Below are 110,153 nucleotides of genomic sequence, written 5' to 3'. Positions count from 1 at the left end.
TTAATGTAATATTGGCCCTATCCAGTTTTCAAATTTGAATATCCCAAATCAGTGCAATTCATTTTCACACCTTATCACTTTGAAAACAGCACATGATAAAACACTTTTTTTTACATTTATTAAAGTATAGAACACACACGAATTGATATCTCTAGATTAAAGATTGTTTCCTATTAACCCGCAGTGTGTCACTTTCATTTATTTCGGTTCGAAGATAAGATAAGATAAGATTTTATGGCTCAAAAATACCTTGGTGCTTTTTGAGCCCCTAATTTGTCAGTCTGATTGTGAGAGAATCTGATTGTGAGAGAATATATCTTATATGCTGCAATATTTACTGAGCACTTACTCTTTCTAGCGTCATCTTTTCGGGTTACATGACTTTGTGCAGCATCAATCTCTCCTTCCCTTTCCTCTCCTCCTTGATGTCATCCGCAGTCTGAAGAGATCTCCATTGACAACAGGATCGTGCGTCCGAGAGCACGTGCGACAGCTTACGCCGACATCCACTGACACTCAAGACGTTCAATTAGACGTGCAGCGCGACCAACACTGAACATTCACAGGATAAAGGTCTAAAAACGATGCCTTTGTAGATCTTGTGTGTTACTGTGGGGAATTTGGATGCTGAAATTTGTAAAAATAAATCATTTTGAGTTGTCAAAGCTGACAGTTCATTCCAAATGTCACTACTTTACTTTGTGCAAATGTTTGTATTATTTTAACAGCTACCACTAATACTTACACCTTTACTCTAACTTCCACTATAATAGTATAAGGGAATACAATTTACTATAGAGTTCCCATTTAAACAAAGTCAATATGGCTTGAATACTTGAATAGTAATATCACCAAATGTATTTTATAGTATTCATCCTTGATTAAATCCTCTCAATTTTAGTTTCATTTATAATATATGAACAAAAAGATATATTTTTTTCATTCATATTTAAAAAAAAATGAGTGAACAAAAACAAGATCAACAACATACAGTGAAAAAATCCCATAGCTGTCATTGGAGTCTTTTTCCGTGACAAACTGAAAGATATACATTTGAGATAAATTCAAAGTTCAGCAGCAACAACAAAATAAAAGGCATTGGAAGTATAATGCAGTTTGTCATGAGGGCGACTAAAGCCTGGGGCTTGCAATAGAAGGGTAAACCAATGCAATAATGTGTTTTGATCCGTCTTGTTTACCTTCTCTTGTCTGATCTCAGTCAGTACTTGGATGGGAGACCGTGGAAATAGCAGTTGTCGCAGTGTGTTCTGTTGTTAGGTCAGTTGATACGCAGTGAAAATGTGTCCTATCACAATTATGCAGACGACACTCAGATCTATGTTTCACTATCGGCAGGTGAATATGGACCAGTGGATTCACTCTGTCACTGCATCCAACAGATCAGTTTGTGGATGCAAAACAACTTTCTCCAGCTGAACTCAGACTACACTGAAATAATCGTTTTTGGCCCACAGAAACAAAGAGAAAGTGTTAGCGGTCACCTCCAGAGTCTCGCTCTGAAACCTACAAACCAAATTAGAAATCTGGGGGTTATAATGGACTCAGACTTGAACTTTAACAGCCACATCAAATCAATAACATCAGCAGCTTTTTACCATCTAAAAACATTGCCAAAATAAAAAATATAGTGTCTAAACCAGATTTAGAGAGACTTAGAGAGTCCTGTTCTCAGGTCTCTGCACTGCCCCCTGTGGCTCAGAGAATAGACTTTAAAGCAGCTCTGCTTGTGTACAAGTCTCTCCATGGCCTAGCACCAAAGTACATCTTGGATATGTTAGTGCCATATGAACCATCTCGTACTCTGAGGACCTCAGGGACCGGCCTCCTGCTGGTGCCAGAGTCAGGACTAAACATGGACCGGCCTCCTGCTGGTGCCAGAGTCAGGACTAAACATGGACCGGCCTCCTGCTGGTGCCGGAGTCAGGACTAAACATGGACCGGCCTCCTGCTGGTGCCAGAGTCAGGACTAAACATGGACTGGCCTCCTGCTGGTGTTCAGAGTCAGGACTAAACATGGACCGGCCTCCTGCTGGTGCCAGAGTCAGGACTAAACATGGACCGGCCTCCTGCTGGTGCCAGAGTCAAGACTAAACATGGACCGGCCTCCTGCTGGTGCCAGAGTCAAGACTAAACATGGACCGGCCTCCTGCTGGTGCCCAGAGTCAGGACTAAACATGGACCGGCCTCCTGCTGGTGCCAGAGTCAAGACTAAACATGGACCGGCCTCCTGCTGGTGCCCAGAGTCAAGACTAAACATGGACCGGCCTCCTGCTGGTGCCAGAGTCAAGACTAAACATGGACCGGCCTCCTGCTGGTGCCCAGAGTCAGGACTAAACATGGACCGGCCTCTTGCTGCTGCCCAGAGTCAGGACTAAACATGGGGAATCTGCGTTTCAGTTTTATGCAGCTAAAATCTGGAACATTCTTCCTGAAGATGTGAGACAGGCTTCTACTCTGACAATGTTCAAATCTAAGCTAAAGACAGTTTTGTTTAGCTGCACATATGACTGAAACATTTTTTTCTTTGCACTCTTCTCTTTTGTTTGTGATTTTATTAGTTTAGACAATCAGTTGGATTGATAATTTTTAATTTAGTTAATTTTATTGTATTTCTGTTTCTGTAATTTCTTTGTGATTTGAATGCATTTTTCCTGCTGTGAAGCACTTTGAATTGCCTTGTGTATGAAATGTGCTCTACAAATAAACTTGCCTTGCCTTGCCTTGTTGTGTCATTAGGCACGACCAGTCACCCACCTGGCCTGTATAAATGTAGTGTGTGAGCGATTGTAGCCTCACTTCAGTCTGTCCACCCCAGAGGAGCTCTATATCACACTGTGGAGGGACTGAATAATGCACAGAACTGTAAACCCTAGAGACACAGAAAGCTCTAGAGCCCAAAACTGCACAAGGTAAAATCCTTTAGTTATGTAGTCCAGCCCGAGCTCAAGATCTGGAGATGGATCCTCGGGCGCTGTTCTGCAGCAGCTCACTGACTTGTACTTTGTCCATGTAATGAATGTTTTATGTCTTTTTGTTATCTTTTATCATGTTCACATGCACCTGAACTGCTGCAGACAGATTGACCATTATTGATGTTTGTGTTATGTAGAGAATGAATCTCCCTCATGAGGGATTATAAAGCATATCCTTCCTTACCATGCGGCTAATGCACTGCTATTATCATTATTCATGGTATAAAACTGAGAACATGGCAAGTTGGACAGCATTCAAAACCAATGTGCAAAAGACAGTGCTAACAATTCTAAAATGGTTGACAGAAATAAGTTATTCCATATGTGTCTCCTGATGTGTAAAGCCTGTCGTCACATTAGCCTGTTATTGGCCCATGCTGTCAGTGTTTGTCAAACTTTGTCCTCTGCTCGGGCCTCTTTGTCACACTGCTGACCCTCTGACAGACAGGTCGCACTCATTTTAATGACAAGCCGCTGGAGGCCCCCACCACAACACTGTCACCTGCCATTTCCATGACCACATTCCACATCAAACATGTCCGAGTGAAGCGCGGCAAAAGGGTTCGACTCAATGTCGGAGAATGGAATCGGTTATTTTTTCCGCAGTTCTTCGGAATACAAACTAGAAACAAAAAGTGGCGCCAAGCATTTAACATGGTTCAGAGACGTGGATCATTCAGAGAGAAGCATTCCTAAACCGTTTGCAGAAAGGGATAACTGATTAACCATACGGGCTCACCAAACTAAGTGTAGCATGCGAGGGTAAGGCCTCCACTCGTATACTGTTATTCACCTCAGTAAACAAGGAGGACACAGGTTCGTATTGATCAGAGGACAAGTTTGTTCAATTTGAAGCATAATTTATTTATACATTAAGCTAGTTAGTAGATTGGATGGTTCAAAGTTTTTAGTTCCTTTGCAGAGTCCATATCAAAGAGAAATACAATGAAGTACATTCAATCATTAACATTTTTCCACAAGAACCGTCCGGATCCCAACCGGTAACAGGGAGAGTAGCACTTGTTAAAATAAAACATGATAATCAAAAAGGCAGCGGTGGTTGAGCTGGACGCCTATGAACAAATACATTATTTTAAAAACACAGACACATCAACTTAAATGCTCGCTATAGCCAATTACCAGAAACATACCCCTTCGCAGGCACGCCGTACAGGGACTTTAAACTGGGCTGGGAATGACCCCTGGCTTCAGAGGACCACCGGGGACACACACACCCGGTCTACAGTGAAGACACACCCAGCTGCGCGATGAGGCGGACAGCAGCACTACGAAAGAACGTCTGATAAGGGCCTAGTTACGCGTTAAAGCTGAATGCACTGTAGCATTCATACCTGCTACATGGACCACACACACACACACACACACACATACACACACACACACACACACACACATACACACACACACACACACACATACACACACACACACACACACACACCGAGCGACCAGCACCCGGAAGTACAGACGGCCAGAGGACGAACAACAACATAGAGCGTGTTTTGATAGTTTAGGTCTGGCGCCCCCTGCAGGCGGGGCAACACAAACAGACGCACACATCCACACTGCTACATAAGTCAGGAAAAAGTTGCAAGGGCCTAAAAGTTCTGAGCACCGTTGCAAAAAAAAAAAAAAAGATGAATTATTGACGAAGAATAAGTTACATGGAAGAGTCAAGGATTCCACAGGTCATACGTGACTTGAAACCAAACAGGAAGCTGGGCAACAGAAAGAAATTGACGCCAAACCCCAAAATATGTTGCTAAAAAAGGAAAGGAAGAATAGATATATAATATTTCCTGAAGCAACCAATAGCACGCTAGTGTTTTTGAGGTATTTTTACGGTGAGGACACTTGGACACATTACGGTAAGTTCTTGAAATTAAAAAAAAAGCACAGTCTAAGCAGTAATAGAGGTGTATTTGTAATTGCTGTAGCAGTTGTTGACGCTAAATAAAAGTGGCTATACATTTGTCTTGTCTATGAATATTCAGTGACTCGGGCGTAGTAGAAGTCGAGGGATTTGCATAATTGTACACGGCGCATCTAACGTCCAGATGTTGCGGAATAGAGGACGCCGCGTTGCACGTTCTGTGAAACTCTTGCATGGCTGAGGACGAGCCGTATTTATTTTTACTCCGCAGATCAGTTCAAGGCGCGGCGTGCACCTCACTTCATTTGCATACAATCACGTTCTTCAAACAGATCTTTCCGCTACAGGGAGAGAAATGTGAAGTGAATGGGAGCTAAGCTGACAATCTTTAAAACTCAACTAGGGTAGACAAGCAATAGCTCTAATTACTAACAGATCTGACTAATTGTATTGAGTCAAATGATACAAAGAGCAGGAATGGTGAGTGCTAATGTGGACTGACAGTTTCCTTTGAGTTCAATTTCTTAGCTGAAACTGAGAAATGTGTGTTTTTGTAGAGGAAAACTTTTCCAAAAGGAGTAAAACTTTAAATTTTGAGCATGAAAAAAAATACAGTTTCTGCAATTTCAAAGTTATTTCAATTCATTCCTGAAGGAAAATATGTGTTTGTAAAAGCCCAAACTAATGCAATAGACTGTTAAAACTATGAAATCTGTTCCAGCAACACTTGGCTATTCTGACATACTGGTACATATTCTGTCATATGTGCAATTGCTGTTGGAATTCATGTGCAATTCATGTGCAATTACTATGAAATTCATGTGCAATCTATGTGCTGTCGTGACACATATTCATGTGCAATTACTGTCGGGATCACATGCAATGGTATTTATTTATTTATTTATTTGTCTATGGGAGTTTTTATTTGTTTATAGGAGATCTTCTACTGAAAGTGTTTTTCAGACTTCCTATAAGTGATCTGTTCTTCTGTATCTACCTCTGTATCTACCTGCGTTGCACCAATGAAATTTCCCCATGTGGGACAATAAAGGAATATCTTATCTTATCTTATCTTATGCATTTTAATAGTAAAAACGTGACAATGTATGTTTACTTTAAATCTGTTTTTGTGGATTTTCTCGTTTTCACTGCAAGACTTCTTTGGCACATTTTATGAAACTTTTCATAAATCTGGCAAATCTTTTGCACACGTTGCAAAGCTATTAATTTAAGTCCCAAAACAATTCTGAATCCAGTCCCTCCCACATTCTGTTTGGGTGTGTGTTGGGAATGGCTGGTCAGGCAACCCGTTTCCCTGACCACTAAAAACGTGCACAATCGGCTCCTCCCCTGGAAAAGAGATGCTACATCTTAGAGGGATTTAATAATATCATCCTGCCACAGGATGACAGGGGGAAAGCAGCACTTACACTACAACCTGGTACAATATTTTCCGGACTATAAGTCGCACCGGAGTATAAGTCGCACCGCCCAAAAAATGCATAATAGAGAAGAAAAAAACATATATAAGTCGCACTGGAGTATGAAATGCGGTTGCAAGTGTGAAAATAACAAATAATATCACATATATCGCTCCGGAGTATAAGTATATAAGTATAAATATAAGTCAAAACTAGGGGGAAAAGTGCGACTTATAGTCCTGAAAATACGGTACAAATCTCTCCTGAAGGCTATAACGTGTATCTGTCGCAGTAAATAAACTAACTTAAATAAAAGGACAACAGAATCATCCGATTTATAAACCTATTAACCCATCACTGAGACACTACACTTTCAGACGTGTGTGTGAGGGACGTAGAGACCGATAGGACCAGTATCAATCTGTTTCTGTTGGTTTGAGACTGCTGCATTTTACACAAAAGCACCTGATTGAGCTGTTTCAGACTTGGACAATGGAGTCTCTGGATCAAAACCTGATTCAGACATGTTTTTACTGAAGAAGTCTTCACTCTCCCTCTACGACCTGACTACAGTATAACATGTCTCCATATTGTGACTCCTGTGCGTTCTGTTGTGTGTTACGTTGTGTGTTCTATAGGCCTGGATCAGAGTGTGCAGTACTGCGCTGGACAAACTGCAGTACATGCAAAGAGAGTGTTACAACCACGTTTAAATAACTGATCACTGTGATTTGAAAGGTTTGCAAATGGATAAGATCGTGCCAATAAAAGCTGAGTGTTTGCTCCTCGAGTGGTAAGTTTTGAAATTACCATATTTTCTGGACTACAAGTTGCACCTTTTTTCATAGTTTTGGCCGGGGTGCGACTTATAACTTATATGTGAATTTTTTTATTATTAGTTATTTTCACACTGGCAACCACATTTCACATGACAACCACAAGAGGGCGCTCTAGGCTCAAAGCGACGCAGAAGAAGAATCTGCACTTCCTCTTCCTCTGGAGTTTGTGGAGTTGTTTAGAAGTGACACAGAGGAAGAAGAATTCAATTTAGTGATTTGGGGTAAAACTGATGCTTTGGTAAACTTGTTAGCATGTTCTTTATGCTATAGTTATCTGAATAACTGTTCATATGTTACGTTAACATACCAGACACTTACCACAGTTCTGTCTGTGCCTCATGTAGCTGAAGGTGTTAGCGTTAGCATACGTACACCTATTCACCATGTTCTCTCATCTGTTATTATTTTAAATTGCATTTCAAGATGAAATGTCTGTTCTTCATCTTGGATTTTATCAAATAAACTTCCCCAAAAAATGAGACTTATACTCCAGTGCGACTTATATATGTCTTTTTCTTCTCTAATATGCATTTTTTGGCTGGTGCGACTTATACTCCAGTGCGACTTATAGTCCGGAAAATACCAAACTGCAAAACATTCTAATACGTCCTAACCTAATCTAACTAATATACAAATCAATTGACGTGTTTACAGTATATGTACATTTTAACACACATATACTGTACAAACTGCAGTAGTAAATAGTACACCACTCTCCAAAATTGCACCTTGTAATCTGGTGGCTTTGAAGGTCTCTTAAAAGGCCGTGGAGGTGCGGGTAAATATAGACAACGACGCCGCGGCTCACGTTGAAGGGGTCATAGGCTGCTGTTAAACACAAACCGTATGATTACGTTTTACTGCACCGCGTGAGTGACTGTAATCTTGGCGTCGTGTCGAGCGCGCTCCGGCTCTGAACTGTGGCCCGCGACGGCTCAGCGCGATCGTATCTGCGTCTGCCGAAGGAAAAATGCAAAGGAGGTGAGAAGAGACGGGACACATGAAATCATCTCATTTCTATAGCTTCTTTATACCTCTGCGCTCAACATTCTTTACAGCGACACGTCCGCCAATTGACACATGTTCAGTGAAAGGTGACTGGATTGAGCTTTGAATCGAAAGGCAATTGAAGTGGCGCGACACTGACTCTGGGAATTTGTCCATGCAGTTTTTTAAGAAGTAATTTTACTGAAAATATGAGAATCAGGAGCAATAGTAGAAAAAGCTTCAGTTGTAGTCATCTGGACTCAGTTTGAAAAAATAGACGTTTCGACTCTCATCCAAGAGTCATTGTCAATAAAAGAATTTAGGTCGAGAACTCCGATATTAATACTGTTCTGTGGTAAGACCCACCCATTGGGCGGAGCCTTCCTGAAGTAGAAAGAGTTGTTTGTTTCAACAGAAACTCCCCCCTTGTATCTACCGAGCTAGCCTATTCAGAATCTTAATGGGCTATTAGAAACCTCTTTGTCTTTGTGAGACCCTGGCTCAACCACCCTGAGTACCTGATTAGCATCCGGATGTCCTTGTCCTGGTCCTCTACCTTTCCAGGGGTTCAGTAAACCATTATAAATAACAGGAAGATTAAACCTTAGCCCTCCATTTCTGTTTAAAGAAGGTCTTTCTTTTTTAACAAAAATAGCTTCCTTGACTCCTCTTTCAAACCATCTTTTCTCCCTGCTTAAAACCTTCACCTCACCGTCTTCAAACGAGTGATTAGAGGCTTCAAGATGGAGATGCACGGCACTCTGAGGTCCTGAACTTGTATTTCTTCTGTGCTGATAGAGCCTCTTGTGTAGAGGCTGTTTTGTCTCACCTATGTAACGTTCTTTACAACTTTCTTCACTGCATTGGATCGAATAAACTACATTGCTCTGTTTTTGAGTCGGCAACTTGTCCTTAAGATGAACCAGTTTTTGTCTTAAAGTGTTTCCTGGTTTAAAATAAACAGGGACTTCGTGTTGTCTAAAAATTCTCTGCAGTTTTTCCGACAGGCCAGACACATAAGGGATAGAAACACCCTTCCTTCTCTGTTCAGTTTCCCTTTTGTCCTGCTTCTTGGTTCTCTTCACTCTGTTGAGAGCCCAAGCGGGGTAACCACAGGCTGAGAGGGCATTTCGGACATGTTTTTCCTCTTTCTTCTTGCCCTCTGAGCTGGTGGGCACACCTTAAGCTCTGTGTTGTAAGGTTCTGATCACCCCCAGCTTGTGCTGTAGTGGGTGGCTGGAACCAAAGAGCAGATACTGGTCCGTGTGTGTAGGTTTCCTATATACTTCTATTTGGAGTTTCCCGTCCTCTCCTCTGATCGTGGAACAATCAAGAAAGGCCAAGCGATTCTCCTTAGCGTCTTCTCTTGTAAACCTGATATGTGGGTCCACAGCATTGATGTGATCAGAGAAGGTTTCCAGCTCTTGTTTCTTGATTGTTACAAAAGTATCATCGACATAGCGGAGCCACAGTTTTGGGGCTATGCCTGAGAATGAGGACCGTGCCTTCTTCTCAAAGTGCTCCATGTACAGGTTGGCCACCATGGGAGAGACGGGCGAGCCCATGGCACAGCCATGAATCTGTCTGCGGTTACCCCGCTTGGGCCCTCAACAGAGTGAAGAGAACCAAAAAGCAGGACAAAAGGGAAACTGAACAGAGAAGGAAGGGTGTTTCTATCCCTTATGTGTCTGGCCTGTCGGAAAAACTGCAGAGAATTTTTAGACAACACGAAGTCCCTGTTTAATTTAAACCAGGAAACACTTTAAGACAAAAACTGGTTCACCCAAAGGACAAGTTGCCGACTCAAAAACAGAGCAATGTAGTTTATTCGATCCAATGCAGTGAAGAAAGTTGTAAAGAACGTTACATAGGTGAGACGAAACAGCCTCTACACAAGAGGCTTTATCAGCACAGAAGAAATACTAGTTCAGGACCTCAGAGCGCCGTGCATCTCCATCTTGAATTCTCTAATCACTCGTTTGAAGACGGTGAGGTGAAGGTTTTAAGCAGGGAGAAAAGATGGTTTGAAAGAGGAGTCAAGGAAGCTATTTTTGTTAAAAAAAAGACCTTCTTTAAACAGAAATGGAGGGCTAAGGTTTAATCTTCCTGTTATTTATAATGGGTTACTGAACCCCTGGAAAGGTAGAGGACATTCAGATGCTAATCAGGTACTCAGGGTGGTTGAGCCAGGGTCTCACAAAGACAAAGAGGATTCTAATAGCCCATTAAGATTCTGAATAGGCTAGCTCGGTAGATACAAGGGGGGAGTTTCTGTTGAAACAAACAACTCTTTCTACTTCAGGAAGGCTCCGCCCAATGGGTGGGTCTTACCACAGAACAGTATTAATATCGGAGTTCTCGATCTAAATTCTTTTATTGACAATGACTCTTGGATGAGAGTCGAAACGTCTATTTTTTCAAACTGAGTCCAGATGACTACAACTGAAGCTTTTTCTACTATGGAACACGCCTGGACGAATGAGGGATTACACCGACAATCAGGAGCAATATTGTCCTCTCGGTGCAAGCTTTTCATTCTCTGTTTTGGTGTTGTTTTGTCTTTATAAGTGCTTTATACATCAAATGTTTGTTGTTTAGAAAATGTGTGTTTCAGCTACACTGCCTTGGAGTAACTATGCTGGGGAAGTATGGCAGCTCGAGCACTATCCTCTGACTACTTATTCTATCAAACAATATTTCATATTGCATTTCACTTGCAAACTGTTCATTGCCTTTTCTTCTTCTTTTCCTACTACTGGGACAGGTACATTGATGACCTGTGGACCCAGATGATCCTCGTGTCCCTGGAGAAACGGTCTCTGCTCCATTTGGACGGTTCTTCATCTGCCTGGAAGAGTTCTCCTCCTGAAGATCTGGTTCTCCTCCTGAAGATCTGGTTCTCCTCTTGAAGAACTGGTTCTCCTCCTGAAGATCTGGTTCTCCTCCTGACGATCTGGTTCTCCTCCTGAAGAACTGGTTCTCCTCCTGAAGATCTGGTTCTCCTCCTGACGATCTGGTTCTGCTTCTGAAGAACTGGTTCTCCTCCTGAAGATCTGGTTCTCCTCCTGAAGAGTGGCTCCAGCTCCAGGTTTGGTAGTTTTTTCCTGCCTGAGAAGGAGGGTCTAAGGACAGGTGACCCTGGGACATCGCCCCTCGTCCCTATGGACATTGTTTCATCTGTTTTTCACTGTCGCCCCTCGAGGAAACTGCTGTTGTGATTTTGGACGTTACAAAAATAAATGAAATTGAATTTAATTGAAGTGAGGGACCTTTGAGGAGAAGGGAAAAACACAGTTGTGCTCTTGTTTTTTCAGCCTCTGTGTGATGTCAGAAAATGCACAATTGAATAAAAACTTGATCACAACTTTAAAAAAAAAATTGGATTAAATAAAATTATAATGTTTTATCATTTTAATAGATAATTTTAAACGTTCTAATTCCAGCATTTTTTTCTTGAGATACTTGATAGTGATTTTGATACAACAATAAATAATAATAGTTATTTTCCATGTAAAATGATTGAAGTTTCACGTTAATCATATAGTTTTCTATTAGATCTGGTATTGGTAGATCAAGACCATTCGAAAACTTTGCAAGAAAGATACAATTTTCTCCTGTACTTCTGTCTTTTTGTTCTTTCTATCACCTTAAATTCTAGTTTTAACACTTGTTTCAAAATAAATCCATCTTTCTAAGCAGTTGACAAACCTAATTGGCACACCTTTATCTTTGTTACCTTCCACCCGTTAAACCTTTGTGTAATTGTGAAAGCACGTGAGCAGAACTGTGAGTGCACTGTGAGGATTTCAGACGTGTGGCAGTATTCAAAATCAACACGTCGCTGTGCCATGCAGCTCCACGGGGAAATATGAAGTTCCTGTAAAAGTGTGCCAGCTAATAAGACCGTGTGTTTAAACAGGTGCAGAACAGAACGTGCAAAGTGCGAGAGGCAGGGAACAAAAGTGATGAAACAAAGCAGAAACCTTTTTGAATTCATGTTTGTATTATTGACGTGTTTTGTTTTATTAACCCGTCAAGAGCAGTGGACCCATGAGCTGTCTTTTTGGTAAAACAGTCTTAAAATATTGGATGGAATTGTGTTAGGCCTTTCAAAATACTGTTGAAATAAGCACAAAAGTAACAGCTTTCTTCAATTATCTCTGTGAAAGACGTAATTTTATACAAAGAACATTCCTCTCGTGTTTCAATAGCTTCAGATAATGCCACTATATTACTATATGATTGTCAATTCTGTAAAAAGACAGACTTCAAAAACATAAACGTGGCCTTCTCTTCTTCTCTTCTGTGATTTCTGTGAGAATTCCATCCGATTTAAAGTGTATTTTCAAACTGAAATATGTTGACATGATCTTTGGTGGAGAAAAGTGTGAAAGTGACAGTAATTCAATGTGTAAAAGGCTCAGCGAACAGTCGTAAAAGTTGGAACGCAGCAGCCCGAAGTAAATGGTACAATCACGTGATATTTTTGAACCAATCGGAGACGAGCTTTCAGCAGTTTGAATCGTAAATCAGTGCACAGCCATTACAACATCCGCAACTGTCATCTGGCCGCTTACCGACGGAGCAAATTGAAACGAATGCATTTGCCATGGCGACAGTTACCAACGACTGCTGGTAAAATATAAAAGCAACAGAAAAACAGCTATTTATGTCCACTGAACGGCAAATTTCGGAAGTAATCAGAACGGTATTACTTATAATGGAAGAGGAACTTGTTATGGGCCTGTGTGTAAACCAGGGTGTGTGTATCTCACAGTATTACAAGGACATGTCACAATCATTTATGTTTGTATTGTTTGCGTTGTGGTTTTAATTCCATATTGTGTTATGTAAAGCACTTGTTCTGTAAAATAATTTGTGTACTAATTGTGCTCTACAATTAAACGTGCCTTGCCTGGTCAAAATCATTGCAATGCATTTAAAAATAGGCCACAAAGTCAACTTAGCAAGCTGGAAATACCCTATTTGGTATTTAGTCATGTTTAGTAATAGCCCCCAGTGTCAATTCATTGTAATAATAGTATAGCAGCAATAAACACACATAGTAGTATCATAAAGTTCATGTCTATGTCTTTAATCCTTTTTTGTAGTCCGGTATATCAATTCAGGAATGGCCTAGCGTTACTGTCACACTTATCATATTGAAATGAATTTACACAACTTTTACAAAGGCTCAGTACATATTTATCAGACTTATTTCCCCTCTCAGTTTTTTTTAACACAGACACCAGAGCCACAATAACCACTTGTAGTTATAACAGTTCTGAGCGTGGCCTGTGGGTCAGTGAGCAGCTGCCGCGTTCCTCCTTCTGTTTCTATCTGCGCTGGATGCCATGGGAACTTCAATATGTATTCATAGAAAGAAATATGTTTATGTGCAATTAGAGCAATCGATTAGTGTTGGTGAGTTTTGTTTTGATCCGATATTAACGTCTGACAAGTACTGCAATATCGATCTGACGATGAGACATTTTTCATGTATTAAAATGCATTTAATTAAACTGCAATAATCTTCACTTCACCCCAGCTTGAAAGTAAAAGTATATGGAACTGGCTTAATAAAGTAGATACTTGGGAAGATAAAATAAAATAACTGCTTTAAAAAAAAAAAAATATATATATATATATATATATATATATATATATATATATATATTAATACAATATCAATATATTTCAAGTATCTTTATTTTTGCATGATAATCAATATTGTTTATATCTCGTCAGTTTCATACAATTTAAGATGACAGTTTATCGACAGCTGCAATTGTCAGTTTTCACAACCACCTATTATGTTCAATGTTCGCCACGTACTTTTCAATGCCAAAAAAATGTCAATATTCTGTATAAAATGGATCCAAAATGCGCTTGAATTGCTCGTGCATCCATTCATCAATTTCAATATTTCACAAACTTTATTTTTGTATTTTCTATTTGCCGTTTTATACGTAACAGCGCGATGAACGAGGCGACCGCGAAGGCGCCGTGACAGTTGCAGCGCTTCACTTCCGGTCTCCCTAACTTCACTGTAAACATCGGGAGAAGCTTCAAATCCGCGGCACTTTCACCCGATGCACGCGAGCCAGTAAGTCCTTTTTTCAAGTTTCACAGCCTGAATGAAGAGATACGAGTGCCTTTTTGAGCTAGCTAAAGTTACAGGCCTCTAAAGCTAAGGATAATGTAGCTTCTTCTGCTTTAGCACCGACTTCCCCATAGATTACTGCGGGATCTAGTCTAAGAAGCACACATGCTAAGAAGCACAGCGCACATGAGTTTGTTTTGGTTGTTAAACGCGCCAAAATGACATAATAAATGGCAAAATCGGCACAATCTTAACGCCGAGATTCATTTTGATATGTTGATGTATTTAAAGTTGCGTCTGGCTGCACTAAACACCAAGAATAACGTGTTTAAAAATAGTAGTTGCTGCTTTGTTTACTCCCCTGATGGATTAGGTTAATGGTAAAATGGCTTTTCTCTGCTGCAACTGTCACTGCAACAGCAAGAAGAAGAACACATGCACCAGACTCGGGACAGGACATGTGTCATTTGTTTTACAGCTCTGTAATATGATATGTGTGTCTTAAGAAGTTTCATATGGAGCAGAAAGCTGAGGGAAGAAATTGGAAAAATAAATAAATACTGTAAAAATAAGTTTAGTATCCTAGTATCCTACAACTAACACTGCTAGCCCTGAACATGTGCAATACCGACTTAATCATGTACAATACCGGCTTAATATTGTGCAATACCGACTTAATCATGTGCAATACCAACCTAATCATGTGCAATACCGACTTAATCATGTGCAATACCAACCTAATCGTGTGCAATACCGACTTAATCACGTGCAATACCGACTTAATCATGTGCAATACCAACCTAATCGTGTGCAATACCGACTTAATCACGTGCAATACCGACTTAATCACGTGCAATACCGACTTAATCATGTGCAATACCGACTTAATCATGTGCAATACCAACCTAATCATGTGCAATACCGACTTAATCACGTGCAATACCGACTTAATCATGTGCAATACCAACCTAATCGTGTGCAATACCGACTTAATCACGTGCAATACCGACTTAATCACGTGCAATACCGACTTAATCATGTGCAATACCGACTTAATCATGTGCAATACCAACCTAATCATGTGCAATACCGACTTAATCGTGTGCAATACCAACCTAATCGTGTGCAATACCGACTTAATCACGTGCAATACCGACTTAATCACGTGCAATACCGACTTAATCACGTGCAATACCGACTTAATCACGTGCAATACCGACTTAATCACGTGCAATACCGACTTAATCATGTGCAATTACTGTCGTACTCACACGCAATAATGTCACATTCATGTGCATATAGCTGATGTAAATAAGAGTGTTTACTTTACCATTATTATTATTAGTATTATTTTGTCTTATGCTAGCTATTTTATTTTATCTTTATTTTTTCCCTCCTTTCCATTTTAAGATATGAGAGGTTCTGTCTATCGGAGTTTTGTTAATACGAGTTTTTGTTTATAAGAGTCCTATTTAGAGTGGTTTAAAAAAAAAAATCCTATAAGTTATCAGTCCTTTTCCTCTGTATCTTGCTTTGCAACACCAAAATTTGCCCATGTGTGGACAATAAAGGCTCATCTTATCTTATCATGGTGTAATAGCAAATGTGTATAGGTTGTGGTCGGTCTCTGTTGCACCCACACGTTTGCTCAAAAAGACATTTCATTGTATACAAGAGTTTGAGCTGAGATGGTGAAGTTTTTGGCTCTCTCACGGGGCCCAAATAGAGATTGGAAAACATGAGATTTTTGGTAGAAGAATGTTGCGGTGCAGGAGTGAGTGAGTCATGCGGGAAAGTCCTGCTGCTGCTGTTCTATCCCCCCCTCTCAGAGTCGATGCCCCTCGTCGTGCATGCGCTGCCAGCTCTCCTCACGCCTCCGGAGTTTAGAGAGCTGCTTTGCCTGTTCTCTTTGTTGGGTTTGTACAGCTCCCGAGGGCCCAATCCTGCCATTCCACTCCACACTCATCGCTGCTCGTGAAAGCCATTATTCGGTTCTTGAAATGTGTCTGACAATAGCGGTTCGCTTATGGTCTGAATGAATACAACCATGGGAAAGATGATTAAAATCAACAAGCGTGTGGGTGTGCCGACAGCATCTGCATAGGAAAGTTTTGTGGTGTTTGTCGATTTCATTCTTGTGATTACAAACTAATTAAGTAATCAGGACAATTCTGATTGCCTCGTTATTCTGAGTGGCATGCACGGAATGCTCTGCTTAAGACGCACGTTCAGAAGGGACAAAAAGGGACAAAATCATGTGATTGGGGAAAGAATAATCAGGTCACGACGACGACGTGACACCGCCCCGGGCCCCGCTTCTCGTAGATGACCACAAATCAAATGAAATGTTAATTTGAGATGTGCTGGTCTCAGGGTCTCTCCAGAGCACCAGTGACTCGTGTTTGTTGTTTGTTCATCGCTGGCGTTCTGTCCCTCTCACACTTCCCTCTCATTTATCACTCGTCTGCTCCTGAAGCTGTTCATTTCCTGTGATGCATCTCCACTCTCTCCCCCTCTCTCTCCCCCTCTCTCCCTCTCTTCCTCTCTCTCCCTCTCTCCCTCTTCTTCCTCTCTCCCCCTCTCTCTTCCTCTCTCTTCCTCCCTCTCCCTCTCTCCCTCTCTTCCTCTCTCTTCCTCTCTCTCCCTCTCTCCCTCTCTTCTTCCTCTCTCCCCCTCGCTCTTCCTCTCTCTTCCTCTCTCTCCCCCTCCCTCTCCCCTCTCCCCTCTCTCCCTCTCTCCCTCTCTTCCTCTCTCCCCCTCTCTCTTCCTCTCTCTTCCTCTCTTCCTCTCTCTCCCCCTCTCTCCCTCTCTTCCTCCCTCTCCCCTCTTCCCTCTCTTCCTCTCTCCCCCTCTCTCTCCCTCTCTCTCCCTCTCTCTCCCTCTCTTCCTCTCTCTTCCTCTCTCTCCCTCTCTCTCCCTCTCTTCCTCTTCCTCTCTCTCTCTCTTCCTCGCTCTCCCTCTCTCTCTCCCTCTCTCCACTCCCCCTCTCTCTCTCCCTCTCTTCACTCTCCCCCTCTCTCTCTCTCTTTCTCTCTCCCTCTCTCCACTCTCCTTCTCTCCCTCTCTCTTCCTCTCTCCACTCTCTCCCTCTCTCCTCCCCCCACCACTCTCTTCTTCTCCCCCTCTCTCTTCCTCTCTCCACTCTCTTCTTCTCTCCCTCTCTCTCCCTCTCTCTTCCCCTCTCTCCCTCTCTCTCTCCTTAATTAGCTCTAGTTAGTGACGTTTGTTTGTTGTCTGTTCCAGAGCTGCCGAGCCGGGCCATGCCAGAGCAGGAGCAGCAGGACTTCATGGAGAGCCTGGAGGAGGCGTACTCATGGATGCAGAGGACTCAGGAACGACTGAGGGCCAATGACAACACCCAGGGGCCCCGCGACGCCCTAGAGAAACGGCTCAGGGAGACAGAGGTGCTCACATACTTACACACCATAATCCATGCACTATCCTTGCTGGTTTATTTATGAACACTACAAACGATTCCAATGACAACAACAAGACTAAATCACCAAAGCAAAATCCTTTCCTGTGAATTTTGTTCTCTGACAATGGCACTAAACCTTTTCTGATTCTGATTCTGACTAAACCTTTTCTGAGTCTGACAGCAGATGTGATTTGTACTTTCAATAAAGTTTTTTGTCAGTTGGTGCAGCAGGTGCAAACCTTGTGTGGAAAAAGTATTGGAATGTAGTGTCCTTGGGCAAGAAACTACATTTTTGCCTTCTCCAGTAAGGGAGTGGCTGGTGGTTACAAAGACATCCATAAGAAAAGCTTTCAAAATTGTATTTTCCCACTGCGCGAGCGACTGGAGCCTATCCCAGTGACTTTGGGCTTAAGACGGATACTCCCTGGACAGAGGCCAGCTCGTCGCAGGGTTTTCTTTTCTAAGCCCAGGAAAAAGGAGGCAGCCTATGTTTGTGTTATGTTTTTATGTTGAAAATAAAAGAAACCAAAGCATGAAGGTCGTGTGTAGTTGAAGTGAACAACCGGGCGTGGCCAAACCAAAAGACTCAGTCCTGATATCCATGAACGTAGGTTGATTTGATTGTTTTGTTTAGTCTGAAGTGAGTCCCAAGGTAGTTCTGTTTACAGTTCAGTTCTAAATTTTGACTTTTTGTGTCATTATTGAGAGCAATTACCCCAACAACAACAATTTGTACATTAAAGGACACATATTAAGCTAAATTTACTTTTCTCGAGCTTTAAACCATGTTCTAACATTGTTCCCTCATCAACAACATGCCTGGGGAATCTTCTCTACTGTTTTTTAAGTCCATAAATCACGGCCTGACTCTGAATTTCTCCCATCTAATCACAATCAGCATAATTGCGCGCAGAGACCAGGACGTAAATGGGCCAGAGTATGCAGTGGGAATGACACGGTTAGCCCTGTGGGAAACGGCAGACATCCAAACCTAATTTTGTTTATTCATTTTCTTTTTTTAGTTATAAAACGAGATGCCAACTAAATGTGCTCAAGAGCATATTTACAGGCTGATAACAATACAGACAATGCATAATATGTGCCCTTTGATGTGACTTTGCTGGAGGAGTAGTGGAACCTTGCACTTTGACCCTAGAGAATGTATTGTTGTTGTGTCCTTGGGCAAGACATGATATTGCCTACTCCGATAACTGTGTGCTGCTGGCTATGACAAGAAGGGCACAGGCAGTATCAAAAAGATGAACGTTTAAATTATGTGATTTTTCATGCAGAAGCTTTCGGAGGCTGTGTGAAGTAATAGAGGATTTTTGGCGCACAATCTGAGTCTCATTTCCTCGTGGCGTTGGACAGCCGAGTAGTTTTCCCATATGCCAATCATTCCCAGGCTCGTTCTGGCTCGTCCCCAGCATAGCAGCACGTTTCCCTGGCTGCGCATGCGTGGTTGATATGCCGGTGTGTGTTTAGCGAGTTCCTTCAGTGTACTGTACAAAATGACATTATAGAAAGACTGTGTTTAAGATAAGATAAGATAAGATAATCCTTTATTGTCCCATATGGGGAAATTTCATTGGTGCAACGCAGGTAGATACAGAGGTAGATACAGAAGAAAAGATCACTTATAGGAAGTCTGAAAAAACACTTTCAGTAGAAGATCTCCTATAAACAAAAACTCCCATAGACAAATAAATAAATACATAAATACCATTGCATGTGATCACGACAGTAATTGCACATGAATATGTGTCACGACAGCACATAGATTGCACATGAATTTCACAGTAATTGCACATGAATCACAACAGTAATTGCACATATGACGGAATTGCACATCAGTATTAGGTTAGGTCAGTATTGCGAGTGTTCAGGACTAACAGTGTTTGTTATAAAGTCTGACAGCAGCAGGAAGGAAAGACCTGCAAAACCTCAGTTTGAGCTCAGAAGAGACGGAAATCTGCGGAGACTGTTTTTGTTTATTCCGTTAGCCTTATGTGAGCAGTGTGGTAAAAGATAGGCCACTTCTATTATAATTAGTATGATCATGAATAATCTTTGACTGTGGACTGTGCATAGTATAAGCTGAACAGGGCAGAGGGAAGTGTTACAAGATGAGGTGATATGTGTGACGCTGGTCTATTTTGAGCTGTATTCATTTAGTGATAATCATCTGTGTATTTGTTCTTTACAGACTTCACATCAGTGCGAGGACAGGGCATGTGCACATGTGCTGCGATGACGTGATGTGTACTTTAGATTAGACTTGTGATTAATTAATATATGGGTTGGCTGATATATCGGGCCCATATTTTCACAAATTCAGCCTTAATTCTTCTACACAGCCCCAATATTTAGATTTAGCCGACCTGCTTCTTAAAGATACACATGCAACTTTTATTAAAACACTTAAGTGCGAAAAAGGGCCCTGCACTAAACGTGACTACACAGCTCTCTCATAGTTTTGCGGTAAAACGGCTGTGGATGAGTTTGTAGTCAATTTGAATTACCGTATTTTCTGGACTATAAGTCGCACCAGCCCAAAAAAAAAAGCATAATAGAGAAGAAAAAATCATAAATAAGTTGCATTTTTTGGGGACATTTATTTGATAAAATTTAAAATAATAACAGATTAGAGAACATGGTGCCTAGAGCGCCCTCTTGCGGTTTCCAGTGTGAAAATAACGAATAATATCACATATAAGTCGCTCTGGAGTATAAGTCGCACCCCGGCCAAAACTATGAAAAAAGGTGCGACTTATAGTCCGGAAAATACGGTATAGCATTTGGGAAAATCATAAAAATCGGTCCTACATATCGGCCAAAAAATACCGGCAGAGGTTAATTCCCGTCCGTTTCTCTACATTCTGACCCATCGGCATTAGCCAGGAAACAATGCGTACCGGTCGATCTCCAGGATTTAAATTGAGCGCTTTCCTCAGCATCAAAATCAAGTCCAGATCTTTCGTATGCATTCTTAGCATTCTTGCATCCTCACTTGTTTGTTGTGTTTTTTCATGCAGAGAATTCACCACTCGGAGCACGAGGGCCGTGTGAAAACAGACCTGGCCGTGTTGGCAGCCGAGCACCTTCTGCAGAGCGCGGACGACGAGCTGAGGAGCCACACCCACGGCAAACTGCGGGAGCTCAAAACCCAGTGGGAGGAGACGTCCACCTACATCATCCACTGTCACAGGTTCTGCATAGACTCCTACAGACACCGGAGTAATTACAGCCCCGGGCTAAATTAAATTTCATGCACAGTGTCCAACTTTCACATGTATCTGCGCGGGACTGGGCTTATGGGATAAATCAACTTAAATCCACACAGACTCACAAAACGTCTGACTTGAATCGTTATGAGCTGGTTTGGAGCCAGCAAAGGCTTCCAAGTATTCATGTCGTGTCTCTCTGTCAATCAAAGTTGTGTCAGGGCAAGTTATGTGTGAGTTTAAATTTCGGTTTAATTTGCATACTTATTTTATGGCATGTTTTTGACAGTTGCGCCTTTACGTGTGGGGATTCAAAACCAGCTAACTGTCAGGTATTGTGTCAAAAAAAAAAAAAAAAAGTGTGTCTGCCGCCGCCAGCTTGCCTCCACATCTATCTCCATGGAGACGAGCGGTCGACACTGGCGGTTCACTTTACAGGTCAGATCCGTGGCGATGCGAAGCCGTTCACAGTAACAACGCGTGTTTTTATAAGTATTTTTCGGCATAAACGCCTTGCAAATTAGTGAATGGATTAGTTTAATGCCTTATTGTGGAATATTCCAGGCAAAGCATTAACTTGGAGACGAGCAGGTTTTGGATTATTGTGCCGCTTTAAAGAAGTTTTCCACATGCTGTAAATGTTCTTTTCTATTTCTTTTCTGTTACTGTTACTAATGACAGTGGGTAAAAGAACAAGTTTGACCTTCATTACCATTCATTTACCATTCAAATACTATTGTCTAATCCAGGCTGTGTATTTCATATGCATCTCCATAAACCCAGTGTAAACACCATGCTGCTTAGCCTCGTCAGCCAAACGCATTTCCTGAACAATTGTAATGGGTCTGGAGCCTCTTCATTCCAGGCCTTCTGTCCACTCAAACACACTGAACATACTGATAAGTCTAAAGACAAAACTTTAATGACTCTTTATCCAATTAGAGTATAAAAAGTATAAAAAAGTGCATTTCATGGTGGGCCACTGGATTTATTTGTATTAATGGGAACTATTAGTTTAGTTTAGTTTAAACAGATGTAGAGTTTTGTATTGAGCGTTAAAAAATAAAACATATTGAGACACATAGAGCGAGACACACAAAGATGGAGACATATAGAGAGAGCGAGACAGAGACAGAGAGAGACACAGAGAGATAGACACACAAGACCGAGCGAGACACAGAGAGAGCGAGACACAGAGAGCGAGACACAGAGAGAGAGACACAGAGAGAAAGACATACACACAAGACAGAGCGAGACACAGAGAGAGCGAGACACAGAGAGCGAGACACAGAGAGAGAGACACAGAGAGAAAGACATACACACAAGACAGAGCGAGACACAGAGAGAGAGAGACACAGAGAGAAAGACAGACACACAAGACAGAGCGAGACACAGAGGGAGAGACACAGAGAGAAAGACAGACACACAAGACAGAGCGAGACACAGAGAGAGAGACACAGAGAGAAAGACAGACACACAAGACAGAGCGAGACACAGAGAGAGAGACACAGAGAGAAAGACAGACACACAGAGAGAGAGCGAGAGAGACACAGAGCGAGACAGAGAGAGGCAGAGAGACAGAGAGAGAGACACACACACACAGAGAGAGAGAGAGAGAGACAGAGAGAGAGAGACACACAGAGCGAGACACACAGAGCGAGACACACAGAGCGAGACACACAGAGCGAGACACACAGAGAGAGACACACAGAGAGAGAAACACAGAGAGAGAGAGACACACAGAGAGAGAGACACACACACAGAGAGAGAGACACAGAGAGAGACACACAGAGAGAGACACACAGAGAGAGACACACACAGAGAGACACACACACAGAGATACACACACAGAGAGACACACACAGAGAGACACACAGAGAGAGACACACAGAGAGAGACACACAGAGAGAGACACACAGAGAGAGACACACAGAGAGAGAGAGACACACAGAGAGAGAGACACACAGAGAGAGAGACACACAGAGAGAGAGACACACAGAGAGAGAGACACACAGAGAGAGAGAGAGACACACAGAGAGAGAAACACAGAGAGCGAGAGACACACACACAGAGAGAGAGACACACAGAGAGACAGAGAGAGAGAGAGACACACAGAGAGAGAAACACAGAGAGCGAGAGACACACACACAGAGAGAGAGACACAGAGAGAGAGACACAGAGAGAGAGACACAGAGAGAGACACACAGAGAGAGAAACACAGAGAGAGAAACACAGAGAGCGAGAGACACACACACAGAGAGAGAGACACAGAGAGAGAGACACAGAGAGAGAGACACACAGAGAGAGACACACAGAGAGAGACACACAGAGAGAGACACACAGAGAGACACACACAGAGAGAGACACACAGAGAGAGACACACAGAGAGAGACACACAGAGAGAGACACACAGAGAGAGACACACAGAGAGAGACACACAGAGAGCGAGAGACACACAGAGAGCGAGAGACACACACACAGAGAGCGAGAGACACACACACAGAGAGCGAGAGACACAGAGAGAGAGACACACACAGAGAGAGAGACACACACAGAGAGAGAGAGACAGAGAGAGAGAGAGAGAGACAGAGAGAGAGACACAGAGAGAGACACACAGAGAGAGACACACAGAGAGAGAGAGACGTTTTCATCACTCAGAAACCCACGGATGCACTGTGTGTATTTGTCCTATTGACTGATCTCAGTGTTGAATGTTGCAGTCGTATCGAGTGGGTGTGGCTGCACTGGGGCGAGTACCTGAAGGCCTACGAGGAGTTCGAGCTGTGGTTGACGCGACAACAGCGCGCTCTGGCCCTGGGGGTGGAGCTACAGCTGGGGCTGAAGGAGAAGCTGTGGCAGGTGGACCAGCAGAGGGTGCTGCTGAGCGATGTGCAGAGCCAGGCCGCGCTGCTGGAGCGACTCCTGGACGAGGCCAATGCGCTGCACACGCGTACGCAGGACCCAAGTGTGGACCCCCAGGCGCAGGAGAGGATGCAGGCCGACTACAACGACGTGCGGGACAGGGCGGAGGTGAGGACGCTTTATCTCTGGTCCCACAATGTCCCAATGTGTTAACGTGTCTCAGGTCAAAATGTATCTGTACGATGAGTGAAGTTTCATTCTCTAATGTTCTTCAGAACTAAAGGCTAAAGGCTCTAGACACATGATATTTAATGTTTCAATTCATATGCCTTGATCAGACTTTAATTTAAATAATGAACTTATAAGGTCGCAATTATTTTATTACTTGGTTTACGGATTTTTAAATGAAATATATTGAACAGGCGGACGAAATATAATTTCAATTTCAAAATATTTTTTCTTTCTTGTTTACCCAAAATGCACCACGGGAGGAGAGGGGGGGCGTGTAACAGTAGATTTAGCGTGTTTTACATCGGTAGAACAGACGCTTCTAAGTGTGCAGCCTTAGTCACGGCAAAACGTGCTGGAGAAAATGTGGTAAACGGGTTTCAAATGTGTATTTGTTAGTTAGCGCTGCACCTAGCAGACAAGGAAACAAGTTTTTTTTTGTTGCTCTGCCTCCTCCTGCCACAGGAGGAGGCCACTGTTTGGCATAAACGTGTCTAAACTGTAAAGGCGGCAGACTATTGATTATTCTGGTAATCATTGTAAATGATGTAAGCGTTCATAGTAATAAACAAATAACAAGGAGTTTCTGCTTAAAATAACACATTTTATTGTTAATTTCACATAAGGCCCCAAAAACAGCAACATTTCACTTCACCAGTGTAAATAGATCTGTTAGAATATATATAAAGCACTAATGACCTTGTCACCAGACTGTGCTTGTTAACACTTACAGTAGCTATGAATTAATTTACATTTCATCTCATATCACATAATGTTGTGTGAGGCCAGTGATCCCTTGCCTCACAGTCTTTTTGCTGCATTAGCTCTGTGTCTTCGACCGCCTTTGAGACGTTTCTGTTTCATAATCGCGGTCGTCCTGCTCGGTCACACAACAGAACTGCACAGTCGCACTCGTAAGTTGAAAACAGCGCTCTCCTCTGATGAGCTTTAGCTGACGCAGATCCGAGCGGAACAAGGTCCGTGCGAAACATAATCACCACAACTAGTTCTGTGCGATACCGATACTGAGCCGATATATCGGGTGGTTCTAAATGATCATCTCTACAATGTTGGGGTTTGGTTTGGCGAATGAAACTGAACTCTGCTTTTAGAAAATAAATAATTCCGGCCTATTTTCCATAAAATGCCTGACTAAAATAAGCCCCAATTCAAAGTGAAGCTTTCCCTGAACCCTTTGGAGTACAAACAATTGTCTGGAGTCTGAGTGATTCTGAGACTCTGTAGTTTCTGCCTCTGATGTCAGATTTACTCTAATTATGAGTGGGAACTAGCTCTGCACAGAGGGGAGGACATGCAGCAATGTTTTTCAATGCATTTAACAGCCTTTTTAGTATCAGTGAGGAAAATGAACGTCTGGAAGTGTGTTTGGATTTGCCCCGATTTGATCCAGTCAAATTCATTTGTAGAGCACAATTCACACACAGGGTGATTCAAAGTGCTTCTCACAACAAGAAAACAATGCAAAAGGAAAAGAACAGAGCTTTTAAGGCGAGCGCTTCTCTGATTTGTGATCATCTCGCAGAACAAATGTTGAAACAAAAACAATAAGCATCTTTTCGTCTTGTTTTCACACGTTATGCAACTCAAAGTGAAAGTATCGCAAGTATTCAGAATACAATACTCAAATTAGTAACAGAATACGTAACAAAATACACTTAATGTCGGCCCATCTATGAGAATTCAACACATCTGCCAAAACATAATGATGAATAAAAGATGATGGTTTGTCATTGTCTGCCTTGTTTGTCATTACCAAGCTCAGTATTTGTGTTCATTATGTTTTAATTAATCCGAGCTGATTTCAAGTCCCTGCATTCCCTGATTTACTGCTCTGAGTAAAGTCATATTTAGACATGTTTTACGACTGTGTTAGTGATGACAGTAAGAAAATAAATGCATAAGTTGACGCTGCCTTTATGACATAATTTAATGGGCTTTGGGTCACAGTTGTCGCTGGATGGATTCTATTAAAACCACAGAAGGCAACTGAATAAAACACATGTACAAGCAGTTTAATGACAGATTTAAATCAAGTTTAAGCAAAAGCACGGCTCCTTCTTGATATAAAAGCATTAGACCATGATCTGACACATTTAAGAGAGATAATATGCACAAAATCTGAAATCAGGAAGTGTTCATTTCAACTATTGTTATTTTACCAGTAGTTCTGATCTTTTGTGTGTGTGTGTGTGTGTGTGTGCGTGTGTGCGTGTGTGCGTGCGTGCGTGCGCGTGCGTGAGAGAGATCCAGGCTTATTCCTTGCACCGCAGACATTTCCATTGTGTTTTTAATATGTTCACCCGTTAAAAGGTCATACACCGTCTAAAGTGTCTCAAAAAGCTAAAGAAAAGTTCAATATTGAATCCTTAAGTTGTCACAAAACCCAGCTTCAAGGTATCACAAGGTAGTGTCAGTTTAAGAGCAGGAAACGTCTGCCAAACTGTGATTCTGACGAGAAAAAGTAATTTTAACACCCCGAACCATTAAAATGCCATATTAAATTACACCTTAGTAACTTTGGTTTGTAATAATCATAATGCAAAGTAAAACATTATAGCGCTAGCACAAATATCACTGCCGTAATGCCCAAAATGCCACTTAAAATGCCAAAACAATCAACAGTAAATAATCCCCACTATCACTCAAAATGTCTCAGCTTCTTAAGGCGCCATTACGTCTATAAATTTGCATCTTCCATCTCATGTTTATTCTTTGTTCTTATTCATGAGACTCGCGTCAAACTTAAGATATATTTGCCGTTTGATGCAGGTGGACATTTTAATACAATTATGCCCAAAAATCCCCAAAACGAGAGAGAGCCACGTTCTTCTTTTATTGTGTTTTTCTCGCGCGGTCTGAACTCTCAAATCGCACCAGCGCATTAACATTTAGAGTAGGTGGAAATAGTGTCGGAAAGGATCACGCGGACTACTTCCTGTGGAGAGCTTTTGTCGTCTTACTTTGCGTATTTTTTCCTTCCCTTTTTCACATTCAAAACAATCACGCGCGTCAGTCCAATCCGCGGTTCGGCGCAAATTTAAATAATGCCTAGCTTTAAGGGGTAATTTTCCCTTTTAATACGCCACCCACCTGCCTCTTTTGTCTTATCCGCTGTGCTCCTTTTGATGAAATTTGCACTTGATGCGTCTGTGGAGAAACAAAACCCGAACAAAACCCCTGTCGCTCACTCACAGATCCCCAAATAGGAAGTTAGTGACGCGCGCTCGTTCCTTCTGTCCTTCTGTTCCACAAGAAAATAAATAAGAAGCGAAGGGGGAAATCTAAAAATTACCTGGCTGTTTGTCCCCCGCTGTGCCAGGAGCGGCTGTCGCTGCTTAAGAAGATGGCGGAGGAGCACCAGACGTACCAAGGCTGCGTTCAGAGGTTCCAGTCCTGGCTGCTGACGAAAACCCGCGAGCTGACGGAGCTGATGGAGAGGGACGACACCGCCGAGGCCAAGCTACGGGCGCTAAAGGTGAGACGGTAGAAGCGCAGTGTGCTCAGTGTGTCGAAACGTCTAGAGAGTCAAAGGAATGCAAAGTAATTGGTTTAGTACATACAATTAGGCACTATTCTCGTGATCTAAGATGTGTAATGTGTTCACTTATTCAAAGAGGGCCTTATACAAGTTGTTGTAAGTGTGTGTTTGCTCTTTAGCGTTCATGTTTTATGTCATTTGATCATAGAACTATTCAGAACTAGCCTCAAATGTAGGTTCTTTTTTAAGACGATCAACAAGGAGATGTGATTACCGTATTTTCCGGAGTATAAGTTGCACCAGCCAAAAAATGCATAATAGAGAAGAAATAAACATCTAAGTTGCACTGGAGTATGAAATGCGGTTGCAAGTGTGAAAATAACAAATAATATCACATAAGTCGCTCCAGAGTATAAGTATACAAGTATAAATATATATGTCGCACCCCGGCCAAAACTATGAAAAAAGGTGCAACTTGTAGTCCGGAAAATACGGTTACCTTGTTGACATGTTTCAGAACTGTCACTTATCAGCTGATGTTACTTCCTGGGGCGTGGTCAGCCTGGTGGTCAGGTCCATCAGGCTGACCACGCTTCAGGAAGTAACATCAGCTGGACAAAACCAAAGTTGCAAAGATAAAAATGTTAAAGATTGGACTTTTTTCCCCCCCAAATACGACAGTCGCTCTTAACAATTCCTCTCGACTCTCAAACCTGTCCAAGCGGCGCAGTCCTTCACCATGAAACCTCGTTACCGTCGCGGCCTGCACACCAGATTTCCTCACAGCTTGCGTCTCCTCTCCTCCCCATTTATCGCCAGGCCTTGGACGACGGCGTGGCCAGCGAGGAGAAGACCCTGCTGCACGTGGAGTCTTTGGCGGAGGGCGTGCGGGCTAACACGTCCCCCGCCGGGGCGGAGCAGGCGGTGGAGGAGGCGGAGGAGCTGCGTCTGGGCTGGCAGAGGCTGAGGCAGGGGCTGTGCGAGGCCGAGGAGGGTCTGCGGGCCAGCCTGGACTCCCGCCGCCAGTACACGTCCCGCTGCCACAGGCTCGGAGAGGACATCGCGCTCCTCAGACGCCTCCTGCAGGGCCTGGAGCTGGACCTGGAGGACGCCCGCGGGGCTGCGGAGGCCGCGCCGCGCACGGAGGAGCAAATGCTCGGCCGGTGGAGGACGTACACGGTGAGCGCTTCAAGGCACTCGCAAACTTAATTATTGCACAAAGTTTATGGTTCTTACGGAGTGCACAGGACAAGGCGGTGCCAGTTTGATGATAATGATGTACAAAAAGAAAAATAGACAGAACAAGACACAAAGAGGGAAAAGACAAAAGCAGAAAGACTATTCTGTAGAAAGGCATATTTTGTCCCATTTGTTCCAATGTCCGACCAATTTGTCCATTTTCAAATTCAGTACAAATGTCAGGCGCTCTAGGCTCTAAGCGACGCAGAAGAAGAATCTACGCTTCACTTCCTCTACCTCCGGAGTTTGTGGAGTTGTTTAGAAGTGACACAAAGGAAGAAGAATTCAATGGATTTAGTGATTTGGGGTAAAACTGATGCTTTGGTAAACTTGTTAGCATGTTCTTTATGCTATAGTTATCTGAATAACTGTTCATATGTTACGTTAACATACCAGACACTTACCACAGTTACGACTGTGCCTCATGTAGCTGAAGGTGTTAGCGTTAGCATACGTACACCTATTCACCATGTTCTCTCATCTGTAATTATTTTAAATTGCAATTCAAGATGAAATGTCTGTTCTTGGTCTTGGATTGTATCAGTTGTTTCCACGTGGCTCTCATCCAGCACGTCGTCTGACCAAATCCATCTGACTTCCTCGAGTAGATTTCTTTGATAGAGAAGTAGATAATATGCCACGTAGATTGTCTAAAAAGCATTGTTATTGCAGTTTCTACTTCACCATAATTGCTTTTAGTCTTAGTTCTTTTTTAGCTGTATTTCAAGCCATTTAAGTCGCAGCTCGGCGTTATCATAATTTCAGTCTTGTTATGCTCAGTTGTATTCTTGTTCTTTGTTGAGAGCAAATAACTTTCAGTTTTTTTTGTCACTTCACTTCCCGAGAGAAACACAATAACATGTTTTTGTCCCTGTTTCCTACTTTTTCCGATGGAGCTTTTAGTCGCTGGCATTTTTTTTGTGGCAGAAATTGGGAAAGTCGACATGTTATGGTACATTTCGTACAGTTGTGTCCTCTAAGCGTTCACGTCAGGGTTAAATCCTTACTGAAATATTTATAGCCCATCTTCTACTCTCCGCGCCACACCTGTCTGTCACTTTTTTTGCTGGTTTTCCACTGCCGCTCGCCCAAACATGACAAGTTTATTATGAATTCTTCGCCTCCACCGCGGTACATTTTTACAGCTTGTGCCCAAACCACACGCTGTCAAGTCTCACATTGTTGGAGTGAGTGGATGCCAAAGCGAGGTGCGCCGCATTCTCTAGCCTCACACATCGGGTCCTGTCATCACATATTGATTTAAAGTGCAGTAAACAAGGCATGGATATAATTAGAATGATTGTGTGCTCAATATTTATGGTATTGTTTATTTAAGAGCGGGGCTTGTTCTCTAATATTGTGTTACATTTGAAGTCGGGCTGTGAAATGTATTGGATTTTAATCTTACAGAGATCCAATTGTCAAATTAACAGCTTGGGTGTTTCTATCCAGTGTCAGTAAAACAGTTTGGAGTTCAGTCATTGCAGATTACTGTATTTTCCGAACTATAAGTCGCACCCTTTTTCTTAGTTTTGGTCGGGTGCGACTTATACTTATATACTTATACTCCGGAGCGACTTATATGTGATATTATTTGTTATTTTCTCACTTGCAACCGCATTTCATATTCCAGTGCGACTTATGTATGTTTTTTTCTTCTCTGCTATGCATTTTTGGCCAGTGCGACTTATACTCCAGTGCGACTTATAGTCCGGAAAATACGGTACATTTCACATTCATTTTAATGTCATTTTTTCCCCCGCACCCTCAAAAACGAAGATACTGTTTTGCAAAATCCCTCAGAAATCTGTACAAAAAGGTCACAAACTCGGTCACATCTACAGGCGTAGTCTCTCTCTCTCTCTCTCTTGTTTATGCTCATTTAATTCATATTGAAAGCTACGTTTAAATGAACGATTAACATTTATTCAGGTCAGTTTTTATCGGGACTCTCTCGTCTTCGCTGTACATGCCAGTGACCGTCTGTATCGTATTTCCCGCGGCGACACGTCGTCCATACCAACAACCGTTACCGCGAGGAGCAAAGGAACAGCGGGTAAAGTGTCGTCTCCATCGCAGGAGAGGGTTCTGAAGTGCGAGGGAGAGATTTGCGGCGGTGGAATCGGCGTGAGGGAGTTCAGAGCGAGTCTTTGTCAAAAGAAGGAGGAGGAGGGACCTGTGGAGCTGCCTGGCCTGTGCCGCGCGTGACGGGAATGGTCAATGTGGCCGGACTTTCTGTGTTTGTGTGCTACAGTGACGGGCTGTCAGCCGGTAATGGTGAAGCCTGTTTGTTTTCACTTTGAGGATTACAAGGAGGGAATGATAAGTACTCCGGGCACCGCATCGGGGCGTGCCGCTTTAAAGGAGGACAAAGGAACAATGGCGGCCGCATAATAGATGATTTTGTCGGAGGTTGGCAGCGTTACAGTGTCGTGAGCGAAGAGGCTGTTTAAGTCAGAGGAGACATCATAAAAAGCCAATGAAGGAGGCCTCTTTCCACATCATTTGATTATTAAGTGGAAAGAATTGCATCAGGAAACGTTTAATGTGCAAAAAAATTTGCAAATAACATAGTAAGTTTATTATTTGCTAAAACAACTGGCTGCTCAAGGGGTAAAAAGGGTAGATCAGCATAGACACCCCAAACTGAATACCGTATTTTCCGGAGTATAAGTCGCACCAGCCAAAACATGCATAATAGAGAAGAAAAAATCATATATAAGTCGCACTGGAGTATAAGTCGCATTTTTGGAGGAAATTTATTTGACAAAAACCAAGACCAAAAACTGACAATTAATCTTGAAATGCAATTTAAAATAATAACAGATGAGAGAACATGGTGAATAGGTGTACGTATGCTAACGCTAACACCTTCAGCTACATGAGGCACAGACAGAACTGTGGTAAGTGTCTGGTATGTTAACGTAACATATTAACAGTTATTCAGATAACTATAGCATAAAGAACATGCTAACAAGTTTACCAAAGCATCAGTTTTACCCCAAATCACTAAATCCATTGAATTCTTCTTCCTCTGTGTCACTTCTAAACAACTCCACAAACTCCAGAGGTAGAGGAAGGGTCGTCACTAGCTCCCATAACTCATAACTCACGGAAGTCAGAATTCCACTAATTTTTTCCAGTTAGTTTTTTTTTTATTTTTTTTTTTTATTACAAAACATTTATAACAGACAAACAGTTTCCACTAGTTAATATACGGAATCAGGACGAAAGAGGACTGAATCTGAATCCAACATGGCGGCGACTAAGACCGGTCCCGCTGATACAGCTCAGCCAATAATTTTCTCTCTCTTAAAAGCTTTTTTTCATTGCATTACAGTTTGTTCCACTTCACTTGTTGTATAGTCTGCTCAAATATAGTGTTTGACCATAACCTCTAACCCAAACCCCTTTTTGTAGTAGTTAGGAGACAAGGGGAAACAATCTTTGCTCACCTGTTAATCTGATCCAGGCAATCTATAAGTTAAAAAAGTTTAAACCCGAAATAAATATTGGGTTGGAGCGGGAGTTGAACCGAGGAATCTCCAGCTCCCCACGCCGTGTTTTTAACCGCTGGGCCAACAAATCTTAGAATTCTCCGCTTCGAGCAGCAAATGTACCTCGCATGTGATTTGGGCCTCCACGAGGGCCGCCATGTTGGATTTTATAACTTCCGAATTCTGACTTCCGTGAGTTATGAGTGTATGATCTAATGCCGACCGTAGAGAAAGTGCAGATTCTTCTTCTGCGTCGCTTAGAGCCTAGAGCGCCCTCTTGCCAGTGTGAAAAAACCCGAATAATATCACATATCAGTCGTTCTGCATTTGTTATTAAACTGTAATCCTAAAGTGCACGTTGTATTGTTTTATGACATTGCGTTTATGACTAAACCTTTTCCCCCCAGTTACAGACAACTCTATCACAAAAGCGGCTGTTCCTCGTCTTCTCTTTCTGACTCTGAGCTTTGGGGGAAGTTGTATTTTCCAGATTGGTCACACTCATGACTCACTCCCCGCGAGCAGCCATTAGAGGAGGACGTCAGTATTAGACATTTAATCCCACTGCTGCGCCGGCTGTGGAGCAGGCTTCTTTAAGGCACGGCTATTAAACCTGCCACTCTCCTTTTTTTTTCATCCCATTGTTCCAGTTCTTCCTGACACACCTAAAGTAAGCTAGTGCTGTGGGCTTGACATTAATCGCGATGTGCACTTACTTTGTGTTTGTTTGTTTGCTTGAAATAAAAAAAAAAGCAACAACGGAGCTCCCCAAGTGGTCGATGCTGAAAGTAGAATCGAAACTAGATACTCATTTGAACAAGTATTGACATTAAAAACAACAAAACAACATAAATAATACAAAAGTTGACCTTTCCTGTAAAGTTTTAGAATGGTCTTTGTCTCGAACAGCACCAGTACAAGACCACATGTCGGGAACATTAAATTATTATTGCGTAAGGTGGAGGTTGTACTGTCCATGCAAAGTCATATCAAAGTACCGGTAGTTGTTTGCAAAACTGGAATATTTAGTCCAATGTCTAAAGAAAACTACGGAGAGTTGAGGAAGTAACTGGAGCTTGCAGTGTCATTTTGCTTTTCTCTATTTATTATATGTAGATTATATTTCATGACTATTTCATCGAGTGACAGGTCGAGATAAGACGAGAACGAGACGAGATCTTGACATACTTTAAAATACATCCATCATGTGATTTTTATTCATTTTATGTTGTGTAAGGCACCATGAAATGTAAATATAGAGCGATGTCGGTAGATAAAAATATCCCAAACTATTTCATGATGTGTGAGGGACTGTTTATGATGCCCCGTAATTGAACACATCTTTTTTCATTTTTTCACGTTGCTATCTACACCCCTCACTTGTTGAAGTACTGTAATCCTTTAATATCACAAATAAAAATAGTTGTATGAGATTGGGGTAAAAAAATAAAAACCTATGCAATTTTATCTTGTGAGATTTGGTGGCTCAAGATATTATCCCATTCCTAGAAATATTCCAAAAGCAAATACATAAATGTTGAACCTGATCCTTTATATTTGAGCCTTGGTCGTTGAATTTGTTTTATTACAAAGAATAATGTGCGTATTAACAATATAAACTGTTGTTACAGAGTGATATTGCTGAACTTCTGTGTTTAATTGTACTGTCCTTCATCTTGTTCAATATATAAACCTCAACCAAGACTTTTACACAGGCATTTCTGATTGATTTCAAATGTTTAATGTGAGTAAAAGCATTTTAAAATGATGTTTCTGTCCATATCGCTCACCTTTCATTGTGCGTTTGTGTCTTTTAGGGCGTGAAGAACACTTTGGTCGGGGAAGAGTCCCAGGTGGAGCATCTTAAAGCTCAACTCAAAGAGCTCTTCAGGTTCTCGGAGGACTCTCGGCACCTCTCAGACGATGTGCTGGCTGTTGTCAAGGAGCATCAAAGGTTTGTTGTACATGGTTTTAGTTCAGTGGGGAAATGTCTCTCTGCTGTTGTATACTTCAGTGTGGTGATAGTTACATAGTTATACAATGGGTCACTTTATCATGTCTGATACTTATTAGTACTTTATGGCAGTGGTTCTCTCCCCAATTCACACCCCCACCTCCCCCGCCCATTTTTAATTATTATTTTTTATGTTGGCCTATAGCCTTGTGTAGTTTATGAATAGAATATTTAGAAATATTGTTCCTTTTTTTCTCTTAATTTTTTTCTTTTTTTCTTATTCTTTTTTCTTATTCTTATTATTTGTTTTATTTAGTTGTATTATTTATTATTCTAATATAAGCATAAGAGAAAATGTATGTATGTGTGTGTGTATGCGTAAGTGAACTTAAATTTGTACATCCATGTATGTATAAATATTTTTTTTCCCCTCATTATTTAATTTTCTTCCCTAATTCTTTAAATAGGTCATTATGTGTTTTGTATTTTGTGTTGCTGTGTCTTTCAAAAACAATAAATAGTAAAAAAAAAAAAAAAAAAAGAATATTTAGAAATAGGCTTTTTGTTATGAATATTGTGATGAAGATGATAATATATGATAATAGATGATCCATTCGTCTGGAAAATACCTGCTGGCTCTAGTTGTCTTTTCCGTTCTGATTGAAGCTGTCCTCATGCAGAGTCCACCCGATAACTGTTCAATGACATATTCATTGCCATTAATAATCATTGTGTTTGTTTCAGTGTGAAGTGCCGAGCGACGCGGCTGTGTTCAGAGTCTGAGTCTGGTCTGAGGAGCGCTCTTCAGGACCCGCTCCTGGTTTACTCTCAGTGGAGCCTCCAGGTCTCGCAGGTGCTGGAGGTGGAGGTCTCCAACTTCTCACACATCGCTATGCTCGTCCAGAAGATCGAGGTGAGCAGGACACTCCCAACACCACTATTAAAAACTACATAGAAAAATGGGCTTCTTTGAATGTGCTTAAGGATGCAAAAGTATTGGCAATATTGTAATATCTCATTGTGAAAAGTATCACAAGTTCCTGTGTCTTAAATACACTGTCCTGTTGAAGCAGCATTGCTAATACTAGAACTACATACATCAATATTACACATTTATTTAAGTTGACAGTATGAAATATGACTTATCAGGATGATTTTATTTATTTAAAAGTAACCCACCTCTGCTGGGCTCATGTGGTCCAAGGGAACTCTTCCACTCCCGACATCACCTGCTTCAACATTTAGTGCTTTACTGTCCTCTGTCCAATAATAACTCATTAATATTCTACTTCCCTAATAATTAGACAAAATTGAAAATTAACTTTTTTTTTATTTTCTACCAATTCTCAAAACAAACTTTGTACATTAGAAATGGTTCGAAAGCTTTAATTTGAAAACAAATCTACAGAAAACACAATCATCTTCAAAAGCACATCGGAAAAACCCTAAAACAGGTTACTTTCAAGTTCATGTTTAAGTATTTTTCAAAGTAAAATCTTATGCAACTGTTGCATCACACAAGTGGCAATGAAGTGAAGTTCTAAAAGATTTAAGAAAGTCAATATAAGGTTGTACTTGAAGTTCAACTGGACTCGAGCCTTTGATGGTCAACTTCATATGTTCTGTTCAGAGATGTCTTCATGTCATCATGATTTTCAGATACAATATATTCTCAGATACAATATATATATTTTTAAATGGTCAGTATTGACAGTATTGTACTTTTGAACACCACAATGATTTATACCAAGAACTGTTCATTGCACTGTTCCCTTTTTTCACTATCCTGATCCTGATCTGTAAATTGTGTCTATATTCAGACCATATATATTTTTATTTTATTAGTACATTTTTAATTTGATGCATGCTCTATTTGATATACTTTGCGATGATTATTATTCACTGCTGTATGTTGATAATTTGATTCTGAAATGATCGTTTGTCTAGACTAAAATTATCGTTAATTTCAGCACCAACTAAGATGATTTCTATTGCACATTGAGATATTTTAAATACTTTTAAACCAAATAAAGTTTTAGTTTCTGTATTGTCCAAATAAAATGTTTTGTTTTGAATTCCTTTTTTTTTACTGATGAACCTTGTATGTTTTATGTATTTATGTATTTATTTATCATCCTTATTTTATATTATTATTGCATTTTTACTTACAAAGCCTGAAATGCTGAAATGCGTCCTAAAATATCCAGTGGCCTTGTTGTTGTCCTGACATCTTAATTTACATTTTGCCAACATCTCTTGATTCAGAATGTGTTGTCAATATGACCATTGGAGTAAAACACCACAAACTCTGTCTCAACATTATAAGATAAGATAAGATAAGATATTCCTTTATTGTCCCACATGGGGAAATATTATATATCTATGTGTTCTTTTCTCATGTCATTCCTAATCCGTGTGTCTGTTCTGTGTGTCAGCGTCTGCTGGTAGACAGCACTGAGCTCCAGGTGCGCCTCAGGCAGCTGCAGGAGAAGCGTGACCTGCTGGACTCTGTTTTTGGACGGGACAGAGCCGACTCTTTACAGACGGAGCTCAGCGCTGCGGTCAGGAACAGAGAGCTGCTCCACTCCCAGCTGCTGCAGAGGAAGAGCAGGCTGCAGGTGACCGCACACACCTCGTACACGCAAACACTGGGACTTTTTAGGTCAAGGGTCCGCCTCCTGCTTGTCGCCATGGAGATGCTTTGGCTGGAATGTTCAAAATGGCATCAAATTTGGCAATGTCTTTGGAGACGAGAATGATGACCTCCACCAAACTAAGCAGTTTTTGGCAATAAAAACACCTTGAAGTAAATAAATTAAAGACGTTTAGGTTCATTTTTTAGTGTGGAGCATCACAGGCAACGCAATCACATTTCCTGGAGACAAGCAGGTAGCAGACGCCCTTAAAATCAAATTAGATCACAAGCATCCATCAGTGTTTAGCAGTGTTATACTTGTTTACTCAAATAGTTTATGTTCTTAAATATGTTTTTGGGCAAATGCATATCTCAGTTGTTTATTGCTCAAATTCCTTTTAGAACCAGTATTTTCTTTTTTCTTTTTATATAGAAATCTCACAAAAGTTGATGTTTTACAATGTAATATATTGATGTCTAAATTGTTCCCATTTCACTGTATTGCCATGTATAATTCACATCGGGGCTATTCAAATCCAGCCCAATAAGCAAAATGGTCCTGTCCATCTTGGTTAAAATGGGCCGTATTTCTTGGTAAGCTGTGTTTGCTCTGTTATTCAGTATCACTGTACTATACTTTGATATCAATTGAATCAGATGTTGTAATGCCATTCATATTCCAGACCTCATAATCGCGGTTCATATTCAGTGCTCTAGTCTAGTCAAGTCAAATCAAATCAAATCAATTTATTTTTTTAAGGCCCAAAATCACAACAACAGTTGCCTCTGAGGGCCACAGGGAGAAATGAATCAACAATGTCTGTGGTGGCGATGGAGTCAGACAATGTCTGTGGTGGCGAGGGACGATGTCCCAGGGTCCTCTGTCCTTAGACTCTCCTTCTGGGTAGGGAGCTGATTCCATAACACAGGAGCTTGGTAGCTAAACGCTCTACCTCCTACAGTACTTTTAGAGACTCTTGGGACCACCAGAAGGCCAGCATTCTGAGAGCGAAGAGCTCTGTTTGGATGATATGGTTCTATAGCATCTTTGAGGTAGGATGGGGCCATGTCATTTATGGCTTTGTAGGTCAAGAGTAGAATTTTGAATTTGATTCTAAACTCGACAGGAGCCAGTGAAGAGACTTCAGCACTGGCGTAATGTGCTCTCTTCTTTTTGTTCCTGTTAGTAATCTTGCTGCTGCATTTTGAACCAGTTGAAAGCTTTTTATGGAGCTTTTAGGACACGCTGCAAGCAGGGAGTTACAGTAGTCTAATCTAGTCGTTACAAATGCATGGATAAGTTTTTCGGCATCACTTTTAGGCAGGATTCTTCTGATTTTGGCTCTTGTTGCGCAAATGGAATTAGGCTGTTTTACAAGCTTGATTTATATGAGCTTTAAATGAGAGCTCCTGGTCAAATAAGACTCCAAGGTTTCTTACAGTAGAACTGGAGGCTACACTGACATTGTCCAGTGTGACTATCTGCTCAGATAGAGCGTCTCGTAGATGCTTAGGGCCAAGCACAATGACCTCGGTTTTTTCAGGGTTAAGAAGCAGGTAGTTTAGTGTCATCCAGGTTTTTATCTCCTTCACACAAGTACTAAGTCTGTCTACTTGATCGCTCTGATCAGGTTTCATTGATAAATACAGCTGAGTGTCATCTGCATAGCAGTGGAAGTTAATGCCATGCTTTCTGATAATGTTGCCTAATGGCAGCATATAAAGAGTAAACAGAATTGGACCGAGTACCGAACCCTGTGGCACACCGTAAATTACTTTAGAGCATGGTGAGGAGCTCTGGTTTACATTAACAAATTGGTACCTATCAGATAAATAGGATTTAAACCAGCTGAGGGCTGTTCCTCCAACACCTACATCACATTCTAACCTCTGCAGTAGAATGTTGTGGTCAATGGTGTCAAACGCTGCGCTGAGGTCCAACAGAACCAGGATTGAGACCAGTCCATCGTCAGCGGCTAATAACAAATCATTTGTGACTTTAACTAGTGCAGTTTCAGTGCTGTGGTGGGCTCTGAACCCTGACTGGAAAACTTCAAATAAGTTATTATCCTGCAGGTGGCGACAAAGCTGTTTTACTACAACTTTTTCAAGGATTTTAGATACGAAGGGAAGATTTGAAATAGGTCTGTAGTTTACCAATAGGTCGGGATCTAGATTAGGCTTTTTCAGAAGAGGTTTAATGACTGCATGTTTGAAGGACTGTGGAACATAGCCACTTTCTAGTGAAGTATTTATTATATTAAGAATAGGGTCTATAATTAGGGGGAGAATGTCTTTGAGGAGTCTGCTTGGAATGGGGTCTAGGACACAAGTTGAGCTTTTAGAGGACATAATGGCTGAAGTTATCTCTAATCTAAGTTTACAGGTGGATTTATATGGGACGTTAGATTTACAGCTTGGGCTAGTTCAGGGCTAATAGCGGGGGTAATTTCATCTAATACTCTGATTGTTTTTATTTTATTGTTAAAAAATAGGAGGAAATCATCAGAGCTGAGTGTAGCTGGGATTGGTAGAGTCTTATTGTTTAAGCCTGATGTGACCTACAGTCTTGGTTCAGGACTGGTTCAGGACTAGCTCTAGTTCTAGATCGGCCGCTCTGATCTGCTCCAGTTCAAGTCTGGTTTTTGATTGACACTGGGTTGGTCTCTGTTAATCCTGCTTCAGTCCTTCTCAGTTTCTATGTGACAGGGCAATTATTGTTTTATTTTCTTCAGTGAAACGAAATATTTCTGTTGAATAGCACCATTGTGACTTGTTTGTGGATAATGAATACTCAGGGCCCCCAGACAATGCACCTACAACAAATCTGGTTCTGGAAAATATAATTGAATATCCCTGGTTTACATGGAACAGGTGCAAACTTATGATCTTGTAGTTGGGTAAAAGTAACCTTGGAAGTTTCTATTTTGCTCAATATTTGCTCTTTATCGCTGAAAATATTGATTTGGTTTCATCCTCTGCAATATTACCTTAAATAATGCTCCGGTCCTGCAGCATAGACACTCACCACTTCTTTGGATCAGAATAGATGGTCTGAAACTTAGTTGAAATGTATAAAAACTGAGCTGTGTCTTGAGTTTTCCTTATTAAAGTGAAGCCATTACTCCAAATCCACATAAAAATGTATTGCTTTGATCAGTTTTTGTGCCAGAGTTATTTCCCTTGTGGCATGAATACTTTTTAAAATGCCAGACTGTTCATATCGGCTCCAAAATTGAACTTGAGTCATTCTATCCATCAATTCCTTTATGAGTTTTCCTTCTATGTAAAAAGCACACTTTTCTGCTGAAGGGCCCCCAGATCCTTCAAGATGTAGTCGCTGTGCCTGGAATGTTCCGCGGTACGGCTTTAAACATCTCCATCTCCATCCGTGAAGAGTTACAGCTTCTATTTGACTCACAATAATGCACGCTTTTCAAACACCTGTAATTGAAGATCTATAAGTACCTATACGTTTAATGCCATGCTGTGGAATATTCCAGGCAAAGCAATAGAATCTCCATCATGTTGCTGTTTCTGTGGCTGTCAGTTCAGTCTACCAACTATAGGTACATAATGTGCAATATGAATGTGCATAAACAGTATGTATGCTGGGTTTACACATGCATGTTTCTATACATATATGAATATTTGTATTACCTGGACAGCAGATTTTTTTTTTTTTTTTTTGCTACTATAAGTATTACTGTGGTTATTGCCGCTATTGATTTTATTATTGTTATTACGTTCATGTATACTTAATTTCTGATCATTATGACTACAGCTATGAGTTTACCGGGTTAAATACAGTATATGTTTTCATTTTTTTTCCCCGTTTCTGTTTGTTTGTTTTGGTTTCCTCTTAAATTAGCCTTAATTGATGAAAACATTTGTGTTTGTTTGTTTGTTTGTGTGTGTGTGTGTGTGTGTGTGTGTGTGTGTTTGGAATGGATGTGGGTAGAAGTTAGTGACTGAGGGGAAGGAAAAGTTAAGAAAAAATGCAATTGTGCTTTTGTTTTTTGAGCCTTCTCGTAATGTGACGATGAAATTGCACAATTCAATGAAAACGTGATGAAAAAAATTAATCTCCATCAGAAAATTGACAACGTGCACCTCAGGGTTGTCAAAAGTACTGCAAATTTGATACTAATCGATAATAAAACTAGTATCAAAAGTAGAGTATCAATACAAAAAGAAAAAGCACAAGATCTGTTCCTTTTCTGCACAGTTTTAGAATTATGTTTAATTTGAAAATATTAGTCTTAGAGAGAAATTATCAAACAAATCACATTATTTCTTGTGGCTGCGTATACCAAACTTCCAAAACGGCTCATCTCATAAGACACAAGTCAACATCAACTGTGGAGCGAGTGCAACAGTTGTATTCAAGTCTTTGTTCTTTGACACACATACTGTCTGAAAATGTCTGAAAGTCACACATTTTACCAGTCGTTTCTTCTTTTCTGCTGCAGCGAGTCGAACCTGTCTCCAGACCATGCGGCCGCGTCCTAATGGCTGATTTAAATACCCTTTAATGCCAGCCTGCCGCAGTTTGAAGTGTAAATGACTGACAGACCATTTTTGAGGCCAAGCGCAGATGGGAGCTAAAAATAGTCGCTCGCCCCTCCTCCCCCCTCAGCGCCTGTCCTCGTCAGCGCCCCTGGAGGGAAATAAAACACAGATATTATGTTATAATTATAGTTATAAATAGGTCTTTTCAAATACGGAGCCTTGAAGATAAAATAAAATAACAGCAAGTACAGAACGCTATACTTGCCACTGGTTGAAATTGGTATTCAGTTTTTTTATTTTTGTTCCTTTCTATTTCAACTGACATTTTAATTATATATTGCCCTTATTCAGAAGATTGCTCAAGACCTGGCCAAGTTTTTCCTGTACTTTTCAGTTTTGATTACCGGTAATATCAGTCCTGATTTAGAAGCCAAGTTTTTCCTGTACTTTTTATTTTTGATTAATTTGAGTCCTGATTTAGAACTGGTCTAAGTCTAATTTAATGTTATCTTTGTATTTATTTTATTTATTTTATTTATTTTATTTATTTTATTTATTTTATTTATTTTATTTATTTTATTTATTTTATTTATTTTATTTATTTTATTTATTTTATTTATTTTATTTATTTTACTTTAACTTAATAGGGACATTGCACAATAAACACATTGCACAGACCAGAGATGGCTACAAAACATTTTCATCGGCACTCCACGGGCAGAGGCAAAGTGTTTCGTTCTACATTTTGAGTTGTTCATTCCCAGACCCAGTCCTTATTGATTCATTGATTTGCTTATTTGTGTAATTTGTAGATGGTGCTCCATATTTTAGCAGGACTGAAATAAGACCACAACATGCTATTAGACTGATTACATGAAATAGGCTAGTTTAATTTAACTTAAATCTGTCACTTTGCAGATTTTTGTGAAAATGAGAAAAATTATCAGGGGTCTCATTTATAAAACTTGATTTACTAAAGTGTACCGTACTTTTCGGGCTCGCTGCGCACCCTCAGTCCACTGTGCCACGGGTCTAATTAGACAAATTTCTAAGTGAAAATGAGAATTGTAATAAAACACACATCTCCATGACTATGAGTCTGATTGTGATAAAATACACAGCGTTTTGAAGCTTAAAATACAGTGACCACTGCTCACTTACGTCTTCTTCTACATTGTGTCAAATGCTTGCACTTCCTGCTAGAGTGCCTCCCAAAATGAACTGCAGCGTTGTTATGACCACAGGGTTCAAAGCGTGGGGAAAAAGTAGCGGCTTCAAGTTCGAAAAGTACGGTACGCACGGATAAAATACAAACTTCCATAAACTTCTCTCTGAGTTAACATGGAAAGTCATCTATGTAAAAAAAATTACGTGAGACCCCAGGTAAAACATTTTTGTTAAATACAGTTTAAAGTGCCTATGACAGGGTTTTCCTTTTATTTTTGAATGCCTGTTGTACACATACATTATAGTTTCACACCATTCAAGTACGTATTTGTGTAGAAAACGTTGAAAAATCGGAAGAAAATTACAAACTAGGGACACTCATTCCAGTCAAAGTTCATGCTTAATTTTACACAAAAGAAACTACCGGTAATTTTTTTTCTCTAAACTTGAATTCAACAAAATAAAGGCGCTTTCATATATTGTTATTTGTCAAATTTAAAACATTGTTAAAAGAGAATACTTTTTGCCCAGTGTAGCGTAGTTTCCTAGTGTGATGTCATCAATTACAAACAGGAAGTGAAATCACAAACCTAAAAAAATCTGTGATAACATTTTTATATCTTTTAGCAGAATTCCAAATATATTTCTTAACTGCATTTTAGTTCAACGAGTCGTCCGACCTGTAGAGGCACTTTAATCTATACTCTCTATTGCTCCATCTTAAAAGTGACGCCAATCATCATCATTTCAGATCGGAAACAATATTATTTTTGTACGGTGTGAACTCATTGAGAACTGCTTTTGTCATTTATAACGTTATCATCAAACGCATTTTAAATTCCTGTTTCCTCACACAGGGCTTGATCTGCAGAACCAAGGACTTTGGCGACGCCCACGAGCTGATTGGCGTCAGGCTGGCAGAGCTCCGGGACAGGCTGGTGACAGCTGATGGTCTGCAGCCCGATATTCTGGCCAAGAAGAGCCAGGCCGACCAGTTCGGAGTGAGTGAAGCCCGAATCACAGCCAGGACAGGAGAGCAGGGGAAGACATGTCTGATGATACAAAGAAAGATTGAACGAGATTGAATAGGGCTTATTTTGAACGGCTGGCGCATAGAAACTAGTCAATCTTGGACACTTGGACAAAATATTGATGAAATTACTTGTACACAGTAGCTCATAAATGACCAGAGTTGTGGACTTGCAAGTCGTGACTAAGATAAGGTAAGATATTCCTTTATTGTCCACACATGGGGAAATTTTATTGTTGCAACGCAGGTAGATACAGAGTAAAAGAACATAACTTATAGGAAGTTTAAAAAAGCACTTAATAGAAAAACTCTTATAAACAAAACTCTTATAGACAAAACATCTCATTTCCTAATAAGGAATGGTGGGGAAAAGTAAACAAATAAAGATAAAAATAAAATAAAAACAGCTAGCGTAAGACAAGATAATACTAATATAATAAGTCAGACTTGAGTCACTGTTTTGATGATTTGAAACATGACTTGATAAAATGGACTAAGACTTGGAGCCTTGTGACTTGAGACGACTTGATGCTTCTCAAAAGAAATAAAAACTGTATTTTCTGGATTATAAGTCTCTCCAAAGTATAAGTCGCACCAGCCACAAAATACACAATAGAGAAGGAAAAAAACATATATTAGTCGCACTGGAGTATATTCTTTTTCTGCGTCGCTTAGAGCCTAGAGCGCAGTGTGAAAATAACCTATAAAAGCACATATAAGTGGCATCCTGGCCAAAACTGTATAAAAAGGTGCAACTTATGGTCTGGAAAATATGGCGAGTACGTTTTAAGAACACTTTTCTCTATACGGTTGGTGTTAGATGTACTTTCAGCTCTTAATTTTGTCCCTTCCACTTTTCTTATTTGTAAAACTGTAAAACTATGACGTATAATTGATAATTTGGCATAAAGAGGTGAAAGGGGTGCACGGTGGCAAAGGCGGTTAGTGCTCTTGCCTCCCAAGAAGGAGATCGTGGGTTCGATTCCCGGACCAGACCAACATCACATGATCTCTCTGGGTGGAGTCTGCATGTTCTCCCCGTGTGATCGTTCTCTCCGGGTTCTCCGGCTCCTCCCACCGTCCAAAGACATGCATGTGTTAGGTAAAAATTGGTGACTCTAAATTGGCCCTAGTGAATGAATGTGAGCGTGAACTGTCTGTAATGTCTGTGTCTCTGTGTTGGCCCTGCGACAAGTTGGCCACTGTCCAGGATGTACCCCGCCTAAGGCCCGAAGTCACTGGGATAGGCTCCAGTCACCCGCGACCCCGAAAGGGAACAAGCGGTAGAAAATGGATGGATGGATGGAGGTGAAAGGACTTGGGCAATATATTGAAATGACTATAATCTTATGAATGTTGTTTTTGAAGATATGCAATGTTTGAATACAACAAATATTGTTCTTAGTGATAGTAGTTCTTAGTTGTAAACGTTTGAATGAGGGTTTAATTTGACATTTCTGCACTTTTGGGATCGATTTGACAGATGTTTCACATTTGTCTGACAATAAAACCTCAACTACAGCCATTCCTGTTAGAGTGACATAATATTGTGTGAATACCATTATCAGAATACTCCAAACAAATATTAAAGATATTCATTTTGTCTATTTTACCCACCCCTATTTATTTTTTGGATCATGTAGTCAAAAAGTACTTGTAATGTATACAAATTAAATTACATATTCTAGTTTAAAATTGTCTTTCATGTCACTTGCTTGTCTTCATAGTGTTGGTACCGTATTTTCTGGACTGTAAGTCGCACTGGAGTATAAGTCGCACCAGCCAGAAAATTCATAATGGAGAAGAGAAAAACACATATAAGTCGCACTAAATCCATTGAATTCTTCTTCCTCTGTGTCACTTTTAAACAACTCCGCAAGTTGCCAGTGTGAAAATAACAAATAATATCACATATAAGTCGCTCTGGAGTATAAGTCGCACCTCGGGCCAAAACTATGAAAAAAGGTGCGACTTATAGTCCAGAAAATACGGTATTTCTACTTTGCTAACTAAGTACATGCATTACTGAGAGCAGGGTCGCCTACCCACTAATCTGACCTGTAGCTTGGCCTGGTGGCGTTACCTGATTGTTTCCATGTAATGCAACACTGTGGAACTTCCCAGGCAGAGTAATAACATCCCCATGGTGACAAGCGGGTGGTGTACTCTCCCAGAAAAGTTACATTCCCCTCTTTCCTCGGCACAAACTCCTTTCTGTTTGCTGTTCACAGGTGATACAGAAGGACCTTGAAGAGTGCCAGGCTCACATCGCCGCCCTGGAGACGCTGGTGTCCTCCAGTCCCTCCAACAAAACCCAGTTTGAACGACTCGACGCCGAGTGGAGGAATCTCTACACTGTTGTCAAGGTGAAAAGAGAGATTTTTAGCCGTTTTTATTTGTTGATGATTTATCCTTTTGCTCTGATGGAAAAAATGTAGAAGATGCGGATGTACGGTTGACATTTGTGTTCTTCGGTAACACATTTAAGGTCATAGATTGCAATTTTTCCTTTTTTACAGGGAAATATAGTTCAAGGTGACTTTTAGTTGAGATGATTTGAAAGTGAATTGGATGCGGTGTGTTCTTTACAATCTTTAAAATGGAAGAAAATAATGTCAGCTTGGTAAAGTGATTGATCTTTGGCAAAATAGCACCTGGAGAAAACACATTTTATAAAGGCACTTTTACAGGAAGTGTGTTTTGAGATTTTGTAACTGAACATGTTTGGATGTTTTCTGGTGACAATATTGTGCTTTTTTTATAGTTTTCTTTGTCAAAAATCGCACAGTGTAAGTCCAGCCTTAAAAGCAGCGACAACTTGCCACAACAAACGTGTGTGGATATTTCCATCTGCTCCTCCTCCTCGACACGCCCTCTGCACCCGACACGCCCTCTGCACCGGCCACGCCCTCTGCACCGGCCACGCCCTCTGCACCCGACACGCCCTCTGCACCAGCCACGCCCTCTGCACCCGACACGCCCTCTGCACCGGCCACGCCATCTGCACCCGACACGCTCTCTGCACCGTACACACCCTCCAAGCTTTCAAGAGCACGGACTTTGTGTCTGATCCTAAAATATAACACCCGGACAGTTGGAAATTAGGCTTGTTAAAACTGTTTGTAAGTAGGCTAACGTTGATTAGCGTAGCCACATAAAAATATGTAAACTAGCATTAGCATTAGCTGCTAACGACCTGAAACAAACAGCTTACTGTCAGGAGTGATTTCTGTAAGTCCACTGGTCCCTCCTGACCACAGTAATACATTTCTGTACACACGGGGTCTTTGGGGACTTTTTTGAGACTTTTTCTTGTTTTGAGACTTTTTCTTGGCACAGCCCACAGTGCAACATGTAGCTTTTGTCCAGTAGATGGCAGTAGCACAGGTGTGACGTCATTTCAGACCCATAAACACCACTGTAAGTGAATTGACATTGAAAGTAAACAGAAAAGTAAAGAACTATAAATACTTTTGGAAGCTTATACTGCAAATTGTGTTTTCTCTAACGTTTATCTGCTCATTGTTGTATCAAAAACAACTATTGCAATATGTCTCCTGCCTCTAGATTAGAGCAATGGACCACAATCAAATGTTATTAACTGTACAAATATTGCTTCGATTCATATGAAATTGCCGATATTCCTACATTCTTGCATTTGCGTTTTTTTGTTTCCCAGATGAAGGTGCACGGCAGTGAGGAGAACATCGCGGAGCACGAGAGCTTCCACGACAGTTTGCTGAACCTGGAGAAGTGGATCATGATCATGAAACAGAAGCTAGAGTCGTTTCACAGTTCGTCCGGAGAGTGGAGCGTCGAGGGCCGGCAGCATGAGGCAGAGGTAATCAAGGCCACACCGCTCGTATATTTTGCGGAATGGGAGTAGTAATGGAAAACTGCAGCACCACTCCTATCGGCCTACAAATCACAGAGATCGAATCGGAGCAAGCTGTAAAATTTGGATAGAAGTGGATTGTGTGATTCTTTTCGCAGTCATGAAAACTTGTAAAATATTATATGACATGTTCGAGGTTTTTGATATAACTAACAAAACAAATACGATACACAAACGATAACGCAACAAATATGAATAGCAGCAGTGTGACGTGTCTGGGATGAGAATCAGCAGCTCCAAATCTGAGGCAAAGGGTCCTCGACTGGAAAAAGGTGGCTTGCCCTCTCCAGGTGGGCGGGGAGTCCTGGCCTGGAGTTCAAGTATCTCGGGGTCTTGTTCACGAGTGAGGGAAGGATGGAGCGTGAGATTGACAGGCGGATCGGTGCAGCGATGTGTTCGATGCATCGGACTGTTGTGGTGAAGGAGCTGAGTCGAAATGAAATAAAGCTCCAGATTTACTGCTCAATCTACGTTCCTACCCTCACCTATGGTCATGAGCTTTGGGTGATACGCCAAAGGACAAGATCGCGGATATAAGCGATCGAAATGAGTTTCCTCCGCTCCCTTAGCGATAGAGTGAGGAGTTCAGTCACACGGGAGGAGCTCGGAGTAGAGTCGCTGCCAGCTGAGGCTCGGGCATCTGCTCCGGAGCCTACGGGACGCCTCCCGAGTGTCCGGGCATGTCCCAACGAGAGATGAAGCAGAGGAAAATGGATGGAATATCAATATCTATGGGTACTAATAGTTTTCTATAAAAGGGAACATGTACAAAGCTGGTTTCTTTAGAGTAGTGCAGGAAATACAGATGCAGTCACTTGTTTTTTGATTTGTGTTTTTACTGTATCAAGAGGTCCATGGTCAGTCCACAGCTTTTACAGACAGTTCAGACTTTGGTGGAATAAATTGGGCTGTTATTGTGTTAAATGGCTCTTTAAAAAGTCACTCACTCGTGTTTATTTGAATGAAATCAGTATTTTTTATTTATTTAATCAAACTCTTGCCATATCATGTTTATCTAAATATAAGATAGATGTTTTCTCCCAGTGTGAATATTTGTCCTCTGCATTTGACCCGTCCTTCAGTGCAGGACCACAGTGTTGATTTAGGAAATAGTCTTTTTTTGGACTTTGAAAATGTTTCTTTTTGATCCGAGTCACTTAAATAAAATGTAGCCAGTGAGGAAAGGGCGCCATATTTGGATTCGTCAATTTGGACAAACAACCACGTTCATTGCACTGCACACATCTTTCCACTTTTACTTCATCCCCGCACTCCGGGCCTTGCAATCTTCAGATTTTAGCTCTCGTTTGATAGGGGGAAACGGCGCAGGGGAGAATTCCTATCCCACAGAGAAACACCGTCAGCCCCACTGTGCTCCCTCAAATGAAGCAGCGGGCACACGGGGAACAACCGGCTCCTACACCGAGAACTGATGAAAGGAAGATAAAACAAATCCAATAATTTTTTTTTACCGCTCGGCTCGTGTGAGGCGGATGTAAGAACCCCCGGTCAGAGCTCTTGAGCTTCACCGTGGCTGAAAATGCATTGATGTATTTTTCATCTTTTGGTGGAAAGTCTAGTTGTAGTAGTTAGTAGTGACTCTGGCATCTCCAGTTTGACAGTCACAATAATTGAGGGTTCTGGAGAGTAAGTGTTCCTTGAAAGAAAACACTTCCAAGAGCTGAACAAAAATGTTTCAAATTGTCTTTCTTTGTGTTGCAAATTTTGACTTTTTCCCCTTCTTCTCAGGCTTTGGCTTTGGCATTTCCCAGAGCTTCACGATACAACATTTATGCATAGATAAATCCCTTAAAAGGCTCTTAAAAGTTAACTAATATATGTTTTATTGGGCTGAATAATAAAATGCATTGTGGTTTCTTCAAAATGAATTGATAGTCAGAACTAGGCTGAGGTAAATGTGATGATATTCCTGTCACAATCTGCTTTTTTGTGAAGTTGTCAACAGATATTCACTCATTTCCAGCCTTTGCTTAAAAGCCGCCGCCCACTCTCCCTTTGAGTCATGCTCTGAGTGACAGGTTAATGTCAACAACTGCAATTGTTGAAATTAGAATTATAATTACTGCAAAGTGTAAACATCCTGAAGAAAGATCAAATTGAATGCACATATTTAAGGCTGGCTCCCAAGAAAATGATGATATACATTTATGAATATGAGTGAATGTTGCATCTCAGCAACTTGAGCCTTAATCAATCAATCATTTGACAATTAGTTGACATTATTTCTGTAAATCCACCATACATTCCCAAGATGTCACAATTAGGGATGTCAAGATTATTTGGTTTAATCGATAATCATGATTATTTAGGTCACAATAAAATAATAAGCACGAGCTAAAAAAAATAAATTACCGTGACTATTTTAGAAGCAAAATTCAACAGTTTTAATTCAATCGATAGTTAAAAAAATACACCTCAACATAAAATACTTTTTTAATCTAGCTATTTTTGTCACATTTCACTCATTTTGTGATTCAGACAGTTCATAACGCTGGTCACAAACTTGAGAAATGATAACGCGTTAATCATCGTGAATAATCATCGTGAATGAAAATGTTTCTGTCGATCTGGATTTGCGCAGAAAGCCCTGGGCGAGTTTCCAGAGAAGGAGCTCCAGCTGCAGAGGACGGAGGCACAGGGTCGCTCCGTGCTGGAGAAGACTTCAGAGGAGGGCCGGGTCCACATCCTGAGGGACATGGAGAGGCTGAGGGCGTCCTGGATGTCCCTGTACGACATGAGTCTCAATCTGGACAGGTACGCTCAGCCCTTTATCTCCGCGGACACGTTTACCAAAAGAGCTGAAACGTCATCTTTAAGGCTAAACTATGACGTCGTCTGGGTAACCTGAGAAACGACCGCCATCAAAGTGTCCATGTGACCAAAATGGCTTTCTTTGTACCAATTTTTTCGGACTACTTTTTTTATAGTTCTGCCAGGGTGCGACTTATACTCCAGAGCGACTTATATGTGATATGATTAATTATTTTCACACTGACAACCACAAGAGGGCGCTCTAGGCTCTAAGCGACGCAGAAGAAGAATCAGCACTTCCTCTACCTCTGGAGTTTGTGGAGTTGTTTAGAAGTGACACAGAGGAAGAAGAATTCAATGGATTTAGTGATTTGGGGTAAAACTGATGCTTTGGTAAACTTGTTAGCATGTTCTTTATGCTATAGTTATCTGAATAACTGTTCATATGTTACGTTAACATACCAGACACTTACCACAGTTCTGTCTGTGCCTCATGTAGCTGAAGGTGTTAGCGTTAGCATACGTACACCTATTCACCATGTTCTCTAATCTGTTATTAGTTTAAATTGCATTTCAAGATGAAATGTCTGTTCTTGGTCTTGGATTTTATCAAATACATTTCCCAAAAAAATGAGACTTATACTTTTTTCTCTATTATGCATTGTTTTGGCTGGTGCGACTTATACTCCGGTGAATACGGTACTTATATGTATAGTTTAATCTTCATGACAACTGTGCATCTGTGAAAAGGAACTAAAGAGTAGAAATGAGACATAACAAATAAATAGCAGTCTTAAACAAAGGATTACTTATTATAAAGCGTTCAGTGTTCAAGGGCAACACACACTCACTGAATAAGACAACGTGGAACGTAAATGTGTTCACAAAGAAGAAATCAATTTGCAATCGACAATTTGAAAGTGCATATTACTCTTAATTGTCTAAACCTTATTGCTGACGTGTTAATTTCCTTTTTGAGATTTTAAACACGCTATAATGTCGTTTGCATGTTCATTTAGTCGCGTAATTAAGTAGAAATGTAGAACGAGCCTCTTGTTTTTGTGTCCTCAATATATGACAATACATGGCATTCCAATTAAAATTTCCACAATAATAATAATACATCTATTTTTGAGCACATACTACGAATTCCACCTTTCATTCTTCTTGTTTGGTGAAGAAATTTGCCCCTGAAAATAGGGAAGAGAAAAAATATGACTTAATATGAACTATTAAATGGCATCAACAGCAGACCAAATGTCGGTATGTGCTCAAAAAATATATCAAAAACATTAAAACATCTTTATGTGAGATGTTTTGATCATTTTAGCATATATTTGTAAGTGCTATTTTGACAAGTATTCAAAAGGCAACCGAGAGAAAGTGTCGCATTTTCCATTAAATAATTCAAGCTAATAGAATATGATGTGGTCTGATGTGTCTTCCAGGCTGCTCAAATTCTCCACCGAGCAAACCGAGGCGGACTCCTGGAAGCTGAGGGGCCCCTCGCCGGCGGACATTTTAGTCGGCGGCAACATTAAGGTCAAGGCGGGAAGTGGCGCCAGTCCAGCGGGCCGAGAGGAGAAAAGGTCAGGCGATATCTACCCAAACCTGGCTTTCTCCGGACCAGAAGGGAGTCTTGACGACGACTTTGAAGACGAGGATATTATCGACCAAAGTGGCTGGCTGGAAGGGCGACCTCGGGGTCATTGTGCGGCATCTCCCGAAAACAAAAAGGGCCCCGGACTTTCAAGTGCGGACGGGGCCGATAGCGGGCCTTCCTGGGGCGGCGATGAGACGGACTCCCCCGCGTGGGCGCTCCGCCACAGGAAAGATCAAAGCCTCGGCAAAGTCTTAATTGTGGACGCAGAGTCTGGCATTGATAATTCGAAAACGGGAGGAATGAGAAGCGGCGGCGGCTGGAGCGGCGCGAGCGTCTTATCTGCAAACGGGGCAGGAGCGGTGATGGCGATGAGCGAGGCGGCGGAGGGCGGGCGGAGGTACGGAGGGGGCGGTGTGGAGGCGGCAGACGGAGGAAGCTACGGAGGAAGCTACGGAGGAAGCCACGGAGGAAGCCACGGAGGAAGCCACGGAGGAAGCTATGGAGGAAGCTACGGAGGAAGCTACGGAGGAAGCCACGGAGGAAGCCACGGAGGAAGCTATGGAGGAAGCTACGGAGGAAGCCACGGAGGAAGCCACGGAGGAAGCCACGGAGGAAGCCACGGAGGAAGCCACGGAGGAAGCCACGGAGGAGGTGGAGGAGGAAAAGGAAAAGGAGGAGGAGCTTTTGACCTGTTCAGAAGGAGCACAATCACATCAGAGTCGTCGTACACTTTGGTAATAATGCATTTCATCACTTAAAGGACATTTGTTACGCAAAGTTCATTCATTTGATTAGATTTTTTAGCATTTTGTAACATTGTGGGCTCATCCAAAACATGCCTGGAGTTGCATTTAGCGTCCTTCTTGCTAGTTTGATGTCAGTATTGTCATGATATGATATTGACAGAGCCCTTTACGACGCTCAAAGTGACCAAAGTTCTTCACAATAAAAATCAAGGCGAAACAAAACGTAAAACTAAGTAAACGCTGTAGGTACACGATCTGCTCCGTCTTTCTCAGTGTCGGGAAAATACTAAAGTGTCAAAAAATATATATATTTTCTCTGCAAACGTCCTTATTCTAGCGAACAATTTGCAGTTAGTTCACAGCAACCCGCTGCTGTCACGCGTTCCAATTGGAGGCTTTTGTCAATCTTTGTCTCAAATGAGGGATATTTGTGAAACTTTAAACACGTAACTTTTGTGCAATGACAATATAATACCATCAATTTCTACTTCTTCGCCAGGCTTCGTTTGACAGCACTCGGCAGGGAATGGAAGAGATGACGAGAGCCGTGACAGACACTCGGCAAACTGATGGGGCTGGAACTCTCAGTGACGAGGTTGAAAATGTGCTTTTATTTGTCCTGCCTTTGCCATCATGTTCACCATAAATGTGTAATGTTTGTGTAGATATGATATGGCCATCTTTCTCTACACATTCTCTGCTTCCTTTGGGGAGCACTCATCCGTGGACGGCTGTAACTCAGACCTGTGCTTTCTGCCTCGTGTTGTTTCGTGTTCCAGGAGCGCGGAGGCAGCAGAGCGGAGTTCAGGTTCAGGTGGAGCGAGTTTGAAGAGTGGTTACAAAAAGAGAATGTCGTTCTCTCAGAGGTTCTCGAGTCTTATTCCGGTCCAATCAGTGGTCCGGAACTCAAGGTCACACAGGCCAAGCTCCAGGTATTTATCTATTTATTTCATTTTTAAAATAGATAACCGTAGATATCACTCTTTTAGAAAAAGGTATGGAGCAGGTATTGGTGTATAAGTTGAATAGTCATTTAGGGGTAATTTAGCCCCGGTGCATCCTCGCGGTCGCTGCCCCGGTGCATCCTCGCGGTCGCAGCCCCGGTGCATCCTCGCGGTCGCTGCCCTGGTGCATCCTCGCGGTCGCTGCCCCGGTGCATCCTCGCGGTCGCAGCCCCGGTGCATCCTCGCGGTCGCAGCCCCGGTGCATCCTCGCGGTCGCAGCCCCGGTGCATCCTCGCGGTCGCTGCCCCGGTGCATCCTCGCGGTCGCAGCCCCGGTGCATCCTCGCGGTCGCAGCCCCGGTGCATCCTCGCGGTCGCAGCCCCGGTGCATCCTCGCGGTCGCAGAGCCCCAGTGCATCCTCGCGGTCGCAGCCCCGTTGCATCATCGCGGTCGCAGCCCCGGTGCATCATCGCGGTCGCAGCCCCGGTGCATCCTCGCGGTCGCAGCCCCGGTGCATCCTCGCGGTCGCAGCCCCGGTGCATCATCGCGGTCGCAGCCCCGGTGCATCATCGCGGTCGCAGCCCCGGTGCATCATCGCGGTCGCAGCCCCGGTGCATCATCGCGGTCGCAGCCCCGGTGCAGGCTCGCGGTCGCTGCCCCGGTGCATCATTGCGGTCGCAGCCCCGGTGCAGGCTCGCGGTCGCTGCCCCGGTGCATCATTGCGGTCGCAGCCCCGGTGCAGGCTCGCGGTCGCTGCCCCGGTGCATCATTGCGGTCGCAGCCCCGGTGCAGGCTCGCGGTCGCTGCCCCGGTGCATCATCGCGGTCGCAGCCCCGGTGCAGGCTCGCGGTCGCAGCCCCGGTGCAGGCTCGCGGTCGCAGCCCCGGTGCAGGCTCGCGGTCGCAGCCCCGGTGCAGCCTCGCGGTCGCAGCCCCGGTGCAGCCTCGCGGTCGCAGCCCCGGTGCAGGCTCGCGGTCGCAGCCCCGGTGCATCCTCGTGATCACTGTGCAGCTGCAGAAAGTGTCAGTAATGTGGGAGATCAGTTATGACACGTGATGTCTGCTTTTACCTGACTCAATAAGAAAGAAGCGGTTCACAGACTCATTACTTTGCTATACAGAATTTAGAGCAACATGAGAAGTGTGTTTTGAGCGTGGGAGGCGCCCACAGCTTCTGTGTGAAGGTGGAACCACAATCAGCCAATCACGTCACTGCATTCAGCGTTCTGATCTGTTCAAAAGCAGAACTCTCCTCCAGCACACGACAGCACTATATTCTACCTATATTTCAATTCATTTTGAAGCCATCAGTTCTTTATATCAGATCCACAGTTAATTGTGGAACCACATTGTGAAAATAACATTTTATAACACATATAGAGCAAATATAAAACATTTACTTGAACATTGACTTGGACGTTTTCTCAGACTGGACCTTTGTGAAAGTTTGTTGTTTATTACAGTTCAAAAGTTCTTTAATTGTTTCACACATAATGTATTTAGCTAAACGTAGAGAACTTTGCATAGATTTATTGCATTAGCAGAATAAAAGGCTCTGCTCAATAATATCTTTTACTGAGATGGTAATATATCATCTGTCAAAAGAAATATACTGTGACAGGCTGTACTACAGAGCTGGTGAAGTTATTTTGGAAAAGAAATTAGGTACACGTTACTACTGACTATTTGGAAATGTAATATATATTATCGCTTGAATTGCAATATTTTGATAAAGACAAATAAATATAGATAAACCACAATTGAGACCTGCAGGTGTTCACTTTTAGCAGTACTCAGCTTTAATGTACTTTAAGCTGTGTCAAGATTAGCCTTGAAAAACTACCTTAAACCTCAGTGTCGACCACATTTAAGTGCCCTCGTTAAACACATCAATTATCATCCATTATTCATTGCGTTGACCACCAATTGAAGGCCCTCGATCGGCCCTCCACTTTGTCTGTGAAACATAACGGTCCAAAGGAAACGCCACAAAAGAAAGCGAGACGACAAAAGAAACTGATTATCGTTTCATTTTGTGTCAAGGTCATTTGTTGTTCTGTGTATCAGTTGTTGTTTTTTAGTTTTTTTCCCTGCCAGTTCATCACTAAAGGGCAACAGAATGATATAAGAATGATATGTGTCGTCTTAAACCTTGTAATTATGTTGAATTAATGTGATATTTTACTGTTATAAAGTTATGAAGCAGTTACAGTTTGGAAAAAGAAGAATAACGCGACACTGACCTCTTGTGGCTGAATGATTTACATGCAAACAATTCATTTTAAAACGAAATCCAGGCATTTTCTTTCAATTGTCGTGTTTGTTTCCCTCCCCCAGACCCTGAGAAAGAACGTACCCTCCGGCCAGGACCTGTTCCAGCAGCTCCTCGCCGCGTTCTCAAAGCAGGACGACCCGCAAACGTCGGCACAAGTGGAAGACCTGCAGTACAGATGGGTTCTCTACAAGTCGAAGCTGAACGACAAGGACTCGTTCAAAGCGACAGACGCGGTGAGAGGACGTGGAAACGTTGCATTGCACATGAGGCATTTTAAAACAGGCTGTGGAAATGCATCACATTTCAATTATTTAGCTAAATGAAAGTTTTGCTGTGACTTTTCAATATGAATCACACAACACTATTAAATTATAGTATCAAGTAAGATAAGATAAGATATTCCTTTATTGTCCACACATGGGGAAATTTCGGTGTTGCAACGCAGTAGATACAGAGGAAAAGGACAGATATAAATAAAAACAGGGAACTCTTATAAACAAAACAAAAAACTCTTATTAACAAAACTTCTCTCATATCTTAATAGGGAATAGAGGGAAATAAATAAATAAAATAAAAAGATAAAGATAAAAAATAAAATAATAATAAAATAAAGTAAAAATAGCTAGCATAAGACAAAATAATACTAATTGTAAGTAAACAAAACACCCTTATTTACATCAGTTGTACGCACATGAATATGGCCTTAATTGCTTGTGAGTACGACAGTAATTGAATATGAAGTGTTATTGCTCTACAAGTTTACTTACACAATTAGTTGTTTCAAATAGTTTAGTTATTTAATTAGGACCTTTTTGTTTTTTTCTTCTTCAAAAGCAACTACAGACATACACATCAATCCTTTATTATTACACTGTCGCAGTCGCACCACTAGATGGCAGTGCAACACACCGCAGTAGGACAAACTTGTGACTGCAGCTCTCAGTTATGACCTCAGTATAAAATCATTCTGATATCGTGTGCATCGTGTGCATCTTGTATTTATTTACGTGTTGTCTTCCTGCAGAACGTTCAGACAAAGCCCCGGTCCAAGCCTCAGAAGGTCAGTAAATCAGCATCTTAACTCGCTCTTAAATGTGCTTTATGAGTAAATCAAAATATATACGATCAACTTAACATACTAGAACATTCTTTGATCTGGCCTCGTTACCCTGGCAACAATGGGGAGTGTTTCGTTGTGCTGTCTATTTGTATTTATTGCCGTGTCGTGTTTTTTCGAGCTGCTTTTTCAATCTGGGAAAACTCCTGTGATTAAATATGTGATGAGCGGATGAGCTAAATAAATGCCTCAACGCGGTACATTTTGGGCTAAGTAATAACCGGTATTTAAATATATGCAGATTCATACTATTGATATTATTCAAATGAAAATTACATGCCTCACGTTACTCGCCAAACTCTGTCAAAACCAATGTTAGATCAAGGTTGAGTTTGGACGTCATTTTTAACGTTTTCATTCACAAAACGGTGCATTTCCGTCTGATGGGAACCTCGATGCCTTTTCTCTCTCGGCTCTCGTTCAGCAGAGCGCGGCGGGAGGGGCCGGTTAAAGAATGCCGTCCCGTCCTGAGTGTCCCGCCGACCCTCAGACACTCAAAAGTGCCCCGGTCAATCTTCTCTTTCACACAGCTCCTCGCAGGCTCGACGGCCCCGCCCGGTTTAACTTCTGTGTGTTCAGGGAGGACGTTTTAGTCTTCTTGTTACTGCTGCGGCGCTGAAACATCCATCCTGCATTATTTTACGATTATGGTCAATAGTTTCTAATATGTCAACTTTTGAGCGACTGTTTGAAGTGTAAATCCAGGCACTTCACGGGTCCATCACTGTTTACATCGGTAATTAAAAGAAAGACAAAGGTTATTTTGAATTAAAACTGTCTTTATTTGAGTTAATTATCTGATCCACTTCATTTAGCACATTTGACAAAGTTTCGAAGTGCTTCACAGAGACAGTGACAAGAACAGTGAGAAATAAAGCTTGTTCTTGTCTTAAACAATAAAACTAGTGGAATGAAATGGGAGTAAAACCATAAAATAGCAATAAACTTGAAATAATTGCCGTTAAAACAAACCAGTGCAATATAACAAACACATAAAATGACGGCTGGTTTAGCTGTTCTGAACATCTCACTAAATAAATAGTGCTGTAAATAAATAAATCTAATTATTAGTGTTAATCCTATGGTCTGTTACTTGGCTCTCATTTAGCTCTCAGATATTTTAATAATCCAATGAATTAATAACTAAACACCACAAATAAGAGACTTTTATCAGGTAATAAACTGTATACAACCCCTATAATACTTATGTGTTTCCATTGATTAGATAAAAATAGCATTTGTGTTTATTCTATTGTGTATTATCGTAAAAATTGTGAAAGTACACTCAAATGCACTCTAAATACTATGTTTGAACACGTGCTCTGGGTGTAGACTGTCTCTTTGTGCATCGTCTGAAGGTGAAACCCACTGCTGTGTCACACATAGTTTCACTTCCTGGTTCTTGAATCATTAACCGTGACCTCCAGTTCAGACACACACTTTAACCCAGTGTTTGTCTTCTGTCTGATCCCTCTGATATTTGTTCTGTCGAAACGAGGTCGGTTAAAGGTTCACCGTGTAACTTTCCCCGGTGGACACTGCCACCTGCCTGTCGTCGTGGAGATGTATTAGGGGTTTATACATATTTAACACCCAGAAACAGTTACACAATTAAACAATTCACTACAGTAAACCCGTCCACGCTTTCTTAAACTATTATTGTACATTTTATTCTGAGATTTACGAGTTGTGTTTTTTCACTGCAGTTCCAAATGTGGCCTAGGGATGTCACTATATCACATTTTAGTGTTATAATTACTGTGAGAAAAAATATCACAATTTAACGATTATTCACGATTATCGACAGTGAAGTCTTTCATTTTCTTTCATTCCCGTGGTTTAATGTTACTGTTCCTCAAGTTTGTGACGACTTTACGAAAATGAAACTTTCTGAAAGACGAAATAATGTTAATTTGGACAGAAAAAGACAGGTAAATAAAAGTGATTTAGGTCTATTTTTGGACGATGGATTGAACTACTTGGACTTACCGTATTTTTGCTTCTAAAATGGTCATGGATATTTCTTTTTTTTGCATCTTACGATTATATTGTGACCCGAATAATCACGATTCTCGATTAACCGAATCCTCTTGACATTTCTAGCGTGGACAAAGTGAAGAATGACTGAAACAGGCACATGTGTTACTCTAGCAGTACTGAAAACGAAACGCAAATCCAGTCAGAACTTCAAAAGTGCAGACTATTCACAGTTAACTTCGACTCGTAATGATTCATTTTTATTAATTTTATTAGTTCTATCTTGTCCTGTGGATATTTTCAGTTCTTTTACAAGGTTTTCTCTCTCCGAGTCTGACTAACTGCACAAAATCAGCCGAGCAAAGCAAATGTTGTCGCGGGGCGATTAACGGGTTAATCATGGTTAATCACGGGTTAATCATGGTTAATCACGGGTTAATCATGGTTAATCACGGGTTAATTGTAGTTAATCACGGGTTAATCATGGTTAATCACGGGTTAATTGTAGTTAATCACGGGTTAAGTGCTAAAATGGTCATCAATATGTTCAATTATTGCAATATTTTCTGTAGCATTATCACTTGTTTTACCACGACTTATCCCCGTTTTACGCCGTATTGTGTTTTGTGTCCGCAGAAGCCGGGCCTGCTGTACCGCGTGTGCTGCCTGGCGCTGCCCCTGTGGCTCCTCCTCCTCGCTCTGCTCCTGCTCGCCTTCCTGCTGCCGCTCGCCGACGAATCCCACTCCTGCTCGCTCTCCAACAACTTCGCCCGCTCCTTCAACATCATGCTGCGCTACCAGGGGCCCCCGCCCACCTGAGGTTGTACGTTTGTGTCGAGAAGGGCCAATATCGCGCCTGGTATTTCTTTAAATTCAACTGTGTGGACGGTAGAACGCTGAAAAAGCGACGAGGAACGCTTCGAGGCTGATAACTGAAGTGTCATTTAAAGGTGCACTGCGGGATATTTCTGCTTGGGGTTCCTGTATCGGCTTGTCTCCATGGAATTATTATTATTAGTAGTCATTTATCTTGCAATCCACAATATTTTACTATTATCTGAGTCAGTAAACCTTGGAAAATGTACATTTGCTTATGGTTTTACCGTATTTCCCGGAGTATATGTCGCAAAAAAGCCAAAAATTGCATAATATAGAAGAAAAAAACATACATAAGTTGCACTGGAGTATGAAATGCGGTTGCAAGTGTAAAAATAACAAATAATATCACATATAAGTCACTCCGGAGTATAAGTAAATATATAAGTATAAGTCGTACCCTGGCCAAAACTATGAAAAAAGGTGCGACTTATAGTCCAAAAAATACGGTAACTGAAAACGTCATGCTCTGTAAATGCTACAACTATTACACGGATCCCAATTATTTGCCAACTTTATTAAAGCTTCTTGTTGAAATGTAAGATCACATCAGATACATACATTTCCTGGCCGTTTCTTCAGACTTGTGTGATAACGTCTGTGATAACGGCGCCTTCTGCTTCGTCCCTGTCGTGTGCAGGAGCCGGAGCCCGTCCAAGCCCCTCTGCGGCTCTGCACCTGTCGTAGAACTCTCTAGAATATGATTTTAACAGCGGGAAATGATTTAATACAACCGTGCGGACGTAATTGAGCTGTATCTGTCACATTACACTACACTTCACCTTTCAAGACAATCAAGGTCACTAAACACAGTATACATAGAGATTTGTACAAAATATTCTTAAAATATACTGCAGCATTTGGAAGGCATTTGAAAGATGCTGTTTCAAAAATATGTATCGACATGTTTATTTTATTTAAGAATGATGTGCTACCAAAAACCCCAAAATGTGTTTTTATTTAAGTTTAAGTTGTACGTTTATATGACTGTACCTGTAGAAGCTTAGAATTTAAAGCTCATCCAGCGTTTTTGTTAAGTTTTTTTACACTAAGCTGTTGAAATATTCCAAACCCTGATCAATTTCATGTACAGACATATGTGAGGAGCAGGATATGACCACATACTCTGTTATTTGTACAGGGACAGTACACAGAAGTACACTAACCATGATAAAGTCCAAAGGAGACGTGCGGTTTTCAGGTTTTAGCACAAACGCTTCAATCCCTGAGCAGGTTGTTGTTACAGAAATAACTACATTTGAATACAGGTACTCTTGCACTTGCAGAACTTTTATATACCGTATTTTCTGGACTATAAGTCGCACTGGAGTATAAGTCGCATCAGCCAAAAAATGCATAATAGAGAAGAAAAAAACATATATAAGTTGCATTGGAGTATGAAATGTGGTTGCAAGTGTGAAAATAACAAATAATATCACATATAAGTCGCTCCGGAGTATAAGTATATAACTTTTTTTTACGGCCCGTTAAAGTCCATCGCTCCAGGCCTCTTGTTTTCATCTGCGCTCTCTTCACACCCTCTAAAACGCCTCCGCACCCTGTTTTCTCCCTGTTTTCGCCACAGGTTTTAGCTTCTGTTGACGTCTTTTTTTTCCTGTGCGCGTTACCGAGGCAACACTGACCAAGTAAAGTCGACTGAAACGGAAGCTTTATTTTCAGCCGAGCAGCTACTTGAATGTAGAGGACGTGCGCTCTGTGGCAAAAGATGATGCTGTAAAACGCATGAAAGGAGAAAAATGTGTGTGGGAAATTTTTATTCCAATAAACTGGTTCAAAAAATATTATTTCAGTATAATATCTTTTTAGTATTTCCCTGGAAGACGCGTTCTCGTCCCAAAAAAATGCCAAAAATCCTTCGACAATTTTCAAAAAGCTGGTTGTATTTTTTATTCTTGTATAGTGTATGGAGTAAAAGGTGTTTTCCTGAAGTAGAATAAGTATAATTGACACTGACTATTAAATATGAAAGTCATGTTCAGGCCCTTTTCAAACTTTTAATTTTTTTGAGTTTTTTGTTAATTTTTTTAGCCAACAAGATGCATAAAGTGTTTCAAATCTCCCAAAAAATAGTATTAATTGCCTTATAACTTGGCATTCCTACCACCAAAGAAGTTTATGTATTTGTAAAACATTCACAAATTCAAGTATGTCACGTACTGTAAAGAGTGTCATGCTTGGCTTAAAATTCTAAATATATTTTTCATGTTTATTTTTTCTCTGGCCAAAAAGCTTGTCTAAATTTATTTCACAGTGATCGACTCATGATGATCAAGAATTATTTTCTACAGGTCTGGTGTAGTGAATAAAGCTGCATGTAAACAGTATTAACAAAATGCGTTCGACAAATCATCATTTTTCGAATTTTTCATTTTCAAATTTGGTTTATTCTAAATTCTTTTTCTTTTTTTCCCCCCTTTTTTAAAATTTTTGTTTTGCTTTTTATGAGGCTAACTAGCACTTTGACAGGTTAAAAAGAATTTTTTTTTTTTTATGTCGTTATTGTTTGTTAGTCTCACTAAAAAGAAAAAAAAAAGAAAAAAACTGAAAAAGAAAAAATAACATGAAAAAATAAATTGTTCTTTTTTTCTTTCTTTTTTCTTTCTTTTTTAATTCTTCTTTTGCTTTTTATGAGACTAACAAGCACTTTGACAGGTTAAAAAGAACAATTTATTCATTTACTTTTTTATGTTGATATTGTTTGTTAGGCTCAATAAAAAGAAAAAAAAATAACATGAAAAAATAAATTGTTCTTTTTAACCTGTCTGGGATGTAAATATTTGATATGTAGCACCTTTAAGACCCTTTATCCCCTTACTGTGTGCATATGTTTATTGCCTTAAAGCTTTATATAATTCAGTGTACCAGTGCCATGCCTTTATATAAAATCGTAGCTTTCTGAACCACTTAATATCAATATTTAACTTGTTTGATGCTATGTCTGCGTCCTGTGCTGCTCCGCGCCTTTAAACGCCTATGCAACTCCCCGCTCTGTTTAGATTTATTATGCAACTAAAGCTCGAGCACAACTGGCCCTACGAGGAGCCATGAAGTTATGCAATAATGAAAAACGCCATTGAAATTAGTCAAACAATATTGTAAGAAACATTTGTGTGCCTGTGTGTGTGTGAACTTTGATGGCATTTTCTGAACGGCTTTCATTTTAAAAGCTTGTTTTGTGTTTTTTTTTCTTGAAATAAATGCACTTCAAATGACATTTTTTTCTGAGTGAGTCATTCTTAAAAATAATTACTGTATTTTCTGGAGTATAAGTCACACTGGAGTATAAATCGCACCAGCCAAAAAATGCATAATAGAGAAGAAAAAAACATGTATAAGTTGCACTGGAGTATGAAATGCAGTTGCGAAAATAACAAATAATATCACATATAAGTCGCTCCGGAGTACAAGTATAAGTTGCCAAAACTATGAAAAAAGGTGCGACTTATAGTCCGGAAAATACGGTATTAAAGTTGTTTTTTTTATAAGCAAATCTACAAATTACTTTTAAATAAGATGATGTGAAGACACATTTACGTGATACGATTGCGGTCTTGGATTATAAACAATCGAGAACTATTAAAGATGCAATAGTCCACAGTCTGGCATTAAACACACTACAGTATCTCCATGGAAACGAGCAGTGATGCTACCTGATCAAGTTGAAGCTCAGGTCTATGGAGAGGTGAACACTATTAGTAATTGTTTTCCGGGGTATTTTTTTTTAGCTCTAAAACACCTGTAACTGAATAGATGCAATACGTGCTCAAGTAAAAGTACAGTTATCCTAACGTTCTACTCAATGATAGTGATTTACTTCCCTGTTATACCGTGGAACATTCCAAACAAAGCGACAAAATCTCCATGGAGTAAACACTATTGAATGACATGTTTTAATTCACCAATCATTACCGTATTTTCCGGACTATAAGTCGCACCAGCCAAAAAAAAAGACAAAGAAGTCGCACTGGAGTATAAATCAAATTTTGGGGGGGAATTTATTTGATAAAATTCAAAATCAAGAACAGATATTTAATCTTGAAATGCAGTTTAAAAATAATTACAGATGAGAGAACATGGTGAATAGGTGTACGTATGCTAACGCTAACACCTTCAGCTACATGACACACAGACAGAACTGTGGTAAGTGTCTGGTATGTTAACGTAACATATTAACAGTTATTCAGATAACTATAGCATAAAGAACATGCTAACAAGTTTACCAAAGCATCAGTTTTACCCCAAATCACTAAATCCATTGAATTCTTCTTCCTCTGTGTCACTTCTAACAACTCCACAAACTCCAGAGGTAGAGGAAGTGCAGATTCTTCTTCTGCGTCGCTTAGAGCCTAGAGCGCCCTCTTGCGGCTGCCAGTGTGAAAATAACAAAAATATCACATATAAGTCGCTCTGGAGTATAAATCGCACCCCGGCCAAAACTATGTAATAACGACTTATAATCCGGAAAATACGGTACCTCACTATATCCGCTAAATCTCCCACAAAAGCTGCAAAAAAAACAACAAACATGAAAACCGAGACGACACGTGGCTAAACAGGACGGGCCGAGCTCAAGCGTGTTCCCTTCGTATCCCATAATGCTCTGTAATCATGTTTCCTAATCACACGTTGCAGAGTGGGATCCACCTTAAACCCGTGTGTGTTTTCAGTCGTGTTGACTTTGCCTGACTCATGTTGTTTGGGGATAAAGTTTCACGTCCCGGAGCGGCGTGTCGGCTCAAACAATGTGGGATTTCCTCATTCAAAACAATCGTGATTTTAATGTGTGATATTGACATGCCACAACTTATTTTATTGATTAGATATGTATTAGTTTGGACATATTTAACTTAAAACGTCTTGACAAATCTGAATGTGTGTAGTGCCTGGCCTGTGGTTGATTGAATTGTAAAAAGTGGGAGGGTTTTAAAAGCGGCATCGATTCAACTGCAACGTGTCTAGCAGCCTCAATAGTGAATTCCACTGGCAACGGTCCCAGTTTTTCATCATTCTGACACACGTGGAATGACATTTTAGGCCTTGCAACAGCCATAACGAAGGAAAACTTGAATATACCGCATTTTCCGGACTATAAGTCGCACTGGAGTATAAGTCGCACCAGCCAAAAAAATGCATAATAGAGAAGGAAAAAAACATAAGTTGCACTGGAGTATGAAATGCATTTGCAAGTGTGAAAATAACAAATAATATCACATATAAGTCGCTCTGGAGTATAAGTATATAAGTTTAAATATAAGTATAAGTCGCACTCCGGCCAAAACTATGAAAAAAGGTGCGACTTATAGTCCGGAAATTACGGTAGAAGTGTAACCCTTAAAGATGTTATATGTTTTCGGTTGTTTTCCTTGCTAAAATACACCAACATGGCAGGACAGTGTTTAGCAGCGCCTCTCTTTATTTTCACGTGTTTTTACCACTCACTTCCTGTGCGTCCATCAAAAGCGCTGTACAGAAACAAGTTAAACAGGAACCACCTAATGTAGCAGGATAAATGAATAAATGTACCCAAAATAAAATAAGTACAACACAATATAAACAAACCCTCAAATCAAATCATGTGCAATACTGACTTAATCATGTGCAATACTGTCATATTCATGTGCAATACTGACTTAATCATGTGCAATACTGTCATATTCATGTGCAATACTGACTTAATCATGTGCAATACTGACTTAATGTGCAATATTGACTTAATCATGTGCAATACTGACTTAATCATGTGCAATACTGTCATATTCATGTGCAATACTGACTTAATCATGTGCAATACTGTCATATTCATGTGCAATACTGACTTAATCATGTGCAATACTGACTTAATGTGCAATATTGACTTAATCATGTGCAATACTGACTTAATCATGTTTAATACTGACTCTCATGTGCAATACTGACTTAATCATGTGCAATACTGACAATCATGTGCAATACTGTCATAATCATGTGCAATACTGACATAATCATGTGCAATACTGACTTAATCATGTGCAATACTGTCATAATCATGTGCAATACTGTCATACCCATACGCAATAATGACATTCATGTGCAATACTCATATGCAATAATGTCATATTCATGTGCAATACTCATACGCAATAATGTCATATTCATGTGCAATACTCATACGCAATAATGTCATAGTCATATGCAATACTGACTTAATCATGTGCAATACTGTCATAATCATGTACAATACTGTCATACCCATACGCAATAATGACATTCATGTGCAATACTCATACGCAATAATGTCATATTCATGTGCAATACTCATACGCAATAATATATTCATGTGCAATACTGATACGCAATAATGTCATATTCATGTGCAATACTCATATGCAATAATGTCATATTCATGTGCAATACTCATATGCAATAATGTCATATTCATGTGCAATACTCATATGCAATAATGTCATATTCATGTGCAATACTCATACGCAATAATATCATATTCATGTGCAATACTCATACGCAATAATGTCATATTCATGTGCAATACTCATACGCAATAATGTCATATTCATGTGCAATACTCATACGCAATAATGTCATATTCATGTGCAATACTCATACGCAATAATGTCATATTTATGTGCAATACTCATACGCAATAATGTCATATTCATGTGCAATACTCATACGCAATAATGTCATATTCATGTGCAATACTCATACGCAATAATGTCATATTCATGTGCAATACTCATACGCAATAATGTCATATTCATGTGCATATAACTGCTGTAAATAAGAGCGTTTACTTTTGCCCCTATTATTATTATTTTGTCTTATCGTATTTTTAATTTTTTATTTCTCTCTATTCCTTATTAAGAATATGAGAGTTATATAATATAAATAAAGGCTATCGCATCTTATCAATATCAAAATACAAATTCCCCAAACAAATGTAAATTAGACAGAAATGAATGTAAAATAAAATCATATATTACAGTAAGTATATTTTAGCACTTGCTGCGTCTTGTGCTGTTTTCTCCTGCTCGCTCTCCGTCACTCTGGCCGGTCCTCTCTCCATCGCTCGTTGCCGTGGCGTTTGTCTCCGCCCACGCAGCTCTCACCTCCAGCTCACAGCCAGGCCGCCGAGCTGTGCCTCAATCTGGCGCCCACGCTCTGCCAAAAGCACCGGGCACCAAATGAAAAAAACATCTCTGAATCACTAAGGCAGAAGTAGTACGTGTCGTGAACGTTTCCGATGTGTTCAACCGAAGCGTCCTTCCTCACGTGAACGAACTTGTAGCGCGAAGGGCTGAGGCCGATTGGTTGCGTCCGTGCGACTTCAGAACGTTCTGGTTTAAAATTGCTCAGGTCACGATTCTACGGTGGAATTCGCCTTTTACGGAATGCGGATTTGGTTCGTTTCGTAATCGCCGGGACAAATCCGCGTGAAACAAAAACTGGCAGGAAGTCCAACGTCTTCTCTGTCAGCAGAAGTAAAACGAAAGACATGTTTTTGTTTTGTTTTTCGCAATTGCGGTGACGTTATTCAACCCCAAAGACGCGATTGTTGTCGGTTAAAACGACTTCAAGCCATAGGAATCCTGTCTATTGACGAGTATGTGAAGTCAATACAGAATAAATGATAAGACTCAACGTTGTGAAAGGCCCAGTAATTATAGATTATAACAATCAACCCGGGATGTGTTGGATTATTGTCAGAATTACCACATGTGCAGCACTCTGAATTGATTTCGAGCCAATATCGGTCAAGAATGGCTCCCGTCAATATTGTTCGGGAAGAGGCTGGACTCTGCAGCGATTTAAACAGCAGCCAATTCATGTGCTTTGATATGAAAACGATATATTTCTTGGCTGAATGAATCTGTAGCATGCTAGTAGCTTGGTACCATGTCAACAAGCATTAATGCAATGTTTTTATCGGAAATATTCACGAGTTTCAGGCAAATGCTTTGAAGATTTTGTGAGGACCTTTCCCCATTCAAAAGATTTAATATTCTCATTTCAAGTATGATTTTGCTGTAACAACGTCAAATCATCAAGGAATCCTACTGCCTGTGACCCAGAAGGCAAAAAGTGAGAAAAGAAAAGAATATTAAGGCACATATAAACCAATCCAAACATCCATTTTAGTCCATTCTCTTTCAAATTCGTCCATTTTCAAATCAAGTCAGAATGTGATTTTTTTTCCCATATACTTTTGGTTTAGTCTCTGATCATAAATCTGAAATCCATGATGGCGACGTCAAACACTTTATCGACGATCTCAGTCCAATATTTCTGAGCAACAGGACAGTCCTAAAACACGTGCTAATGGTTTGCGTCCTGGTTGCCACAGTTTCTCCCATATTTGAAATTTCCCTGTGAATAATGTGCACTTTAACACAGTGTTCTGAACAAACGTTTCACACTTTTCCAACAAAATTCCCTCCAAACACGTGATTTTGCATTACATATACAGTATTTTCCCATTCTTCATCCGTCAAAATAAAAGTACCCTCTCTTTCCCGTTTATTTTAAATTAAATTAGTAATTGTTAATACATTTATCTAAGTTACTGTATTTTCCAGACTATAAGTCACACTGGAGTATAAGTCGCACCAGCCAAAAAATGCATAATAGAGAAGAAAAAAATATAAATAAGTCGCACTGGAGTATGAAATGTGGTTGCAAGTGTGAAAATAACAAATAATATCACATATAAGTCGCTCCGGAGTATAAGTATATAAGTGTAAATATAAATATAAGTCAGCCAAAACTATGAAAAAAAGTGTGGCTTATAGTTCGGAGAATACGGTAGATATTATTCCCTTTTAAAGTTCTGATTTATTAGCCTTGATAAATATCTCAACGAGAGGGTTTGTTTAATTTCTTGTTTATAATTTCTAAAAACCTATAAAAGTCCTGTTTCTCCAAGTTTTTCAACATATCAAAGCTCTTCATTTAACCCTCTTTTACAACCTCGTTATTCCTTTTGTCATTCAAACTTCAAATCTCAGCTGTGTGGTTGAATTCTCATTGCAATAATTGCCTGGCGAGGCTAAAACGTTGCGATAACACGAACCGCATGGGGTCAGAAACAGCTGATTTTCATAACTCCGGACAAATTGAGTTAGCCCGCTTGTTGACCTCTGACCTCCAAACACCACAACTTTCCCATAAATCCCATTTGTCACGTCTCGGATCATCGCATTAGACGGCGCGCAGATAACGCCGCTGAAAGACCCGATCGCTCTCCGCTGGTTTACGGTCGATATCGCCTGATCGTCGCCTCCGATTGGATGTAAATAATGGCGTAAACCGGATACATCCTGTTCTTATTCGGCCCCAAAGAGGAAACACAAAGCGCTGATTGAGAACGATGAGAGAGAGGAGTAAATTGGTTGATTTGATTACAGTTTATTATGACATCGGAGACTCCATCCTGGTCCGACGGGAGGAAACAGAAGCTTCGCACGGAAACGCATTCAAAACATTGTAATCTGATCTCAGGAAACGGCGATGAAAACAAAGATGAGACAGCGAAGGTTTGTCAATGTTTTAAAAGAGTTGTTTGGACAACTTCAAAGTCTTAAAGCCGCACATGACACACTTTTCTGGGGGAGGGTCCGAAATCTGCTGGTCTCCATGGAGCTGTTATTGCTTTTCCTGCGCCTAATGTTCCACTCTGCGGTTATTAAGGTATAATCTAATCTGGCGACGAGCAAGTGGCCGTAACGCCACCGGGACAGTTACAGGTCAGAGCTGTGGAGGGACAAGCAGATAAACTGTATTCAAATAAATAATAAAAACACCAGCAATTCAAATTCAATTCAATTAAAAAGCTAAATGGCCAAAATGGGCTGTTTCTGAACTCTTTGGAGAACAAACAAATATCTGGACTTGAGCATTGGATTTATTTCTCAGATGGAGCCAAAATGTCATAAATTAGGAAAAAATATTCAGGTTAGACATTATAAGCAGACTAGTTTTGACTTTTGAAATATTATGAATAATAATAATTAATACAGTAGTGATACAGTTTAAAACAATGATTGAAAAAAAAAAAACAATGCCAAGATATAATACAATAATAATGGCGATGTACCAAATCTATATAATAATAATAATAATAATAACTTTTATTTGTATAGCGCTTTTCAGTGACCCAAAGACGCTGAACATAATAAAAAAGGGGGGGGGTATTTACAGACAGGGGGGACAACACGTACAGAACACATTAATATACAGATAAAATAAACAAGACAGAATAAGTAGAGAGAAAAAGATGGGGATGTAACAGGGGGTAGAAGAGTAGGCAATGGGGTAGAGGAGGCTAGGGGTAGGGGAGGTCATAGGCTTGGGTGAAGAGGTATGTTTTTAGGCGGGATTTGAATGTTGTGAGTGAGGGAGAGTGGCGGACAGGTTGGGGGAGGGAGTTCCAGAGTCGGGGTGCTGTTCGGGAGAATGCTCTGTCGCCAAAAGTTTTGAGTCGGGATGTTGGTGCAGCCAGGGTGAGAGAGGAGGAGGATCGGAGAGCTCGGGAGGGGCGGTGGGGGATGAGGAGGTCAGACAGGTAGGGGGGGGCAAGGTGGTGAAGAGCTTTGAAGGTGAGGAGGAGTATTTTAAAGTTTATGCGCTGCTTGATGGGGAGCCAGTGGAGAGAGCGGAGAACGGGAGTGATGTGATCACGGGACCGGGTGTGGGTGAGGAGGCGGGCAGCGGAGTTTTGGACCATTTGGAGTCTATGGAGGGAATGGGAGGAGATGCCAGTGAGGAGGGAGTTGCAGTAGTCGAGGCGGGAGGAGAGTAAGGCATGGATGAGGGATTCAGCAGCGGGGCGGGTGAGGCAGTGTCGGATTTTGGCGATGCGGCGGAGGTGGAAGTATGAGGTCTTGACAATGTGGCTGACATGGGGAGTGAAGGAGAGGGTGGGGTCCATGATGACACCGAGATTGCGTACCAGGGTAGAGGGGGTGATGGTCGAGGTGTCGATGCTGAGTGAAAAGGGACCAGTTTTATTGAGAGTGGATTTGGTGCCAATGAGGAGGAGCTCTGTTTTGTCACTGTTCAGTTTGAGGAAGTTGAGAGTGAGCCATGATTTTATTGTAGAGATGCAGGTTTCGATGTGGCTGAGGGGAGGGTTTTGGGTGGATTTGGTGGTGAGGTATATCTGGGTGTCGTCAGCGTAGCAGTGAAAGTCCAGGTTGGGAAGATGTAGCAGATGAAGAGGAGGGGGCCGAGGACTGAGCCCTGGGGGACCCCCTGCGTTACTGGGGAGAGGGTGGATGAGTGACCGGAGAGGGAAATGAACTCTTGCCTGTTGGTGAGGTAGGATGTGAGCCAGTCAAGTGCAGAGCCCTCAACACCCAGTTGGCGCAGCCTTTGTAGGAGGATGGAATGGTTTATAGTGTCAAAGGCTGCGCTGAGGTCTAGTAGTAACAGGATGTTGAGGGCCCCGGAGTCTGCAGAGGTGAGGAGATCGTTGAGTACTTTGACCAGGGCTGTTTCAGTGCTGTGAAGTGGGCGGAAGCCAGATTGGAGGGGTTCATAGAGGTTGTTTGACTGGAGGTGGGTGTGAAGTTGGGCGGCGACGATGCGTTCCAGCGTTTTTGAGAGGAACGGCAGGTTGGAGATGGGGCGGTAGTTGGAGAGGTTGGCGGAGTCTAGGGTGGGTTTTTTGAGGATGGGGGTGATGGAGGCCAGTTTGTAGATGGAAGGAACATGGCCGAGGGATAAAGACTGGTTGAAGAGGGTGGTGAGATGGGGGATGAGAGCAGGGAGGCAGGCCTTGGTTAGAGTCGTTGGGAGGGGGTCGAGAGAGCAGGTGGTGGTTTTGGAAGCGGTTTTGAGGTCTATGATATGAGAGGAGTTAACAGAGGAGAAGGTGGTGAGGGCAGGGAAGGGTGGGTGGTCAGGGAGCGGAGGGGGGGCAGGGGTGGGGGTGGTGATGGAGTTAATGGAGACGGCAGTCATGGAGCTGTTGATTTTGGAAATTTTGTCATTGAAGGCAAGGAGGAAAGAGTTGCAGAGGTCAGGGGAGGAGGGTGGAGTGATGTCCGGTGGCTGGAGCAGCTTGTTGACGGTGGAGAACAGGGTGCGAGGGCTCCGGTGGGAGCTGTTGATGAGGGTGGAGAGGTGGGCAGATTTGGCGGCTTGGAGAGCGTCACGGTAGGAGGAGATGTGTAATTTGAAAGCTTCGGCGTGGACGGTGAGGCGGGTTCTTTTGAGGAGTCGTTCGAGTTTGCGGCCAGTCTGCTTCATGGTGCGGAGTTCAGGGGTGTACCAGGGGGCGGGGTTGATGTATGAGACGGAGGAGGTTTTCCAGGGGGCTAGGGAGTCAAGGGAGTCGGAGCGGGTGGTGTTGAGCATGACAGCATAGTCGTCGGGGGAAGAGGGGGGGGAGTCAGGGGGGAAAGCAGAGGATATGAGCTGGGAGAGCGTGAGGGGGTTGACTGACTTGATATTGCGGTAGGTGATGGTGCGTTTTTTGGGGTTGTGGGGCGAGGGTAGGGGGGCAGAGAAAAGGATGCAGAGATGATCAGAGAGTGGGAAGGGGAGGGGGTGGGGCTTAGATATGGGTAGGAGAGAGGAACAGACTAAGTCCAGAGTGTGGCCTTTGGTATGGGTGGGGAAGTCAATATGTTGGGTGAGATGGAAGCAGTCCAGGAGAGAGAGGAAGTCGGATGTCAGTGGGGCGTTGGGGCAGTCAATGTGGATGTTGAAGTCACCAGTGAGTAGGAGGCGGGCAGAGAGAGAGGATGCGATGGTGAGGAGTTCAGACAATTCAGTGAGGAAAGAGGGGTGGGGCTTTGGGGGACGATAGATCAGGATAGCGGTGATAGAGTTGGGGAGGGAGAAGGCGAGGTATTCAAATGATGAGATGGATGGAAGGTTGAGGTTCAATTCAGTGATGGATGTAGATTTTTTATGAATAACAGCAAGAGCTCCCCCACGGCCGGAGAGGCGGGGTTTGGCAGTGTAAGTGTAGTTGGAGGGAGTGGCTTGGTTGAGAGCATAGAAGTCCAGGGGCTGTTGCCATGTTTCACAGAGGAGAAGCAGATCAATGTTATTGTCCAGTAGCAGTTCAGATATAACAGGTGATTTGTTGGCGAGGGAGCGGCAGTTCAGCAGTGCAAGGGAGATGGATGGGGGCGCGGAGATGGATGGGGGCGCAGGGGTGGGGGGGCGGAGGTTGCTGAGGTTGGCAGTGCGGCAGGTGGGGGTGACAGGGGGGCGAAAACTAGTCCAGAGTGAGGGGATAGGTGAGCCGTCGTTGGAGTGTTGGTTATGGGAGAGACCAGAGCCCCTGTGGATGTAGCGGGGCCGGCGAAGGATCCCAGCTGAGCTAGCTGCAGAGGCAGCAGCAGCTGGGAGACGGTGGTTATGGTTGAGGAGGTGAAGGTCAGCAGCGGTGTAGGTGAGTAGGCGAGAAGTTGGTGGAGCGGTGGCCTGGAGGCGTGGGAGTGATAGTCCGAGGAGGAGATGGAACGTAGCAGCAGATGAGAGTAATCCAGTTAGAATGTTGGCGGTGGCTAGAGGCTGGTTAACTAGAAGCTGGTGGGCAGAGAGTTGTGAAAAAGCAGCAGTGGACCGGGTGTTGAAGCTGGTGGAGTGAGTGGCGTTGGTTGCCCCAGACCTTGTCTGCACGGCAGGGAGGCCCCGCGATACCATGACGGACCTCAGCAGGTGTTAAGCCAGCTGTTAGCTGGCGGCTAGGGCAGTAGATAGTCCAGGAGTGAGGGAGGAGATGAGCGATGGACGGTGCAGTAATGTCCGATGAAGTTAAGGAACAGGGATGTAGACAGAAGACAACACAGAGACGCGGGAACAAAACAAAACAATGGAAACGACTAACAAAACAAAGACGTTGGGACAGAAGCGGCAGTCCACATACCAGACGCCGGCGTTGCTCTAGCCCAATCAAGACGCATTTGAGTCCAGTTTTGTGACCAGATCGCCCCCGTCTGTGGAGCGGGGAAAGCAGAGAAACGGGGCTGTACCTTGGTTGTATGGGGCTGCTTTTCTCCGGGTGGAGCCGGTGCCCCGCTCTCCGTGTCTGCTCCTGTGGCGGGCTGGGGCCACACCTTCGCCCAGGTACAGACCTCGGGGGCGGCGGGTGCGGGAGCGCGGAGCCGGTGTTCGGGCGTGGAAACGCCGGTGCAGCGGAGGAGAAGCGGCGCCGCTCGCTCGTGGTGCGTGCGGCTCGTGGCGGTGCCGCTCGTGGTGGAGCCGGTAATCGGACACGGAAACGCCGGTGCAGCGGAGGAGAAGCGGCGCCGCTCGCTCGTGGTGCGTGCGGCTCGTGGTGGAGCCGGTGATCGGACACGGAGATTTGTTTAAAATGTTGATCATTTACATTTTAGTCTGACACTGAAGCTAGCTCTAACATACTCGTTAGCATTAGCACTTTTTAGCGCAAACTGTTCAAATAAATTTACATGTTTAGTCTGACACTGACGCTAACACTAATTTACTCATTAGCATTAGCACTTTTTAGCACAAACTGTTCAAATACATTTAGTCTGACACTGAAGCTAATTCTAACTTACTCATTAGCATAAGCACTTTTAGCACTAACTGTTCAAATAAATTAAAATTTTAGTCTCACACTGAAGCTAACTCCGACTTACATATTAGCATTAGCACTTTTTTAGCACAAACTGTTCAAATACATTTACATTTTTAGTCTGACACTGAAGCTAATTCTAACTTACTCATTAGCATAAGCACTTTTAGCACAAACTGTTCAAATAGATTAAAATGTTTAGTCTCACACTGAAGCTAACTCCGACTTACATATTAGCATTAGCACTTTTAGCACAAACTGTTCAAATAAATTAAAATTTTTAGTCTCACACTGAAGCTAACCCCGACTTACATATTAGCATTAGCACTTTTTAGCAAAAACTGTTCAAATACATTTACATTTTTAGTCTGACACTGAAGCTAACTCTAACTTACTCATTAGCATTAGCACTTTTTAGCACAAACTGTACAGATAAAAAAAAATGTAAATGTTTTGACTAGATTTTGCAGTAAGGGTCCAAAGTTCTTCACATGCTTATTTGGGGCTCTTGGTCTGAAAAGTTTGAGGTACATTCTCAAATACTGGAACACTACCACACAACATTTCTCGCTTTTGCCGCTGCAGTTTTGTATTTGTCGATGTCTCATTATTTCCAGTCAACAATCACATCCCACAATAGCCATAGAAGTCCCGATCGAGCTCAGCAGATGCACTCGCGGGACAGTTATTTCCGTTTGTGGATTTTGGGAACAACGGAGCCTCTTTTGGTGCGATCGATCCGGTCTGTTCCGGACACGGGGCCGGTGCAGCCTCATTGATTAGTGAGAGAGCCACAGACACAGGACGAGCCGTTATGGAGGATTAGAAGAGCCAAACTCACCGTGGAACTGTAATGACTTGAACTGTTCGTTTAGCAGAGATAAAACATCCAGTCAAAATAACAAATATGGCTTTTGAATAAAACATATACTGTATTTTCTGGACTATAAGTCGCACTGGAGTATAAGTCTTATCAGCCAAAAAATACATAATAGAGAAAAAAAACATATATAAGTCGCACTGGAGTATAAGTCTTATCAGCCAAAAAATGCATAATAGAGAAAAAAAACATATATAAGTCGCACTGGAGTATAAGTCTTAGCAGCCAAAAAATGCATAATAGAGAAAAAAACATATATAAGTCGCACTGGAGTATAAGTCTTAGCAGCCAAAAAATGCATAATAGAGAAAAAAACATATATAAGTTGCATTGGAGTATAAGTTGCATTTTGGGGGGAAATGTATTAAATGCATTGAATTCTTCTTCCTCTGCGTCACTTCTAAACAACTCCGCAAACTCCGGAGGTAGAGGAAGTGGAAGCTCTCGTGCGGTTGTTAGTGAGAAAATACAGTGATCCCTCGCTATAACGCGGTTCACTTTTTGCGGTCTCGCTGTTTCGAGGATTTTCATCATGCATTGTGTTCTGCATTCTGATTGGCTAAACAGTCTCTCCGCGTCTTCTCTACCTGTACACGTACGTAAAACCGCTTGCCAAATTGAAGTTTGCGAGGCCGGTGAGAGCGGCACGTGAGCTTCAATGTTTTATGGAGTGTTTCATTGTATAATAACTGTAAAAAAATAAAGGTTTCTACTTCGCGGATTTCGCCTATTGCGGGTTCGTTTTGGAACGTAACCCCCGCGATAAACGAGAGTTCACTGTAATCAACATGTGAAATGCGGTTGCCAGTGTGAAAATAACAAATAATATCACATATAAGTCGCACCCGGCCAAAACTATGAAAAAAGGTGCGACTTATAGACCGGAAGATAGGGTATAAACTGCAGCGAGAACAAAACTTATAAGTGATTTTTGTTTTGTGTGAGTTTGGTTTGCCTAAGATTCAAATAAAAGTTGAAGTAAGAGTGCTTTAAAATATTATTATTCAAGTAGAAGTAAAGAGTATACAGTGAAAGAGTGATAGAAATATTTACTGAAGTAAGAGTATTTAGAGAAAATACAACTTGAGGAGTGAGTTAGTTTGGACATAAAATGGAGGCTAAAATCTGATTTAATTACCTTTTATTCACTGTCATGTCAATAAAAGTAGCCCATTAATCAAAAGGAAGTTAACGTATGGTGTTGAGTGTGCACTATAGCAGTTGGCTAAGCTAACCTTTTCTCACTGCCAATGCTAACTTTTATTAAAATGTAAAATACAAAATAAACAACCAATTACGTTTTTAAGTAAATTCTGTCTGATTGTTTTTTGTGTCAAGATTATGTCAGTTTGTTGTTTTGATTTTATTCTTAAATTGTGTATGCCTCATATCAGTAGAATTAGCGTTAGCAGTGAAACAAACACATCCCCAAGTATTCACCTGCTTCGTAAAGTCTTTAACATGTTATCAGAGCCTTTCCCCTCTTCTCGCTGTTCACGTCCTGATCTAGTATTTATTCATTTTAGACTGACTTCATAGAGTTTGTATTAGACAGGAAGTACTGACGCTAACACTGAGCTAGCTAGGTGCTGTTGTGCAACCCTAATGCCAACACTGAGACCATTGAGCACTACGCCTCATGTTTTAAACTCTCACTTCACTTTCTCAGGCCTTTTTCTTTTCTTTTGAGTTGAGTTTAGTCTTTATTTGTCAGGGACCGTGTACAAAATCATTCATCTTCAAGAGAAAAGATGATCAGCACCAGATTTAGCTACATGCTACGTGGGGGAAGAGCCCTAACTTGTATCTCTGCCCCTCCAAAACATCCCTCGTCTTCCTCTTCTAAGCATCAAAGTAATATTATTATCTTCCCGACTCAAAACAACACTAGACGCATTTGTGACCAGGCGCAGAGTTATTTGACAGTGAAATGAGCGGGAGATGTAAATGACGCACAGACGGACAGCAGAGAAGTACGATGGAGCGTTCGAGAAGTTCGTAGAATTCTCTGCACGGACACTGTATGAATATGAATGTCCCGTCAGAATGTGGCTTTCTGGTGGGACAGTGTTTTTGTGCAGTGAAGTGTGGCTCGCGGGGACAAAAGGGACTCAATGGAGGACGCAACATGTAGCTCAATGTTACTGTGAAACGGTGCAGTACATCTATGTTGTTATGGTTGACTGTCTAACTTTTCATGTTATTTTGTAGGAAAGTTGGCCACAGTTGTTTTATTACTTGTTTTACGGATCCGCCGCACTTAGATTATTGATTTCTACAATATTTATTAAATACTGCCGACAACGTAAAATAGCTGTAAATTAAATATAAAAAGCGGTATTAACCCCCCGGTGCATTTTGGGTAAACCAGGAAGAAAAACTCTTTTGAAATTGACATTATATTTATATTTCGCCCGCCTGTTCAATATATTTCATTTAAAAATCCGTAAACCAAGTCATAAAATAACTGTGGCCTTATATAAAATGTATTGGTTGTGAAAGGCTGTATGTCAAGTTCCCTCAGATTGCCTTTAATGAGCGTTTTCTTGCTAATAATCAACAGTTTTCAACCTGATGCAATTTAAAGTGCCTCTGACAAGTTGTACGATCGACGCACTGATTTAAAATGCAGTTTCGAGAAATATATTTTTAATTTGGCTAAAAATATATTCAAATGCTATCACAGAATAGCACATTTTTTAGCTTTATAATTTCACTTCCTGTTTGCAATTGATGACATCACACTAGGAAATTACCCAGCAAACTGCGCAAAAACTCTTCTAATGTCACTTTTTTTTGAGAAATTAAAATACATGAGAGCGACTTTATTTTGTTGAATTAATGTTTATAGAGTCAAAAAAGTTGTTTCTTTGTGTAAATTATGTATAAACTTTGACTGAAATGAGTGTGATGTCACTTCTTGTCATTTTCTACAGCTTTTTCAACGTTTTCTCCACAAATACCTGCTTGATTGGTGTAAAACTATAATGTATAATATACATTATAGTGAATAATGCAGAATAAATGGCATCACAAACACGCTTGAAAGTTATGTTTTGGTGTGCTGTTGTGGTCGTGTTTGTGTTGTGAGTGCCTGTTTTGGTCTAAACCTGGTGAGCCATGATATCACAAGCTAGCTAGCCACGTGAAGCGTGTTATTCCCATATTACTGTCAACCCTAATCCTTTTTTTCCCCCTTTTCAGAATTGGCAAAGACACCCTGACTGACATAATTAAACACTATGATGAAAATGGAGCAACACCACGGTTGAGGAAGAAGCGTGCACAGCCACAGCCACGTTCACGCAGGTTCATCAGCCATGAAGTCATCCACACCGTTGTAGAGTTTATCAAAAACTATGCAGAAGTCCATTCCATAATGCTACCTGGTCGACATCCTGGCCATAAGGACTGGCATGTGAAGTTGCTCCCAACCCATGTGACTAAGGCCTCAGTTTGGCGTCTCTACGTGAAGTCTGCTAAGGAGCTTGGTAAGTGTAAAACATTATTTTGGTGATTTTCATGTTTTAATGATTAGAGTATAATTAACCATAAGCAACATCTGTTTTTTAGGTGAGCCTGCAGTTTGTAAATCAAGCTTCAGATCACTGTGGAAACAGCTTCTCCCACACATCAGAAGCTGCAGGCCACGCACAGATCTCTGTTGGCAGTGTCAGAGCAACAACGAGCAGCTGATACGAAGTGCAAATGTCCCAGATGAAAGAAAATCTGAAGTTGTCCAGAAGCAAGTGCATCATCTTGCCCTTGTGCAAAGTGAGAGGACTTTTTACAACACTTTGATTGCTGCCTGCAGACTGACAACAGAATCTAATGTGCTGTCTTTCGGACCCTCACCGCCAGCAAGCAAAGACATCAGGATGCATTACAGCTTCGACTTTGCACAGCAGGTACTACTAATAGTGCAAATGCAGAATAGCAATTATAGAGACATATACGTCTTAATCAAATGTCATATGTATTAATCTAATCTCCTTTCTCTCTCTCTGTCAACTACAGATACACTTTCCCTCAAACCCTCTGCAGCCGGGGCCAATGTATTTCCTGACTCCACGAAAATGTGGCCTTTTTGGTGTCTCCTGTGAAGGGATGCAGAAGCAGGTCAATTTCCTGATTGACGAAGGCATGTCGTCAAGTAAGGGAAGCAATGAAGTCATAAGCTACATGCATCATTTCTTCAACAACTTCATTGTTGTCATTGTGACAACTGCAGTGGCCAAAACAAAAACAATTTCATGTTGTGGTATGCTGCCTGGCGTGTTGGACACAAGCTTCACCACACAATGGACATCCACTTCCTCATTGCTGGCCACACGAAATTCTCCCCTGATTGTGGCTTTGGACTTATCAAGCAAGCATACATGAAGACCAGGGTTGACACTTTGGAAGACATCGCTGAGGTTAGTTTATGTTATTTGACTACTGTAATGTGTAAACATTAGCCTGGCAAAACTTCAGTGCAGATATTTTTCTTCTGTTCTAATTTTTTTTTACAGTGTCGCCCTTGTCATCAGGTAGTGGAAAACAGCTCTCCTGAGTCTCACCTCAGTATCCCACAGCTTGTTGGAACGGCGGATGGCAAAGTGTTCGTCAAGAACTTCGACTGGCAGAAGCATCTGAGTCCCTTCTTCAGACGGCTTCCAAAGATCAAGAGCTATCAGCACTTCAGGTATTTATATTCAAACAAAAAAAATTAGTTAATGAGTGTTTCATGTGAAATAGTTAGCCATTTCTTAAATGTCCTGTTATTTGCTTACAGCTTTGATGCCAAGAGACCAGGTGTGGTGCTTGCGAAAAGTCACTGTGGAGCAGAACCAGTGAAATTTCAGCTACTACGCACTACAGCTGTTCTGCCTCCGGTTGACAATCTCCATGTCCTGGTCCCACCTGGATTGAACATTGACAGGCAGACCTACCTGCATGAAAAAATCAGGCCTTTCTGTGCTGACGAGGCAAAAGACATCACATGCCCAGCGCCGAGAGTCACAGCACAGAAGACGCATGTGCAAAAGAGGCTGCGGACGTAATTGGACTCTGATGGTGTACCTATGATGTCTATTATCTCATATGTTGCAGTTCGTATACCTGGCCCTGGCATCTGTTTATAAGAGTTCTTCTGTTGAGGGTGTTTTTTAAACTTCCTATAAATTATCTGTCCTTTCCCCCTGTATCTACTGCGTTGTAACATTAAAGGCTATCTTATCTTATCTTTTGTTGTTTGTGTTGAATCATTCAGTGCACCATTGTTGGTGAATCACCTGTGAATTATGTTTACCGACAAATGCAATGAACCCTATTCTGATTCTGATTCTTTGATTCTATTCAGGGCCTTTTGTAATCCAAGTATTTCCATTTTAATATAGTAACTTCTAATTCTGATTCAAGTCCAGTTACCATCAATAACAACACTCCTCTTGAGTCTTCAGTGACAGCTGTAGGGGGAGGTGGTGTCAGTGTGACAGGGGGGAGGGCTTATCTCAATGAGATGCAAATGAGCCCCCCTGTGACTCTGGGCTCACTCCGGTGAGAAACTTTGGAAGCCGTTTTCTCAGTGAAAGGTTTTGAGAGTTGTATACATTCAAATGACCACAACTTACTCAAATATTATCAGATCTACATGAGTGAGGCATCATTGGAAAGCTTTGAATTCACACTTTCAGAATCTGTGAATAACTCAAAATGTCTCCGGGTAGACATGTAACTGGATTGGCCACGTTCAGTCACATATGTACGCCAGGTATAAATACACCAAATAAAGTCAAAATTTGAAAATTGTAAAACCCCAGTTCCACTCTGTTTGCCGCAGCGTGTACAAATACTCACGCTTTTTAGTACCCACCACTAACAAGAGTACTACTTTCCACTCCCACTCGCTTGAGCAATGCACTTGAACTATTAGGAATCCAGTACTTGATATCCTTATTATTTTTCTCAAAAATAATATTAATTTGATCTTCTTAGCTTGCTTAATTTTAGTGTCAAATTTGTCATGGTACTTTTATTTTTGTGTAACTTTAGTCCATTGTTTGTTTGTTTGTGTGGTTGTTTGTGATGTCTTACAAATGGCAAACTAAACATTACTGATGCTAAATGTGACATAAAAGTCGAATAAATCATGTGTTGAGTTGATGAGTACCTATTATTATTTATTATATATATTTTAAACCAGATTGCTTATGTACAAGTGTGACGGTCAGAAAAACACTGGATTTATAATGGTAATAATCCACTTTTTTTAGTCACCACACACTTTTTACATTGAAAACATTACGTATCCTGCTAAAATATTACCAAAGCACACCATTTAGAAAAGAAAAATTGATAATGGAAATACAATGTTGCAAATGTTATCCATTTTACTGTGTCTTTGTTCGTTAAATTTGGTATTGTGTGATTGTTTTGCTTTCTTTTCTTGGATCAGACTGCTCAGGACACTCCAAATTGGTGACTTATTCGATTAAATCCATGAGTGAGTGTGTTTAATTAGATTTTTTTCACCCAAGTGACACTGGTTGAAAATCACAGGCTTTGGCAGACGCGTTCGTTCCATCCGCATGTGGAGCTCACGGGGACAGAAGTGACTCATTGGGACGCAGCATGTAAAACGCCGGCGTGAAGTCGGTGAAAACGACAGCGATGTTGTGTTTCCGTCCGATCGCGCCACAGATGGACAAGCATGGCCGACGTTTGCGGCTCTGAACCTGCTCTTGACCCCTTTTTGTCACGGCTCGAGCTGAATGAAGCTGTTCAAAATCTAATCTAACGACTCTGACTATTAAACATCCGAATTTTAAAAGTCGCAACTGGGGACGTCACGATATGAAATGTGTGTGTTACGATTATTGTGCCAAGAAACATCGCGATGGAACAAAACAAAAGTGAAATCCTTAATTTTCTTTCATTCTAATGCATTACTGTCCCAATACTATGTGGCCAGCTTCATGCAGTCAAACTTTATTTACACAAAAGTACAGTCTGTGTATAAACTGCCACATAAAAATACATTTAGTTGTACTTTTTGGGGTCCAGAATGACTAGAAAATTATGTAAATTTACTACTAAATTAGTCACAATTATTCGTTTTTAGCTCTTATATTATATTGTGACCTGTATAATCATAATTGACCGAATAATGTTTACATCCTTAAGCAAGACAATGGCAATAAAGCTTGTCTTATACAGTAGTAGGAGAAGTAGTAGTAGTACATTGTAGCTTTTTTGTTACTTGTAAAATTGCATTACATGTACCGTATTTTCTGGACTATAAGTCGCACTGGAGTATAAGTCGCACCAGCCAAAAAATGCATAATAGAGAAGAAAAAAGCATATATAAGTCGCTCTGGAGTATAAGTCGCACCAGCCAAAAAATGCAAAATAGAGAAGAAAAAAGCATATATAAGTCGCACTGGAGTATAAGTCGCACCAGCCAAAAAATGCATAATAGAGAAGAAAAAAGCGTATATAAGTCGCACTGGAGTATAAGTCGCACCAGCCAAAAAATGCATAATAGAGAAGAAAAAAACATATATAAGTCGCACTGGAGTATGAAATGCGGTTGCAAGTGTGAAAATAACAAATAATATCACATATAAGTCGCTCCGGAGTATAAGTATATGAGTATAAACATAAGTATAAGTCACACCCCGGCCAAAACTATGAAAAAAGGTGCGACTTATAGTCCGGAAAATACGGTAGTGGTGGTCAATAGGACAGAGTGGTAATGGCAGAAGCAATACTACAAGTATTAACAATAGTAGCTGTAGTTCTGCTTCCAGTCGAGTACTTTGAACTGTATTTATTCCAAACGAGCGACGCAGTTAAAGTTGCTGCTGAGGATTGTTGACGACGATCATCTTTTGCTTCCTCGGAGACGGATTCATCGCTAACACTGACCGCTCTGGGATGACGCAGAGCCTGAGCTGTGATTCATATTCAGCACAGTCTTCCAGCGATCTGCTCCACGTCTCTTTGGTGCTGCACCGAGACGGAGAATTAACGCTCTATTGTTTTTGTCTCATTCGTCTTTTAACTTGAGATGTTGTCGGTAAAATGTAACGCTTAATTTGTTGAATTTATATATGAGTTTTAATTAAAGTAATGGAGGAAATAACTTGTGGTGAATTGAATGGCACATTTATCTTCTTTATCTTCTGTTGTAAAAATGATAGAAAGGCAACGCCGCCACTCTCAGATATTATAAAAACTAAATGTGTTGAAACATATTACAAATGTGCATGAATAATAGTTAATAATTAATAATTTGTTATTTACACTATGCAGGGCTCAAAAAACTGTATGTACAGTAGGAAATGCATAAAAATGTATTCATAAATATTTCCGTTAATATGAAATAAATACATTTTATCTATAATTTATATGTTTCCAATTTAAAAACGAGCTGCACAGTATCTACAGTATCTTAAAGGTCATTGACTAGAATGCTTAAAGAATTGTTTCCATGCTTTGTGTTGATATTCTATGACCAAAACCAACAAATTTGTGTTTTTTTTTACAGATTCTTTAAAACCAAGAACAACCGTCTTTGGGCCATAATGAAGATTTTCACCATTTTATATCATCTGAAATAGCAACAAACTTATTATCTCTTACTGTATTTTACTGCAAACCCAAACAAGAGCTCTGTAATGCACTAAAGCTTTCAAATAAAGCTAAATGTCTGTAATTTAGTCAGGTCATAAGTCAGACCAACATAGCGGCCTCTGTTGGAGATTTAAGACCGGCCGACACGCGGTAGAAATGCAAATATTGGCCCAGTATACGAGTCTATCTTTAGTTTGTGACCTTGATACATTTTAGATGTAGTAGTTTGTTTTTAATGTGCTCTTGTTTCGTTTATTTGAATTATCCAGAAAGACTCACTGCAAACCTTTAAATCAGGGGTGTCCGAACATTTTTCACCAAGGGCCGCATTTTGAAACTTAAACAGGGCAGAGGGCCACAAACAACTTGACGATGGCAAATTTGTTGAACGACAAAGTGAATCATTCAATATTTTGCATTTGACGTCATTGCAATGAGCCTCCACACCTTTAATTAGACCTAGAACATTCATATTAGGTTGGTATAACATCAATATGCCTGATTTTTCCCAATTTCAAAGTAAAACGTACTACTTTTTGTTGTTTGGACCAACATAGCAGGAAGCGGGAGGGCCAACAGAAATTGGTCTGAGTTTGGACATGCCTGCTTTAAATTAAAACAGTTTAAGAAATGAAAAATGTCTGAAAATGACCCCAAAACAAGACAAAAAAATCCATCTCCAGCTGGACTTTTGGACAGTGCATTCGTGTTGTGTACCAGAACCGCCGTTTCGCCGTTTCGCCCAACAGTCGTCGCTCTCGTGTTGGCGCCAACTCGTCGTCTTGACTCGCAATTTCTGCCGGTCTCAAGGACAAATGCGAGCGTTATTAGCCTGAATCCGCAGCCCCAGATGGAGTTAAATATAGCCCGCGTGACGTGAAGGGACCGATCGGCCCCATTGGCACCGTCTCTGGCCCGTTTCTCGGATGGAAGGAGCGCTAACCTTATTCCTCCGTCTTTGCGGATACAGAAAAGATTGACACCTGCAGCAAAAAAAGGGAAAAATAAGCGTCGGAATATGAGTCAGCCTGCTCTCGCCCACATGTTGGAGGGATAGAAATATCGTGATGGACGCGGTGCAGGAAGAAACTGTTATCTCTGACTTCCAGTGATGGCTGTGGACTTGTCACAAATGTTCCTCGTGCACAACACAGTGTTCCCGATAAACTGAACTGACGCTGATACGATTTTGACGTGTCTATTATCAGAGGTGGTAGTAATGAGGTACAGCTGAATCACTTTGAGAAGTACTTTGAATGCAGGGCCGTGGACAGGCGTTTTGGGGGTCCGAGGGCAAGAAGCCTCATTCGGGGTGCGTTCGTGCTCTTGGTCCTGACACGTTTTGGTCCTGAAATGGACTTGTTTTGGTCTCGTTCTGTTCCTTGTTTAGTCCTGATCTAGTCCAGTTTTAGTTTTTGTCTTGGTTTAGTCCCAATTTTTGGATGTGGCAAAGGTTGGTGTCTAGTTTAGTCCTGGTGTAGACTTGGTTTTGTCCTGTTCTTGTCCTAGTTTAGTCCTGATCAAGTCCATTTTTAGTTTTTGTCTTGGTTTAGTCCCAATTTTTGGATGTGGCAAAGGTTTGTGTCTACTTTAGTCCTGGTGTAGACTTGGTTTTGTCCTGTTCTTGTCCTAGTTTAGTCCTGATCGAGTCCAGTTTTAGTTTTTGTCTCGGTTTGGTCCCAGTTTTTTGATGTGGCAAAGGTTGGTGTCTAGTTTAGTCCTGGTGTAGACTTGGTTTTGTCCTGTTCTTGTCCTAGTTTAGTCCTGATCAAGTCCATTTTTAGTTTTTGTCTTGGTTTAGTCCCAATTTCGTGATGTGGCAAAGGTTGGTCCTGGTTTAAGTCTAGTTTAGTCCTGATGTAGACTTGGTTTTGTCCTGTTCTTGTCCTTGTTTAGTCCTGATCAACTCCAGTTTTAGTTTTTGGTTTTGTCTTGGTTTAGTCACAATTTCCATGTGTGAAATGTGAAGCTTGGTCCTGGTTTGAGTCCAGTTTAGTCCTTACATCCTGGTCCTGTCCCGGTTTAGTTCCAGACGTAACATTTAAAGGTGGAATGGACGATTTTTTTCAGCAATTTTTTTATCATATTTCCTTGTGGCGTGGATAAATCATTAGTCCTGCCACGTATCAATCATAAAACGCACCTACCGCTCACCTGCAGCCGCGTCAGGCTCGTCCCCACGTTTCCGCGTGCCTAAGCGCATGGATCTATCATAATATAGTTCCCTCAGTGTACGGGGCAAAATGAAGACGGAGAAAGACAGTTCGAGCTGACGCAGAAGTGGACAGAAATCTACGGGAGACGAGAGATGTGATGCGCTCCGTTGCGCTAATAAACAAACGCACGTGTGTGTTGTATCAGTCCGCACGGGGGAGTGCGCGAATGCGCACTTCCGCCTGCGTTCTCAAATCGCCGAAAAATCGTCCATACTGCCTTTAACAGTACTTTCACTTCTACTTCTCTCAAGAACACAATTCTGCTGGACAGGACTTTGTAATAGTTCAGCTTCACACTAAGTTAAAGGTGCACTATGTAACTTTTCTGATGAAGGACACGCCACTACTTTTTGTTTTTGCAATATAAAAACACATACAAATATTGAAGCCATGTGAAATATTGCAGGCAAAGCAACAACATCTCTATTTGGCCAAGCAGGTGACTCGAGAAAAGTGACGTAGTGCTCCTTTAAGTGACTAAAGCTGTGATATTAAAACTGTACAGTCTCTGTTTCACTGTTTCCGTCGAGCTTTGATTCGACGGTCAAGGCCACTTTGGAAATCTGATTCACGACCGGAAACGGCAAATGCAGCTTTTTAAACAACAAAACTCACGCAATCTGTGTTTACACGTCCCGTCTCCTTGAGTCTTCGCCGCTATCATACGTCCCGCCTCTTATCGAACGTCCCGTCAGATCCTTTTAATCTCAAGGACTGATTTGGTGACGGCTTTCGGTTTCAGTCATGCAAAAGACTTAAGCAACTGGAGACAAACCACAAAAAGCACAACCTTTACTGTACTTCCTTCTGCTCCTGTCGTGAGACTCTGGCTAAACTCTTGTATTTGTGGCATTCCTGCATTTCCCATGTGCGATTAGACCTGATGCCCTCGCAGATAAAGCAGAGGTAAACATGATTACACGCGTCACTACGTAAAACCACAGCACAGAGATGTTTAAGTGCAGAGTATTCAAGTATTGTCATCGAAATAATAAGGATCAGGATCAATCACATTATTTATAGAGCACAATTGGTACAAAGTGCAATTCAAAGTGCTTTACAATGTTAAAAACACATAAAAAAAAACACACACAATACTGTTTATAAAAACATAAAACAGAGTATGTCAATATAATCAGATAAAAACATAAAAACAAACAGGATGGGACTCACTGGGTTCCTCGCAATTTGATATGATACACACAATACAATAAAAAACACAATTTCCCTATACATGCAATATTTCTGCAATAAATCACTGTTGTTTAATTACCAAACGCATTTTAACAATGGCATTTATTTTTCAAACCATGCCCTGTACAAATTTGAATACACTTACTTTAAACTGAAAAGACTGAATATGTTGTAGCACTGTCACCATTTGTAACATAATAAACATGATATATCGATACATTGATATAGAAGTCCACAATGTCTATGATGTATCACTACATTTAGAAGAACAATACATCAGTACTTTGATATTATTTCACACCACTGTCAGGATGAACCCAAGTCTAGAACAACACATCTTGATCACAGTCAATTTTTGGCCTAGTTTATGGGACAAATAGAGACCGCTACACAAGGAAAGACATCAAAACAAAATACTGTTATCAGATGATTTTCTAGGACTGATTGATCTGATGTACGAGGTTCGTTCCTGTCCATTGCCTGATGTTCTCTGTCCACATTAATCGTGGTCTCCCTCTGCCCGTCTTTGCTGTTGTCGTGCCTTCTAATCTATCTATTTTATTTTTATCCTATAGCAGTTTATTTGTTTTTTATTTTTAACTTATATAGGCTGTTTTATCATCATTGTTTCATGTTGCACCAAATCACCAAAGCAAGTTTTTTATTAAGTTTTCATTTGTATTAATAGTATAAGAGTTTTTTTATAAGGGTTTTTTCTAAGTTATCTGTTTTTTTATTATATACGCCTGTGCCTAATCTGTTTCTGTGCCTAATTTGTGTTGCAACACTTGAATTTCCCCATTGTGGGACAAAATAAGCTTATCTTATCTTAAGTTCCTGTGTTTGTAAATTCTGTGCATTGACAATGACATTAAATCTTTTCTGATTCTGATTCTGACCTCAAAAGCCGTCGAACAATCTCACATTTGTTTTAGAATATTTCGTGTTTCTCATCCATGTTTCATGTTGAAATCAGTGAAGAATTTAAGAGTGAATTAAGAGGCCGGACATGTATTATTTGACATTAATACTTTGCACTTCTATGGCGCCTGTAACGATTCTGAAAGCCGCTTATCACTTAAGTCCATTTTTAGTTTGTGTCTTGGTTTAGTCCCAGTTTTTTGATGTGGCAAAGGTTGGTCCTGGTTTAAGTCCAGTTTAGTCCTGATGTAGACTTGGTTTTGTCCAGTTCTTGTCCTTGTTCAGTCCAGTTTTAGTTTTTGTCTTGGTTTAGTCCCTGACCTCAAAAGCCATCGAACAATCTCTCATTTGTTTTGGAATATTTTGTGTTTCTTATCCACACGTTTCATGTTGAAATGAGTGAATTAAGAGGCCGGACATGTATTATTTGACATTAATACTTTGCACTTTGTCACAAGCGTATACAGTTGCTTCAATCAGTCGCTCTTTACACTACGATACGTACGCAGGATAAATGACGGAAAAGCGGCTGCAAAACCGTGCCATCCGTCTCTCCGACCGCCGCTTATCACTTACTCACGCGCCGCTTCCATTACACGCCGGCAAAGTGGGTTAAGTGTCTTGCCCAAGGGCGTTAAAAACAAACAACAACACTGTGTTTGAGCGCGGGATCAAACCGGGTCGCTGTAAAACTCGTCGTTCCACCATTCCCTTCCTGAGCACCGCGGTTTCAGAACTATTGGTTGGTAAACGGCGCGATCGGATAAATAATGTTGATTGTGTCATTATTGCGTTACGTTGTTCCTGTTCACGTGGGATTGGATTACGTGTCGAGGACGGCAGCGTGAGACGTGCCAGGCGGCTTTGGAGCGGATTAAACTACCCGGATTTTAGCGCACAAAGATTAAGATTTAAGTTTGATACTCGCTCACTGCTGTTATTCTTTTGGATTATGAAACATCTGACCTTTCATTATCCTCCTGAAAAAGAGAGAGCGAGAAAAGACGTCGTAACTGTTCAACCGATGTAGGTTTGAGATGAAAAGAGAATGATTCAAGATGAGTTTGTGAGGAGAATGTGAACAGCTATAACTGTTTGGATGGATATGGTATTTGTCCATTATTTATGTTATAATACGGACAATGTTATAGTGTGCAAATGAAAAGAAAACATGAATTAAAAACCAAAAAATTGATTAAAAGGAGAAGAAACATCAACGTCAATATAAAATCAATCAAATCAACGCCACAATATATGTTTCCAACTTATTTTCTGTACAGTTCTATACAAATATTACACTATTTTTGTGGTTATCGACCACTTTCTGGGCTGAAAAGTAACAATTATTGGTATTCACGCCCCCCAAACACAAAAAATATAACATTATAGATCAGTAAATAGTAGTGTACATTTACCATTGCATCTGAAGAGTGTTCAAGGCTGTAGTAGCTGAAGTTTTTAGTGTTTTGCAATATAATCTGAGCACCCCGTCGAATGAACTTGCGACTCCAGAGAAGTCACATGTCACATTTGAAGTAAAAGTAGACTTATTGCAATTTCATGAAAAAGTTGCACCTGAGCTCCAACAGCTTAAATCAAACTCATTTTTTGAAAAGAGACGTCACATTTTTACATATTTGTGCACACATTTTTACATATTTGTGCACACATTTTTACATATTTGTATACACATTTTCACTGAACTAACTCTAGAAACAGCAGGGCAACACACGTGAGAACTTTTTGCACATAAAACAAATATATTTTACATAGAATTATAAGAAGTAGTAGTCAAAACTTGTATTTAGATCACACATGATTAGTTGAAAGTGCTGTTCCACCTGGAATTTTGGTGCTTTTTAGTTGATTCTTAGCCTTCTAATTGCTCAATTTAGTTTTCTTGAGCATGAATACATATAAAAAAGAGCCAGTCTTTTGAGCAACTCGTTTAAATTAAATGATCCCGAAGATTCATCTCCCACTAAAGAGCCAAAAGTCCTCTCTGTTCGCCGGTGAGTCGATGTGGGTCGGCATAGAAATAACCGGCTCCTCTGAGAAACTCGCTCCATCCCTGGATTCCCTCTGATCCGGACGTATTTATAGCAGATTCAGACTGAACTCTGTGTGTTCAGACATGGGACGGATCCAGAACCAAGTTTGGGCCTTTTTTTCTTCAACCTAGAAGCGCATTTAGGAAGCAAAACATGTATTCTCCTCGTAATACAACGCACAGCAATATAAATAAAATAGGATAAAACTACAATACAGGGATGACTACATTTGTTTTCATTACCAATAAAACAATAAGCATATATACTGGTAATTTAAAGTCTTATTTGTGGATTTTGATTTAGTAGACAGGCAAATGCGTCCTTTTTAATAACAAACAACGCTATTTCCATGTCATTACTATGTTATTACTGTGTTATTACCATATTACCATGCTTTTCTGTTCTGTACAGTTAAGGGCGACCAAAACATTAATCGCTGCGGTAAGTACGTGACTTGAAGTGAAATAGCGCATGTGCTTTTTCAATTTTTCAATTTATGCGGCATTAGAGAAGCTAATTTAAATCCTGTCAGAGAGCAGAGGAAATAGAACTGCTCATTCGGTCGTATCTGCCATTCTCTGTTGTAATAGTTTGAATTAAGAGTCATTCCAGCCACGTACAGTAATTATTGTTTAAAGGGGAAGACAGACGGGCTATTACAGTGACTGATGTAGAGCGTAATCTTAATCAACTGAACAAATGTGTGTCAAAATGATGGTCAGAGAATCAACCAACTTTCTTTTGGCTCTGTCATGGTCGCTTGTTTTGTTTCTTTAATTAACCGAAGGAAAACTGAAAATCAATCAATTTAAATATCGTATTAATAGTTCAAATTAATAAACACATGAATTCTTAAGGAATTGGACTTGAAAATGAGATTAACAGAGGTCAATTGAAGCACATTTGAGACGACTTCCTGTTTATTTACCCGATTTTGAGCTCTTTTCACCGTTCATAAAGATATTCATGCCTACTTCTTTCAAACTTTTATTGCTGTGGGCGAAGGTGGTAATTTATCATCACTCTGAAAGAAAGTGTGGCGATGCAGGCTTGTAGTATTTATTCATCCCAAACTTGCAGAAGCTGTTTCCAGTATCAAAGAACATGCTTTGTCCATTTTTTCCAACAGAAAACCTAATTAAATCATCAGAGTAAAATATGCACCTCTTCAACTGATGACATGTTACACAATTACATATGCAGTGCCTCTTAGCAATACTGTGATACATTATTGAACAGATTTGGACACCTGAGTCCCTGTTAGCCCCTGTCAAACTCCTTATCCCCTCTGCAGAGTGCGAAAAAACTGCTCCTCTCTCACGCGCCGCCTCCGTGCAGTGGCAAGGGGCAGAGCCAGGACACTTCCTCAGTCTGGGCCTGCGGTAACGAGAGGAGCGGAGCAATTATTCCGAGCTGACTTTTCAAACCTCCCGTCCAGCCATTTCTGCGGAAAGAAATCGGAACAAACCCCGATAGATTACACCATTTCCATTTTACTGAACCAAAGGAAATAAGGATGTTAGAGATTCAGTCATGTCTAATCGTCAAAGATAAGCATCGGTCTGATCTACGGGGTTTGGAGAGCGTTGTCGAGGGACACAAGGGCACACAAGGGAAATAGCCACCAACTTTCAGGTTATAAGACCATTTTTTTGTATCTTTTTACGTCACAAAATGATCTGTAAGCATCTGGAACATGGAATGTTTTGTTGCAGAGTGAAAAAACAACGAGGGAACTACATAGACCGCGATCCTTTGCTCTTCTTCAGCCATAATGAAACTAAATAGACGTCTATCTGCTCCGATCCTGCCCCGCTGCATTTCTTGCTCACACAATAACTCTGCATTGTGAGGTTTTTTGCGGGTTTGGATATTGTTTCACTCCCGTACGAGATAAGACCGGTTTGTAGCTCCGATAATGACAGGGACATTCCACATCCTGTAAACTGCATTCAGAGAGATTGGGTTCAGCCAAAAGGAGGACGCTCACTCGCACGATCGCATACCAGTTTGTTTCCATCTAACGTTACAGTGCAATATCCATGTAGACCAGTCTGAGTGGGATTCTGAGGCCTTCCATGGGACAGTTTGGGGCGGGTATTTTGCAGCTTCGCGGTCCCACTCGATCTGGAAAGGTGTGGATCGGTATTGCAACCTCCGAAAGAGATAACAGGGTTTCGTTGGGCACTTTGAAATAACGTAGAAATGGGACTGAACTTGGAAATGGACAAATTTGACATAAACTGGACTAAATGGGACTCACATTATGGATCAGGTGTGCTTTAAGATAAGATAAGATATTCCTTTATTGTCCACACATGGGGAAATTTCATTGTTGCAACGCAGTAGATACAGAGGAAAAGAACAGATAACTTATAAAAAACACTCTTAATAGAAGAACTCTTATAAACAAAACTCTTATAAACAAAAACTCCTATAGACAGAACCTCTCATTTCCTAATAAGGAATGGAGGGGAAAAATAAAGATAGAATAAAACAAAAACAGCTAGCGTAAGACAAGATAATTCTAATAATAATAATAATGGTAAAATAAACACTCTATTTAACCTTGTATTTTATTTTCATCTGGATGTATTATTCTAAAAACAGTCATCTCAAACAATACACACTTTTTTTCTTTCTTTTTTTTTCTTCCTCTCTTTTTCATTTTTTCTTCTCACGGCCATTGCTGTTGTTGACAATGTTACTGGACTGTATCTTTATTTACACACACGTTTTGATTGGTCTGTGTTTTTTTTTGTTTTTTTTGAATAATTAAAAAAAAATGAAATAACGTAGGATGGAAGTTCAAAAGAATGATTAAATAGTTTAAGCTAAATGCATTTGATTTTGTATCAATGTCAAGACTGGTTCTATTGTTGTCACATATTGTACTCGTGTTAATTTGTTACCATTGTGTTTTTTGTACTCCGTGGGATACTTCTAATGCAGAGAACTCCACCTCTGACTGTCTGAACATGAATATTCACGTTATGGTTTGATGCAGAATTATATGTACCGTATAGACGCGACCATTGAGCATTCTTCTGTTTATTGCACAAGCAGAATGTATTATCTAAAATTAATGTTTATGCGCATTAGTTTGGTTGAACATGAGCATTAGATAAAGTGTTTGTTTGAGTTCCTTGTTAGAATCTTCTGACTCAACATGGGGGCTGGATCTGGAGGTGGGTCACTGCGGGTTACCATGGCAACGGCCTCTCTCTTGCCTCTTTTATAACTCATTGGGAGGCTTTTATTTTTTTTATTTTTTTTGAGTGTTGTTTAGTCTGTGTCTAAATTCAAGAAGTAACACGTACCATGAGCATTTTTAATTTAAATTCCTATTATTCTTTAACTAAGATCAATCCCAATAATAATAGTTTTCTTTTTCTTTATGCATTACATTTTTTTTCCAAAGTTTTCAAAATGTTAAAACACAAGCCGAGAACAATACAATACAAATCATATATACAGTACTCCTCAATATGAGTCATATTCCTGTCCACTCCAGGACCAGGGCAAGGAACCAAGTGGTATATGAGGCCCCTCACTCTAATGAGACATCTCTAATCCGGTGTCAGGGGTGCGCTCAGATGACAGGGATGCGCTCAGATGACGGGGGGTGAGATGTCCGGGCTTTGGGTGATGTTGCTTTTACACCTTCAGATGGCCCTGCCCATTGAGTGCAGGAAAGAGCACAGAGAGCGTCTCTTTTTCGGTGGCACTATCAGGTTCCTGTGGATGGTGTTCAGGACCGTAAAGCTGAAATCTTTCTGGAACAAAGCAGCATGTGTCACATATTCCTTCTTTTGGCCTCTGCGCAGGTCTTTGAGCACAGCCGATGCCACTTCTTTGTAGCTCCATCTGCTCGGCTCCACCAGAATGGTCATCGAATTATCCGACACAATTAATTCCAGGTGTGCAAGCAGGTCCTTGGACAGCGGCATCGTGTTCCATTTCTTCGGAAAAATCTTGGAGACCACCTCACACACCAGTGCATTGCAGTCATCATTGCTCCACAGCACCGGCAGGGTGTCCTGCCTCTCTGATGTACGGCTGGGCAGATCTACAGGGGTTACTATAGCTTCAGCCAGGATCCCTGAGGGAACTGCATGTCCCTGAGGGGCCTGAGAAGGCTGAGGAAAGAGTGGGACTTCTGAAGGTTCCACATATTCCAGGTCAATGGGCTGAGGGGGCAGTGGGGCTGGGACCTTGAGCTGTGTGATCGGGAATCTTCGTTGGCCATTAGCGGGTTTGGACAGTTTGAAGTCCACTGTATGGATCATAGGGTTAGGGTTAGGGGCCTGAGAAGTCTGAGGAAAGAGTGGGACTTCTGAAGGTTCCACATATTCCAGGTTAATGGGCTGAGGGGGCAGTGGGGCTGGGACCTTGAGCTGTGTGATGTGGAATCTTCGTTGGCCATTAGGGGGTTTGGACAGTTTGAAGTCCACTGTATGGATCATAGGGTTAGGGGCCTGAGAAGTCTGAGGAAAGAGTGGGACTTCTGAAGGTTCCACATATTCCAGCTCGATGGGCTGAGGGGGCAGTGGGGCTGGGACCTTGAGCTGTGTGATCGGGAATCTTTGTTGGCCATTGATGGGTTTGGACAGTTTGACAACCAATGTGCGAATAATGTTCAGTGTGCTCACAAACGGGTTTTTTGAGTCCGGCAGTTTTTCTAGCCTGCGTAGCTTGTTCAGCCAGTTAGTGAGGAGGCCTATGAACCCCTGCACCTGCATCCTGATGCACCTCTTTAACAGGGGCAAGCTTTCTGCTGAAACAATGCTCGTGGCAATGAGGACAGTGAGCTCCTTGTTCAGCTGTGTGGACTCTCCCATGCAGAACCGATTGCCATATCCAGGACCGTACAGGTCCCACTCCTCATGAATCCGCTTCTGCAGAAGAGGAAAGGCCTCCTCCATCACCTTCTCCAAAGACACTCCAAGTTTGGCTTTTGGGAGGCAGCACAGGCCGCTCAGTAAACGGTGAAAGGCAGCTCTGGGGAAGCACATCAGGAGGAAAGACCTGATTTGCTTGGACACTCCTGTCCAACAGGAGTCGCGGGTTTTGGAAAGGCAACCCTGCTTTGTGATGGAGTTTATGATGGCGGAGGCCGTTTGTTGGCAGTAGTCAATCAGGTTTCCATACTCGTCTCTGCTCAGCTCTATGGCCTTAGTCAGCAGGATGACCTCAATCTCTGCAGTGACAGTTTTGATATCTGGGTCTGTGTCAGGGTGGCAACAGCTCACACTACGCAGTCTGGCTCTGGGCGGCTTCCTGCAAGAGCGCAGCAGCATTCTGGTGATACGCACCATCGTTTTTATCTCGTCTATCTTGGGTCTGTATTTATTCTCGTCGGGGAACACCAGGCGCTTGCCCTTCACTCGGCTGCAGGACAGGATGACATTGACGTGACTAGTCACTTCCTTGTACAGCACTTTGAAAAGGGCGTCCATGGACTTGTGTGGAGTGTGTGTGGAGCCCAGCACTGCTGTGAAACTGTCATGGAGGCTGGTACACACGCCTCTTCTGATGGCCTCCTCAGACACCAGCAGAGGGGTCTCTCTTGCTCTTCCCTCCAACTCCGTGTTCCGGAAGGCATCCAGGATAAGGTTGGTAATAGTAGCGATCAACTTCAAGGACATTTGGGACAAGGTCTGTGTCTTCCCGAACTCGCCTTGTGTCAGGTCCGCACTGCTTGCTCGGTCCCAGAAAGCGAGCACCAGGGGCTGGATCTTTTCAGTTGATATTTTGGGGATGATATTGTCGAGAGGAAAGTGAGTTGCACCCTGTGTCTTGTCATCATTGCGCCTTGGAATGTGCTCAATCTGCTGTATCAGATCTTCACCCTCTTCTTTCAGGACACCAAGGACGCGATTTGGACCGGGACGGACCATCACTGAGCTCCAGTGGTGTGCGGTGACTTTTATGGATTTGCAAGCAGACTAGAGGTGTTCAAATCTAATAAACAAGGATAAGCTCACTTCACCGACCAATTCATTACACAAAGCGCTCTGTGTTAAATGTCTTCCTGTACATTGTTGTTTTATGGCGGTTGATATCCAAGCGTTACATTACCGCCAGACTTTATTCCTTAGACTTTATTCCTTAGACTTTATTCCTTAGACTTTATTCCTTAGACTTTATTCCTTAGACTTTATTCCTTCCTTCCTGTACATTTAATTAACATAAACATGACCAGTCTCATGTCTTGCTTGTGACGTCGTAAAGCTTGAGAATTCAGGTTTCCATAGCAACAGGTGTCTCTGATCAGTTCCGCGTTCAGATCTGGCGCAGAATGTCACTCCCGGTCTGCGTCTCGGTTGCTCGAAAGACGGAGCAACACAAACTGTCGATTTTTAGACTTTTTAAGGATACGTTTTATATAAGATACAGTCTATAACGGTGTTTTATTATGTTTTTATCTGGATGAACTACTTTCAACCACTGGATGTCTGGTTTTAACGTTTTAAACTACTAGCACACTACTTTAAGCTAGGAGGCCGTCGCTCACCTCCTCGTCCGGCTGTGAGAGTTGGGCGGCTGAGCTGGATCAGAGACTATACGCGTTGTGTGGAGTCGGGGAGATCCGAATGTGGACTTGGGTGGGCCTGGGTGGGCCTAGGTGGGCCTGGATGGGACCCACGCTGCCGCCACCAGTGGGCAGCTACATTTGACACCGACCCCTAAACCTCCAGGGCAGAGGAGTTGGGGCAGCAGATCAGTGTCACCTCTGGGTCCACTATGCGCCAGAGTGAGTTTCCGCTGCTGCGCCCATCACCACCACCACCTCCACCTCCACCTGCCGCTCCAGCTACATCCGGAGGCTCCGTGACTGACCTCGGGCCAAATCCGCAGTACTCGTCCTGGGTTCTTCCATGGCGAGAGGCGCGGGAAAGGGCTACACCTCCCGTTATCCTGGTGCCCTCATGGTGCTGGACAGAAACACCACCCGTCTGTGTCTTCCGTGGTCGTTTGTGTTGGCACAAACGACCTAAAACTACAGCGATGAGAGAAACTTACCATCACCCCAGACACTTCCTCCAGCTCCTCTTCCAACTCACACTACAGAAATTGCAGACCGATCCATAATATGCTCCAATCGAGTTAAACAATAAACACATTTGTTGTTTTGGGCATCGCTCTAATCATTTTCAGAAACGTTTTGAAGAACTTGCGATAGTAGTTTTTACACATCCAACCTTTCAAGTATATTCCTTTTCAAAACATTTAAGAAGACTTGAATTTGCGTTTCTTGTACCCAGTTTTGCAGGTGTTTTCTTTAGAAACACCATGGAACCTGTGTATTATCGCATCAGTCGTCCAGTACTGAATTAGACTTGGAAGTTACTCAATATTTTTCACCAAATACCTTTCCTTTTACTTGAATCCAAAAACACTGCTTACTTAAAGTTGGAAATGCATACAGTCTGTGTGTGGGGAGGGAGCAGCTCTGGGTGGGAGGCCTTGATGAAGCAGCGCATCAATAATAAATGAGCGTTGCATAAGAGACGGAAGAGTGACAGTGCTTGTTAATGCATTTGGCTCACATATTTAAAGCTCTGGGCGTCTTAGAAATAAGTTTGCTGTCCTGGTTTAGTCCCAGTTTGGACCTAGTCTAGACCCATCCTGGTTCAGGCCTAATTATCTTTTATTTTAATTGTTGTCTCTATGAAGGCTGTTTTGTTTTTACCTGAACTTTTCTCTTTTAAAGTAAATTTTACAATGATTTTTTACATTTTGGTCTGTTTGTGTTGTGATTTTAATGCATTTTCCCCCCTTTTCTGTCATGTGAAGCACTTTGGATTTTTATGTACAAATTGTGCTCTATAAATAAACTTCTCTTGCCTAAATGCTCCACAGTATAGCATTGAATACAGATATATATCAAGTATTCGTTCAAGTACAGCTGTTTTTCTTGCTCTTGTGAAGTCCATTGACAAGCAGGACCAGAAGTTACACTGTGCACTTTTAATTATTATGTGGATCTATTAAAGTCCATAAATAGTTGACAAACAACAACAAAAATGCTGGTTTAGTTCTGATTTAGTCCTTGGTGTTGATCTGGTTTAATACTGTTTTTGTTTTCTTTCTTTCTTCACCTTCTATTCCTGGTTTAGATACTTTAACATAATCAACTTTTAAGTAAAATGCAATTAAATACATTTTCAATATGGTACTTTCATTGAACATTACCAATCATATAAAGCATTGGAGGCTTTAAATAAAATAGATTGTGGATTGTGTGGATTGTAATACAAAGGAACACTCATGAATCACATATTCGCGGTTATTCAGCTATTAGTAATCATAAAGCACATATTAATGCTTAAGAGTTAATATATAGTAGCATCCATTTATAATAATGCTAATGAAGGATGCTAATGTTGGTTGGCTAAATACTTGAGAGAAACTTGTTCAAAGTACATAATTAGCACTTTAAAATACAAACAAAGATCAAATCAACCACTACCCTAAGAAAAAAAATACATAAAATAATAAAGCTAATGAAGAGTTAATAGTTTAAAGGAGAAAACATGTGGGTTGGCAAAATACTTATACTGTGAAATACGGTCTTAGTACAGAACATATTAATTAGCACAAACAAAGATCAAATCAACCACAACCCTAAGAAATAATAATAATAATAATAATAAATATAGCCGCAAGCGGCAATGATCGGCCCTCGCTACGCCGCCGCCACGCCGCAAGAGGAGGGGGCGCTAACGCGCCCCAATTGTCCTTTTATTACGCCTACTGCTGAATCTGTGACGCTGTTACATCTTCTCCCCTTTGTTTTACCATCAAAAAGCTATTTTATTTTGAATTCTTGGCAAAATGTGCGGCTTTGCCGCACAGACACCGTGACTCTTTGAATAAAAATGTGGATAACTTTTGATGGTCCACCCCTGAAGATGAGTCTCACCAAATTTCAGGTTAATATGTCTAACGCCCTAAGAGGAGTTTGTGAAAGTCTAAAGTGTAAACATGTTCTGGCGATTTCCCCATTGGAATAACATGGAAGGTTTCGGTCATCGTTACGGCAAAGCCATAACAATTATGACATGGGTCTCATTGACTTTTTTGATGGGGCCAAAATTGAATTGTGTGTCAAATTTCATATAATTTCGCAAAACTAAATATTTAACCTCCATATAAAATCTGTAGGGGGCGCTGTGGCTCCAAATTAATTTATTTCACTTCAAGTAGGTTTAGGGCAAAGAGTTTAACAACTGATTCTAATTTGACGCAATTCGGACTTTATCTGCGCAAACGGCAGAAATGTTAAATTTGGGAGATTTCTGAAATTCTTGCTACAGTTTGCGGCTTTGCCGCACAGAGACCGTGACAGGTATCAATGTAATTTGGATAACTTTTGATGTCCCACTCCTCAGTAGCATTTTCACCAAATTTCAGCTTTTTAGGGCCAACGGCCTGGGAGGAGTTCGTAAAAGTACGACGTTTGGAAAAACTCCGAAGTCATGTTTAGCCATTTTTGAAGCAATATGGCCGACATTTGGTTGGGCGGACGGCGTTGCCGTAATAATATTTTTTACTTCTCTTGTCACCATCTACCTCTGCGCCAAATTTCATGATTCTACGATCAAATTTTTTTTGGGTCATTTCCCATCTCTCAATGCATTTTTGGTACATTTGGGGGCGCTGACGCGCCAATTTTTTTTATTTTAGAAAAGGGAAATAGCCAGAATGTAGAGAGGCACGATTTTTAGAGGTGTGCAAATTTTTGTGACTTTTCGTCAATGTTCACTGGGTGAAAAATAGGGGGGTTGGTCCCGAGAAGAAGAAAGAAAGAATAATATTCCGATACGAAAACAATGTTTCCCATTTTCCAAATATCATAAACTATACATTTTCGGAAAGCGCTCGCGCTTTCCTACCTCATGGTGTGGGTCCCTGGTCACTGACGGGTACTTTCGTTAATTTTGAGTGGGCTCCGCCCACTTTGTGTTTTTGGCCCTCTATACAGTAATAATGTTCATTTTTTGCATTACATGCTTATATGCACGGAACATGCAAGAGATGGGGAACGTATTCGTGAGGTACTTCGCGCAAATGAGTGCTTTATATGGGGATGACGACCGCGAAGCGGTCGTCATCTCAATGTAAAGTGCTCGTTTAGTGCGCACTTTTGCACGGGCTTCGCCCGTTTACAACGGTAATGTTCCATTTTCCTACTACTAATTAGTATGCACGGGTGTGCATGAGTGGAGGAGTGCGTTAGTGAGTGTTTGGAAGTGGGCGAGCGCTTCGCGCTCGATTTCGTGCGCACTACGTGCGCACTTTCGCAGCCGTGCTTCGCACGGCCTTACGAGATTAATAGGCCTCTCGCCAGCTTGTGGCGCTCGGGCCTAATAATAATAATAATAATAATAATAATAATTTATTCTGAAATTATTCGGGAGGATCTGGTTTTGGCTTGCCCTTGTGTTTGGTGCCCATTGGGGGCTTCCTGTATTGGGGGCTTCCTGTATTGGGGGCTTCCTGTATTGGAGGTTTCCTGTATTGGGGGTTTCCTGTATTGGGGGCTTCCTGTATTGGGGGCTTCCTGTATTGGGGGCTTCCTGTATTGGGGGTTTCCTGTATTGGGGGCTTCCTGTATTGGGGGCTTCCTGTATTGGGGGTTTCCTGTATTGGGGGCTTCCTGTATTGGGGGCTTCCTGTATTGGGGGTTTCCTGTATTGATCGGTGGGTAATGTTACAGCAACCTGATATATGTACATACATGTATATAAATATATGAACGTGTACCAGTGTACTATGTGTGTGTATAAGTGTATATGTTACTATGTGTGTAATATGCGATTATATTACTTTGATGTTCTGTGTGCACTTTGTGGTGTCTTTAAACGTAAAATAAAATAAAGTAAATTTAAGAAGTATTTCAACCACTACGACTTTGAAGTACAGTATTCGTCTGGCTCCAGCTGTGACGGGACAGAACAAAGATCTCACAGTCTGAAAACACACCTGTGGAATGGATCGTGAGTGCGTGGCCCGGACAAGACTGCGCCGTGGACGTAGTGTCACATTTTTCAAGCTGCGTTCGGGGCCCCTCACCTCTCCTCGTCCCCCAGAGCCACATTCCTCACCGCTCCTTTAACCGCACTTCGCCCCGTCGTCTTTTGACACCGTCGTTTTCTCTCTGAGAGGCTTTCTGAGTGAGCGAAGTCCCACGGGTTTTTGCACTGCTCACCGTGTCACCAAAATCACATTAAAAAAAGGAGCTAGTATACCGTATTTTCCGGACTATAAGTCATAGTTTTAGCCGGGGTGCGACTTATACTTATATACTTATACTCCGGAGCGACTTATATGTGATATTATTTGTTATTTTTCACATTTGCAACCGCATTTCATACTCCAGTGCAACTTATATATATTTTTTTTCTTCTCTATTAAGCATTTTTTGGCGACTTATACTCCAGTGCGACTTATAGTCCGGAAAATATGGTAATAAGGGTGACACGCCAACAAAGCATTTACTGCCAATTGTATGTTGCAAATAATTCTAAAAAGTGCATAAAGTTGGCTAAAAGAAGACTAATTGTGGTTATGCAGCATGTCATACAAAACTATATACGTGTAACAAATGCAAATACCGTATTTTCTGGACTATAAGTCAGACCTTTTTTCATAGTTTTGGCCAGGGTGCGACTTATACTTAATACATTTATACTATATGCTTATACTCCAGAGCGACTTATATATGATATTATTTATTATTTTTCACACTTGTAACCGCATTTCATACTCCAGTGCAACTTATATATGTTTTTTTCCTCTCTATTATGCATTTTTTGGCGACTTATACTCTAGTGCGGGGGTGTCCAAACTTTATTCACCAAGGGCCGCATTTATAAAATTAAACGGGGCAGAGGGCCACAAACAACTTGACAATGTCGAATTTGTTGAATGACAAAGTGAATTATTTGAAATTTTGCATTTGACGTAATTGCAATGAGCCTCCACCCCTTTAATAAGACCTAGAATATTAATATTAGGTTGGTATAAAATCAATATGCCTGAATTTTCCCAATTTCACAGTGAAAAGTACTAGTTTTTGTTGTTTGGGCCAACATAGCACGAAGCTGGAGGGCCATAAAAATTTGGTCTGAGGGCCGCATTTGGCCCCCGGGCCCTAGTTTGGACATGCCTGCTCTAGTGCGACTTATAGTCCGAAAAATACGGTAATAAGGGAGACACGCCAACAAAGCATTTACTGCCTATTGCATGTTGCAAATAATTCTACACATTAGTTATTATAGCATGCATGTTGTTCTTTTAAATATCAAAAGTGTCAAAAAAGTGCATAAAGTCGGCTAAAAGAAGGCTAATTGTGGTTATACAGCATGTCATATAAAACTATACGTGTGACAAATGCAAATATACACTATACAAATCATTAATCTGTGTCCAGGACAAGAGCATCGTTTAACACAATTATTTAAACACTTATTTGCATAGAAGGTGAGGCATCAGTGCACCTAAAGTGAAGAGAACGAACCAATGAACAACTTGTACTTCTCCGGGAAACGCGGCTGCACATTGAACGCGCTTAACAATTAATGGTAATAAACTTAATGACACAAATTTAGTCATCAATTAGACCAATAATCATGATTGTATTTGAAATGTAACTACACAGCCCCAGCAAATACATATGTATCAACTTGTCTACAACTCTTATTTGAGTATTTTCCTTTGTTCTTACCGTAATTTTCGGACTATAAGTCGCACCGGAGTATAAGTTGCACCAGCCAAAAAATGCATAATAGAGATGAAAAAAACATATATAAGTTGCACTGGAGTATGAAATACGGTTGCAAGTGTGAAAATAACAGATAATATCACATATAAGTCGCTCAGGATTATAAGTATATGAGTATAAATATGAGTATAAGTCGTACCCCGGCCAAAACTATGAAAAAAGTAATGTATTAATGCTTACAAGTGCACAGTTGTTAAAATAACTCTTTCAATCTTTAACATTCATCTTTAACGAGGAGGGGGAGAGAAGGAGGGATGGTGGGAGGTAGGAGGGAGGGAGAGAAACAGAGATAGTGAAAGGAGGAAGGAAGGAGGGAGGAAGGAGGGAAGGAGAGCAGGAGGGAGAGAAGGAGGGAGCGAGGAGAGAAGGAGAGAGAAGGGAGGAGGGGGGAGAGAAGGAGGGATGGTGGGAGGTAGTAGGGAGGGAGAGAAATAGAGAGAGTGAAGGGAGGAAGGGAGGAGGTAGGAAGGAGGGGGAGAGCAGGAAGGAGGGAGGGAGAGAAGGAGGGGGGAGAGAAGGAGGGATGGTGGGAGGTAGGAGGGAGGGAGAGAAACAGAGAGAGTGAAGGGAGGAAGGGAGGAGGTAGGAAGGAGGGGGAGAGCAGGAAGGAGGGAGGGAGAGAAGGAGGGGGGAGAGAAGGAGGGATGGTGGGAGGTAGGAGGGAGGGAGAGAAACAGAGAGAGTGAAGGGAGGAAGGAAGGAGGGAGGAGGTAGGAAGGAGGGAGGGAGAGCAGGGGGGAGGGAGAGAAGGGAGGAGGGAGGAGGGAGGGAGAGCGAAGGGAGGAGGGGGGGAGGAGGGATGGTGGGAGGTAGGAGGGAGGGAGAGAAACAGAGAGGGTGATGGGAGGAATGAAGGAGGGAGAAGGAGGTAGGAAGGAGGGAGAGAAACAGAGAGGGTGAAGGGAGGGAGAGAAGGAGAGAGGTTGAGGGAAGGGAGGGAGGAGGGAAGGCAGAGACACACAGAGAGAGAGAGAGAGAGAAACAGAGAGAGAGAGAGAGAGAGAGAGAGAGAGAGAGAGAGAGAGAGAGAGAGAACAGAGAGAGAGAGAGAGAGAGAGAGAGAGAAGAGAGAGAGAGAGAGAGAGAGAGAGAGGAGAGAGAGAGAGAGAGAGAGAGAGAGAGAAACAGAGAGAGAGAGAGAGAGAGAGAGAGAGAGAGAGAGAGAGAGAGAGAGAGAGAGAGAGAGAGAGAGAGAGAGAGAGAGCAGGGGGCGGAGACTCAGACGCAAATACCAACCAGGTGCAGGACTCGCGCTCCTCCGCGCGGAGCCCACACATTCCCCGCAGCTCAGGACGGGATCCACGACCAAACCCGCCGCCGCCGCAGTGGGACTTTTTCACACGCACAGAAAAAAATGCACGTCCCCGTTGAGTCTTCTCCTCCCCGGGCTCACATGGCTCCGTCTCGGCAGCTCGGACAATAACACAGAAAACACCACCAGCACCACCAGCACCAGCAGCGGTCGCTCGGACGCCTCAGCCCCGACGCGAGGTGCCCCTTCCCCCGGGATACTTCTCCGGCACGTCACCGCGGCTGCAGATGGCCGGGCACGAGTGGGAAGGCTGGTTCGAACGCGAGGAGTTAATCGGGCAAATCAGCGACCTCCGCGTGCAGAATCTCCAAGGTAAGACCGGAGAGAGCATCCCGCAGTTCGGTGTGTTTTTTTGCGCGGGGGGGGGAGAGCCACACGGAGCCGCGGCCGGAGCGGTCGAAGTCCCCGCTGCGCCCGGAGGAAAGTTCCGCTGTTGTGGAGTTGGGGGGGAAATAGTGCGCAACTTTGAACGTGCCGCTTTCAGATTGCACACGCGTTGATAAATATGTAAAAATATGTGTGTAATCGGTGCGTTTTTTTTTGGAGGCAGTTGTTGGACGCGGAGGTGTGTCGTTTTTGGGGAAGCGTGGACGGGACAAAAGAAGGGGCGCAGGAGGGAGCCGCGGGGCGGGTTTGGGGATGGTTGGGACTGCGTGGAGACCTTTGTGAAGCGGGTTTATTACAGCGCAGCCAGGGACTTATTTAGACTGTTATATGTGTGTTATTGACAGCAAAAACATGTGCAAGAGTTACTACAAACTAATGAGACTCACTGGTGAAGGTTTATGCACGTTTTAAGATAAAAAATGAGCCTTTATTTGTCCCACAATGGAGGAATTCCACTGTTGCAACGCAAAGTAGGCACAGAAGTGAATAATAACAGAATAACAGATAACTTATAAAATAAAAAAACAGTTGTAGAAAAGCTCTTATGAAAAAACTCTTAGAAAAAACCCTCTTATACTATATAATAATAATAACAATAGTGCCACTCTTATTTACAGATGTTATATGGACAGGGAATGTTGAAAAAACAGTATTGCACATGAATATGACAGTATTTATGCATGTTATTCATTATAATTAAGCATGAACAAAGACTTAATTCATTATGAACAACAAGAGTAGTTTATTAAGAGTGATTCCGGCTTAACTACTTAATTATTACCTTAAGCTTAACTACTAAGCCAATAATTAAGTAGTGAGTGGCCTGAATAATCTTGAATAAACTGTTTACAGCAAATTAAGTCTCTGTTCATGCTTGTCTATGGCTAATTAAAGTGTAGATGATATAAAGGTGTTTTAAAGAATTGTTTAGGCTATATTTTTGAGGTAAACCAAACTGTAATCGATTTGGATCTATGACCCTGCAAACGATAGCTTCTGGTACTTTCTATGCTACTTTATACCGTTTTATTTGTGATGCAGGCCTATATCTTTATTCCTAATCGTCTATTGACTTGCAACAGGTTCAGTTTGTGGTTGGAAAAGTGACAAACACACCTTTAACATAGCTTATGATTGGCAAATAGATTTATAAAAGTAGTGGCAAGTTTGTGCATTTAAACGTTGACTATATATCACTTTTTTAAAAATATGATTTGATGCTATATTTTATGTCCCTCTGCTGTTGCCTCATTTATTGCTCTCTCTAGTTTGTTTACATTCACTTGGCTCAAAAAGGCCATTGTAATAAGTGCGCTCTAATTGAGTTGTAGCTTCGAACGATGCACTTACGGTTTTGGCTCGATCCCAGACAGTTCAGTTAATGCGTTTGTTTGGTATTTTCTTTTCTGCTTTTGTAAAATAACCTGGCGCATTGTCAATATCTTTTTTACATCCACATCCAGTCACCCACAATTCTCCTGGTGTGGGCATTTAAAGGTGCACGTTGTGACTTTTCTGCCGGCGTGTCCATCTGGCGTTATCGCTTCGCCTGTAACGTTCTAAAACTTTGGAGGGTCCGTCTCGTTAGGCTCCCGTTGATTGATTTGTAATCCGCACCGGTGATTTAACGGGCCAATCGCATGGCAGCAGGACGGGCGGAGGCGGGGTCGTCCGGGGATGACGACAGCAAGGAACGCGCAAACCAACCAAAAACAAAGATGGCGACGCCAAAGCTGTTTTAGCTGAAATTTACAGGCGATTTCTCACAGTTTTGGACCTGAAAGATGCTTGTGCTTTTCTACCCACTAGTTTTGGAAAGAGTTTGATTTATTAGCTTTATACCCACGTGGTTGAACAACTTCGGCGGCTGTTTTGCTGCGTCTTCATTGGTGATTCTTACAGACGACCGAGTAAACGAGGCTGTGAAGATGGGGATTTCTGTTGAGGAGCTTGGTTATAATGACAGCCACGCCCTTGATGGTATACGCTAGTCTGCGATAGCTTGATCACTGAATATGAACATGCTCGCATCTAAAGCGTATCAGTAAAACCTACTTGGAGTCATCGTGGACGAACGGCACTCGACATAAGTGGTCCGAAAACCATCGCTGTATTAATTTACACACAAATTTCATCAAAAACGACAACAGTCATTCGCTGACATGTCAGTGATATAGTGATATTTTAATAGATCCACGAGTGACACCTGTTGTCGCATCCAACACGCGCTTTCGATATGTCATTACGAGTCATCGCTGTGATTGGTCGAGCACAAACGACAGTAGGCGGGCACTAAATGACGCCCAGTAAGCTTGAATTTCTTCGTTTAACGTCCCGCCTTTCGCCCCCCGATGGCTTTCCAGAGACTTTCTCGATCGATTCACGCGTAGAGGTCAATTCAGAGCGCCACGCGTGTCCATCCGCCGTGAGCCAGGTTGGTAATGTTCCACAGTATGGCATTAAACCTGTCCATCTACGTGGAAGACAGCAAGCGAGATTGCATGTTTTTCACGGTATCTAAGAAAACAACAAGACTTCTAATTGAATAAATGCAAGACGGATCGATAGATATCTACTTAAATATGCACCTTTAAGTTATCAGGTTGTGATTTAAGCGCTACATGTTATTTTTGTTTGCGCTTTCTCTGCCTCAAACGGCTTAAAACATTCAGTTACCGACGTCCCACGATAGTCTTTTCTGAAGTGATACCAGGAGATTACATCACGAGTGTGGGAGTGAGCTGCGAAAATGAAAATAAACGTTACGAAAGCTTCCTGGCAACCATAATTGTTCCTGTACTATTTAAAACATTTTTTTTCTTACAGCTTTCGACTGTCACTAAATGGTGTGGGAATTTCTACTGTCGGTACTCGAAAAAGCGGCAAAGACCGACAACAATTGCTCTATAAAGTGGAAGTGATTGATTTAATGGCTGCTGTGGGAGAGAATGAGGGCTTTGTTCAGACCTAGACCACTTCACCTGGAACAAACTGGTCCTCCCGCTTAAGCTGTCAAAGAAAAGCGTCAGAATGTGGCCTTGACTTCTGCAGAACCACTCACGTATTATTTAAAACTGTGTGTTTTTATCGTTGGATTTGATGGTTAAATTGCGAGGATATCGACTACTGTAACGCAACGCTCTTTACCGCGTCCGTATTGTTTACGTGCAGCTTTCTGTCTGTCTTTCGTGTAATTTTGTGCATAATAATTGCATAATACACCATTAAATATTAATGAGCCCAACAGTAGCCTAGTAAGAACAGAGTAAACTGTTGCAGGGCTGTTAATTACAACAATATTGATATATTTGTGATTTTTATACTTTATACTTGACACAATAATTTCAGTTATATTCAAACAAATATGTTGATCCTTTAATGTATGAAAGTAAGAGACAAAATCCAGGCTTATTTAGACTGAAAAAGGACAAATACCAACTAGAAAATTCAGCCATTGCGAGTGTCTGCGTGCTAGCATAAAAGTACAGTATTGCGGTAATATAACATTTGGATACCAGCTAAATGAATGGGTGAAATAAACAATAAATATGTCTATAAACTCGGTGACCCGTGACTTTTCATTGACGTTCAGGGGGTCAAAAAGACCCGAGTTGTGGCAGAAAGAATTAAGTCTAAAGAATAAAGCCTAAAGAATAGTACTTCAGGTGTGTAAGAGTACTGCATGTTTCTATAGGGAAAAAGTACAAGTTCAATGTTCAAATGTCAAAAGTAATAGCACACGTAATACTGTGAAAGCGATCGTAATGAGGTATAACTTGTTGAAATCGGTTAAAGTGTTAAAGAGTTGAAACTTACCGAAATTTTGATACACTCAATAAAAATAGTGGATTCATTGGTCGATGGAGTCTTGTTCAACCATAATACCGGTAATAAAGTCGACACATTATTTTATTAAGATTGAATGGACCACATCAGAGTGTAAAATATGCTGTATACTAGTATTTCTCTGTGTATAGTAGTTCTGTGCACGGTCATAACATTCTTGAGAGTTTTTGCCTGGTTTTAATCGATTCATCAACGTTTATGTCACATCTTTGGCCCTAAAAATCCGTCTTTTTCAACGTTTTCCTTTTAAAACAGTGAATTTCTGTCAGACGAAGAACAATGTTATTGCAATATATTTGTTTCAATATCGCAATGTTGTTTATTGCGTCAGCATCGATACTTTCTCTGATATACTATTGTGCAGCACTAAAACTGACTGAAGTTTTCATTCATAATACTTTTACCACCGGAAGAATAACTTAAACACCACAACTTAAAACTCTTATTAAAAGCCTTGATTTGATATTGCGTCACACAGCGCAGTGGGAAAAGTGTAAAAGCAACACGACTTGTTGTTTCCGTGTAATCAAATTCACATCAAACTCCGCTGAACAAACACCTGTCACTTCATCTGGCAACGCTCCGTCTTCTGTTTACCGCCGCGGTGCCAGATTTGGAAGATTTAAAGGAACATTGTGCCACAGGCTGCAGTTACGCTCAAGTAAGACGACCCGGCGCGCCAAAGCGAGCAATAAAAATGTAGTTTGTCTTCACAAGTGCGTTTTACAGTACATTCTTGTCGCGAACTCGGCTGTGCGCAGTGTTTTATTACGAATTAATTAAGCTTTTCTTAGCGGGGACATTGTTTTAAAAGCCCTCATCGTCGTGAAATGGGACTACAGTGCAACGGAGATGAAAGTGCGGTGTCGAGTTGCATGTACAGAGCAACGGTTGCCCTGGAAACGCGTGTCCAGGAAGTACACCTCAGACCGTCAACAAATATGAGCTGATTTTAGAGGGCTGTGGTGGAAATGCTGGATGTTTTGAAGTGTGGAATATTGATTGCGTGTTAGCTTTACAACTTGTTCTCTTTATGTTTAAAAAATGCGGAAGAAATGTTTAAAGCCCTTATGAATGAAGAGGTAATTACAGCAACATTATGATTAAAAATAAATATGATTGTGTATAAAAGTTGTACTAGGCAAAAGACTGTATTTTCCGGACTATAAGTCGCACTGGAGTATAAGTCGCACCAGCTAAAAATGAAAACATAATAAGTTGCACTGGAGTATGAAATGCGGTTGCAAGTGTGAAAATAACAAATAATATCACATACAAGTCGCTCCGGAGCATAAGTATAAGTCGCACCCCGGCCAAAACTATGAAAAAAGGTGCGACTTATAGTCCGGAAAATACGGTAACATAAAGCTGTATTATGATTTTCGAGCCACAAAAGGAGGAAGCAGGGTTACAAATCTAGAATTTTCCGTAACATATAACGTAAAACAGCTCCAGAACATATAACATAAAACAGCTCCAGAACATATAACTTAAAACAGCTCCGGAACATATAACTTAAAACAGCTCCAGAACATATAACTTACAACAGCTCCAGAACATATAACTTAAAACAGCTCCGGAACATATAACTTAAAACAGCTCCAGAACATATAACTTACAACAGCTCCAGAACATATAACTTAAAACAGCTCCGGA

At 41.4% G+C, this 110,153-nt stretch overlaps 2 protein-coding genes and 1 long non-coding RNA gene across 3 annotated transcripts in view; all 3 read left to right on the top strand.

The window, feature by feature from the left end:
- Positions 1-14,158: 14,158 nt before the first annotated feature.
- Positions 14,159-62,191, top strand: syne3 (spectrin repeat containing, nuclear envelope family member 3). Its single transcript, XM_072457628.1, has 19 exons — positions 14,159-14,240; positions 17,481-17,641; positions 20,691-20,863; positions 23,600-23,909; positions 27,310-27,465; positions 28,288-28,647; positions 34,022-34,158; positions 34,903-35,071; positions 36,594-36,776; positions 43,330-43,473; positions 45,734-45,868; positions 47,182-47,343; positions 50,000-50,172; positions 51,618-52,506; positions 53,018-53,113; positions 53,298-53,450; positions 55,799-55,969; positions 56,761-56,796; positions 59,467-62,191. Exons 2-19 carry the CDS (start codon positions 17,498-17,500, stop codon positions 59,647-59,649), a joined length of 3,774 nt encoding a protein of 1,257 aa, XP_072313729.1. The 5' UTR covers positions 14,159-14,240; positions 17,481-17,497; the 3' UTR covers positions 59,650-62,191.
- Positions 62,192-78,330: 16,139 nt separating this feature from the next.
- On the top strand, positions 78,331-79,338 carry LOC140371079 (uncharacterized). Its single transcript, XR_011928425.1, has 3 exons — positions 78,331-78,649; positions 78,732-79,066; positions 79,176-79,338. It is a non-coding gene; the product is annotated as an uncharacterized lncRNA (long non-coding RNA).
- A 25,139-nt stretch (positions 79,339-104,477) lies between these two features.
- clmna (calmin a) overlaps positions 104,478-110,153 on the top strand; it is a 68,747-nt gene continuing 63,071 nt past the window's right edge. The window contains exon 1 of the mRNA XM_072458404.1: positions 104,478-104,576. Coding sequence (XP_072314505.1) covers positions 104,492-104,576 — 85 coding nt within the window. The 5' untranslated portion in view covers positions 104,478-104,491. The remainder of the gene's footprint in view (positions 104,577-110,153) is intronic.

The sequence above is a fragment of the Eucyclogobius newberryi genome, unplaced genomic scaffold, assembly GCF_026437365.1.
Source record: "Eucyclogobius newberryi isolate DKJ021-1_F unplaced genomic scaffold, fEucNew1.0.hap1 SCAF_21, whole genome shotgun sequence".
NCBI lineage: Eukaryota > Metazoa > Chordata > Actinopteri > Gobiiformes > Gobiidae > Eucyclogobius > Eucyclogobius newberryi.
The sequence above is the reverse complement of the archived record's forward strand: the minus strand, read 5'-3'. Positions and strand labels throughout refer to the sequence as shown.

Bases quoted from the DNA above. Each gene is read 5' to 3' on its own strand.
- syne3 (XM_072457628.1), top strand. From the start codon at position 17,498: ATGCCAGAGCAGGAGCAGCAGGACTTCATGGAGAGCCTGGAGGAGGCG. The intron at 36,777-43,329 runs GTGACCGCACAC...TTCCTCACACAG, and splicing joins AGAGGAAGAGCAGGCTGCAG to GGCTTGATCTGCAGAACCAA. The intron at 43,474-45,733 runs GTGAGTGAAGCC...TGCTGTTCACAG, and splicing joins GCCAGGCCGACCAGTTCGGA to GTGATACAGAAGGACCTTGA.